This window comes from Carassius auratus, chromosome 9 (assembly GCF_003368295.1).
Source record: "Carassius auratus strain Wakin chromosome 9, ASM336829v1, whole genome shotgun sequence".
Classification (NCBI taxonomy): Eukaryota; Metazoa; Chordata; class Actinopteri; order Cypriniformes; family Cyprinidae; genus Carassius; species Carassius auratus.
In genome coordinates, this window is record NC_039251.1 from 14319289 (window position 1) to 14463467 (window position 144179).

At 37.9% G+C, this 144179-nt stretch overlaps 1 protein-coding gene and 2 pseudogenes across 1 annotated transcript; 2 read left to right on the forward strand and 1 right to left on the reverse strand.

Moving 5' to 3' along the window:
- The first annotated feature begins 2232 nt into the window (after window positions 1–2232).
- On the forward strand, window positions 2233–84146 carry LOC113108455 (sodium leak channel non-selective protein-like). The gene is made up of 45 exons (XM_026271602.1): window positions 2233–2324; window positions 2482–2543; window positions 3788–3928; window positions 4902–5084; window positions 7190–7273; window positions 7389–7528; window positions 7610–7738; window positions 9919–10070; window positions 14866–15008; window positions 15988–16092; window positions 19963–20049; window positions 37420–37551; window positions 42200–42367; window positions 44221–44412; window positions 45498–45635; window positions 47693–47767; window positions 63071–63207; window positions 63443–63584; window positions 63857–63930; window positions 66399–66500; window positions 66620–66689; window positions 66803–66894; window positions 67324–67446; window positions 67620–67676; window positions 68512–68632; window positions 69235–69366; window positions 69756–69923; window positions 70384–70488; window positions 70580–70686; window positions 72004–72124; window positions 72218–72316; window positions 72408–72501; window positions 75431–75537; window positions 75616–75690; window positions 75863–75982; window positions 76402–76470; window positions 76564–76712; window positions 76922–77015; window positions 77247–77379; window positions 80969–81084; window positions 82069–82226; window positions 82450–82600; window positions 82955–83104; window positions 83191–83305; window positions 83561–84146. The coding sequence occupies exons 2-45, from the start codon at window positions 2502–2504 to the stop codon at window positions 83701–83703; spliced, it is 5235 nt and encodes a 1744-aa protein (XP_026127387.1). The 5' UTR covers window positions 2233–2324; window positions 2482–2501; the 3' UTR covers window positions 83704–84146.
- A 235-nt stretch (window positions 84147–84381) lies between these two features.
- Window positions 84382–103005, reverse strand: LOC113108456 (phospholipase D1-like; annotated as a pseudogene).
- Window positions 103006–108699: 5694 nt separating this feature from the next.
- Window positions 108700–118282, forward strand: LOC113108457 (transmembrane and TPR repeat-containing protein 4-like; annotated as a pseudogene).
- Window positions 118283–144179: the final 25897 nt, after the last annotated feature.

The window sequence follows — 144179 nt, forward strand, 5'->3', positions numbered from 1 at the left end:
TTTGACAGTGGTCTTGTGTTGAATAGCTGTGTATGTCAAACTGAAGCAGGGTGTTAAATTGCATTATTGTACAGTGTTATTTGGATCAACCTGAGATGAAAATGTCTAGGTGGTTGTTGTTAAAAACACAGAACTGAGAGAGGCTTAACATGAAGAGAGACAGATAAAGAAAAAATACTTTATTGATTTAATTTTAGGGAGTCCCCGCCAGGAATTATGTAGAAACCAGTGTCATAAACAATATTTGCCCACTGAGGTTGATTTTCATTTTTATTTTATTTTTTTGTAATATACAAAAGTAGCTGTAAGCAATAACATATCTTAATGAAACATGTGCTTTGCTAAAGTAATAGGCCATATTTTACATTTTGACAAATGTTAATTCAAACAACAGATAAAATCACTACAGCACATATTTACAATACGATTATTTATTTATTTTTAATTACTTTTGCCCTCAGCTCTTGTTAATTTCTGACACTGGTAATGGGTTTACAGCCTAGCCTTTTGTTCAGAATCCACCATGAATGAAAAGTAATATTGTTCTGGTTATTAGTGCTGTACACATGAATGAAATGGATATAAATTTCATGCATTTTTGTGTTTGGCATAACTTTATTAGTAAGAATTTCCACATACACAGAGAATGGGCATATATTCATTCTAGGGATGTTCATTTTAATTGGTTAACTGTTAACCGACCGTTAAGAATGTTGTCAGAATAATACGATCATTTAAATGGTTTAAAAAGTCACTTATTTATATAATTTCAGTAATTTATTAAAATATTTAAAACGGTTTGCTGCATTGTTAAAATAGGCTATGCTAAAAAAAAAAACATACGTCGCGTAGCCTATTAATAAGTCACATTTTATTATTTCATTCAGAAATAGGCCCAATGCCGACGTCAAATGTTTACAAACATTATACTAAACACTGTAAAAACAAAATGTTTTGCATAACATCATGGCGGTACGGTGATAACACTTAACAGCACAGATTTGATTACATATCTCTAAACTTAACAGTGTGTTTTTTTCTTCCATATGTCTGACTGGCTGTATTTTATTATGATAATGGACAGGCTACATTGGTTAAAGTAGCAAAGCTTAACTTTTTGCATGCATGCATCGCCAGCACAATCAAATCTTTGCATAAAATAAGCCTAAAGAAAAATAGGATGCTGCTTTCTGCTGTCTGTTTGTTGCTTTTTGTGCATTTAAAATTACTCCCGTTAATATTTTTAATGGGTCACAGACACTTATTATTTCTAATTTAATTCAATTCTAATTTAAAATAATCTTGTCGGTTAACGGTTAATAATCGGTTAACGAGCGTCGGTTGTCGATCAGGAAAAATAACCGAAATGAACATCCCTAATTCATTCTATGTCTTTTTTTTTGTAGTTCTTGGATTAAATATGAAGATGGGATTTGATATCCAATTTAATCAGTTGTGCAGTATACTGTATACTTCTTTATATTCTGCTGCAAATTTTAGAAACAAAAAAGCCTTCGGGGGCAATAATTATCCTTCTCATAGCCTATACAATCTTATCTAAAACACAAACTGCTTATGTAATAAACGAGCCTAAAAACTCATGACACCAGCCAAGTGTTGGTGATTGCACCCTGCCTTTAGGCAAATAGTCCTTTCCGTAAAAGTAAAACTAATTGTAGTCTTCTGCAACTTACTCCTACATTACTGCACTTACACCCTGTAATTTTGTTTTCAGTTGTCTTTGAATCTCCATCTATCAACATATGCTAACTGTAGCAATTACTTTGCAAATTGCCTGTGACTACATAGAAGCTGTTCTGAGGAGACCACTCTGTTCTTGAGATAAATGTAAAAACTTTGAAGATTCACTGTTCTATTGTAGGCTTCCGATTGTAGCAATTGTTTTTTGCTGGCAGACAGCACACACTTTATATTTGAATCTTGCCATTGTTCCGAACTGCCCTTCAAATGATCTTGATGTAGTGTAATTCATGTTACATCTGCCTTTGAAATGTTTACCAACTCCGCAAAAGCTCTTCATGATGTTATATGATGTTTGACGCACGAAGGCCTGCCTGATCTTACTGGACGTGACAGTTCGCTGGAGTGGATTTGTTCCTTTTGTGTTCATATCACATAGAAAGGTCAATCTTTCAGCTGTTGTGTGATGCAGCATTCATTGGCGGGAATCCTTTATAAATAAGAATTAAAAAGCTAATGATGTTCTTGCAGGATAGACCTCGACTCCACCGATCAGCCGTCTTTCGTATTGAATTCAGTTCCTCTCTATGCCGGGGATGAATGCACCAATGAGGAGCCTGACCGTGAGTAACCTGGTCCCAAAATCCCATCCATTCATGACTCCGCCACTCAGTGTTGCATATATGCCTTGTCTGATGTGGTGGACATTATTTGTCGATATAATTGTACCCATTGGTACACCATATGCCATGTTGACTAACTGTTGTGTGTTATTTACAGGGTATGCCTGATCGCATGTTATGTGCAGTGCTGGAGCAATTTCAGCTTTACTTTTCCCTTTGGTATGTGCGCTTTGTTTCAGCGAGTGTGTGAAATCCATGTTTTATTATTGTCCTCGGTAAGAATGGCTCTAATGCCATTATTACACAGTCTCATTATCATCTTTTGTGTTGCGCTGAAGATCCAGTGTGATCTTTGCAGAAGGTAAGTCTGTATTTTTATGTCAAGTCAACAGTCTGTGTTTTATGTACATCATACGCTTGATTGTGTGGCTGTGCAACACTACAATACATACTGTCTGGTACCATTCAGAGCTGTGTCTTCATGTCATACTGTATAGTTACAACGAACAATGAACACATAGCTCTTTGCTTGCTGAAGTTACTAAATGTTTCTGTTCTTAGGACTTTTGATATGCCACATCCTCTGAGGTGTTTTTTCATGCCACATAATTACAGTAATTTAATATTTTTTTATTTTTTCATATATTTATTTTTCTAATATAAAAAAAACAGCGAACATTTAAACATAACTTTAATAGTAAAATAAACATAAAATTGAAAATAGCATGACAGCCCCCGACGGACGACTGCCGTACACAAACAGAAACAAAACACAATAAAGTCCAGGCCTGGTCCTCTCTCTTCTTTCATTGTCATTACCGTATTTTTCGGACTATAAGTCGCACCTGAGTATAAGTCGCATCAGTCCAAAAATACGTCATGATGAGGAAAAAAACATATAAAAGTCGCACTGGACTATAAGTTGCATTCATTTAGAACCAAGGACCAAGAGAAAACATTACCGTCTATAGCCGCGAGAGGGTGCTCTATGCTGCTTAGTGTAGATTACAGGAGCACTGAGCAGCGTCTCTGGCAGCATAGAGCGCCCTCTCGCGGCTGGAGACGGTAATGTTTTCTCTTGGTTCATTTCTCTCGGTTCATGTCAAATTAATTTTGATAAATTAGTCGCACCTGACTATAACTCGCAGGACCAGCCAAACTATGAAAAAAGTGCGACTTATAGTCCGGAAAATACGGTACTCTTCCTTTTTTCCTTCCAGAGCTCCTTCGTGGGACTCGAGACCGGTCACTCATTATCATTAACTCCAGCGGCCTCGCTCTGTTCCCACAGCTCTCAGCCCTGCCCCACTCGTCACAATTGTATTTTGTAAATTAAGTGCTTAGAGCACATATAGAGTTACCATCTAATAAAGAATAAATCCAATGGCTACAAACGGATTTTGAGCTTTGGCTGATGTGTGGTTTCAGTAAGCATTTGTGGTCGATGTTCTTTTGTCTTCCAGATCCACTCTCTCTATAGCACAGCGAGCCCCAGCATGCTGAAGAGGAAGCAGAGCTCGCGGGTCGAGGCCCAGCCTATGACAGACTTTGGGCCAGATGAAACACTGACAGACAGTGCAGACATACTTTGGATCAACAAACCAGTATGTGAACAAACCTCTGAAACCTTACCATGTGGTTCTTCTTCACAGTAATTTATGACCCACACATACTCCCAAAAATACATAATTAACAAGCTAAAACCTTGTCAGAACCAGGTGCAATTTCATAAAATAAGACAGATTTATTTCATGTTATTATTATTATTATTATTATTATTATTATTATTATTATTATGTTTAAACCAGTCATATATCCACCTTATAGCACCCAGTATCTGGCACCCAACATTCAAGACATTTTCACACCGTCTTTGTTTAGCCCCACCCACATTAAAATCTCAATCCTATTCTACAAAACTCTTAAATGAGTAGTTCAGTTAAAATATTTAACTTATTTTATCTTATTTTTTCATTAAACACAAATGGTGTTTTGCACTATATTCCAAGTTTTTTAACCCACACAGTAGCTGTTTGTGAGAAACAGACATTTGTGACCCTGGACCACAACTATTTAAAAATCTGGAAGCTGATGGTGAAAAATAAAAATCATTAATTTTGACCCATAAAATGTATTGTTGTCTATTGCTACAAATATACCTATGCTACTCATGACTGGTTTTGTGGTCCAGGGTCACATTTATTCATTGAAAATCTTCTATTTATTGAAAATATTGTACTGTATAGCAGCGACCAAAATTTCACTGAATATTTGTTTGGCATAAGACAGCACACAAATCACAACATACACTACAATCTCAAGGTCACTAAGGTGGTACACTTTCAAAAAGTAGTAAAATGTACCATAAAGGTACAAATATGTACTCATTTTAAGTATGCATATTCACCCTTAGGGGTAAATAAGAGACAAAAGTGTACATTTTGCAAGGGTACCACCACAGTAACAGCTTTTGTATCTTTATTTCTGAGAGTGTACCTGCTCAATTAGGAAAAGGTGCAAAATAAAAACCACGAGGATGTTCCACTCTCTAAAACAGATTCTGTTCTTTGTCCTCAGTGGGTTCATTCTCTCCTGCGGGCCTGTGCCATAATCAGTGTCATTTCGGTGTGTATGAATACACCTATGACCTTTGAGCACTACCCGCCTTTGCAGTATGTCACCTTTGCCCTGGATACGCTGCTGATGTTCCTCTACACTGCAGAGATGATCGGCAAAATGCATATCAGGGGCATCATCAAGGTAACACACTCAATCAGCATTGTCACAATTTACAACAGAAAAAGGAAGAGGAAAAAAGACTGTTTTTGATTGTGTCTGTGGCTAAATAACGTATGGACAGTTTAATTGGCGAATCAAGGATAACAACCGCACTGAACGACACTGAATAAGTGAATCATTTGCTTCCTGAACCTCACTCTTCTAGCATGGAAAGCAGTAAGGTTTATGTAGAAGATAGAGTAATTAATTTGTTCCTTTATACTTGAGATCGTGTGAGGACAGGGCGATTAACCTTTCAGTGATTATATGCAAAGTTAACACATGAATTTTAATTTTATTGAAGGAGAGTAGCTTGCAGCATTATCATGCTTGTGACCACAACTCAGTTAATTAGGCCAGTATATTTGTTTTGTATTTCCATCTTTTGAATGCATGGTATGATCTGTGAAATTCAGTGACATGTTGTTTTCTTTATCACTGTTAGCAGGTATGTTTTTGCCATTAGGCATATTCTTGACTTGGAGACATGATTAGTTGCTAATGCAGTCTAAGCACTGAATTAATGTAAATAATTCATTATCTGTTGCGAATTAGGCCATCTATTTTAATCTTAAGTAACACATTCATCAGCACAAACAATATTCCAAATTCAATCTTTGCCAGTTGCTGTTAATAAAGTCAGTCAGACCTTCACTTAGTTTTTAAGCTATCCATTTAATAAATCATGGTTTATGGCCTACTAATTTAGTGGGAGATCTGAGCACGATAGCTGATCAGAGGCTCTGAAATCCCAGGGGATTTCTGAGCAGATGTTTTGGGAGAACAAGTGCTTCAGCCACTGAAGTTTCTGTCTCTCTATCCAAGGAAAGCCACCGGTGCATGAAGGCAGTCTGCACTCAAACAAACAAACCTGAGCATGTCACACCTCTGATGTCATTTCCTGTGTGTGTGAATAGATAGTTGACATGATAAACCCTGTGTTGTGACATGCAGCAATTCATTTAAAACAAATCTTTAATGACCTTATATGTTTTTAGTGGATATATGGAATATTTTTACTTTAAAAAAGTATAAATATATGTATTACCATTCAGCAGTTTGGGGTCGGTAAGATATTTGAATGTTTAAAACTTTTTTATGCTCATCCAAGGCTGCCTTTATTTGATCAGAAATACAGTACTAAAAAACAGTAATGTTGCATTTTTTTCCTATTTTAATATATGATATATTAATATATTATATTTGTTACATGATCCTTCAGAAATCAAACTAATATGCTAATTGAAAACAGCTGTGCTGCTTAATATTTTTTTTTGTGGAAACCATGATACGTGTTTTCCTGAATTCTTTGATAAATAGAATGTTCAAAAGAAGAACGTTCAAAAGAACATTTATTTGAAATAGTAATGAATTAGTCACATTATAAATTTGAAATGAATTGTCAAGGCAAGTCAAGTCAGTCAAGTCTGCTTTATTGTCAGTTCTTCCACATGTACAGTACATACATACAGAGAATTAAAATTGCGTTACTCTCAGATCCCCGGTGCACACAGATAACATTAACAGTAGAGCCTAAAAATCTAGATCAAATATAAAATGTAGATACAACTATACAATAAGGGAATGTAAAAATTGTCATGAATGTAAGAATTGGTCACATTATAAATGTCTTAACTGATTTTATGTCTCTAACCAGACATTTAAAATCATAACAGGACTATTTGAAAATCATTTTTGAAAGCTTAAAAGAAACGCTTAAGAGACAAGTAACATAAATGAGAATATGGGAATGTCATACATCCACTACCTGAATATAAAGGACTACTAGCTCCTGTTTTTGGTTTGTCATTATTATTTAATGTATTATTTGTGTGCTTTACCATTAGAGACATAGTTAGACAGTTCTCATTGCAAACCTAAACAATGTTTAGGTCTTCTAGTGCACACTTGTTAGTCAATGTCTGTCAGGAAAAATACTTTGAAGTGCTCACATTTTTGTTTGCTGAATTTTGCTGGCTCTGTTGTTAACAGCTGCCACAATCTTTCATTAAACCGGCGGACCAGCTGCCACTCACCTGTGGACTTTCATTTACAGCCTGTGTCTTATCACCTGCCTCTGTTTCCAGGGAGAGAACTCCTATGTTAAAGACCGCTGGTGCATGTTTGATGGCTTTATGGTGGTCTTCCTCTGGGTCTCTCTTGTGCTTCAGGTAAGGAAATTATCTTCAGTGTTATTTCCCAAGTAAATTGTTTCTTTCAAATTAAAAAGAACTGAGCTCCACAGGGAACTCCACTCATCCGCTTGTTCCTCTGAATGGTCTCAAGGTGTTTGAAATAGCAGAGATTGTGGACCAAATGTCACCCTGGGGAATGTTACGCATACCGAGGGCCCTCATTATGATCCGAGCCTTCCGTATCTACTTCCGATTTGAACTGCCGCGTACCCGCATAACCAACATTCTCAAGTAAAAGCCCCACCAGCCCAAAGAATGTGAGAAATGTCAGCTTGTTTTCGTATCAGCCACTTAAAATTCACTTCCTCTCAGGCGGTCGGGGGAGCAGATTTGGAGTGTGTCCATATTTTTGCTCTTCTTCCTGCTCCTGTATGGAATCCTGGGGGTTCAGATGTTTGGAACCTTCAATCATCACTGTGTCACCAATGAAACGCAGAAAGGGTAAGCAAGTTTCAGCACTATATCCTTTAAACTATGGAGACCGTTATTACAACAGAATATTAAAAGGGTATTTTTTTTAAAAAAAAGGTTATATATTATATTTATATATTTATGTATTTATATCTATACTTTTTTATATTAAACATTAAAAAGGTAATTGTGACTTTATATCTCATAATTCAGACTTTTTTTCTCAAAATTGTAAGACAGAAATGACTTGAAATTACATCTCACAATTCTGACTTTTTACTTATGAGTTTACATCTCGCAGTTCTGTTTTCTGTTGCCACCATGAAATAAAAAGTAGTATAACGGTAAAAAGGTATTTACAACTTTTTTATTCTAAATATTCTGACTTTTGTCTGCGTTTATATCTTTCAATATCTGAGATACAGTATAAACTCATTTTATAATTACTTTTTGTTATTTTTATTTTTTATCCCGTGGCAGAAACAAGCTTCCACATTAAATTCAATAGAATCAACTGTCTTAGATTTAACTTAATAGCCCAAGAAGTCAAAAATTGCTCTTTGTGTGGGAAGTTGTATCACACTTCTTTTGGTGTATTATCCCTGGGATGAATCAGGGGATTTAACATCATACTGCAGTTTTTCCTGGCATCAGCATGAGATAAGAAGTATGTGTCTGTTGCTGTACATCTCCCACACACATCTGTTCTTTGGAATGTAAATCCCATCAGCAGCTGTAAAGGGTATTAATAGAAGATCACTATTTTCATTGTGTGATGTCACGACCTCATAAACACTAAACAGTAAGAACAGCCACATTATTTGATACATTTGTCAGAATTTCTCATTTCACATGGAGGTGCGTGATAAGCCAACAGAAATTCATGTCTAAAAATGATCAGTAAATCTTGCTGGAACACTCGCACGCATCCCAACTTAAGGGCGTGACGAAAGCAGGGTCTTAATGCAGTGTATGTATGGAGCTGTGGAGGTGGTTCTCTTTTAAAACCCAGGCCTATTTAATATTCCCTTGCACATGAGTGGCGTGTCAGAGCTGGCTCTAAAACAAAGAGCCTAAACCATCAGCAACAGAGGAGTGTGCTGAGCACTAATCACAATAATTAACGTTTCCTGTGTTGCCTGGGCGTCATGCACATGCTCGCCTCTTTTCAGCAGCCTGGCCTCAATCCGTCTATGTGCATGCAAGATATCTCACCCAGACCTGTACTGGCATTCAACATATTATTATTCAAAACGGCTTAGGCACAGGTTAAAAATATTGCCCGCCATATAATATGTGTATAGGCAGGATTTTCATGCATCACACAAGTGAAAGTGTTTATCAGAAAAACTCATTGTTGATTATCTTGCAGAACTACAGTATGTGTCCTTTGCACAGAGTAGCAGGGATTTGAATCACAGAGGGATTCAGTGGAATAAATGTGCGAGGGAGTTTACCAGACTCGTGTCTGTTGGGGATACATTTTTAGATTTGATGTCATGACTTTTTATTTTTCTGGTGCCTAAATATAGATGAGAACAGGCCTCATGACCTTGCCAATCATAAACTGTCACCTTGTTCAGAAAATGTCCCACAAATTTCTCTCAATCACAGACATAGGCTACAGCATTTTATGACTGATGATCAACATGATACACTCTCTTTTTCTGTCTCTATGCCATTTAAGACACATTATTTTATTTTTTTTAAGTCATAAAAATATTAACCAAAAGGAATGTCCATTTTCAAATAAAAGGAACAAATTATGGTGTTAGTAGTATCTTGTGAGTTGTGTGTGCTATCAGTTTCATCACAGGGATGTCTCGTCGGCAGAATATTTATCTCTGTATAATCAGAGCTATTTTGATTCTGTGTTTTGTCTCTGATTGGCCTTTGTGATACTGCAATCAATGATCCCCAGTTCATTTTGGAGTCCTTCATAAACAGTTTGAAAGTATGTCTGGCGAGCCAATTTGAAAACATTAATTTTCATTAGTGACATCAAGTGCCTCCTGAAGTAACACCTGTGGCCCAAGTAAATACGGTTGTCAGTCCCAAATGCTGATTGTGTAAATGTTGCCAGAGAGGAGAATGATACCACTGCTCTTCTGTGAGAAAACACCGGATGGCCTGTTACAATATAATGGTTAATTTGATCAGATTATCATTTGATGATGATTCTTTGAAAACACACTCTTGTCTTTTTTCAGTAATGTGACATGGAACAGCCTGGCGATCCCTGATACACATTGCTCTCCGAACGGGGAGGGTTATCAGTGTCCGACTGGGTTTAAGTGTGTGGATCTGGAAGACTTGGGACTCAGCAGACAGGAACTCGGATACAGTGGCTTCAATGAGCTTGGTGAGTCATTGTGATGCTTCACATTTGTCCATCTGCAATGATAAAATGATGTTTGTCATTTTGTTCATTTTCTGTGAATTTGTATTATTAGTTTTTCTTTATCTCTTTCTAGTTTGTATTCTGCTGTTGCTAAAAATGTAATATTATGAATATATATATGAATTATGAATATCATTGATTTTTTTCTTTAAAGCCAGATTGGACACCTCTTTCATACACTAAAAGCATTTTCCCTGGCCTATTATTAGGAAATTTGAATTAGCTTGGTTTAGTTTTAGTTGTCTGTGGAAAATTATACCATCTCTACCCATTGTAATTATTTACAGTGATTAAGAGCAATCATGTCCTTTTCTGACTAAGTGTGATTAATTGTTGCATTGTTGGCTGAAGCATTTTGAGTTGATCTATGCATAATGTGCAAGCAAACATAAACAGATAAATGCCCTCTGTCGCTGCACTTAGAAAATGTAATATTTTCAGCAAAGCTTATATATCATAGACTTTGTGAAGGCAGCTTCACAAATAGACCAGTTTATTTAAACACCTTGATCTGTACGAAGCAGCATGTCACATTTTTATCTCTCATTTGAGATAAATCCACTAGAAATGTACACAGAGCAGTGCTACTAATCTCCATATAGCCATGAAGGAAGGCTTTTCACAAAAAAAGAAAAAAAAGAAAACCGGTTGTGGCTTTGAACTGTTGACTTACAGAACTTAGAGATCTGTGAAAGGGCCCTTCTTCGTCCTCTTTATAGAGTTCAGTACACCGATAAGTCATGTGTAAGTCAACCAGAACTGCTCCTGCATCAGTGATCTGTGTCTATTCATCCGTGTTCAGCAACAATGCCTTTTTTGGGCTCCCAAGATTCATGGATGCAGAAACATAAAGTATGATTAGGAAAAAGTCCAATGACAGGGTTAATATATTTCATTTTTCTGCTGATACAGTTGGACTGCCAATATTTTTACTGACCCCACCACAAAATGAAGTCATTAATAATGTTTGTGTGTTTTTTATTTTTATTTAACTGAGTTAATTATTTAAATGCATCTATTTTATTTACATTCAATCTCTAATTTTTGTTGGTTTTATTCAATTCAATTAATTTAAAACTATATTAACTGAGTTGTAGGGACATAGTCAAATATTTTAGGAATATCAGTTTTCAAGGATTCCTGAGCTGTTTTATTTATTTATTTTTTCTTCCAAAAATGTACGTTTTAGTATTCTCTCTTAGACCATTCAGAATGAAATGGGAATCAAGTTTATTTTTCCCTTTTGCTAGGCATCTCTGGACACAGTGATTTATCTCTAAGTGATTTTTAATTGGAGTCCTTAGTTTGCCAAGTGCATTTCCCTCTAAATTTATCCAGGGAAAGACTCTGTTACTGTTTATACTGAAGTATGTGCTTTGTCTAATGTGAATTACATATCGATTGAACACAGTTTTGAGATAAAGCCAAGTGAATAGTTTACAGTAATTCATTAATATAGGTCCCTGTAAAGGATATATTGTATGGTTGGTGAAGCTAACCTTTACAGGGCTCTGCCAGTGTCCTTGGCCCATTCTGCCCCTGGACCTGGTGGGAAATGACAGGAAGCAGAACTGAGTGGCATGCTTCCTGCTGACCTTTGGCAGCCATATCGCAGCACGGCATCATGGGTCACTGTGAGTGCAGAGATAACAACATTGAGGGCTTGTAACTAGAGAGCATCTCAAACACTGTGTATGAAACAATGGTGTAAATGCTGTGTAAAAAACAGTATATCTATCTATCTATCAGATATTAGTATCTGTTAATATTTAGAATAAAATTTTAGTTGCACATTATATTTATATAATGTATATTGAAATTTTGTCTTAGTATCTTTGTTAGGTTATAGTGCCATAATGATGGTCATCCCTATTAATTTTTTACTGTATGGAAAATATAATGAAATCCTCAGCTAAACATCTCTTTTGTGTAACACAGAACACTAATTACAGAATTAAGACTGTTAATAACAACAGACTATTCATTGAAGTTCCTTGATGATTTGTCCTCGTTCCTTTTATGAAGAAATCACACTTAGTCATGAAAGCAATCTGTCCTTGATTGTGTAGTTCTTCGTTAAGCCTATTTCCTTTAATACACAGATACTTTTACACTCCAGCACAACTTGGAATCAAAGAGTACTTCAAAATATAGGATGACCATCTCATTCTGCTGTTTGAAGAGAGAAACACATACACTGCACAGCATAAATGAGGACACCCTCTCTGAATAAATATAAAAGATGTATTTTCTTAACTATCACTAATATAATTCATGGAAAGATGGCAAAATTGAAACATATTAAACATATACTTAATAAAAACAACAAAATATATGCCAATATTTTCTGTAAGATAAATAAACTAGCCAATTTTGTTCAAATGAAGGATTACAGAAATAAGTATACCGTAGATTTATTTCAGAATAATATTCTACTACTTAGTATGTCCTCCAGAATTTTAAGTATACTGCTCTGACCCTTCATAGCATTGATTGTGCAAGTTCATGACATCTTCTGTTTCGAGTTTTTTGTATAACATCACAGAGTAGAGTGTGAATTCATGCCAGCATTGATAAAGCACAACTCCCTCACACCTTAAGCACTCATCCATCCCTATATAAAAGCTTTACTACCACTGAACTTCACTGTGAGTACCAAACACTTCTCACTGTACTCCTACTCTAGTAACACCAGAACATGTTGGATGATTTTGGTTCCGAAATGACTGAGTTGGTCTCTTGAGACCAGAGTATGTATTTCCAGAAGTCTCAGTTTTGTAAATATGGGCTTTGGAAGAGGTTAAAAGAGTTTGCTTTGGCTATAGTAGGTAATTCTAGTGGTGACAACAACCATGCAACTCTTTTCATAGCATTTGTAGGCTCTGAGACTCTTGCATGTTATTTCTCTTGCTCTTTTTTTAGCAAAAATTAACTAATCACTAAATTAAAACTTAAAGTGAAGACCTGATTATTTCAGGAGCCTTGTCACAAGTCCATTGTTTTTGAATGGCGATGCTACTGCTGCTGTATTTTCACACTTTAAACAATAATTTGGTATATCTCTTATACCATTGTTCTCTTTTATGCTAAGAAATAAGTCACCTGGCAGTTCTCCCCCAAGTGATTCCACTGCTGTCAGCATTAAGTCTGAGTGTGATTCAGTGGGCTATTTAACACTTTTAAATGGGGAAGTCGTGGCCTAATGGTTAGAGAGTTTGACTCCTAACCCTAAGGCCGGCGACACACTGGATGCATGGAATAAGCATCTCAGCCGCGTGGAATGTCTTTTTTAATTTGGCTCCCATGTTAACAGGTTAGAGCGTGGTAGCGTGCATGCTAGAAATAGAACCGACGCCTATTTTTCACGCGACACAAGCATGTTGGAAGTGTTTCCAGGCAAAATAGAATAGGAAAATAGGTTTATATGTCATTTTGTACACAAATACATATTAATTCATGACATTTTCATGTTTGAAAGTCTATAGGTTTACATAAATTCAGATATAAATGTAATAAAAAAAAAATAATAATTATCGATTTTCAAATATTGCACATGTCAAATACTGTTTGACTTGCCATCAATACTGTTGACGGTGTCCTTTATCAGTAGGCTTTATATTTATGCTCAACATGAAGTATAGATATTGTTGTCGTGAAGACAAGAGCCTGGTCTGTCGGCGGCCTACCTCTATGTCACCTACAGCAGCAGCAGCGTGCCAGCGCCCCGTCATGCACGGTTTTGGTGTGTAAAGATACAGAAAACGCGAGCCAGCCGTGCGCCAGCGCCGCGTCAGGCATGGTTTTGGTGTGTAAAGATACAGAAAACGCGAGGCAGCCACCACGCTACTGACACACAGCAGAAACGCCACGCTCACGCCACGCAGCCAGTGTGTCACCGGCCTAAGGTTATGGGTTTGAGTCTCGGGCCAGCAATACCACAACTGAGGTGCCCTTGAGCAAGGCACTGAATCCCCAACTGCTCCCCGGGCGCCGCAGCATAAAACGCTGCCCACTGCTCTGGGTGTGTGTTCACGGCGCATGTGTGTTCACTGCTGTGTGTGTGTGCACTTTGGAAGGGTTACATGCAGAGCATGAATTCTGATTATGGGTTACATGTATGTCACTTTCACTAAATGTCAGGAAATATACTTACCTGTTGATCAAAAGTATCCTTAAAGATATATATATATATATATATATATATATATATATATATATATATATATTTTTTTTTATTATTATTATTATTTTAAATAATAATATTTTCTTATCAGTAATACAATTTTGTGTTGCAAAAATGAGTACACCCTCCTGAAAGTTACAAAATAATAATAATAATAATAATAATAAAAAAAAAAAAACTTTCAGGAGGATGTACTCATTTTTGCAACACAAAATTATATCACTTTGATAAGAAAATCTTATTATGCTGAATAATTTTGTAATTGATCAAGCAGGCTTGTTGGAACATTGTATCTCCAAAGAACCCTAAGATGTCTTCTAAGTAAAGAGTAATTTCTGAATTTGTTGAGTTTTAGAGGGGGTGCACTCATTTATGCTGTGCACTGTAGCTGGGTAATAGGAAGCACCTGACAAGGTCCACTAATGCCAAGACTGTGTTTATGTCTGAATTTTTGTGTCTCAGTTCCCTGTCAGACCAGTCTGGGGGCACAAAAACATCTCAGACATGGGCTTCTCCCCCTCCTCTATCTAACTGCATCCCCGTCGTGACCCTTCTTGTCGTCTCCTCTTGCAGGCACCAGTATATTCACCGTATATGAGGCCGCGTCTCAGGAGGGATGGGTCTTCATTATGTATCGAGCCATCGACAGCTTCCCACGCTGGCGCTCATATTTCTACTTCATCACGCTCATCTTCTTCCTCGCCTGGTTGGTCAAGGTGGAAAAATCCTTTTCTTCTCACACCAGCGATCTGCAAAAATGTAGTCATAATCTGCACATGGGTCCTTCTTCATTTCTAGACATAGAAAAGTGAGGGTTATTCTAGGATTCTATTATATTGTTATATTATACCTTGGGTGATAGTTTTTTTTAAAATTATTATTCAGTGCTGTTATTGTGTGCATTCATGACCAGTGAGAAGTTTCAGTATAAAGGTTTCTCAAATACGTAACACTGGCTCACCGAAGATGCATTTATTTGATCAAAACTACAGTAAAACAGATATAGTATAACATTTCAAAATAACTGTTTTCATATTACTTTATTATATTTTAAAATATTTTGTTCTGTAATGGCAAAGCTGAATTTTCAGAATTCTTTAGTCTACAAAGTCAATTGATCCTTAAGAAATCATTATAATATGCATTATAATAACATTTCTTATAAATATTTAGAATAGTTGTGTTGCTGTTTTTGTGATATGTTTCTTTTTTCAGGATTCTATTATGTATAGCAAGTTCGTACATTTTATTTGTTTTAAATGTCTTTGCTATGACTTTTTATCAATATAATCATCTATAATCATCCTTGCTCAGTAGGTATTAATTAATTAATAAGTATTAATTACATAAACAAAAGAAAAAAGGTAGTGTGGATGTCTGAAAATTAAGACTTGACCCCATTTAGTTCACATAGTTAAGGAATGTTCAGGGTTAAATTCAAGCTAAGCTCTGCTGAAATAATCTGTGGCTATCGATTACCATCAGGGAATCAGTTTGTAACAAACAGAATTAAACCTCATTAAATGTTGAAGATGACAGTGTTAAATATGAAATATCATATGTATTTTATCATTAACACAGATCGGTTTTCACACTTTTCACTTATATGCCAGACAACAAGAACAACCATTCATTAAAATAATCATTTCTGGGCATTTATTAACTTTTTATAATTTCTTTTGCTTGTGTTCCCAGAATGTGTTCATTGCTGTGATTATAGAAACGTTTGCTGAGATCAGAGTGCAGTTCCAGCAGATGTGGGGATCCCGGAGCAGCACCACGTCAACAGCTACTACACAGGTAAACCAAATACACTTGCGCACATGTGCACACAAAACAGCCTTTGGTGTATGACTCATTTCCCATTTTGTTAATCTCCTTGATCAATATGTATGAGCAGATGTAATTAAACCAACTAAAGCAAAAATATCAAAACCTTCAATATCAGCATTTATGGTTATTAAGCACAGACCAATACACACCAACACAGACATCTGAAAGAATTATTCCCATAATTCTCTGGAGACTTTGAGTCTGGCTTCCCTGGCCTTCAGCAGGCAGGATACACCTGACAGCAAGCTGTTTTTAAAAAAAAAAAAATTTGGCTGTTTGTCAGGTGGGGGCCCCGAACCCCGGCACAGAGGGATCTGATTGGGCGGCTGGCAGACTCAGGGGTGAGTCATAGAGGAACGTTGCTGAAAGTGCAACAGACCGAAAGAGAGGAAAAGACAGAGTGTGTATGTGTGTGTGTTTGCAGTTCTGTCATTCAGCCTAAATTTGATGTGACTGATCAACTGAACGGATAGAGAGAATCAATTAACCCTAATGCACTCACTTTCCTGCCTGCAATCCTCTCCTGTGGGGAAACCTGTCCTGTTGATTTTATACAATGATCGCCTACCTAATGTTTGGTGAGAAATTCACACTAACCAAGCTAATGGTGCAAATGCACAGAAAATCTGGAGCAGAGGAGTGGTGTGAAAAGTTGTGTGTGTAATTGTGTGAACTGAGGCATAGTGTCTCCCTGACTGCGCCAGTCACAGTGCCAGAACCAGTCCTGGAGCAGAGCCTTGGAGGTTGGCATGAGTGGATCTGGCAACACTTTTGGCAGCACAGGGGTGACCTGACCACCATTATTCAAGTCTTATGGCTGTAGAAGTGCCCTCTGGGAAAAAGAAGGGCTATAGCACACAACATTTATTACAGCACTGCTTTAATGGGGTAAATCTGGTGAAGAAATACCTGATGCATGTAATCTTAAAATAAAATAAACAAAAACAAATCATGGAGAAAAAAAAAAGGATCCCTGAATTTGTCATTATTGTAATCCAAAATGAATCTTATTTTTGTTACTAGATTAAAGTAATGACTATCAACCAGTTTTATGTTTTTTAATTAATAGTTCAGTTATAAGAATATTTTAACTGCTACTATGAAAAAGATCCTTATTTGTCTATAAAGTGTTTGCAAACCAATTGTTATAGCACTTTTGTTCATATAACAGTACTTTTAAATGAAAAAGTGCAATATACACTAATTTTGAATGCATTATTGAACGTTAGTGCAAAACAATGCGATTAATTGCAGACAATCGTGCAATTAATTGCGATAAAAAAAATGTAATCATTGCCCAGCACTAATAAAAGTCTTTCTCTCACCTTTGATAGTTTTTTGGCAATCCTTGTTGAGTAAGTTTTAAATACTTAAAAAAAAATCTTAATCTCAATAAACTTTTATATACACACTATATGAGCAAAAGTAATGGGACACACTTCTCAATTATTGAATTTAGTTGTTTCTGTCAGGGCCATAACCACAGGTGAAAAGTGGACGTGTTTAGAAACAGCAGCAACTCACCGTCACCGAGTGCTGAGACGCATGATGCATAAAAGTCACTTCACTCTGCTGATTCCATAGCTCCAAACTTCCACTACCATTGAAATCAACACAAAACTGTGTGGCTGAAGGTTTATGGAAGCAGCTGCATGTAAGCCTCACATCACCAAGTGCAATGCCAAGTGTCAGATGGAGTGATGTAAAGCTCACTAGTCACTACCACTGGACTCTGGAGCAGTGGAAACACGTTCTGTGGAGTGACAAACCATGCTTCTTTGTTTGACAGTCTGGCAGGCGAGTCTGGGTTTGGGAGAAGCAAGAACAATTTTTTTTATATACATTTACATATATATATATATATATATATATATATATGTGTGTGTGTGTGTGTGTGTGTGTGTGTGTGTGTGTGTATGTGTGTGTGTGTGTGTGTGTAGTAAAAAAAAAAGAAAAGAAAAAGATTAAGCAGTGACAATCGTTATATTGCCACAAATTCTTAAAATGGAAAACAATAATAAAAAAAAACCAATAAGGCATATCTCATTCTGTGGACACAAAGTTGAATTGTCTTCAGTAGCATCTGGTTTTCCATGCCCATTGGCATTTATGAAATTTTGAATCGATTGCTTATCTGTAATGTCTGCAGCAAAAACTGTATAATGTATTTTTTTGCTCTTGGTCTAGGTAAGGCTATTCTAAGGTGCTGATACTTCACAGGGAGAAATAGCTAAAGAATGTGTGAAAGTTAATTTGTCTTTATATATATATAAAATATTTGTACAAAAATTTAACATTGGTACTGACATCATAACTTCTTACTCTTGCTCTGGGTTAACAGTAATTTAAAATGTCAAGTTTTAAAAATGTTTAACTGTTGATTGTAGTAAAGAGACTGTATAATGTTTGTATAAATTAGGACTTGCATTTATTGAAGCTAACTGCAATATTATTTACCCCATGAATTTGCAAATAGGATTAATATCCCAGGGTTTATAAATCTAAAGTGTGAAATGTGAACCCTGACTACCCAGGATTAAAAATGACTCTGAGTTGACAAATTCAAGTGTGAAAAGCCCAATAAGGCTCTTTGAATTTGCCCATAGAACTATAGACAGTGCTGTGTCCTTGAAAACAAAATAGCCTTTCTGTGTCTTAATTTTAATTATGTTGAAATATCTTATCGAATAAAAATCTCTTAGGGTTCACAAAACCTTGGTTTACTGAGTGTTAGACAATACAACTTGGAATGATGCCTTTAATCTGAAAGAAGTAAAAAGAAATAAGGTTCTCCTGGGGCCTGATGATACTCTTTGGCAAGATTTGCACCATCCCTTTTGTGACTGTCTTATAAAAAATAATATAATTCAATAAGGCCCCTTAAGAAGATTACCACATGAATGGCAAAGTTATAATTACAAGACTATGAGTGGAAACTTTTAAAATATCTATTTATGTAGGTAACCTTTTTAATCTGTCAGAGCTGAAGGGGGCATTGTGAGCTTAATGACTGTCATTTCTCATGGGTTTAATTGGTTATCTATTCTTCTGAACTGATAAAAGACAGACATAAGTGGAACAGCAGCAGTGCACATTAGGAACAGCCATAAGCACACTTTAAATTCTGTGCGGAGGGGTGGGGATATGAACAATGGGAGGGTGGCACAAAATTCAGTCTGAAGCTTGATGTATGTTAGGAAAATGCATGGGAACATGTGGAACGTAGACGTGCATGTCATGTTATACATCCCACACCTTTTGTGCTAATGTGGTTTGATGTGGAGAGGTGGGCCATTTGTTTTCTAAACAATCAGAATTATTTAGATTTTCACATGGTGGACTATAATAAGGCGTCAAGTACAGAGCCTTATGACAGTTCTGGGCTGTGTACATATGGATATGGGTAGCCTCTGTTGTTTGCCAGATTCAAGGTGCCTGCTGCAACATCCCTCCCTCCTCTAGTCCCTGCTGTCTCTGCCGCTGTCTCCTCGTATCTGTCATGGTGAAGTCATGGTGCATTTAGATTCTGAAATGTGAATAGATGCTCGCTGGATCATGAAGCCAATTTCTTGTGACCTTGCCTGTGTTTATAAAATGCTTATGAAGTTGGTGGAGAATTCCATTAAATATCATGTAATCGGCAGTTGTTTTTAAGATTGTCAATTTTCCTTGATGCCAACAAGTTGTTTTTCCCCCAACTTATTTGTTATCAAATATGCATTTGTGTGTGTGTGTGTGTATTAGCTGACCAAAACGCCAGTCATTCACAGTTGTTAACAATTTGCCCTCTCTTTCTCCTTTCTTTTCCTCTCTTTCCATCTCTCCTCCTGGTGGCAGATGTTTCACGAGGACGCGTCTGGAGGATGGCAGCTCGTGGCGGTGGACGTGAATAAACCACATGGCCGGGCGCCTGCTTGCCTCCAGGTACCAGACATGCGATTTAATGGCACTGACGCCCCCGACTGTCAGCAAACACTCAGTATTGCCTGACTGCCACATCTAATGCCACACTGCTGTGTGGGAGTGCAAGAAATGTGCTGCAGGCGGCCTGAACGCAATAGACACATTTAGATTTCTCTCAAACTAGCTGGTTTGATTTTGACAGAGTATGAATAGACTGTGGAATGAACACAGCAAAGTTTGCCTTCCCCCCTTTTGTGAGCCCAATTTAGCACATGCACAACACATACAAATTTACATACCCACTTATTTGGATCATTCTTATGCCTAATGTCTCTGCAGAAGCACTATAATGTTTTTCCCCATCTTATTTTACTTTAAATCGACATGAAATCAATACTGACCCCATTTACTTTCCATTTACCATGTTCCTGGTCTTATTCTGCATGATTTTCAATACATGGTATTGCAAATAAATCCATTTCAGACTGACTTTACTAGACCAAAACTCAAATGGCTTATTATATTGAAATAATGTGCTAATGTTGTTTTTAAGCATTTTGACACTGATATTGCAGAGAAATTATAAATTGGATTTTAGTGATCATAGAATAGAGTGGCCTTTTGATGGTTGATAATGCCATAATAACAGAAAGGACAGCATCTGGAGAGAGTCTAATTGCACTTAAACCAGTCCTGACTTTTAGATCTACCTACACAAAGGGAGAGAAAGATCATCAGTGAAAATAAGTCCCCATCAGAGTCACATTAAAGTAAATATTCAAAAATACAATTTAATGCATCACATTTGGGTTATGATTCGACAGTATAATCCTGTAAAAAATCTTGCATTTTGTTCTAACATGGCTTTTCAACTGTAGAGCAGAGAGCATTTGAAAATATTCAGTGCAAGTAAAAAAGACCAAAGACTGGCATTTAATGACATTTCTGGGGCCAGGTTTATGTGAGGTGAATCCATCAGGTAAAGGAAAGCTTTTGTATTTCCTCAGAGAGGGGCAAAGTTTACAGGGGGTTGTGTGGGGTGAGCAAGAGAGAGAATGCAGCAAATGGGTGGAGGTGTAGTTCATCATAGACTTAAATCACAATGGTGTTATTTATTTACTTATTTTATTTTTTATTTCCATTTTATTATTTTTGTTTACCATTACATATGCCAATTAAAAAACAAACAAAACAAATGTAATTACTTAAAATAAGATTTCTCGGTAACACTTTAGAATAAGGTTCCATTAGTTAATGTTAGTTAACTACTTTCGTTAACATGAACTAAGCAAGAACAATCCTTCTACACCATTTATGAGTCTTAGTTCATGTTCATTTCAACATTTACTAATGCATTATTTAAATCAAAAGTTGTGCTTGTTAACATTAGTTAATGCACTGTGAATTACCATGAACTAACAATGAATAACTGTATTTCCATTAACTAACATTAATGAAGATGAATAAATACAGTAATAAATGTATTATTCATTGTTTGTTCATGTTAATTAATACATTAACATTAACTAATGGAACCTTATTCTAAAGTGTTACCGATTTCTCATTTATGAGATGCTAAAAAAAAAAAAAAACTAAACAAAACAAAAAACATTTTGGCAGCACATGTGATATGATCAACACAGAATATTAATTTTTTTAAAAAGAAGAATGGGGTACAGTATAGTAATACAAAAGACAAAAGCCAATACAAATTATAATTTTTGCAGCAGGGGCACTTCAACTGTGCCTGCAAACGCCGCCACTTGGAGGAATCGTCTGCACCTCCTGTCCAAAGCCTGTTAGCTGACAGCTTATCTTGCGCCCAAACCTTATGGTGATGTGAGCCAGGCCACTTCTGCCCTGCATACCATGGCTGTCCTGCAGGTCCATGAAGCCAATGCACTGAAACAAATGCACAAGGGTAGTACCGATCTGAGGTGGATGCAGGAGCTGCACTTGGTGACTGACTTCGCCCTCCGGGCCAAGAAAATCACTTTGTGGTCCCTTAGGAAAGCGATGTCTACTCTGGTGGTCCAAGAGCACCATCTCTGGCTCAACCTGGCAGAGATGAAAGACGTAGACAAAGCACATTTTCTCAGTGACCAAGGTGATCCATCACATCTTGCCCTGGCATGATACACCACCCCTGGTGCCCTACTGGGACCTCTCTATTGTCCTGGCTGGACTTCAGAGAGGTCCCTTTGAGCTGCTGGTTTCAGTCGAGTTTAAGTTCCTGTCTGCTAAGACAGTGCTCCTGACCGCACTTACTTCCATCAAGAGAGTCGAGAACCTCCAAGCATTTTCGATGACCGAAGATTGCCTTGTGTTCGGGCCAGCCTACTCTTACATTGTCATTAGACCCTGGCCTAGATACGTGGTTCCCACCACACCTTTTCATGATCAGGTGGTACATCTGCAAGCACTGCCCTTGGAGGAGGCAGATCCAGCCTTAGTGTTGCTGTGTCCTGTAAGAGCGATGTGCATATATGTGGACTGCACCCGGAGCTTTAGAAGCTCTGAGCAGATCAGCAGAAAGGGAAGACTGTCTCTAAGCAGCGAGTGGAGTGTGCCCTCACCCCTGTGCCCCCTGGGGGTGAGGTCCCATTCCACACGGAGTGTTGCCTTTTCTTATGCGTTGGTGCACAGCACCTCACTGGCAGACATCTGTAGGGCTGGGCAACATCGAATACCTTCACAAGATTTTACAGTCTCTGCGTTAAGCCAATTTCTTCCCATGTGTTGGGTAACAGGTAAGTGGTAATCAGGTAAGGCAATCCCATATGTGTATTCTTCCATGTTAAGGTTCCCCTCTCTGTGAGCCTGTGCCTTTCTTTTGACTGATCATTCTGTCATTCTTTGCTGGCTGTCGTTCCATCCCTACTCTTAAGTAGGACCTGCCTCAGAGACCCATTTCATATGTCGTACTGTCTCAGGCCTGTGTTAGTCCATTCAGTGCCTCCAGATGATACCTCTCTGTGGATAGAAAGTGGCCTCCGTAGAGCCCTTCTCAAGAAGGCTTACTTCTCCACTGTTACTGCCGAGCTGTAACAACAAAAAGGAAAGACATGAATCAAATCTTCATTGAAGATCGAAATCCCTTCTGTTAAGAAATTTATGTGGTGAAAGGAACAGGGGATTGGTTATCACCAACAGTGTTATACTCCCCTCTGGTCCCTACGGGTACCAAGGGCAGCTAAATTGAGCAGGGCAGGTGGGAAGGTTACGACCTTTACGTAGCGTTTGTCTGACACATGGCTGCTTGTCAACATTTGCAATGCCATAGGATTGTGACGGGGTTCAGGTTGTCGCACTTTCCATGGACCCCTAATGTTGTCACAACATAACTCAAAGTGACGGACATATAGGGAATGTCTTGGTTACACCGAGGACTGGGATGGAGGGAATGGAGACGTTATGTCCCAATGCCATAACTTCGAACCATCGCTGGTGGCCTGGGACAAGTTCTAGGTTCCTCATTGTAAAACCTGAAGAGTGGATGCACCTGTCGCTTATTTGAATCAGGTATGCAATATCCACTAGCCATATTTTATTGGTGGTTTCTCTTAAAGTCAGAGATGATTGGGGCTCCCAAGTGAATCCCCTAATGTCGTCACGACATAATGTCTCTGTTCCCTTCATCAGGGAACATGGGTTATGTAAGTAACTGAGACATTTCATTATGTGGTTAAGGTTAATGAGGTCTGCTTGATCTCTTCTCCAAAGGCCACCTTGGTGTTAATTAGGCCTCTGCATTTTCTTATGTTATAATTGCATTACAGCTATTCTCCTGGATTCTTTAAGTTCTTCAAGTGAAAGATTTCTTCTCTTGAGTTTTGTACTTCTTCTTACTGCAAACTTTTTTAAAAAGTTTCAATTCAGACTCTAAATATGAATGTCTCAAAACTAATACATGTTTCAGTGTAGTTTAAATCCTGACTTTGCAATTTTACATTAATAACAGAAAAATCAGTTGAGTGTGCATATTACTTTACACACTTTTTTTCACACTGTGACAATAGCCCTTGATAAGATTATGCTTTTTTGTTATACTTGGAGATCAGAACATAATAAATGTATAATAATGTTGTTGCCCGTTATGTTAATTTCTGTTTTAGACAAAAACTCAGATTAATACAGAAAGGATGTATCTCTTGATATGATGTTGTACCTAGTCAAAACAGTGTTGATTTGTCTTTTTTCATTCTATAGGCTTGGTTAATGTGCTAAAGAATCTTTTAATTTTTTTCATTATATCGGTCAAAACAATTAAACATTTTTTCAAAATATCTTTTTACACAGAAGAAAGACAGTCAAAGAGGTTTGGAATGACATGAGAGTGAGCAAGTGATGACATCATTTTTATTTTCGGGCAAACCGTCCTTTCAATGTGATTTTTCTTCACAGTAAAATTATATATTCTGATAGCCACATTAACATCTTGGACTAAACTTGCAGTAGATTGAGTTTAACACAGCTGGTTAGTTATTTAGAATAACAATACAGTTCAATGAAGAGCAGTTCGCTGATCATGCAGTATCTTTCCCACTCTGCAACTCTGTGTTGAAATCTTCAGACGTCATGTTTGATAACCCTTTGAATCAGAAGGTGCTGCCCATAGAGGAAACACCTTGGCTTTTGCAATCACCCATTACGCACCTACGCCAAGGTTATTTATATAGAGGAAACCTTCTATTACGCCAACTCTGACCTTGCAACCCTCATTTCTCCCAAGGGACCTATTTATCCCAGCCGTAAGCATGACTTATCAACAACCGCAGCTATGATGCTCAGAACCCAGCCCGTCTGCATCCCTAACCAGGTCTTGAACAGTGGCTGGAGAATTCTGGAGGACAGTCAGCTTTAATTAACCAGCAGGTCCCAGACAGAGCATGAATCACTTCCTTGCAGTAATAACTTCGATAAGCAGTGGGATTTGAGGACTGCTGGTCTCCCATCAGCTATTTTTGTTCTTAATTTCTAATTAAACAATGGTGCAAAAGTGTTAGAGTATGCCTATGGAGTTCACAAAAAATGCTTTTGTATTGCTCAGTTTGCTGATCACTTAAATATGGAGTGTTAGATGTGCTGTAGGAAGCTTCATTGGTCTTTGCTGATCTGTTGTTGACAGACAGATAAACTCTCAAACAGTTTTTCTCCATTTAAATTTTGTTTTTAAATAAGCTCCATCTGTTAATTTGTCTGTCAGTTTAGATTAAAGGGACAGAAAATAAATTTCTGTTCTGATTTACTCATCTTCACATTGTTCAGAACCTGAGTTTTTTCTTCACTAAAACACAAAAGGAGATGTATAACAGAATGCTAATGCTGCTCGTCATCATACGAAGAACATATGGTAAAGTACAACTGGTGCAAATGCCTTATGTGCTGTGTTTGTGTGCAATTATTTTCCAAGCAATGAAATTAAATGGGATCTAAAGATTTCTAGCTTTAAGAAACGACACAAAACCAACATAAAAGTATCAATAATTGGTCCATATGAATTGTTTCCTATTTTCTAAGTACAGTAGCTTTGTGTGAGAAACAGTTTGTGAACTGAATAAACCAATTCTTTGTAAAGACAAAACAAACAAACAGATGTCAAGTTTTCAGTGAATAATGTCTAAGGTTACATATGTAACCCTGGTTCCTCGAAGGAACGAGATACTGTGTCGATGATGCTTTGGGGAAATGTCTCCAGAGTGACGTCTCTGAATAACATCTGTAATCAGTCCAATGGACCATTCCATGGCCTCGGCCCCTGCCTCAACAGGATGTCTGCTCCCATATTAAGATGTCCAGAAATGTGGAATGCTCTCAGCATGAGGAGTACACCCTGGGACCACAAAAGGATCTGGTAAGCTAGTTTGTATAAACAGCGTGAGCGCAGAACTCCTTGGTGGTTGATGTAAGAGACCACTGCTGTGTTGTTGGTGCGCAGCAACACATGGTGACTTCTTAGGTCTGGGAGAAAGTAAGGTAGTGCTCGCCAGCACGGCCAACATCCTTGGCCAGATGACATGCCATTTCGGATGGCGGCCACTCCACAGACCACGGGCAGGGTGGCCACTCATGACCGCACCCCAGCCGGTGAGGGATGCGTCCATCGCTAGCATTATGCGGCAACAAGGAACTCCCAGCACCGGGTCCTGAGACAAGAACCAAGGTTTTCTCCACATGTCTAAGGCACGTAGGCACCGCCGCATGACCTTTAGCATGCAAAGTGGATTTACCCTCGGGGAAAACCCCTTGGTCTTGAGCCACCACTGTAGGGGTTTCATGTACAGTAGGCCAATAGCATTCACATTAGACGCAGCTGCCATCAGACCCAGCAGTCTCTGAGACTGTTTGACAGTGATTGACCGGCCTTTTTTCTCACTTTTGCGACTGCAGTGAGGATCGACTCGATCCGAGCAGGTGACATACGTGCCTGCATTGTAGTCGAATACCACACCATGCCCAGATAAGTGGTTCTCTGTACTGCAGAAAGCACACTTTTCTTGGTGTTAAGTCTTAACTCCAGCTCTTTCATGTGACCGAAAATGACACCTCAATGCCGAACCGTCATCTGCTTTGACTGAGCTAATATCAACCAATCATAAATGCGACTGAGTCATGAAAGTGTGGGGTGAGAGTGCAAGGCCAGAGGAAGATCCGTGTTGGTAGGCTTTTGCCCTAAAAAGCAAACCTCAGGGACTTCCGATGAAGAAGGATGGAGATAAGTGCATCTTTTTGATAGATCGTGACACACCAGTCCTCAGACTTAGCCTGTGCAAGCATGATGAACTTCAGTCCCCTGACTGAGCGGTTCAAAAAGCACAGATCTAAAAAAGGACACAACACCTCATCCTTCCTCGTAACAGTGAAGTATCGGCAGTAGGACCAACCCGAGGAGGGACCACCTCGATGGCCTCCATCCTCAGAGAGAGTCTACTTCTGTTCCATTACCAGAGCCTGCTTGGGGCCCACCAGAACTGGATTCTGTGGCCTCTCACTACAATGTGAAAAACCCACTGAGACACATTTTGCAGTAGTTTTCACGCTGGCAAATAGTCTACTGAGGGAATCAGCCTCTCAAGACTGATCTCTCGTGTCATCAGAGCAGTTGGCTCGGTGCCCTGAAGCGGCGCACCGGCAGGAAACAGCCAAACTAGATGCTTTGGAAACCTTCCAGGAGGTCACAAGCCTCTTAGCACCGCTACGTTTCCAGGCGGTAACTGAGAGAAGCGCTCGCCGGAGACTGCTGTGCCCTGGAACACCAGCAGGGTTGGCAGATCGATCTCCTGAGGGCACTGAGGAGAGACTGGCACCATGTAATGCGGTGTACACCGCTCTTCCCCAGAGGGGCCTGCTCTCTGAGGTCCTGAGCCAAAGCATCAGGACTCTCGTAGCTGAAGTCTTCTAAAACGACGGTCCTCAGACCCACGTCGTCTGCTAGGAAGACTAAACCAGAGCCTGCTTGGGGCAGGTCCCCATGAAGCACACTTGGCAGAGGCTCCCACAGTGCCATGTGACCTCCTAAGGGAACCAGTCTCACGAGACTGGCCTCTGGTGCGCCCGGCGAGAGCGGAGCACTCAACAATGAGAAAAGCACAATCAGCCCCCCAAGAGCCGACCGCGCGAACTCCACTCCTCAATAATGCTGCTTATTATAATATTAGGCATAATATGCTTGTGTAACTGGTGCTTGTGCAGCTGGTGCTTGTGCAACTGGCGCTTGTGCAACTGGCAAGCTCATCGACACCTTCCACATCAATCTCCTCAGAGAAAGATGGGCAGTGCGTTGCTCCCTCTCACTAGGGAGAAAGTACCACAAACGTGGGCTTTCGAACCCCACGAGAGCAGGCACCGGATCTGGTGGTTAAGGAAGAAGATAGGGATTGCCCGTCTACATTCTTTCAGCAGATCCGAAAGTGAAACCCATGAGCACAACCACCACTCCGTCTCGGCGAAAGCGAGTCTGGCACCGTGAGAAACGCCAGTGAAGGCTCCCTCCTCAAAGATAGCCTTCTGAGAGTGAAGCAAAACGCTCGCATCGCATCGACGCAGCTTCAGTTCCTGAAGAGGAACTAAAATTTCTCAAGTATATATTGTATGACTTTAGAAGGATAAAAGGGCCTGAGGATCAATTCTTTTATGCTGTATCATTCTTTTTAAGCTTGAAAGCATCCGTCTCCATTTAATGGCATTTAAAAGAGCAATCAGCACATATTTCAAACTTTTTTCTTTTTCTCAGAAAAAATATAAAATAGAAAAATTGGAATGATGTGGGTGAGTAAAAGATAACAGTTTTGGGGGAGCGATTCCTTTAAGAATGAGTATATGTTTGGTCATATGCCACTGACGTGCACTGAATGATAAAGAAATGTTCTTCCCTTTGAGTTGTTGCTAGCTTTGATTCTGGCACAGAACTGATGAAGTATGACAGGCACCTTACTGTAAAGAACACTAATTGTGTGTCAGCTGACGGGTAAAAGCCTGAAGTTTCAAACATATGAGGAGGAGCAGTAACAAGATGATCTGAATGTCTTTCTGGAGGAAGATTTGGAGCATACAAATTTGGCTGCATCAAATGCAATGAAATAAAGAGAGAGAGAGAGGTGCATCCCGCCCTCACAAAGGTTGCTATTTAATTGATTGCGACAGCTCTGCTAGGAATTCATGTGGCACCAGCAACATCAGAAGAAGTAGGCCACCACACCTTGAGTGCATTGACAGTGCTGTGTTTATGTTCTCCATACAAGAGAAATTCAGACAAGTCTTGAAGTAGACAGTGGATGAATTGCACAAGCAAGCTCTCAAACCTTTCAGTAAAACATGCCTTTCAGAAAGCCAGGAAAAAATTTTGGGTGAAGCCAAGGGCCCTGAGAAAATTCCCGAGGGAAAACCAACATCGAGAAGCTGAAAATGTCAAACTGCTTTGTCTTGTCACATAATAGTCATAGAGGCTGCTCGCTGAATTCTGAGCTTTGATCCCAGACCAGAGCAGCAGACAGACCAGACTGCCACTGTCCTTCTCTCATCTTTCTCCCTCGAGATATACTGAAAGACAAGCTGCATTTCCTGAAGCTCTACAAGTCCTTTTATGCGTAGTAATATACCTACAATATATATATATATATATATATATATATATATATATATATACACACAAAAGTTTGGAAACACTTTCTCATTCAGAGGTTTCTTTATTGTCATGATTATGAAAATAGTAGATTCACACTGAAGGCATCAAAACTATGAATTAACACATCTGGAATTATATATGGAATTATTTACATAACAAAAAAGTGTGTAACAACTGAAAATATGTCATATTCTAGGTTCTTCAATGTAGCTACCTTTTGCTTTGATTACTGCTTTGCACACTCTTGGCATTCTCTTGATGAGCTTCAAGAGGTAGTCACATGAAATGGTCTTCCAAGAGTCTTGAAGGAGTTCCCCAAGAGATGCTTAGCACTTGTTGGCCCTTTTGCCTTCTGTCTGTGGTCCAGCTCACCCATAAACCATCTCGATTGGGTTCAGGTCTGGTGACTGAGGAGGCCAGATCATCTGGCGCAGCACCCCATCACCTTCTTGGTCAAATAGCCCTTGATGCCTTCAGTGTGACTCTACAATTTTCATAGTCATGAAAATAAAGAAAACTCTTTGAATGAGAAGGTGTGTCCAAACTTTTGGTCTGTACTGGTTTGGTCTGTAGGTATTGACTGCTGAAAATTCAGCTTTGCCATCAGCGGAATAAATTAAGTTATAATACTGTATATTAAAACATTTATAAAAAAAACAACAACAAAAAACAATAAATATATATATATATATATATATATATATATATATATATATATATATATATATATATATAATGTATATTAAGAAATTGTATAATAATATTTCACGATATTACTGTTTAACTGTATTTGTGGTCAGATAAATGCTGCCTTGGTAAGCATATAGAGTGTTGTGCAATATGCATAAGAATTAAATTACCCTGCCTCACTTTATAATGTATTTAGTTTAAATATTATGTCTTAAGGGTGTGTTATTTGGTTTATTTCCTGGAAAGGCCTCATACAGGCAAACATGTAACTTAAGCATGTTGTAGAGAAAATTAAGCAATTGAACTATCGATAAGCCCCTCCCCTCAAACAGAGATGAGCCATTGACAGTTGAGTATTAGTTTCACAGGGAGCAGAATTCGGACATCTGTAGGTTTCAGTGCCATAAGAAACATTAGCTTTCATCGTTTTGATGTTGTTTATGCTACAAAAATGGAAAAACTGATGTGCCTGGGGTACTTGAAACACTGATTCTGACTATTTATTTTATTACATTTCCTAAACCCAAACAAATCAGAGCAAAAATGTCTCTAAGCATTCAGCCCCAATCCCAATGAAGATGAAAACACTCATTTTCTGGTTGCCATACTGTCATTAAATTCTCATTTTCATCTGCTCAAGCAGAACTTTAATGTCATCTTGTGCTTTAACAAGGTATCGCTGGCTAAAATGAACATTAAAGTTGGTAAGTCCATGCTAACATACAAACCTAAATAGCAAACTGTTATCATGTCATGTACAGTGTTTTTAAGTCAAAAATATATAAGCGAAGGTCTACATTTCAGTGCCTCTCTATCTTTAACTGGTTAAATGTAAATTAATTTAATACCCTGCGGTACATGGACAGTGTTGATCCAAGATGTTGTCATTGCGATTTTGACAACCGTAACGTGAGACTTCTCCTGTTTGCATTGTGATCTGTATTTTTACGAATTTTATTTTGAAATATTTTATACATGCCTCCATGTAATATTAAGTCTCTGTAACAATAAAAACTCCATGATCACGGGAAAAAGGAGGCCGGAACCGGCGGACAATCAAAATGAAAGCTTTAATTATAAAATAAACACAAAACAGCGCGGCAGCCCTCACGGACGACTGCCGCACACAAACAAAATCAAAACACAAACTAAAATCCAGGCCTGGTCCTTTCTTGTCCTTCACTGTCGTCGCTCCTGTTTTATATCCTTCCATCTCCTCCGTGGGACTCGAGACTGGTGGGTCGAGCAGGTGTCGCTCATTTCCAATCACTCCACCGGCCTCGCTACGTTCCCACGGCTCTCGGCCATGCCCCACTCGCCTCATACCCCCATCGCTCCTCCTTGAGCTGGGTGGCCATCCAAGACTGCTCCCCAGCCCATTAGAGAGGCATCTGTCATTAGCAGTCTGCGACGACATGGTGCCACTAGAGTGGGACCCAATGCAAGGAACCAGGGTCTGAGCTACAGAGATAGTGTACGAGGCCCGCGGCACATCACTTTTATTCTTTGAGGATTGGCTCTTTTGTGAAATCCTCTGGCTTTTAGCCACAACTGAAATGGTCTTATGCCATGAAGCCATGAAACCTAACATCTTTTGATACTGATGAACAGTGCGATCCTGGCCTAGCCTGACCTTGCTCATGGTCTGCCGAATTGTCTTGATCCAAGCGGGAGACAGGTGTGCCCGCATCATGATCGAATCCCAAACAATCCCGAGATAAGCCGTTCTCTGGGCCGGTCAGAGAACACTTTTCTCGGTGTTGAGTCTCAACCCAAGAGAAACTAGATGAGCTAACACGATGTCTCTGTGTTGTAGCGCCATCTCTTGCGATTGTGCTAGTATCAGCCAATCGTCGATATAATTCAAAATGCGAATGCCCTGGAGTAGTAATGGAGCCAGTGCTGCATCCATGCATTTTGTGCACGTGCGGGGTGATAAGGCTAGGCCGAATGGATGACCCCGAAACTGGTATGCTTCGCCCCCGAAAGCGAACCTCAGAAATTTCCTGTTAAGGCAAAATGTCTATATGAAAATATGCGTCCTTCAGATCGATCGTGATGAACCAATCGCGATGCCCAATTTGCGACACGACCATTTTGATGGTTAACATCTTGAACTTGAGCGCTTTGACTGTACGGTTTAAGCCTCGAAGATCCAAGATTGGACACACTCCCTCACCCTTTTTGGGAACCAGGAAGTATCTGCTTTAATAGCCCGACTCTCTCCTTGGAAGAGGAACATGTTCTATGGCCTCTTTGCCCAGAAGAGTTTGTAGCTCTTGAAACAGTACCTGAAGTTTCCACACTGCCAGACTCTCTGAGAGTGGTACCAATTTTAATAGTTCCTTTTGAGGGGATGTTAGATGTTCCGTGTCCTGAATGATGGCAGGAAACACAGGAACATCTAATATCTCACTGGAAACCAGCGCCCCCCTGAATCACACAAAGTGGCGGGGATGGAGGGCTTTTGTGAGGGTAACAGGGGGGGGGCGGAAAGATATAGCTTGCAAGCATCTTTTAAACCCGAGGAATCTCCGAATACCCCCACGACTTTGCATCCACGATAGCTGAAAAAGTCAACGTCGAGGGCACAAAGATGCGGGAAGTATACGGTTTGCTCCATGACTTCGACAGCTAATCATGGAGGTCCTCGAAAAAGGGGAGAGACTGATGTTGCAGTCTCTCTCTCCTACCACCAGACAGAAACCTATTCTCCAGATTACTACATTTGGGGGTCTCTTGTTCGCGTGGCCAGTCAAGCTGCAATCTGTCCACCGCGCGAGTAACCACCTCGAGCAGTTCCTCGACCGATTTCCTCTCGCGAGAGGAACGCTCAGAGGCGGCTGCTCATGGCCCGAAGACCCAAGAGATATATCATCCTCCTCGTGAACCGAAGAAGCACCGGAGTGCACTTCGAGATCATGAGAGAGGATGTGTGGATCCGGTGACACCACAAGCGAAAGGGACGGGCCCGCACCCGAAAAGGTGGGTGCGGTCTGGAAATAGTTCAGATGAGCACGAAGCATCTTCAGTGAGAGCAGTTCACAATACTCGCACTTGCCCATTTCTAAAGCCAGAACCACGCTCTTCCCCCAAACAAACAGAACAGTAATCATGAGTATCCAGCTCATACATAGGACAAGAGCATGGAGGAACACAACACTTACCGTTTCGTTGACTCATCCTACAAAGATCTGTAGCTGACGAAAAGAATCTTCTTGACGCACACATGCACAGAATGATCTGAAAACAAAAAACCTGGTTGATGCACCTGTGGCATCAACTGAAGCTTTCGAAAGGGAACAGACCACGGAGAAGTCTTCTTTGACCTGTTTTGTAAGTATGAACTCTTATGAGATAGGACAGATTTGACTTACGTTACCTAACCTGAGAATAAATCAAATAAAGGTAGACGGTGCAGGAAATTTAGCACCATAAAACAAGAAATAATTTAAAACATCCCACTGACCTCTCACAGTCAAAGAAGACTGCAAAACTAAAAGTTAAGTAATCAAGAGGAGAGTTTTTTGAGTAAATACTTTAATTTAATTTAAATTTTTGACAACTGTAGAGCAAAGTTATTTTGTAGACTTTTGTAGGTCTTCAACTTGACTACTTGTTTAAAAAAACCTATGCATTGTGCATAGTGTTCACTTGGCTTTTTAGATTACTTTACTTCACTCCAACCAGAGCCCTAGCAGGGTTAAGGATGGTTTAATAGCCAATTACAAAAACCGTTACCTTCCATTTACAACATACACAAGTCTAAGGAACTGCAGTCGATATATCTCTCTGGGCAGATGGACAGCCTCTGGACACAAAGAAGAAGAGAAAATCTGTTCTCAGATAATCTCTTCTTGTATGCCCTTTTTGCTATTGTCTTTCCAAAGGCAAGCTTTATTTTGAAGGTTGTATGTGATGTGGGGCCGCATTGTTCCACATGTGGCTCAGTCTGGCTGTCAAACCCGGAGGGAGAATGTCACTTTTTATGTCTCTGCCTATGAACCCTGCCACAAAATCTCTCTGTCTTTCACCTCTCTACTTAATGAACCAATTTCTATTTACTTGCTTCTTGCTGTCTTTTGCTTTCAGCATTTGTCTAAGTGACTAATGTTAAAAAGTGGTCTGTAAGGAAGGCAGGATCTCCCCTAAATGCTTTATCTGTATATAAAGTAATAAAATAATGCTCCATTTTACTTCTATTAGATAAATATATCAGTACGGACAGATCAAGCAAAAGGAAGAGCTTGATGCTGTTGCAGACTGGTTTACCTTCTCTCTCTCTTTTAAAGAGGATTTAATCACTTTTTTGTTATTGTTATTGACTGTTTTGGCTGTTCCTAAAGATGTAGGATTATTTCTGTTGGTCTTCCAAAAGGTCCTTCCTCTGTTCTTGTTTTCTGTCTCCTTTTCCTCAGGTTTTTTTTGGTCTCTTTTCATTTCCTCTCTCTCTAGCTCGTTTTAAGATTTTCCACCCACCCACAAGCTGTGTTAATATATTTGGACAGTTGAGTGTATATGTTGCATTTTATCTACATCTCTTTGGTGTGTCTTCTCATTGTTTTATACCACACAAATGCACCCAAGTTGCGAGTGCTTATACAAGTTAGACCGTGCCACCCACTGTGTCATGACACTGAAGTGAACTAGATATTGGCTCTCTATCATTGGTCATGTTTGGTATTTCCTCTGTGTGTACATAGCTGGTGAATTGGAGTTAAAGGTTGAGTGTGTTCATTTTGTGCCACTAGGGGCACAAAGCAGAATTGCTGAAATAGAAATATTGCTTCCAAACATGTTTCCCAAACACTCCATCCTGTCCCCTGTCTGCCAGTACTCACATTACTTTAAAGCATTGCAAAATATGTAAAAGGGTCAGAAGTACCATACATTTGAAGTTTATTGCAGACTATTTAAAGTTATGCAAAAATTGTAATTCTTTCAGAGTGTAATGAGACTATATACATAATTGCATCATGCGCAATGCTTTATGGGAGTGGGTGGTTTTTGTTGAGCTCTGTTCCCCAGATTCCGGTTTCCATGACAACAATTACTTCTCTGTTTGGTGGCTCTCCGTCAGAATTGTGGGTTTTGTATTTTACCTGGAATAACACAATAATAATAGTTATAATAAAAATACTAAACATATTTTTTTAAGTTGGCTTGTAAACATTTTTGTCTTCACAAAAAAAGCTTGAACTTGCCCTAATTTTCTGCATGGAGTAATTTTTTGTAATAGTTTTCCAGTTTTAACTATAGAAAGAACTGTGGGTATAAAACAGGTATGGACCCGTCTGATAATAAAAAATGTCACTTGCTTTAAAGGGGGGGTGAAATGCTATTTCATGCATACTGAGTTTTTTAAACTGTTAAAGAGTTGGATTCCCATGCTAAACATGGACAAAGTTTAAAAAATTAAGTTCCAAAAATACTCCTTCCGGTTTGTCACAAGTTTCGGAAAGTTTTTTTCGAGTATGGCTCTGTGTGACGTTAGATGGAGCGGAATTTCCTTATATGGGTCCTAAGGGCACGTCTGCCGGAAGAGCGCGCGCTCCCGTATAGCAGAGCACTGAGAGCACAACAGACGTTCACTGATCAGAGCGAGAGCGTCGCGAAATGTCACAAAAGGAGTGTGTTTTTGGTTGCCAGGGTAAGACAACCCTGCACAGATTACCAAAAGAGAAACAGCATTAAGGGACCAGTGGATGGAGTTATTTTTACAGAGCATCAACGGAGTTGTGCAAGTGTTTGTGTTTGTTCCCCTGCATTTCGAAGATGCTTGTTTTACAAACAAGGCCCAGTTTGACGACGGATTTGCACATCGTTTATTTCTTAAGGATAATGCAGTCCCAACGAAAAAGGGTCACGATCGTGTGTTGGAACCGCATGCGGTGAGTAAAACTGCTTCAAATATCTCTGTGTTGTTAACTTAGCTATCGGCGCGTAAGCACATCAAGTAAACAACATGCAATGTTGTCATCAAACTGCACTTTCCACATGTACAGCTTAAAAAAAAAAAAAAAAAAAAAAGACGACAAAGTGGAACTTAGTCATTTTCCAAAACCGCTATACAGTTTCAGTTCATTACAAATAGAGACGTTGTTGCTGATGCTGCTCTTGTTAAATTTCAGCCTCTGGATCTGATTCTGGATCATAAATATACGCTGAATCTGACTGTTAGCCATGGTTTGTTTTGGTTTGTTTTGTCCTCACGGTGTCACAGTTTCCAAACGCTCTCAACGCAAAAGCCTACTGGCGCTCGTGATTCTTTAGCTCCGCCCACACGTCACGCCTCCAGCCGGTCGTGTTTTTCCGGGAAAAATCGGTACAGACCATCTTTCTCTTATGAATATAATAAAACTAAAGACTTTTTGGAGTTATGAAGGATGCAATACTACTCTATAGGTACTCAAGATTAACAGGATATTGAGTTAAAACGAGCATTTAACCCCCCCTTTAAATAAATACAGCTCAATGCACATTTCACTCACCTTAATACAAAATACAGTCTATGAAAATTTAATTTGCTTTTATACTTTTATTTACTTTAAGTGATTGGGTAATGTAGGAAAATATAACTGTGTGATGACAATAATAGAAATATACTATTAGTAATACTAGCAAAGCTGTTTCTAATAAAATCATGCTAGGCAGGTATAGCAGATACAGTAAATTAATAAACACATTCTCATTTTGTCAGTTATTTATTTTCTGTTATTATCACTCCTGTTAGCTTGGTTGTTTGCTACCTTTACGGCTTTAATATGTTGTATTTTGTACTCAGAGACCCATGATACCAGCTCCAGAGACAGCTGTTTATCTAGAATGCTGGCTCCCAGACACATGACCCAAAAGATTATGTCATATTAGTCAGTGTTTTTTCTTCCATCACTGAAGGAAACTTGGCAGAGTTAGGAGTGAAAAAAATGGGCTTCTGTAGCCTTTTAATGGCAATAATAAGAAATACCTCAAAATATAAAGTAAAAAAAGAAAGAAAATAACAGTGCTCTGGATGTCATGGTTTGTGGTAGGAACATTTCTTTATAATGGTGCTTGAGTTACCTCTATTTTAATTCATCCAATGTTGCAGCTAACTTTTAGAGGAAAAAATACCTGCCTCAGTCTCAAGTGGAGACAGATTTCATGGGCAGCAGACAGGTGGCTCAGTCTGGGTTTAAATTAAGTTGTCTTTCCTGCCTCATGTTCCTGGGTCTGTAATGGGTCTGAGATGGGTTCATTTGGCCTGCTGAGGGCTCAGGCAGTGAGAGTCCATTTAGTTGGCTCAGTCCTTACTGTGATTAAAGGGTTCCATTATACAAGAGTGGAGAATCAAGTGGAAAATAATGTTCTTCCGGCAGCTACACTCAGTGTGAGGAAGCAGTCGGCCTACTTGTTCATAAGAGAGAATACACATCTAGAGACATTAAAAGCAAGAGGAGATTTAGCTCTAGGAATAGAAGGTATAATAGATATGCACAGTTGACAAAATATTGTCTGCACTGACATGTCTCAAAAGGACTTTGTTAGCATTTCGCTAAACTAACAGCAACACTGTGTCTGATCTTTTCTCTCTGCAGCAACTGATGCGATCTTCAGTTTTCCACATGTTCATTCTCAGTATGGTGGCCGTTGACGTGATTGTAGCTGCTAGCAATTACCACAGGGGTGAGGACCATAAACTCACCAATGACGAGTTCTACCTGGCTGAGGTAAGACCTGTCAAAATCGATTCTTAGAAATTTGATTTTTTACATTTATTTTTTAATATGTCTAGCAATTTCACATGAGCACAATGAGATTTTGCGGAAACACAATGATAGTTACCAGTTGCTAAATATGATATATTACTGATTTAATTTGAGATGAGAAACACATCTGTTGTTAAAGGTATAGTTCACACAAAAATGAAAATTCTGTCATAAAATACTTGCCCTCATGTTGTTCCAAACCTGTAAGACCTTTGTAAGATCTTCAAAGGGTCGGAAAGCTCTCAGATTAGAATCTGAGATCAAAAATATCTTAATTTGTGTTCTGAAGATGAACAAACTTCTTACTGTTTTGGAACGACATGAAGGTGAGTAATTAATAACAGAATTTTCATTTTTGGGTGAGCTATCCCTTTAAGTTCAAATTCAAGTTTATTTTCATTCCGCTATATGTGGGATATAAATGTTGTGCTGTACAAGACCACGGAGCTACATATAGATGGACATATAATCATATAAAACAAATAAATATATAAATCTGTATACAGTGGGTACAGAAAGTATTCACACTTTGTTATATTGCAGCCATTTGCTAAAATAATTTAAGTTAATTTTTTCCTCATTAATTTACACACAGCACCCCATATTGACAGAAAAACACAGAATTGTTGACATTTTTGCAGATTTATAAAAAAATAAAAACTGAAATATCACATGGTCCTAAGTATTCAGACCCTTTGCTGTGACACTCATATATTTAACTCAGGTGCTGTCCATTTCTTCTGATCATCCTTGAAATGGTTCTATACCTTCATTTGAGTCCAGCTGTGTTTGATTATACTGATTGGACTTGATTGGGAAAGCCACACACCTGTCTATGTCAGTCAGAGCAAATGAGAATCATGAGGTCAAAGGAACTGCCTGAAGAGCTCAGAGACAGAATTGTGGCAAGGCACAGATCTGGCCAAGGTTACAAAAAACTTTCTGCTGCACTTAAGGTTCCTAAGAGCAAAGTAGCCTCCATAATCCTTAAATGGAAGACATTTGGGACGACCAGAACCCTTCCTAGAGCTGGCCATCCGGCCAAACTGAGCTATCGGTGGGAGAGGTAAAGAAGAACCCAAAGATCATTGTGGCTGAGCTCCAGAGAAAGTTGTAGAAAGTAAACCATCACTGCAGCCCTCCACCAGTCAGGGCTTTATGGCAGAGTGGCTCGACGGAAGCCTCTCCTCAGTGCAAGACACATGAAAGCCCCCATGGAGTTTGCTAAAAAAAACACCTGAAGGATTCTCTGGTCTGATGAAACCAAGATAATACTTTTTGGCCTTAAATCTAAGCGGTATGTGTGGAGAAAACCAGGCACTGCTCATCACCTGTCCAATACAGTCCCAACAGTGAAGCAAGGTGGTGGCAGGATCATGCTGTTTTTCAGTTTCAGGGACAGGACGACTGGTTGCAATCGAGGGGAAGATTAATGCGGCCAAGTGAAGGGATATCCTGGACGAAAACCTTCTCCAGAGTGCTTAGGACCTCAGACTGGGCCGAAGGTTCACATTCCAACAAGAAAATGACCCTAAGCACACAGCTAGAATAATGAAGGAGTGGCTTCACAACAACTCTTTGACTGTTCTTGAATGGCCCAGCCAGAGCCCTGACTTAAACCCAATTGAGCATCTCTGGAGAGACCTTAAAATGGCTGTTCACCAACGTTTACAGAACTGACAGAACTGGAGAGGATCTGCAAGGAGGAATGGCAGAGGATCCCCAAATCCAGGTGTGAAAAACTTGTTGCATCTTTCCCAAATAGATTAATGGCTGTATTAGATCAAAAGGGTGCTTCTTCTAAATACTGAGCAACAGTGATGGTCATCTTACTTGAAAAAAGTAATTAGTTAGAGTTACAAATTACTTCTCCCAAAATGTAATTGAGTTAGTAACTCAGTTACCACATTGTAAAAGTAATTAGTTACTTAGCAAAGTAACGGTGACATTATTTTTTATGTTCTATAACACTATTACGTCCTATAACACCTTAACATGTTTATAGTAACTGATTGAAGAATAAAAACACTATAAGTATTTTAGAAAATGTTGTATTTATTTGAACTCAATAGATTGCAGCCTGCCATATGATATGCATAGAAATAAAAACATATAAAAAATTAATAATGAAAATAAAATTCAAGTATAAAATTAAGACAAACAAATTTAAACTTGGGTAAAAAGAAACAAAGGGAAACCTGGCCATTAGTGCAAATCTCTGTAACTGTATATTAGGCTTAAAGTTACTGCACAATAAACAGAACACTATCCAACTCTTATGGTGTGTTCACATCAGATGCAAATAGAGTGTCTGGCGCGAGTGATTTCAATGTTAAGTCAATGCAAAGACGCGAATAGACAACCTCCGAAAATTGGCGAAACACATTTTTAAATAAACCGTATATTTGAGTTTAAAACAACTACATTATTGCATGAAATACTTTTAAAACTACATTTCATGACACGATAACAGTAATATTTAGAAAACTATCTGAATAAAAATGGTGGTTGAAAATGCTGCCTGAACTCAGCTGGCAGAAGCCCCCCCATGATGCAAATTTGCGTCTGTTTGCGCGAAAGAAGCATATGAACTCAAAATGTTCAAGCGTCCAACTACAGTCACGTCTGGTTTGAACACAGCATTAAATATTCAGTACAGTAACATGTTAGCATGTGTTGATGTGAGGTGGTTCATAAGATTTGAGTTGCTTGAGGCAGACGTGGATAAAGTTTTTTTTCCTGGGCATACCGTGCATGTTACAGAAACATTCTCGCCTTTAATTTCCGGTACTTCCAGTTCGAGAACGCCATTATCGCTGATGCTGTCTTGTGTTTAGAAGTTGTCAGATCGTGCAGTGCGATACCGTGGGCAGGGCACCGCCCACCCAGCCAATCATCATCGGATTTGCAATGGTGTCAGGCAGCTGATATGTAGCCACTAGCCAAAGCATGACACCTCGCATTTTATTCAACCAAATTGTAGTAAAGCGACACTTTACATGCTGAGTAAAGATTACGGCGTTGCAACGATGGGAAAAGTAATTAATTAGATTACTCCGTTACTGAAAATTAAACTCTGTTAGTAATGCCATTATACTTAAACGCCGTTACTCCCAACACTGCTGAGCAAAGGGTCTGAATACTTAGGACCATGTGATATTTCAGTTTTTCTTTCTTAATAAATGTGCAAAAACGTCAACAATTTTGTTTTTCTGTCAATATGGGGTGCTGTTTGTACATTGAGGAGAAAAATGAACTTAAATGATTTAAAAAAATGGCTGCAATATAACAGAGTGAAAAATTTAAGGGGGTCTGAATACTTTCTGTACCCACTGTAAATGTACATATTTACATATACCCATATAACCAATGCAAACATATAACCTTGATAAAATTACACATATCTATCTGTAGTTAAAATACCATGTAATAAAATGTCATACAGTTTATTTTATTTTATGTTCAATTTTTGGGATAAATTGAACAGATCTATATATATATATATATATATATATATATATATATATATATATATATATATATAGCTGAAAATTATATACAAAAAAATACATTAATTTGCAATTAATTATCATTTTTAATTAAGATTTTATCTGGGACACAGCATATATCTGATGCCTAAAATGGATGCCCCAGATGTTACTAGTCACGCCCTGATCACTTTTCATGCTAGGTGCTACGGGGACTGCATAATTTGAATCCCACTGTGAAAACCTTCACCTCTTTTACAGATATTCAGTGTCAAGATGCTACTTGATAATGAACTTTTCTGGCATGGGTTTTCTGCTTTTTCTTTGTCTTGGCAATGCTTATTAGTTTTAAAAGACACAATTCTGCATTGTTATCCTGAGTTATGAGATGGGCAGAAGAACCCTTATACTGTTATTGCACTCAAACACATCAGCAGATCAGATTTTGCTGAAAGCTCATATATACATTTCCTCATCACTTTCTGTCGCCTTAAAAACCCTGAGATTAAATCAACTGAGTGACAGCGTGGGCGCAAACAGCTTGTGGGCAACACTCCATTTTAGCGAGTGCCCGGTTGGTGTGTGTATGTGTGTATGTGTCCTGTTTGCCACGCACTGCCTCTGCAATCAGTATGCAGGCGGCACAGTGGGAACAAAGACAGATAGAGGAGTGTGGCCATCCGCCCACTCCAAGCTGAAAGTGAGAGATAAGGAGGAAGAGGCACCCCACATATTCACAGACCGATCCATCTCATCATTAATCCACGCTGCTCTTTATTTGAATCAGACTAAATGGGGGGAAAACTGGGGAAGTACTACTTTTGTTTAGACACTTTAGACATGCTCATGCCTTAATGCATCTCCCTGAGATTGCATTTATTTCCCATTACGTCATTCCTATTTATTGTATCTTATACATGAAAAATCTGAGTTATTATGAATGAAAATGGTTCTTCAGCCCTCTTTGTTTGAATGTGAGTGTATTCACATACGTGTTCCCTTTGCAAAAACCAAAGGCTCTAGAGATACTTAAAAAGAAATTACTAAGAAATGTGCACACAAGGAACAGCTCTCCATTATAATACTTCTTGCCTCTCATTGTCTCTTTCTGTCATTTTCAGGTTGCTTTCACTGTGCTGTTTGATTTGGAAGCCCTGCTTAAAATCTGGTGTTTGGGCTTCACTGGCTACATTAGTTCCTCTCTACACAAGTTTGAGTCTCTGCTTGTAGTGGGCACCACTCTGCATATCTACCCTGATCTCTACCACTCGCAGTTCACCTACTTCCAGGTTAGAGATTCAAAGATAATCTAGAACTAGGCATCGCTGAAATTTATCGTACAGCTACTCAAGCAAACCTGCAACATGTTCCTGAATTCAACTTAAGGTGTAGGGTTAGAAGCTTGCGATGTAAGACCAATAAAAACATACAACATTTTAGGAACATCTTTGACTTGATTTGCTTTCTTATCTAATTTGTCATCTGCTAACAAGTTACCATGCTTATTTTTAGACAAAAAGACAAAATACAGTCTCTGTAAATTTAAGATTAGTTTCCAGACATTATTGATTCTGATGGTAACATTTTGACAAATTACGTTATTTTTACTGAGGCCATGACAGATGCAGCCACAGCATTTGTAAAAGGCTCCCTGCATGAGTACAGCACCTGCTAGATTCTGAGATGCTAATCATGCACTAATGCAGGGTAATAACGATATTGGTGGCCATGGCGGAGCTGTTTTCATACATCTCCAGGCAGCTGCAGGGAATGGGAATGGATGAAGCACGCTCACGTTGACAAGCCTCATTAAGGACACAACCTGCGCTCTCCCTCCAGTTTTCTCTCAGCAGGAGGGGCGGAGCTCCAACCGTGAATATTCATATCCTCCCCTCATGTCTGGGCTCATGAGCAGTCACCATGTTAAATTTGATTTGTAAATAGATTTCTATATTTTTCCATCATTAGTGAAATGAGTCATTGTCACAAATTGCTATGTCTGGCTCATATTCTAAAACTTTTTGAACATAATTACTTCTTTGCATTACTGAATGTTCTGTAATTGTTTTTCTAACTTTTATTAACATTTATGTTTACATTTATGTGCTTGAAGATGTTTTTTATATCAGTGTGAGTTAGGTACATACTGTATCAGCAACACATAGCTGCAAAGTGTGTAACAAGTTGAGGTTATAAGTTGACATAGACCTTGCAGATTCTGCAAAATGTTCATTCACAAAAAATAATTTAATAAGCAGTTTTTAAGACTGTTCTAGCTCTTTACAAGAAAGACCAGTCATGTATTTATTTTTTTACTGTAAAGGTCAAACTAAACCTTTGCTTTCCAGTTTGCCATATTCAATAGGTCTTACATTTATTTTCTGGAGAGCCTAATTAGTACTCGATTTCCATTGGTTCTCAAGCTACAGTATGCAGTAAGAAATCTCTTGTGCATTACACAAAGTGTCCCCAAGTAAAGTTCATTGTCTTCCTAGTTAGAATTTTCATTTATGGATTGGGAAGATGCTTTCAAACTGAAGTTACTTTCAGTGTATTTAATATATAATTAGAATTTAACTGAAATAAAATCAAGAGTTGCAATATTATGACCAATGGTCAGCATCATTAGACAAGCATTTGTAGTTTTAGATCTCTGAAGCAACGAAAGCCAAAACAAAGCACATTTGTCAGTGTGTCTGATGTGAAGAAAGACCTTCTGCTGAGGATTGTTGGATGGTTTTTCTAGATTTAAAAGTAACGACAGCAGGAGTACTCTCAGGTCACATTCACCTAGAAGCAAATGGATCAATATCTATTCTCTGCTTTTAATCAAAACTCAACCTAGATATATCATTGCTAAAATTTGTTGTCAACTAAAGTAATTTAATAACTGCTTGAGCAACAATGCCATTTGTAGCCAGGTTACTCTGGAAAGAACCTGATAAAAGTGTTTGCTCATTAAAAATCAATAAAACAAACACCAATATGCTCCAAAGTTATATTCTTCTGGTGATATTTTTCATGGTAATATTTATGTCAAACATATGTAAAAAGATGATTCTGTGCATGTATCTGTTGGATTATGCTTTGATAAGTTGGTTTAAATTAAGAAAACTGAAATGTTCTTCCATCTTACCTGCAGGTTTTGCGAGTGGTCCGTCTAATAAAGATTTCTCCGGCATTGGAAGACTTTGTGTATAAGATTTTTGGTCCAGGGAAAAAACTCGGCAGTCTAGTGGTTTTCACTGCCAGTCTGCTCATAGTGATGTCTGCCATCAGTCTGCAGATGTTCTGCTTTGTGGAGGACTTGGATCGTTTCACCACATTTCCACGGGTAAATCTCCCTGTTTCTGGAGACATAGAAAGTAGTTGTATATCAAAAAATCAATTGTTGAAAAAATTTGGTGTTGGAGGAGCAAATAAAGTTCTTGAAATCTGCGAATTACGATTGGAGATTTTTGTATCTTGACCATTTTTATAAGTGATTCAAATAGCTGAGATGTTAAAATACTTACAATCGTAACGTCAGAAAAACACTGGTGAAATATAGAGAAGAACTCAAAAACCAGTGTTGACCAAAATATCTCTAAATCAAATATACTACTTTATTTGTCAGCAGATGTAAGACTCTATTCCACGTTTCTTGATACTATGTGCTCATGAGAGGGGTTCTCATTAGTGGTGTCTTTTTATCCTCCGTTATTAGTGGGACTCCACTGATCCCAATGCGTGCTGGGATTTGGAGGGGCTCACATAAACAGATGCCGCTCATATCCAAGGCGGGTGGCACGATAACCATTGAAGATAATGATGTTTACCCAGCTCCCTTGTCAATAGACCTGTTGCAAAATTATCTTCATCTGCAGTCACTCAGAGACAGTGTGACTGTGACCAGGCTCTGGACCAGCTGGGTTTAGACCTTCATTTGACTTCCATGAAAAAAAAAGGCTATGAAAATGTGGTCTCAAATCTTCGTATGAATCTGAGACCTGGGGCACACTGTTTTTTCTTCTTCCTTATTTTTATTTGCATCCATTTCAGTGAATGTTGTGCTCTATCTTGTCTTATTTTGTCGCAGCACTGTCAGTCAACAATCCTTGTAAATACATGATTATATATTTAGGAAAAGCAACAAATGAAAAAATGTTACTCTGCCTTGTTACTTTTCAAATTTCCATTTTGTTTTGATGACTGGAAAGGTCAGGGGTCAGGACAATTAGCACCATCTATCAAATTCATGAAAACATACATCTGTTATGCCTATTAACTATTCAAGTTTTAAGTTTTCACCCATATCCAGATGAGGCACTGGGGGCTGTCAAGCATGTAAAGGGCTTTTGTTGTTTTCTCATAAAAGAATAAAGAATCCAGTCTGATAAAAAATAAAAAGTTAATGATTTCTCTTTTTTTTTCCTGCAGGCATTTATGTCCATGTTTCAGATTCTTACACAGGAGGGATGGGTGGATGTCATGGACCAAACTCTGGTGGCAGTGGGACAGATGTGGGCTCCAGTGGTGGCCATATACTTCATTCTCTACCACCTGTTTGCTACACTGGTAAAAATAATTATTTGTGCATTTTCTGTCAGATAAAACAAAAGGATTTTTAAATCGTGCTACAGAGATGACATATTTTTGAAGGCCAACTTGAAAGTTATCCTCACCCAGTCACGATTTTTCCATTGGCTTTTGCAATATTGCACAAAATATGCTCTGTAACCAAACAAAAGTTTTGAATTCCTACACATTTTGTTCATCATCGTCTTTACAATATAATACAACACAACTTTAACACAAATTTTAAAGCCTAAATACAATCACCAAAAGTTAAAATCTAAATGTAGGCAAACTTCACCACAGTTGCATGACTTCAGTGTTACCACTATTAGGCTTCCGACAAAGTTATAATAGTTTGCAAGAGTGTGATTATAAAAACAATGAGTACTAATGATTAGATCCATTTTCCTGTTCAGTGTGATGATTTTTTAAGATCCTCGACAACCAGTAGTCCCTTTTAAACAACTCTAACTTTGGTTAGCAACCGCTTTTTTCTAGACAAGTTAAGTTTTTAAAAACCAAAAGGGGTTATTACTGATGTATTTTATTTTAAAGAATAAAACTGGAAAATTATTTCAGGTTTTAAACTAAAAACCCATTCAAAAAACACACTAACTTCAGCACAATGGAACCGGAAGTTATAAAGTGCTAAACACTAACTTGTTTCTGGGTTTTAATATACAAAAATATGTCATATAGTATTTTGGTGATGCTATCCAATCATATAAATGTGTGGGTAACCAGTGGATTTTCAGTGTTTCAAAATTTAATCCTGGAAACTAAACTGGCAGTGTGTGATGAGACTTGTCTGAAGCATGATCTACATCATCACCTTAATTTTCATTGTGGTATCCAATAAAGGACGCCCGTTCAATGTGTTGCACATGCTCTGTGTGTTCCCAATTTCAGGCACGCAGCAACAAAGCAAAGCAAATACATCTAAAATTAAGCTAGCATTCATGCTGCTGAGAGCTAACCAGACTGTTAGAAAATGAATCATATTTCATCCTCCCTTTCCTCTCTTGATCTAGCCATCAAGAGAAAATATTCTGTGATCCTGTAGCAGGTTGGATGTTAGTGAGAGCAGTATTCCAACCTCTAATGGATAGTTTTCTGTGGTTTGAAGAGATGCAGCATTCTAGCTGATGTCTAAGATACTTCGTTTTTTAGTGAATGTGAGTAAAGCGGATCAGTCTGTGTGCAGGACTTTCTGTAGTACAGCAGTTGACTACTGCCTGCTATGTTTTCTTCAGACAGTAATTATAAAGACTTTAAGGAGTAAATCTGAGTTTGTTCTGTGAGTATCTGACTGCTTGTAGCCTGAAAACTTGTGTTGTGTATAAAGTGGACATGGATACATTTCTGTGCTGTCTCCCACCCATGAACAGAAACAACACTTGCTTAGAAAATATAGCAGTAAATAGCCTCTGGAAACATCCTAACACACATGCATTTTATAGTCGTCACACCTGACATCAAACACTTCCTTCACTTGTAGTTGTATCTTTAAAAAAAAAAACACACCTTTAGGGCATTTTTTTAGGGCACACACATAAGGAGAAGTGTCATTAAATATCAAAGCACTGATGACATCTAAGGCACAGTCAGCTGTGATTGATTTACTACATTTTTGTTGTTGTTGCTGTCCTGAGCATCTAATCTTTTGTTTGCTGTGTTTATTGTGTAACATTTTTGTTTGCCTATGACATGTGGTTCCATGTCCAATAGCATATAATTTTTCAAATGGAATTTAAATTTTTGGATCATAACTACATCTTGGACAGAACTCATGTTTGCATGACAGATTATCTGTCAACATCACCCTATGAGCACAATACACCTACTGACGATGTATGGCAAAGAATATTGAGGCCACATTACAGTGTTTGTCTTAAAACTGCTGTTGATGTTCAGTTACCATATGTGACTAATGAAAGAATTGTCTTAAATATCTTCGAATGGCTGATTTGTTTTGTCTAAACATTGCCCTAAATGCATATAAGGATGTACTGGCAAATTGCAACGAAAGCTAAATTCAGTAAGTTCTTGTCTTTTAGATCCTCCTGAGTCTTTTTGTGGCTGTGATTTTGGACAATCTTGAGTTGGATGAAGACTTGAAGAAGTTAAAACAGGTAAGATTGTGATAATTATTCTACTTATTTTGCTTATTTTATACACCAGTTTGAAACTTTGTGGTCGGTAAGATCTTTGAAATATTTTGAAGGATGCTCACCAAGGATGCATTTATTACAGTTACTTAATACAGTTAAATATAACTAATATACAGTTTTACAAAATAATTTTTTTATTTTAATGTATTTTAAAATACAGTTTATTTCTTTAGCATCAAAGTTGAATTATAAGAACTTATTATATCCCTCCATTCACTGTCAGAAAAACCCTAAATAATAAGATCTGATTTAAAAGTAAATTAGGTTATAATACTTTTACAATGTGCTTTCTGAACTGTTGAATCACAATACATCTAAAAACATTCCTCAACTAGCACGATTGTAGCCTTAAACTGTTTAATTTTATCTTCCCTGCATTTGAGGAAAAACAGGGTGAGCCGTGTTAATTAATACAGTTCTCCATCTTGTTCTCTGTCTATTTTTACCTTTTTATGAGGCCGTGATGCACAGGTAACGATGACTCATAGGATAATTAGCGTGAGAAAGCGTGAACCATTCGACAAGCGCACTATGAAAAAACAAGGCACCTTCTTCATAGGATGCAAATGAACTTCTGCTGTGGCCAAATATCATAGGAAATGGCTTTTGAAAGCAATTAGAGGTCGGATGTCTCTGTGGATAACAGCATGTCACCTCTCTCCTCCAGCACATCGGCAACATATTTCAGCAATTGTTTAAATTGTTGAGAGAGAGAAAGAGAGACAGAAGCCAAAAGAAACCAGCAACTCATCACAATTTTCATGATTACTTTTGCAATTTGTCATAACTATAACTACATCATACATAAATAGTAAAAGTAATAGTATAAATTGAAAGGGAAGGCCAATGGTTTCCTGTGATTTCTTTTGTTCTCTGTGCTTTTCTCACTCTGAGTAAATGACATGAGTTGTGTTGGTCCTTCAATCCACCAGGCTGTCAAGCTCCAGGCATCTTCGCATGCCCAGATCGGTTATCCCTCAGACACAGTTGACTGATCCACGGTTCCACCTGTAAAATTGCCTATTTTATAGGTGCTTCAAGCACAGATGGGGGCAATCCAAAAATAGAGCGCTAGATTGTGATTGGTGTCCAAGAATACAGGTGGCTTTTGTAAAGCGCATTTCAATGGCTGACCTTAATTGAAGTAACAACTGGATGTTTTTTTTGTGTGTGTGTTTTCCCTCACAGTGGCTTTATGACAGCTCTTCTGGGTTGTTTTTTATTTCCATAGGCTTTTCTTTTGCTGCCTAAGAACCTCTGTTACCTTGTAATAAAGTCATCAGTAACTGTCTCTTAAAATGTTTGGCCACCTGCTAGATAGAAGGATTTCTGAAAATGGAGCATTAATTAAGACACTACATTTAACCTTCAGACTCTCAGAGGCTCAGAATTGACAGACAATTTATTTGAATTTTTTTGGCAGGGAATTGTTTGTCTGTTTGATTAGGCTTAGCTTTGTGTGATTTTTAGCACGTCTTCTACATACTGAAAATAGACAGATTCATTCACCATTCATTTCCATTATACCACGAACAATAAACAATTAATTCAAACAATTAACCTAAGGTTATGATGTGTTATGTTTTATATTGGATTATTCTTTTCAAAGCCTTATCCCTTTTAATAGCTCAAGCCAAACTTTACACAAGCAATTATTTTTATTTTTATGACATGCTGAATGTATCTGAATCAGTTGAACAGGATTCAAATGTTAAACTAAAGGGAGAACAGTGACTGTTACACAACATATTCAGAAGCCATTTTTTAATGAAGTATGTATATGAAACAGTATTTTGTGGTGTTTTCCATTAATTCAGTTTATTACTATTAAATAATATTAAATAAAATAAATACTTATTTTTGTTATGTGCAGTATATACATATACAATACCATTCAAACATTCAAACAAGTAATACTTTTGTTCAGTAAGAATGTGTTAATTAGATCACCAAATCAGCATGTTAGAATGATTTCTGAAGTATCTTTAAGGATAAATGCAAACTCTGAAAATTAAATACTTTCACATATACAGTACATTTGTGAGAGTTCATGGTATTCCCTACATTATGAGGACCAAATGCCCCCTTAGGAAGTATAATACCCGCATATTTTGACATTGAAGGGACATTTTTTTTTACAGCTATGGGGTCACCAAAAAACATAGAAACCCAATGTGTGCGTGTGTGCACATCTGTGTATAAGAAAAATTGTATGCAAAGTCGATGTGAGGTTGACTTTTCAAATGTGTAACTAAGTTAGTTTTTTCATGTTTCATCAAGATATTCTATCTTGTTTCATGTTATAAATGTCAGACATGACACATTTCTTGGGACAGTAACAGTATCTTGTTTTAATTGACAGTAGAGCCGTGGACAGTTCTAGAGAATTCTAATCTACAGAATGTATGAACGGAGCAGTTTTAAGGGTGTTATTTTTTTGAATGGTTTATTTAGATTCCACAAATAAACCTGGTGGTTCCATTTCACTCTCACCACAGGATAGGGTAAGTGTTGAAATGAGTCTGGCCCTGATCAATCCTCCCACACTGTGATATTTTTGCCAGAAAAAAGAATTGTCTCATATTTTACCTTTCTACTTTTCCATTTTATATTAGTTTGTAATTGCATTTAGCAAAATTACAAGAGGAGCCAAGAGGAGGGACTGATACACTTTTTCTTATCTAGCCATGAAAAGTTTCCTGTGAAGAGTACAACCTTGCACAATCCCTGCCAATCAGACCATATGTAATGTTTATTATCATGTATGTATGTAGGCTATTTATTTAATTATTTGGGAGATGTCACAGTTGGCAGAGCTACTCAGCACAGAACACCACATAAATAGAAATTTGTATTGATAGTAACAGCATTTCATTAAAAAAATATATCTTTAAATAGATAATCAGTATTGTTTGATTGTCCAGTTGTACCTTGAAACACTTTCCCAGTTCCCATCCATGCGCAGCCTGTTGCTGTATTCCTTTTTCATTCTCTCAGAAAATAGAACTATTTTCACAGGGATCCATTCTCATGTCTTCAGTCAGAAATATCTTGAGGCACTCCATGATGCTTTTTGTTACTGGGGTTTCTTAAGGCTTCATGAGAGTGATTCAAAAGTATATGCTTGCAGTGTTGTTTGTTGTACTCATTTAGTCAGAGCTTTGAATGGGCCATATCTATATTCATTGATATTGACTATGATAACTGATTTTTTTGGCATACAGTAGCTGGCAGCTAAGAATGCAAATGTTCAAACCTGAAGTTTGAGTATCTATTATTAGACAACTGGCTCTGTGAAGATGGAGGAATTAAATGATGACTCATAACTTGTTGGAACATGACAGAGATTTTGGTAGCACTCCAGATGAGGACAGTCAGTTGCTACTTCTGTGTACCCTTCAAAGGACAAAACTAGTCAGTAAAAGTATGCATTTAAAGGGGGGGTGAAATGCTCATTTTCACTCAATCTCCTGTTAATCTTGAGTACCTATAGAGTAGTACTGCATCCTTCATATCTCCAAAAAGTCTTTAGTTTTATTATATTTATAAGAGAAAAATAGTCTGTGCCGATTTTTTTTCGGAAAAACACGAGCGTCTGGAGGCGTGGCGTGTGGGCGGAGCTAAAGAATCACGAGCGCCAGTAGGCTTTTGCGTTGAGAGCGTCCGGAAGCTGTGACATTAGGAAAAAACCATCATCCAAAACAAACCATGGCTAACAGTCAGATTCAGCCGTTTATTTATGATCCAGAATCAGATCCCGAGGCTGAAACTGAACGAGAGCAGCAGCAGCAATGACTACAACAGGACGTCTCTATGTAGTATGTAATGAAACTTTATATATTTGCTTAGCGGTTTTGGAAAATGACTAAGTTCCACTTTATGTCGTCTTTTTTTTTTTTTTTTAAAGGTGTACAAGGTTTACTTGATGTGCTTACGCGCCGATAGCTAAGTTAACAACACAGAGATATTTTAAGCAGTTTTACTCACCGCCTGCGGTTCCAACACACGATCGTGACCCTTTTTCGTTGGGATTGTATCATCCTTAAGAAATAAACGTTACGCAAATCCGGCGTCAAACTGGACCTTGTTTGTAAAACAAGCATCTTCAAAATGCAGGGAACAAACAAAAACACTTGCACAACTCCGTCGATGCTCTGTAAAAATAAACTCTGTCCACTGGTCCCTTAATGTTTTTTTTTTTTGGTAATCTGTGCAGGGTTGTCTTGCCCTCGCAACCAAAAACACACTTCTTTTTGGAACAAAAATACTCCTTCAAACGTACAACTTAATTTTTGAAACTTTGTCCATGTTTAGCATGGGAATCCAACTCTTTAACATTGTAAAAAACTCAGTATGCATGAAATAGCATTTCACCTCCCCTTTAAGGTGAATATGCAGTTTAAAAATTCCATTTGAGTGGAACATTAGGTTTAGATACCTGGTATATATTCTAATTGACTAATTTAATTCAGCTCCTGAAAGTAGTTTGTTGTCTACTCATTTATTTTTATTCTTTTTTTTCCCCTAAGATAATAAACTATCTTAGGCTGGTTACATTTTTTTTGGCAGGCAAAGCTTAGAATTTGGCACAATTTGACCACCTGTCACGTCACAAAAGTTCTCCAAGCAGAAAACAAAACCATTTTCACCCAATTTCTTCTCACATGTGCATTAAGCCTTACTCATGCAAGATTATTTTTACATTTGCTCAGAATAGTTCCAACTAGGTTTGCCCTCTGTGCCATCACAGGTGTTGAAAAAGAACAACAGAGATGTAATTTACCACAAAACGAGTTAATCAATCTGATTTTCTCATGGTAACATTCGTCATCATTTGCTGATTGCAATACATTGTTTATGAAAATAGCATGTAATTCATGAAAATGGCATGCATCTGTCAATACTGGCAGATGATTTTTCTTTATTTGAAGCATATTTCAAAACCACAGACATAAATGGCTTGGTGGACACAAGTGGATTAACAGGCATTGATGGATAGACATGATTTAGAGTTCTCTCTTTATGGCCTCAGAAGTGCCATTTGCTCTACCCGCAAGTCTAGACTCCAGGACACAGATTCTCTCAGCAACAGCACAGGTCACAGATGCTCACTGATTTAGTCATAGCTATGCATCATATCTTCATCTGTAGTTTGCAACCAACAGGTACAGGAACAGGAAAGAGAGACTGTACTGTAAGCAGCCACCACCGGAATAAAGGGCAGACTCAGAAATTGTACACACTCCTGTACAAAAGCCTTCTTTTCGTAAGAGTAGATTAAATTTGTCAGGCATCATGGCAGGCACCTGCATGGGCACACAGAAAGGATCATTAGAAATTAAACCCAACAGGATAAGAGGAGGGAGAGCTAATGAATATCCAGTGTGTCCCACATGTTACAGATCAGCCAGGGATAATAGGAAGTGTTTATTGAGCTTCCATCTTGCCTCTGTCAGGACTTGTCCAAACCTGTTCAGGTGGCAATCCTGAAATAATCATTTATGCCATGAAATTATGCTTATACTTTTTAATGAATTGTTCAGACAGCTGAAGGTGACTTGAGAAAGGTTGAATTTTATATTGAAGGTTTTCATACTTTTTGACACCAACGACCTAACGACTAAATACGACAATATACAAAACCCTTCAAACATTTGGAGTCAGTAAGGTTGTTAATGGTTTTCAAAGATGCCCACCACGGATGCATTCATTTGATCAAAAATACAGAAATTGGGTGGCTCTGTAGTGGCGTCCGTGGCTGAAACAAGGAGTGGGGTGCTCAGTGATGGCCCTCGTGGCAGTAGTAGTGAGAATGAGTTGTGGCAGGCTGTTCTGGAGCATGTGGCTCAGGAGCCTCTGGGTCCTTCAGACTTGGGACCACTGGAGTCTGCTTCTCCAGGACCTCCAGGCTAAGGACCACCAGGGTCGGGTCCTCTAGGATATCCCAATTAGGGGAAGTGACTGAAGTCCTTCTCCTGCATTTGCGAGGGTGAGGCGATAAATGGGTGGCCACCACCAAGGAAGCTGCAGCAAGGCTAGAGGTGGACTTGTCTCTCCCTCTGTGGGCTAGGAACTCAAAAGATAGATGCTCCGCAATAACCATCCTCTCTATGCTGATAGGCTCATCAAGGGCATAATTAAACAAATCCTTGAGAGACGCATTTTTATAATCCAGCCCCTCTCCAGCACTGCTGAACTCCACAGCAAACTCCCTCAGGTTTGGCCCCTGATGACAGAGGAAACTCAATGCTGCTTCCTTAAAAGTCCTCAAATAGCTGATCCATTCAGTCATGGGGCACGTGGAGAGATGAGGCGAGTAATGGGAAAAAAAAACACCTTAGAGCAATTACTATATGCAATGAAATATAAATGTTACTGTCATTTGATGCTGAATGTGGTGAATAAGCTGCTAGTAATCAAAATGTTGAAAATGAAGTCATTGAAAATGATAACTTTGAGAATATCGCTGAGATTGTGAATAGGAGGCAGATAATGAATATACTTTGGAAGTGTGCTCTGACGATGACAGTGATGGTAAAATCATCTGCTCAAATTGAACCCTTTTAAGTTACAAAAGGTAATGAAATATACTTTATTTTATTCTTCTGTAATTGTTCTTAATAGATCAAGAGAGTTTTTTTTTCCCCGCGTGTGCGTCATCACGTGCATTATTCGTTTTTCTTTTTCGCACTCAATATGGAAAGTCCTTAAAGCTACTTTTTGTAATGACTATTTGATGTTTTTCTCATTTAACACAATAATGGTTTTAAATTATCTTTTGTGGGTAATTTCCGATGTAATTGATTGAAGATGAAGATTGCATATTTTCATCAGTTGACATTGTAGATGTATTGATATTTGGTGAATTCAAAAGATTCAGAGGTGTAAAAGTGGCTAGTGGAATTTCATGTGTAGGAAAGAACAGTCTAGCTGTCATTCCCTGAATAAGCCGGTCTCCCTGTCTGACCACTGTTTGTTACACATCACCTTTGTGCCACGTCTCCTGATGCAGCCTGTTCATTCGGCCGGTCATGAGCCGTTTCCCTCACTGATGGCAGAGATTGATGGTTGTTACTGGGTTGAGAAATCATTACTTTCCTCCAGTTAAATGGCAGTGAGAAGTGTCAAGAGCTGATAGGGGAAATGTTTATCTTTTTATTGACAGAAATCTAATGGAGGACTTTCCCTCAGGTAAGGAGGGGGAGGATCTGGAAGTGGGACCATGCTTGGTTAGCTGACTGAGGTCCATGAATGTTTTCAAGAGCTACAGACTTCACACTTCAAATCAAAACTTTCTATTGTGTCAAACTTTTATTTGACAAATCTACAATAATATAGTATACAGAAGTACTTATTGACAATAAAACTCAGTAGGTTTTTACATTGCCTTATAATGTCACCTTTTTCCAAAACTCCTAACCCTATGCATGAGCTACTGTATAGTACAATACTGTACAAGCAACACTAATTAGATACACTTACTATGAGTCATGAAGCATCCATTAATACTTTTTTTCTACAATGCAATGCTGCTGTTATCAGGATGCAGTGTTCAGGTTATGTTTAACAGTCTCCTATAGGTAGAAGCTATTCTGTAGTGGGTTGTTTTGAATGTTTTATTTGACACATTAAATAACTATCTAAAGAACAACTTAAGAAAAGGTCACAGTGTCAACTACTGTATATGTACTTGGTGTCAAATGTTCTTTCTGGTCTAACCACACTGCCATCTAGTGCCTACAGCTCTCACTCCATATGATACTACTGTAGTTCTCAGGGTAAATCTCATCAGTCAGATCATATTTCTTGCCAAAATTATATTTTGCCTATTTGTTTACTTATTTTTTTTTGTCAAGGGTTTCTTAGTTTTCATAAAAAATATTATTTTCTAATCCACTCCTACATGGATTAATAATAATAATACTTAATATGTGACTCTGGAGCACAAAACCAGTCTTAAGTCACTGGGGTATATTTTTAGCAATAGCCCAAAAAGCATTGTATGTGTCAAAATGATCGATTTTTCTTTTATGCCAAAAATCATTAGGATATTGAGTAAAGATCATGTTCCACGAAGATATGTTGTACATTTTCTACCATAAATATATCAAAACGTAATTTTTGATTAGTAATATGCATTGCTAAGAACTTTATTTGGACAGAATTAAAGGCGATTTTCTCAGTATTTCGATTTTTTTGCACCCTCAGATTCCAGATATTCAAATAGTTGTATCTCAGCCAAATATTGTCCTATCCTAACAAACCATACATCAATGGAAAGCTTATTTATTCAGCTTTCAGCTGATGTATAAATCCCAGTGTTGAAAAATTAAACACTTAATTGGTGTAGGGTCACTTATATTAATGATATGTTTTAAATATTGAAATAATATATACAGATTTAATTAACTAAATCAGAATGGCTTGTGTGGTTGTCTTTAACTGGCATAAAAATAATGTGATGAATTTTAATGGTCCTAAAAATAGACTTGGTATGACCTAGATAGATTCTTAACAGGTTTCTTCATCCTTTTAGCAGAAATGTTTTACTGTTTGACTCGTGTTTTAGAATGACTGTCTGGCTGTTTGGAGTCAATTTAAGTGTGTAAGAAAGAAAGAGTTCCAGTCCAGCCAAACTCAGTTTTGTGGTGTACAGCCAGGTCTAGTAACAGACAAAAAAGTCGGCTATTATATTATTTCTGCGAATGAAACAAAGATAAACTGCAGGAATTTAAAAATGCAGTGTTATTTTCTTTTATAGCTTCCAGCAGCTGAAGCATCCAATGGGCTTTTTTCACCTGAGACAATATCATAAATTTTTTGTTTCTTTCTCATTTTGTTTTCTGTTAATTTCCCATCTCTTGCAGTCATCTGCACAAAGCACATCTGGTCCTGCTCAGAAATTCCTAAACAAAATACAATGGGGCTCAGATGTACAAACACACACACATTTGTATATCATCACACCCAGTTTAAAAAGTGTGGCATCAACAATTTGTCACACACACACACACACAAACACACTTGATGGTCCAATCTGACTGCAATAGACATGAAAGGAGCCTCGGTAACAGGCCTGTCCATCGAATGTGGCTTCCTGTGCTCCATCCTCTGATCTAACAGTCACGTCCACACCCCCCCACCCTCGCTGCAGCACCTGATCCAGATGTCTGCTGCCCCAGACGATGTGTGTGTGTTCCAGCTTTCACCCAGACCCATTTTCATCCTTTCTGGAGCCCCACTTTTTTATGATAGAGTTTCAACGTGACCTTATTTGCTTTGTATGTATATATATATATATATATATATATATATATATATATATATATATATATATATATATATATATATATATATATATATAAGAAAGAAGAAGAAAAAAAGTCTTCATTATCTTTCATCAAAATGTAATTACCTACACTGACATTCCTTTTCAGTTGATGTCACCTAGGTTGTGCAGAACAGAATCTGATCATATTATTTCAACACACTTTCATGACATTTCACAAGAATTTGTACAATCATTTTTTTTTTTTTTTGTGCTAATATGCAGATTTAGATTGGTGAAGACATTAAAAAATACCTAGAAATCATATTGAAGGGGTGGTAAATTGAGATTGAAAACTTACAAATTCTTATGAGTTTGTGTTGCATATTGTGATTTATTTATGTTTCATGTAAATGCATGCTTGGATTAACATAATTAACAATAATCTGAATAAGACAAAATTCCTTATGTACAGTATAATGTCATTAAGAGTTATAACAGTATAATATATACAACAGCCACACACACATAGTGTTTATGTATGTATATGGCATGATAAAAATTTATATAAATCTTCATTACTTCCAGTAAAGAATAGCTGGATTTTCTGCATTTATTATTTGTAAAAATATTACCAGGTTCGTAGGAATATTTCCATTGCCATACAACATACACACAAGTGCTTTTTGAGGAACATCAGACGTTTTGCCTTGCCATGCTGTGCCACTCTCGCCATGCTATGTATTCAGCCAGTCAGCCTCTCAGGTGCCAAAGGTGTGCCTCTAAGAGGTCTGGGAGTTTATAGCCTATGCAGCACCATGCCTCATTAGATACTAAATGAGAAGGAGAGAATGACCCCTCTACCCCTGAGCTGCTTATGCAAGTTCACCTAGTCTGATGCAGAGTAGAGCGGCACGCATAATGTATGTTTATCAGGCATGCTAGAACTAAATCAGCAGCCTAACTGAAATGGAACCTTAAAAGGTGACTGATTTGGAATGTTCTGCTTTAGGGGTAATATACACAGAATGCACTATAATAGTTTGGAGCAGAGGTCTCCACTGCTTTAAAAAAAACAAACAAAAAAAAACATTCATCTTCTTTAAACTTGACACAGTGTTTAAAAAATTCAGAATTTGTATGTACATACTGTACCCATACATAGATATTTACATGCATAGTGCAGTCCTGTATTAAACCATATATTCTGCTATATTCTTGCCAGTTTCAGGCTGTAGACTTTTGAGCCTGACATGTCAAATATTCTGGTTCTTTTTAAAACCGATATGGGATTATGTCTGCCGACGCCGTCTCTGAAGGTCACACTCACACACACACACACACACACACACACCGTTAGACATTATTGCATGTGTTTACATTAGCTCTCCACTGTTTTATGGTGACCTAACTGGAGCATAAATGTATCTAATGGCCTGTAGAGTAAATTTGTGGGACGGTGACATACAGATTTGTAGACCCACCAATCATTCATGACGCTGGGAGCACAGCGCACTATTATAGGCTCCTTTGTGAATGTGCCACAGACCACGCAGCAATTGGTCAATATCCCAGACCCTTGTCTGCTTGAAAGGTCGGGGATTGGAGAATAGCCTAGTATGGTTCACCTGAGCCTGAAATTGGAAGAATGTGTGAATAGGAGTGAATGGAGCAGCCTAATGTGTCCGAAGGGCAAAACATTCATTTCAGATGCACGGCTCCCACTTCTGTGATTTATGGAAAATGCTACATATGATTCATCATTATGAAGAGTTATGGCCATATGCCATTTTTACAACAACAACAACAACAAAAAATGCATTACATGCAGACCTTCCACAAGCCATCAGAAAAAAAAAAACATACAACTAGCTACAGGCAGTCATGTAGAGATGCAAATCAGCATGATGTGTTGCACTGTATGCAATGTATGTGAGCCCATATCATTTTGCCTGTTTGATATTGATCTGTTTATTGATCATGGTGGATTTCACTTTCTAGCTGTGCTGATTGAATTTGGCTTTCCCTTCCTCTTCAGCACTCCATCACATGTACTTACCACCTCTACTTACCATCTTGAAAATGAAAATGAAAATTCTGTCATCATTTAGTCTCCCTCACATAAATTCAAACCAGTATGGCTTTATTTTGCAGCAGTATTATTTATATACTATTTTGTATTTTAAAATTTTTCAATTAAATTAAAGGCAATTAAATTACCTTTCATGCAGTGTGTAACAGCTCTAAGTGAATGAAAGCATCCTGCAAAGTTTTAAATCTGAAAGTGCACCGTGTAGAAAGTTATTGTCAGAGTCGATTCTGAATTATTGAAACAAGTCATTTTTAAAACAAATCCCCAAACTTTTCATGTTGACGTAAACATTAAACATTAGCATACTGGCTGCCCACTTATTGGTCTTTTAGCGTTGGTCTGAATCAAAATGAAAATTCATTCTTTGCCACTAGGTGGCACTTTTGGAACGGTAAAAATAGCGTTTTCCCCATTAATGCTGTTCACAAAGCAGCACTTCACTCCCAAACGCTGCACTATCAGGTATTACAGGCATACACCCAGCGCAATGCGGCACACTGCAAGTGTTTTTGCTAGTTTCAGCCCGGAGCAGTTCTTATTTTCACATACTGCACCACGTTGTTTAAGTACCAAATGCATTTGTACCCATTTGTGTGCTCATGGGCATGCTGGTCTAAAAATGAGGTGTGTTTAGGCACATTGTTGGCGCATTGCTGTTTTGAGGAACTGAAAATAGACTGCACCATACACCAACTCAAACCTGGTATAAAGTCTGGTGCAGTGTTTTTTCTTTGTTAATTTAAAGATTGCGTTAGTATAGGCAGTCCACAACTCGTGCTCACGCTGGTTATTAAACACACACAGGGACACACAGCAGCACACAAGCATACCAAATATTGCAAATTAAAGTATTACAATGTTATTGTGTAGGCTACATAAATACATAAATATAAAAATGCCTACAAGTCATAATGGAAAGTCAGTGCATGTTTCAGAACTAGGCTACCTATTTGCTCGTGCACATTCAGCCCTGTTTCCTTTCTGGAGATGCGTTCTGTCTTTGCGCTAGCAAATTTCACTGTGTAAATAGTCATGGCACGAGCACAACTGGTTCTTAAAGGGAATGGGAGATGAGACACTGATTGATTTATTCCATATTACGCCCAAAAAAACACCCATTACCCATTAAGAGAATAGGGACAACCCATTTCGACCATCCGCCCAGGCCCACCAACCGTTTTCCCGTCGTTAAACTAGCAAAAGTCGATTCGGACATGCCCTGAGTGTACCTGCGCCGTGCGCTTTAGACCATGCGCTTAGATCGTTAAAATAGGGCCCCAAGACATTAATCAGAAGATTTGTTTCAAGACATTTGACATGTTTCCATCCTGAAATCTTATGTGGGTTGAACTATTTTTTACGCACCTCATCCCGAATCTTCCATTGCAAATTCCAAAACATTATTTTAGAGCTAACAACAGAGACTCGAGCCACTAATATGCAGGCTAATTCAGTTATTAATGCAGTTATAAGAGGGAGAGAGAGAGAGATTAAGCGCATGTTAATACCTGCGTCTATGCGTTTCTCAGCAGTGTTCAGCAGCAGCATCTATTATTAATAGCGAATCTTTAAGTTAAACTGCTTCAAGAACCTGGCTACTGAGAAATGTCATGTAGCTTTTCAGCTGCGAAACTATTTTTATTGATACATTTGCGGTACTTTGCTGACAAGAAGTTTCTGTTCGTGTATCACTTACATAAAAATGTCTTCAGATTTCGAGTCCATTGTGATTAATTGTGAAACACCTTGTTTTATCATACCAGATTGGAATAAACAGGAAGGCTGATGTGTGGCGTTGCAAAGATGGGAGGATTCTTCACATTAGCTATTTATACTAGAGTGATGTAAATTGTGTTGGTATTAGTTAGGAGTGCCTGTTCTCTCTGCAGTGCTCCATGTCGTGTGTGTCTCTGTGTGAGAGCTAATCAGAGGCTGTTGCCAAGTAAAGAGCATAGTTGAAGCCACCCCACAGAGTGTAGAGCTATTGATTAGAGCCTTGGGGACATGTAAGGTTTCAAGCACACACTCTTTTACAATTAAGTTGCCTTAAAACAAATGTAGATTATTTTTTTGAATAGGAGACAAGGAAATCCAACTTTGCTTTAGTGCAGACTAAACTGTTTTTTTTATATATATATATATATATATATATATGTTTTCCAGCAAGAAGCACAGCAAATGGTTGGTTTCCCTATGTATTTTTCTGACTTAAGTACTATTCTGTATCCAGCTTCTGCAATAAATGCAAGATTACTGAGGGGGTGTTTTATAGTTTTTATTTCTTTGTTTATGTATAGGTGAACATCCGGGATCCGGGATCTAGGTGTAGAGGCAGAACATATGTTATCACTGGGAATTAAAAATCTAGCGTGAAAGGGATAGAGGTGAAGTTGTGTGTCCCCTACCCCTTTTTTATCTGTATGTAGGTGTATGTATGTATGTATATGCTTATGTTACATATACAGGTTTACCCAAATACAAATCCATACCTACATAAGTTATGTATGTATGGATTTGCATTTGGGTAAACCTGTGGGTACTTACATATGCGTATTTCTTTAATATTTCTTTGAATAATGTTTGTGGAATGTTATGTATTCTGTGATTTTATTTTTATTTCAGTTATTTATTCTATCCCTTTCTCTGTATTTTGCTGTTTTGTTTTTATTTTGTTGCATTATTATACTTATCGTTATAAATGATCCCAGTAATTGCTTAGAAACGCATTCCTTTTGGATTCCTTTTGAACTTTTCAAAATGGCCACAAACACTGGTCCAGACTGATTTTATGCACTTTTTGGCTACATTATCACATTTGGTTTGAGTAGCTGTTAACTCTCAGCCCAATACATTGAAATTATCAAGATCCATGTTGAGCACATTTTCTTTTGGCTCAAGCACCAAAAGCATTGTTCTTACTGCAGACAGGCTCTCAGCAACATTAGCACAACAACATATAGTCTCCACTGTGCTTCACTTCCAGCACAGTTCACTCACAATTTACTGTGAATACATACCAAGCTAAATATGAGTTAACTTGCAAGAAGGATAAACATGGTTTGTGCCAACCACTGTTTTGTGTCTAATAAATAAATAAGAAATAAATAAGAAATGTAAAAATTGGGTTGTACTGTTGGGTTTCCATTTGATGTCAATGTAAAATGTGGATCCTGAAGCAAAACAAGTTGATAGCCAGTGTTGAAGGATAACTGCATTGAGACTGTGCGCTGCTGCCATCTTTAGACAGCCTAGCAGAACAGCAGTCTGTTAACATAACATTTTGCTTTTAAATCCTGCCAAACGAACATCTTGTTCTCCATTTTTTTTTACTTAAGATTTAAATTAATTAGAAATTAGTTTTATTGTTTTAGTAAATCAAACTGTAATTACATGTTTTTTCAATCCATAGGGAATGGAGTGAATTTCTTAATGTGCATTCTTAAGCATTTTTAGAAAATTTGAAACAATCTGTCATCTCAGTTTGATCTCATTCACTTTAATGTATCCCTCTCTTCGGACAGGAGAATGAAAAGTGATCCTCTAGCGTGCTCCGGCCTAATCATCTGAGGCCTTTATGTTTCTTGATAGACATGAAGAAAGATAAAAGGTTATGGCACATAAAGTCAGTTAAACCTCAGAGGGCCACATTAATTCAGAGCAGTGCACCATATAGGCTAACCCCTTCCTCTCTCACCACTAGAAGTGAGGAACTGAATTTAAATTTCACATCTTTGCATTCCGCTAGTTTGCAAAAGGGACAGTCAGAAGTAGAGATGGTCAACTTATGTCAATTTTGGACTGTCCACCAAATGTTTTGAGGGCTATGTGGCCCCAACAGAGTCTCTCAGTTGAGTCACAGAACTAGACATTTGTTTCAAAAGAGTCTTCTGGCTTCTCTCCACAGCTGAAACAGAGCGAAGCCAATGCTGATACGAAAGAGAAACTTCCTCTGCGATTACGGATCTTTGAGAAGTTCCCCAATCGACCACAGATGGTGAAAATCTCCAAGCTGCCATCAGACTTCACTGTGCCCAGAATCAGGTACTGTGTGCACCGAATGATACCTCAAATCTTCTGAATGTTTGAAGAGAGAGAGAAAAAGGAGGCTTCCAAACCATATAAATGAGAAAGAGTGTCATTGGACTCTCTCGGTGGTGGCTTTTACTTACTTATTCCCTTACACTGCATGCCTACTACTTCGTCCTCAAGAATCCTCTGAAAATGTGAAGTCCCTTGTGTGTTTGCGTGTGACTGTTTGGTAATGCGTGTGCTGCAGGGAGAGCTTCATGAAGCAGTTCATTGACCGACAGCAGCAGGACCCCAGCTGTCTGTTCCGTCGCCTTCCCTCAGCGTCGTCCTCATCCTGTGACCATTCCAAGAGATCTGCCATTGAAGATAATAAATACATAGATCAGAAGGTACCAGACTCCATCCCTCCCACGGTCTGCCCCCTCAATACACACAGGGACTGAACAGTGCATTCATGAATGTTCTGAAAGGAACAGATCTGTTTCCCACGCAACAAGACTTGCATAACTACATTTTGTTGATTACATTCAGATGTTTTTGTTTGCTGATATCAAATTCAGCTTTACCCATATAATAATAGCTGTTTGCAAATAAATCCATCTAAATTGTACTGTGTATTGATCCATGTCTCCTGTGTGCCTAAACTGCTTTTTCTTCCTAGCTCCGAAAGTCAGTATTTAGCATCCGGGCTCGTAACCTCATGGAAAAGGAAACCACTGTCAATAAAATTCTGCGGTGAGCTTGTGATCTTCTCCCAGCATTTTTTAAATCTATTTATTGCATATAAGCTTTATTTATTTTATTTTACATATACATATATACATATATAAACACATTCACCGACAGAGACTGATATTTTTATTATAGTATGCACATCCTAGCAAGGCTACTGATTTATTATTTTAAGTCATTTTTAAAAAATCATTGCTAATCAATGTGCAAACATATTTATAGTCCAAACTTTTTTTAAATGTTCATGTTCAGATAATTGAATTCAGTGTGTTATTGAATAAGACAGATTTTTTCATCAGCCTGAAATTTTCAAATGCTTTGTCATGCATTGTACAATCTCATGAATAATTGTAACAATAGTTAATACAATATAACACTTATCAGTTAATTATTACACTATGCTTTTTAAATTATTATATTATGTTATAATTATTTACAACAAGATTATGTATTACAATGCAAAATATGAATAATTATAATGCATTAGACCATTTAATAACCCTTTATAATGCATTATACATAAAGACTTTAAGTAAAAGGTTACCAGATATTTATTCATATTATAGATATGTGATGGGAGTAGTAATACAGCTTTGCTTTGTTCTCTGGCAGCTTTGGGCAAAAACACATTCATTCCTATGCAGGGTTAATATGTTTTGATTTCGATCCTACATTTCCATGATTTCGACTCCATGTTTGTCATCCAGCCAGCCCGGCAGTCGGAGCAGATAATGGCGTCTCCATATCAATACAACTGGTAGTGGGTCACCTGTGAGCATGAATGAACAAATTATTATTTAAAAATCTGGCAGCGATGCAACCACATATTCCAAGTTTCCATCAACCGCTCTCGCCTCCGTCGTTTAGTTTCAGATCACGTCAATGCCGTCCCCTCCTCCCTTGTGTTATATACACACACACTCACATACACACACTCATACACCTCACCTTGACCACCCCTCCTCCTCCAGCTAAGTAGACAGACTGCACATCAGTATCCATCCCACGTCGTCTATGCTGTCTGGGGCATTCAGTCTGTCTGCATACACACATGCGCACACACACATCCCTCATCAGCCAAGCACTCATCACTCTGAGTGGCCATAAATAAGGGCGACGTGTTCTCTTGAAGCTGAAATTGTCATTAGCTGTGTTCTGGTACATGACTCTGCAATTAATGGACAATAGAGAGGCGGTGGTGAGCAGACGGCTTTTCAAAGCATACATAGATCAGCACTGATTTAGAGCAAAAACAGCCAATGGGATCACAGCGGCGGAACAATCTCCCACTACCAATTATAGCAACAGCCTCACCAGTCACATTTCATCTCTAGACATAGCTCTGGAAGATTTGCTTTTTTTTTAACTGTCAGAAAACACCACAAGGGGCTTCTTGACTATTCCTTCATACAGATCTCTTGTCCTTTTAAAAAAGTGTTGCAAGCCCAAAGTAATAAATATATTTATAGTGGTTTCATTTCAGTTTAGTTAGATTTGTTTCTGCATTACATGAAACTGAAATGTAATGTGATAAATGTGCAGAGATATGATTTTTCAGTCAGTTACATTTAAAGATAAAATTATGGTTCATTTAATTCAGGTCATTATGTGCACTAAACATTAAATGTTATAGTATGATTCAATTTTAAATTTAAAGAGTTAAATCAACCAAATATTGTGCCTAAATTCGATGTTGTTAAATAAATCAGTATTAACTCTTGTGAAAACACAAACAGGGTCGCTTGCTGAGAATGTCCCACATGCATACAGAAAGTTACTTCGGTATAAATGGAGTCAACTGAGTGATCATCATCTACGTTTTGTAATTTTTGGCAGAAGTGGAAGTGGAGCCTAGTCGACATATTACCTCATATACCTATACTAAACATGCCAAATCTTTCCTAGGAGATGAATTCCCTCCTACTGCTTCATCTTCTCCTCACTGTTAGCCTGAGTTTTTAGTGCACCACAGGTCACATTTGACCACTCTGAAAAAGGATTAATTAGTTTCCTCTCCATGGGCGCCCCATTCCTTAGAACTGTTTCCACCTGCACAACACAGTGTTAGCTAATAAGAACCATCTGCTGTGTCGGATGTACAACAGCGTACATGACAGACAGTAGTGGCACGGCTTAAGGGTTGTTGTTCACTGAAACTCTTCACACTATCCTATACATTTACAGAAGGTATAGTAAAAAAAATAATTTGAATTATTTCTAAGTAAAAAAAAAAATTGGAAATAATTTAGAATAGGACTTCAAAATGGAGATAGTTATTAGATTTTGATGCATAAACTGCTTAAATGAAGCATGCACAGTAAGAAATTAAATAAAAGCCTATTTGGATTTAATGTCTTAATATTAGATGGACAATACAACAAGTATCATAGATGCAAGTTTTCTCAAAGAATACCACACTGTTTGTCTTTTTCTGTTGACCTAGTTGTGGTTTGTCTGTGTTAATTTTTCAGAGCCTGCACTAGACAACGCATGCTGAGTGGCTCTTTTGAGGGTCAGCCAACAAAAGAGAGATCCATACTCAGTGTCCAGCACCACATCCGCCAAGAACGCCGGTTAGGAAAGCACATTAACATGCTTTCACATACTAATCTTATTAATTTATATAAGGATTAATGGATTGATGTACACTATAGTCATAAAATGCATTATATTATACTACTTTTTGGCATAGGTCCCTCAGGCATGGCTCTACCAGCCAGAGAATCAGTAGAGGGAAATCCCTGGAAACACTCACTCAGGATGTGTGTACACACACACATACACACACACACACACACTCAGGCATCACCGAGTAATAGCTGACAGCACTATCTGTGACTATCTGTGATCTCTGACATGCGTGTGAACTCTTCAGCACTCCACCACGGTCCGCTACCGTAACGCCCAGCGGGAGGACAGTGAAATCAAGATGATACAAGAGAAAAAGGAGCAGGCTGAGATGAAACGGTATTTCTGACACTCCATACACTTGCCTTGGCATGCGGTCAGTCGAACAGATCTTATCCCCCCAAACAAAACATGCCATGTGGGAGTTATTACACCATATCTTTCTCTAATACTGTATGCTGATGGTGGCATAGTGCCATCAGTGTATGACAACAAGACATATTGCAAGGAAGCAAAGCTTTTGTTTTAAGTCGGCTGTATTTATTTGCTGTATTCAGAGGGCAAGAAGGGACTGTAGAAGAGAGATCAGATCACATTTTAGCTGATTTACAGATAGAGTACACTAAAAGAACTAGTAAGGTCCATTCTGTGCATCCTATATCTTTCTATCTTTTCCTTACTTTAATAAAACTTAGAAAAGCAGTGTTTGCTGAATATGAGATTTCAAAATGATTTATTGTTAAGCCCAGAATGTTTTTTTCCCCCCAGAAAAGTCCAAGAGGAAGAACTCCGGGAAAACCATCCATACTTTGACAAGCCACTCTTCATCGTTGGTAGAGAGCATCGCTTTCGAAACTTTTGCCGAATGATTGTGCGAGCCCGTTTTAATGTGTAAGGCCAAAGCAAATAGAATTCCACTGCAGTATATGATTAGTTACAGCAGCATTTTCATACGCCTCAATGAGATGACTAATCCTTTGGTACCATAATCACTGAAAAAATGCCATGTTGTTTCACAAACTGTTGTGTGTGTGTATGTGTGGTAATGGGCTTTTTATGAATAGGTCAAAAACGGATCCCAATACAGGCGCAGTGAACAGCACAAAATACCATCAATTATAGTAAGTTCATAAATGTTTAGGGCCTGTGCATGATGCATGATAGCCTGGTAATATACACAATTCAATATATAAAAAAAGGATTACAGCTTACACCGGCATCTTACTTTTGCCACAAATCATTTACAATTTATGTCATTTAAATTAAATAATAATATATTATTTGAATTGTAAAATATGAGTAAATTAGGTAACACTTTATTTTACGATAGTCTTGTTACAGGTTGCATGTACTTAATATTGTAATAATAATAAGTTATGCAAATTATGCAATAATAAATTATGTATAATTACATGCAAGTGACTGTAAGACAAACCCTAATCCTAACCCTAACCATATAGTAAGTAAGTGCATGTGGTTAATTAATATTACTCTCTATTTAAATATATAATTACACTGTAACAAGGGCACCTTAAAATAAAGTGTAACCTTACATTATGAAATAATGAAAGAAAAAAATAAATAAATGTGCTTAATTGTCATGAAAATAATGTCTAAATAATGGTATTTCTTTCTTTTTTTATATATATTTTTTTTCTTAAAATATGACCTGCACACGTTTTCTTGAGATTCCCTCATTTATACATCTGTTTTGATTCTAGAAATGTAGTATAAGAATGGGCTTTGGAAAGTTTTGATCTGTAAGACACGCCAGGCTGGGTTAGTGTGGGATTAGATGGAAACATAGGGCTTCAGTGTCCTAGCAGGATTTCACCAGTTTCAAAAGATCTGCAAAATGAAGACAAAGTTATGTAAGCTCAGACTGAAGTGTAGGAAGAATGCACATTTAACCTGCACTAAACCTTGCATGTGTATGCGTCTGTGTGTGTTCTCCAGTGATTTGCTGGGCTTGGTAACCTATCTGGACTGGGTGATGATCGTGGTCACCATCTGCTCATGCATTTCCATGATGTTTGAGTCCCCTTTTACTAGGGTCATGCATGTCCCTACCCTGCAGGTATTCTAAACCCAAATGGTCACCATTCTATCCCACACGCACATCCAACTAACTTTTTTACCCTGTAAATGTTCCTCATCTCTTTCCTAAAGGCTGGTCATCATGTCTCGCTTTTGTTGCAGTCCAGCACTTTTGATAGCCACGCTTGACTAGTTTTGACACTAGTTTGACACATTTGATAATGATCCCCACTGATTTAGTCTACTTCAGAGTTTAAGTTGACTTTGAAAGTGAATGCGTTTAGGGTGCCTCTGTTTCGAAGATCTTGTACTTTACGAAACAGAAAGTTGTGGCTGATTGACCTGACACTCTTGAAAGTCTTCTGTCTCTTTTTCTATACCACTGATTGAAACTCCACTTCAGACAGTCCAGGATGACCTGATCTTTACCTGATAAGGATATTTTCAAGAGCACAGGGAAAGATTTTTATCCTGGCAAGATTTTGTGTTATGACACTCCCAGGCTCAAAAACTTCTCTATCTTACCAGAAGACAAAGAATTGTTAGGATAAAGCTTGCAAACCTTTAGTTAAGTTTTTATAAAAAAACTGCTCTATGAAAAATGTTATTCTCTTGAACACTAAACCACCCCTTTCCCTGCAGATTGGAGAATACGTGTTTGTCATCTTCATGAGCATCGAGCTGAACCTGAAGATCATGGCAGATGGTCTGTTCTTCACTCCCACTGCAGTCATCCGAGACTTCGGTGGCGTCATGGACATCTTCATCTACTTAGTAAAACTCATTCTCAGCTCTCCTGTGAAAAACCCACTTTCTGACACAGCCTTCTAGCTGATTACTCACTTCTCTAATGAGGCTCCGAAGATTGGGTTTTAATGACCCTAAACAGCGTTTTATTTAAATGACCCAGTCACGTCAATTTAATCCTGTTTACTCATTTCGGAAGAATTCTGCCTGTCCCACATAAACATTATTTGCATTTAATACAAAAGCCGACACTTCCACTGCTGACTATTGCATGAGTAATACATATTGCATTTATATTAATAAAGCAATATAAATATGCCATAGAAAAATAATCTGCAGTTAGTGATTTCACATTCTTGATCAGAATTAAATGAAGAGTTGTGGCCTTTAAGGTGATCTTTCTGCACACTCTGTAGGTCAGTCTGATCTTTCTATGCTGGCTACCAAACAATGTGCCCCCTGAGTCTGGTGCCCAGCTCCTCATGATGCTACGCTGCCTGCGCCCTCTGCGTATATTTAAACTGGTGCCCCAAATGAGGAAGGTGGTTCGAGAGGTCATCAAGGGTTTCAAAGAGATCTTCTTGGTGAGTGAACAAATCGGCCCACTTCCTGCCTGTAGTTGCTCAATAAAAGGAGAACAGAGATGGCTGGCTGTTTGTTAATTCTTCTAAAAGATATATTTTGTGTACCTTTTTTTCCTGATGCTTTCTTAACTCTTTTTTTTTTTTTGCATTTATAATTTAATTTACAATTATTTTTCAGTGTCTTTTTACATATTTTCAGTAGATTATATTTTGGAACAAGACGTTTGTGTTCTGAGTACTTACACTTTAATGTATAATGTTTCATACTCTCTTCATTGCAGTAGTTGAATGCAAGGCATTAACTCGGCAGTATTTCTGTAGGAGATTTCTTAACGGACCTTCTTTATTAAAGTTTTGCTCCCCTTGGGTTATAGGGTTACTGTATATGAGAGTAATGCGCTGACCATATTTTATGGGAAAACCATTTTGCTTTAGACTGGATTATCGATTTCCCAAACAGGTCTCTATTCTTCTTCTGACACTAATGCTGGTGTTTGCAACCTTCGGGGTGCAACTCTTTGCTGGAAAACTTGCCAAATGTAATGATCCCCATATCTCCGATAAGGTACAATGCAATTCTTACAACTTTTCTAACTAAGTTCGGGGTGAAGGATCTTCTGTACTTCAGTGAAATTTTGTGCTTTTGACATTTTCAGGAGGACTGCCATGGCATCTTTAGAATCAATGTGAGCATTTCAAAGAACCTGAATTTAAAGCTCAGGCCGGGTGAGAAGAAACCAGGTTTCTGGGTGCCAAGAGTTTGGTATGAAATGGAAAAGAATGTTCTCTATAGTTTTTTGTTTGTTTTTCAAATGTTCAAATTTATTGAACTATAATGCAATATAAAATGCAATATCTATTTTTTACTTTAACAAATGAATAGAATTCAGTTGCATTTAAAAGCACTGAATAATCCAACACAAACTGAACCTGTCACATCTTCAGTGTTGAGGTCTTTTTGAGAAATCCCTGTAGTAACATCTCATCTGTGACAGCACAAACCAGTATGATAAATGCTCTCATCAGAAAAACAGCACCACATTTTCATCATCTTTTATATGTATTTTCCCCATAAGCAGTAGTCAGTGTTGGAGTGCAGTTGTCGTAGGCACAGAGCAGGGGGCTGATATATCCTTCCCTCAGGCATAAACACAAACAACACAATCATACACCCACACACCAATGAGTCTGTTATTGCTCTAGAGATGTGGCAACAAAATGGCAAATTATTTGTGAGACCAGCACAAGACACACATTGGTCCATAACTGATCTAGAGCAAGCAAGGTTTCTGCTAATGCTGAATAACAGAGAGAGAGAGAGAGAGAGAGAGAGAGAGAGAGAGAGAGACAGGTTGTTGCTCTTTCATCTTTGAGCGCTTTGCGTGGAAACAGGAAAAGAGCAAGGCGTTTGATCCTCTTGGTATTGTGTTCGTGTTTAGCCCATAGAGCAGTGTCTAAAGTCCAGTCACACACACACACACACACACACACACACACACACACAGAGAGACAGGCAGATAGACACCATAACATTTCTGGTACATTTTATGCCTGATATTATAAGAAGGGAACAGCTGAATATTTAATTTCCCCTTTTTTTCTTCTTGTTATTTTTATGTTTTAAGAATAGTGGTACTTTATAACTCAAAAGATGAGTTGAGAAAATTATTTAGAAATCACATTCAAAAATGCTTTCTGAATGTTCTTGGGTTCATGTCATCGCTTTTAATGTGATTATAACAATTAATGTCTGGTTCATATTTCAATAAAATTAAATACAATTTACAATCTTTTTAGATATTTTTTTTCCATTGTGGTATTATTTTCATGACCATTACATACTACAAATACATCAGCAAATACATTGTATGCTTACAATTATACTTTACACATGTACTCTATATTTTAAATATGTAATTATTTTTCTGCCTTCGATTTTTTGGGGAAGCATTAGGGAGCAAGGAGAAAGTAAACATGCTCATGGAAATCACAATGGAAAATAAAAAAATTAAAACATGCTTAATATTCCAAGATAGACGGAAATAAAAATGACAAATATCTCTTAAAATGCTCTTTTTAGGGCAAACCCGCGAAACTTTAATTTTGATAATGTGGGCAATGCCATGCTGGCGCTGTTTGAAGTACTGTCACTGAAGGGCTGGGTGGAGGTGAGAGACGTCATCATACACAGAGTAGGACCAGTAAGTTACTTTTTTTTTAAGATACTAAACTGCATACTGAAATGATTGATCATGACTGCACTGTTAAGGACCTTTGATTGTCTCTTAAAACAGATTCATGGCATCTACATCCACGTCTTTGTGTTCTTGGGCTGTATGATTGGGCTCACTCTTTTTGTTGGTGTTGTCATTGCCAACTTTAATGAAAATAAGGTATGGATTTTTTCTTACTGTTAGTTGATTAGTAGCTACAGTAGGTTTATTGGCTGAACCCTGAACAGATGTGTTGGATGTTTTTGTTTAGGGCACTGCTCTTTTGACCGTGGATCAGAGGAGATGGGAAGATTTGAAAAGTCGGCTGAAGATTGCTCAGCCCCTCCACCTCCCCCCACGTCCAGGTAAGTGCTCTCTTGAGGTCTATAGAAATACAATGTCAATTTGTGCATCTGTTGTAGTTTGTGCACCGTCATGTGTTTGAGTATTTAAAAGTATCAAGAGAAACAATGTACAGTAGTGAAATTTTTTAATTAGTGCGGCACGGGACAACACTTGATGGGCTGGTGGAGACTTGTGTTTGCGGGATGCGGGAGAATAATTAGGGTGTGCTCACACTAGGCAAACCTAACCCCCACAGCCTGGTTCGTTTGACTAGTGTGATCGCTCAGTTTAGCAGTCCCATTGTCCATGGCTCGGTTGGAAGAGGTGGGAAAGAATGCGGTTCAGTTATATATAGATGAGTGAGGGCTAACCGCCCCGGAGCGCAGATCTGATACATGCTGCATGGTTGCATGAATATTTATTAGTAGAAAAAGCAATATATTGTTAGAAGGCCATGTGTTACCACATCATACGACTCAAAATAATAAACCACAAGTTAATAAAACAATGCACTCCACTGTGCTAAGCAAGCACTCTGCTGTCTTCACGTGCTATCGGAAACATACGTTTTCCCATCTATGAAGTGGTGATTACAAGCTTGTTGCATTCTTTTCAGTGGTTTGTGAATGCTGATGCTTAGCCTAAATAATTTGATTGAAAGCATCCCCTCCTGTGACCCACGATTTGTATGTATGTTTATTCAGAGCCAGTGAGCAATGGACTTTCATAATAATAAAAAAACTAATAATTATAGGCGTTAATCAATTAATGCGTTAATGCAATAATAATGTGTTAACCTGCCCAGCCCTAATTTTAAATACATTGAAGTATAAACTACATCACTTTGTTTGATTCAAAGCTATAATACTCATATTTTCTTTGTCAAAGACATCTAAAGATAATTGAAGCATCTTATTTCAAAAGGAATTTGAATCCTCCAAAATGGTCAAACAGCCACAAAAAAGTGACATGTTGGTGCACAGATAAACATCACCAGAGCAGCAAGTGTATTATTCAGCAGCAGCCTCTCAGTCTCCCATCTCTTTCTTTCTCTCTATCCCTCCCTCCATCTTCTACTCTTCCTCTCCTGGCTAATGAGCCATCCATGCTTTGCATGTGGTTCCTGAAGCATTTAATCAGCTCTCATCTGCTGTAGTAGAGAACAAACTAAATTTAAGCTTTCAGCAGTGGGTACACCCCCAAGGCAATCACACACTTGATAATAACCACTTCACTTTTGAGTCAGAAGTTATAGCTGCCTGTAGCATGAATGACTTTGGGCTCTGTGAGCACCTCGGAGCCAAAGAGAGAAGAGTGATTCTCTGTCTCACAAAGATTGAATGACTGATTGATTTGGCATCGCAGGTTCTGCGGTGACGGCGGTGGCTCGTTATGTTTTTATGTTAGACTGCCGTTGGCTCGCCTGGAAACAGACACTTCAAAGACATGTTTCATAACAGCAGGAAAGAATAAACACAATTATCATAGTAGGCAATTATCCAGGCATATTTTATGTGGCAATTAGACACAAAATAATGCTCCAATCTACTGACAAGTTTGCATATTTTATTGATATGTTTTGAACCAAACTCCAAAGGCTGAAATGGACACATTTTTGGTACTTTTCTGTTCTTTTTCAGTCATTAAGTACATCTGAGTTGTTCAATTATCTTTTTTAACAACATGCAGCAGTTCTCTGTAAATTACAATAGAATTGTTCATCTGTGCTGCCTTTGTGAACAATGGGCTGAACCAATGGCTTTCGCTATCAGCATGGAAGCAGTGTGCTCTTCCTCCAGTACTGATAACTCAAATCAAATTTTGTTCAAACAAAACAAAATGCATTTTATGGGGTAACGCAACCGTTCTAATTAAAATTTCCCTCAAAGAGAGATCAAATTTGAATAATGGTTTACTTCCTTTCTTTTTTCTTCTACCACTATCAAGTATAATTAACATCCATAAATTTAACCGGGCAGAGAATTCTCAAAACTACTGTACTACTACTATTTAACTATTTTTTTTTTCCTGTAATTATTTAGTTAGTTAGTTAGTTAGTTACCCAGGAGTGGTGTGCTAAATATTTTTCTAAGCAATGTATGATTTTTGATTAACCAATAAAAAAAATATAACAAAAATTAAAACCAAAAAGAGTAAAACCATAAAAAAAATGAATTGAAATAATTTAAACAAAGCTTAAATAACATATAATTGTTATATGAAAAACTAAAACTTACAAAAATAAAAAATAAATTTGCCTTGGCAACTAAGTGAAATAAGTTGAAATTAAGCTCTAAAATTATATTTAAAAACTTACATTATGAAACAAAATGACTAAAACTTAATATAAAAAATATTTAAAGTATTGATAAATAGTATTATATAATAACAATAATAGAATATAAATTATACTTAAATAACATTGCAACAATAATATTCTTTACATGCCCTATAAGAACTAAATCGAGAGATAGCTATAGAGAGCTGTGGACGGCAGTAGGCGGAGCTTCCTTAGTGCTTCCTGTCAGATAGTCTGCCTCGTGGAATAACAGAAAAATCAATACCTCAGTCAGCACTCCAACTCCATTGATACCAGCTTCAAATAATCTGTCTGCGCTTTGTGGCTGTTGAAATTAACTTGTGATTATGGTGTATGATGAATGCCACTCAGACCTCATGACCTTGAGCTAAAAGACACCAAAACGATTATGTAGCGGATCTCTAAGCAATGCCATGGGTAAAGCTCTTACCAAGTTCATAGAATGAACAGTTGAGATGATTTTCTCTATGCCAGTCTTTTAACTAATAATAAAGGAGAGCGTAGAGATTATTGTGAAGGTCAGGGAATTTTAACCAGGTCTTTGTTTTATAACCACAGCACCGGATCATTCAGAAAAGAACTAATTTTCTCTTCTTTCAATGCTGAAATTTATTCTCTTCAATTTGCAGAAAACGGTGGATTCCGTGCAAAAATGTATGACATTACCCAGCATCCTTTTTTCAAGCGAGGTATTGCAGTGCTGGTGTTAGCGCAGTCTGTGCTCCTGTCTGTTAAGGTGAGGAGGGTTACAGCAAAAATTTTTACTTTATTTCTCTAATAAAATGATAAATAACATTTTGTGGATGTGTTACAGTGGGATGAACTTCACCCTGTTACTTTTCCTTTGGCAACAATGTCTGTGGTTTTCACATTCATTTTTGTTCTGGAGGTAAGTAGGCTATATATTTACAACTCCGTTTGCTGTTCTTTCATGAGTCAGCCCAAGCAAGATTTCTTTCCACCCACAAAAAAGTTTTAAAATTCACCAGAGGCCCCAGAGTTCATGAGGTCTTTTGTAAGTATTGTACGGTCACGACATAATTAAATATGCTCTTCCGCAGGTGACTATGAAGCTGATAGCTATGTCACCAGCTGGATACTGGCAGAGCAGGAGAAACAGATATGACCTACTCGTCACATCCCTGGGAGTCATATGGATCATTTTGCACTTTGCTTTACAGGTACACACTAAAATGTCATGCATAAAATGTCATGCATGCATTTTGTACCTTTTTTGGCTTAATATAAAATGAGATTAACATAAAATAATGTACTGAAACAACTGCTTAAATATCCGGGTCTTCTGATAAATGTCATCATCAATTATTATACCAAAGATTATGTAATTTCTAGTGAACTCTAAGACCAAAGACAAAAACTCTAAGACAAAATTTTCAGCCGACAATACATGTCAGACCAAAAGGCACTCCTGTTTGAACAGTCAAAAAACAAATGATCTGTTGTTTTAATGTCAGATTCACAAAAGGTACAGTTGTTATCATTTAAAAGTAATATTCATAGTTTTAATTTTTGTTTTTAACTTTTGTTTTGTTGATTGAAATGTGCTTCATACTGTAAATAAACATTTATTTTTCTTCAGAATGCTTACACATACATGATGGGCACATGTGTGATAGTATTCAGGTTTTTCACCATATGTGGGAAGCATGTAAGTATGCTTATATATTTACACAAAATATGTGCAAAGTCATGAAAATTACAGTGCATTTTCCTCCACTACCAAGCTGTGTTGTATTTACAGGTGACGTTAAAGATGCTTCTGCTAACTGTGGTCGTCAGCATGTACAAGAGTTTCTTTATTATCGTGGGCATGTTCTTATTGTTGCTATGCTACGCTTTCGCCGGTGTCGTCCTCTTCGGCACTGTCAAATACGGCGAGAACATTAACAGGTAAGCCGTCTTGTGACACATGGAGGGAGTGATTGGACTGTGTCAGATTTGTAACACACATACCCACGGCGCTGATATAATTGGTGTTGTCTAAACGATTTGCTCGAATGCCCTACATGTATTTGAGAGAATCAATTTCCAGGTACAGCTGACAGCATGAGAGGAAGTGACTCTGCGTGAGCTGTTACTTTTTCCTCTCTCGCCGACAGGCACGCAAACTTCTCCACTGCGGGTAAAGCCATCACCGTACTGTTTCGAATAGTCACAGGTGAAGACTGGAATAAGATCATGCATGACTGCATGGTAAGAGATTGGATGGCAGACCCGTTTTGCCCTCAAGCACGCTTGCTCGCTGTGAAAATCATTAAAGAAACTGTAAACAATTCACTTTAAATGAATCAGATAGAATTGCAAATATAACTGTACAGCATCTGGTTTCATTCGACATGCTTCTGAATGATTTCTTTAAACAAAAACACATCAGCTGTGAGCCCCATGTGTTGATTATGTTTGTTCATCGGCCTCGTTTCCCAGGTGCAGCCACCATTCTGCACTCCAGACAAACATCGCTACTGGGAAACGGACTGCGGCAACTATGCTGGCGCCCTTATTTACTTTTGCTCTTTCTATGTCATCATCGCTTACATCATGCTCAACCTGCTCGTAGGTAAGCACCTCTTTCCCCTGACTGCCGACACAATATCCTGTTCCATCTCCTGGGGTGGCATTTAATTTCCTTTAGACGCTAGCCAAACTAGCTCATAAAATACAATATCCCTGCCCATTATTCTTCCTGACGTCCTTCCATGTTTATTATCTCTATTTTTGTCTGAACAGAGTGGTGTAGCTCAGCACTGGTCACTGCTGAATATGAATGAGGCTTTGTTTGAACCACTTTGGGTCAAAGCCAGTTCAGTCTCTGTCTCTGTTTCTCTTGGGTTATGGACTGTAGAGATGTACACACTTTCTAATCATCAGCATATGTTGTGGTGTGCTGGCTGCTCATTAAAGAAGTTGGGTTGTGCACCAATCAGAACTGATTTGAGAATGCCTTGCTCCAATTATAATCGATGTACCAAACAGGATGCAGTATTGATGGAGTAGAAGTTTATAGCGGTTTATATGCCTTAGAATGGTCGATAGCATGGATTTGCCATTACATTTCAAATATATTAAAATAGAAAACATTATTAAAAATGTATACTTTTACTATTTTGATTAATTAAATGCAAGCTTGGTATGAGACTTCCTTTAAAAAAAATTTGTATATCTTACCAGCCTCAATTTGTCTAATAAAAATAAAATGACATTTTAGCAAGACTTTCATGGCTACTATGATCCCCAAACTAGGCCAGCATCATACCGGCACCAGTTTTATTTTAGTATCAATGAGATAGTATTAGATATTAATATAGATGTTTGTTCATATTTTGAATTAGATTTTATTATTATATTTTCTGCTTTTATGTTAATTTAAAGTTTTAGTAATTTTGTTGTTGTAGTTTTTCTTAATTTACTATTATTAATTAAGTAATATTATTATTATTAAGTTAGGGCTGCCCGATAAATCGCATGCAATATTTAATGCGCATCTTGTCAGTAAAGCCGGTTCAGAACCGGATGTGCAATAGGTATTGCATGTGATTTACCGTGCAGCCCTAATAGTAGTTTAATTTTGTTGTTTGTAAATATGTATTTATAGTTTTTATTCATTTTTATTTCAGTTTTAGTTTTCTTAGTTATGTTGAGTTCTTTTTTGGTCATCTTCCGTGGCATATATGGTATAGCATGTGTCAGACTTTTTGAACCCGGCTTTTACAAAACGTTTTTTATTCCCTTTTTAAATCTCATATCACATCGGAAAGGCATGCATTTTAGTAAAAATTAAGAAAAAAAAAAAAAAAAGTTGAAAAAAGTGTAGAGAGGGCTTATTGTCCCAAAAATGTGGCATCCATTTAATAATTTTAATTAAAATTCTCAATATGTTATTACTCAATACGTTATTACAGAAATACGTTATTACTGCATATTGTTTTATAATGAAATACATTAATGAGGCGCAGATAATTGCCATTATTTGCATTAAGTAGTATACAGTATTGTTCAAAATAATAGCAGTACAATGTGACTAACCAGAATAATCAAGGTTTTTAGTATATTTTTTATTGCTACGTGGCAAACAAGTTACCAGTAGGTTCAGTAGATTGTCAGAAAACAAACAAGACCCAGCATTCATGATATGCACGCTCTTAAGGCTGTGCAATTGGGCAATTAGTTGAAAGGGGTGTGTTCAAAAAAATAGCAGTGTCTACCTTTGACTGTACAAACTCAAAACTATTTTGTACAAACATTTTTTTTTTTCTGGGATTTAGCAATCCTGTGAATCACTAAACTAATATTTAGTTGTATGACCACAGTTTTTTAAAACTGCTTGACATCTGTGTGGCATGGAGTCAACCAACTTGTGGCACCTCTCAGCTGTTATTCCACTCCATGATTCTTTAACAACATTCCACAATTCATTCACATTTCTTGGTTTTGCTTCAGAAACAGCATTTTTGATATCACCCCACAAGTTCTCAATTGGATTAAGGTCTGGAGATTGGGCTGGCCACTCCATAACATTAATTTTGTTGGTTTGGAACCAAGACTTTGCCCGTTTACTAGTGTGTTTTGGGTCATTGTCTTGTTGAAACAACCATTTCAAGGGCATGTCCTCTTCAGCATAGGGCAACATGACCTCTTCAAGTATTTTAACATATGCAAACTGATCCATGATCCCTGGTATGCGATAAATAGGCCCAACACCATAGTAGGAGAAACATGCCCATATCATGATGCTTGCACCTCCATGCTTCACTGTCTTCACTGTGTACTGTGGCTTGAATTCAGAGTTTGGGGGTCGTCTCACAAACTGCCTGTGGCCCTTGGACCCAAAAAGAACAATTTTACTCTCATCAGTCCACAAAATGTTCCTCCATTTCTCTTTAGGCCAGTTGATGTGTTCTTTGGCAAATTGTAACCTCTTCTGCACATGCCTTTTTTTTAACAGAGGGACTTTGCGGGGGATTTTTGAAAATAGATTAGCTTCACACAGACGTCTTCTAACTGTCACAGTACTTACAGGTAACTCCAGACTGTCTTTGATCATCCTGGAGGTGATCATTGGCTGAGCCTTTGCCATTCTGGTTATTCTTCTATCCATTTTGATGGTTGTCTTCCGTTTTCTTCCACGTCTCTCTGGTTTTGCTCTCCATTTTAAGGCATTGGAGATCATTTTAGCTGAACAGCCTATCATTTTTTGCACCTCTTTATAGGTTTTTCCCCTCTCTAATCAACTTTTTAATCAAAGTACGCTGTTCTTCTGAACAATGTCTTGAACGACCCATTTTCCTCAGCTTTCAAATGCATGTTCAACAAGTGTTGGCTTCATCCTTAAATAGGGGCCACCTGATTCAAACCTGTTTCTTCACAAAATTGATGACCTCAGTGATTGAATGCCACACTGCTATTTTTTTGAACACACCCCTTTCAACTAATTCAACTAATTGCCCAATTGCACAGCATTAAGAGCGTGCATATCATGAATGCTGGGTCTCATTTGTTTTCTAAGAATCTACTGAACCTACTGGTAACTTGTTTGCCACGTAGCAATAAAAAAATATACGAAAAACCTTGATTATTCTGGTTAGTCACATTGTACTGCTATTATTTTGAACAATACTGTAAATAGCAGAGAATCTTGTTATTTTAACATAGTATAAATAGAATCTATAACTATTTGCACTGTGTAAATAGCATATCGCTAAAAAATGGTTTCAGTTCAAATTAACTATAATAACCCTGACCTGCACTAACTAGTTTTCGACCAGCATAATCTTGATAGTCCTAGTTGGTCTTTTACAGCAGGTTTAAGCCTACAACACTCTCTACATTACACCATGAGTGTGTAACTCAAACACTGCTCAATTTTATGCTCTGAAATTTGTCATTCAGTGTGTTAGCTGGTTGCATTCCCAGCGTTGCCAAACATTTAAAACCTGACAATGGCATTCGAAGGTAACTCTCTTGCTCAATTCAAGCAATTCAAGAACACATGTCAGGTATGTACAACAGGACCATGTAATGCAACGCATCAGCCAATCATTCGTGTAGCACTTGCACACTTGTTAAGAGTCTGTTTTCCGTCTCTTACTTGTGCTCTGAGAGCGTAGCTGAAAGCTATCCCAACCATAATGACTTTATTTCCCCCTCAGCCATCATTGTGGAGAATTTCTCTTTGTTCTACTCCACCGAGGAAGACCAGTTGCTAAGCTACAATGACCTGCGTCACTTCCAGATCATTTGGAACATGGTGGATGACAAGCGGGAGGTGAGGAGGAGGAGGCAACGTGCCTGTGATCAGCAGCTGTCAGCGGGGATGATTTTGAGTTAATACCCACGTGTGCTCTCCGCAACCGGCTCTGAAGCCACAAATGAATGAATCACACGCATCGACATTCTCACCTCCAGAGTAATTGGAGGTTATTACTGCCTGTCACAGATAGCGAGAGGAGTAGAGCTGTCATCTTCATTAGGTGGAAACAGCCTTATTGAGAGCAGCAGAGGGAAGTGCGTGCAGATTTGACCTCCTCCCACAGGATCAGTAATATCTGCTTGTGTATATTTGAGTTAAATGAGGCACACCAGTCATTTTCTGGCCTTAATGAATCAACCAGCGGTGCTGGGATCAGCTAGAAACACTTGAGGCCATAAGACTGTAACAGCTGAGCACAGGAAGGAATTTGTCCCTAATTAGACACATGAGCTCTGCTCCAAAATCTAGCGAGCTTCCTTGATGCCTGCTAGCCTTCTAAGACAGCACAAACCTCACAAAGCTGATTAAGAACACTCTACATAGGCAACAACAACTTTTCATTTCATCTCTCATTTTCATCAGTAAAAGAAGTAATAGTAAAATAGTAAAGTTCTTCGGCAATGAACCACCTCTTGATATTTCAGCCAAACAAAAAATTACATATTGTTACTCCAGGATCATTTTTGGTCACTCTGAAGCTGACATATTCACCTATTTTAGTGTATCCAAGTTATGTGCACAAATTTCTTTATCAAAAAATTTCCAATGAATTACTGCAATCAAAAATGCAAAAAAAAAAAAAAAAAAACAGTGCACTTGAAGATTTTTTAAAACTGACCTTTTTTTTTAACTAATATTTAATGCTTTGATATATATAAGCGACTCACAGTGCATTCAGGCTATCAATTTTATAGGCTATAGTACAGTGATAGTTTGAGATTTTTATAAACCCTTTTGCCATTACATATACCGGTAATTATTTAAGTTTTTTGAAAACAGGGAGTGATACCGACCTCTCGGGTGAAGTTTCTGCTCCGTCTGCTGAGAGGTCGTCTGGAAGTTGACCTGGACAAAGATAAGCTTCTCTTCAAACACATGTGTTATGAGATGGAGCGTCTGCACAACGGAGGAGATGTCACCTTCCATGATGTACTGAGGTTAGAAAGGAGTATTAGTATTCACTACAGCACACTAACAAAAAGATTCATATCACGACAAACCAAAATGTCCTATTTTGATATAGAAGTGTTACAATCAAACCTCGAATTTTCCCTTAAAAGAACAAACCCTGAAAGGCTCAATCCATCGTTAGTGTTGTTCATATTGGCCACTAAGCTTGTTCAGCAGCTCATAGGAACTCATTGATGGTGTGTGTTTCAGCATGCTGTCGTACCGCTCAGTTGATATCCGGAAGAGTCTTCAGCTGGAGGAGCTGTTGGCGCGAGAGCAGCTTGAATACACTATAGAGGAAGAGGTGGCCAAACAAACCATCCGCATGTGGTTAAAGAAGTGCCTCAAGCGCATACGAGCTGTGAGTTCATACAAACACACTCCTGACACTTCACTGATATTTACATCAATAAACTGAAAACAGATCAGCTGTTTGACAGTGACTATATTTACACTTCATTTCAACATGGCCCAAATCTGAGGTCACTTTAATATGTGGAAATAAATCCATATTGTACTTTTTTGTTGTTTTTTTTGGCTGTGGGTTTTGAACAGTCTGGTGGGAATTTATGCAATTTTTATGTCAGTCTAACTTGACAATGTGAAATTAACTTCCTGTCTAAGTGAGATTTTTTAAAATATATTGTTTAATCAAATATACTGATGAAAACATTTTGTATTCTATAATATTTACATATACACCGTCCTCCTTCAGAAGCAGCAGCAGTCGTGTAGCATCATTCTCAGTCTGAGAGAGAGCCAACAGCAGGACCTCCGGCGTCTGCTCAACCCTCCCAGCATTGAGACCACCATCCCCAGCGAGGACACCAATGCCCATAACCAAGACAATCCCACTCAGCCAGAGGTAGCCCTACCAGTGTCTGTTCTTCAGAGACTCTCTGTGTCTCAGAGTCTCCATTCTAATGAAATGATTTGTAATGATTGACCCAGCAGATCAGCGGCCTGCAGACCTTACTGAGCCCCACCCTGTCGGACCGCAGCGGATATCGACAGGACTCCGCCGACCGGCCCCAGAGGAAGCTGGGACAGTGGCGACTTCCTGCAGGTCAACACCAAACACTCACACTATTACACATGCTCTTACATTTACAAAAGTACTGCTTTTGAGCTATATAGCAACATGTAATGCTAAGTGTTGCTAAAGGATGTTAGCATGCTAATTATACTATGCTTTCTTCCCATGTTTCTTTGAATGGATTTGAAAAAGAACAGAGACATGTTTATTGTTTATTTTTCCACATATTTAGTATTCTGCACATTGACTTGTTCGCGTGGCTGGTTAACTGTGTTTGTCCCGCAGGGCGCACGAGTGTGAAGTCCATGCTGTTTAAGATGAACCCTGTGAGTGATGAGGCCTCCTCGGGGTCTGAAGTCAAGAAGTGGTGGACTCGCCAGCTGACAGTGGAAAGTGATGAAAGCGGCGATGACCTCATTGATATCTGAAGCAAAACAGCCTGCTCATTTTTTTTTTTCAGATTTTCCTCTTAAGAAAGGATCATTCAGCTAAATCTTTTGTATTTGCTTCTTATACGGCATAAGCCCTGATCCTCTGTTAGCTTTACGTAGGTGAGTCTATGCTGCTTAAAGCATCACTTAACCCTAACCGTTCAAACCTCCTTATTCAAAGACATTTAACGTCGGTTACAATCATGTTGATGCTCACTCTACTGTGGTGGAAAATTTCCAGTGAGCATTGTTTTGTCAATGAGAAATATCTTTGTTGAAAGAGCAGCTGTAAAGTGTCCTCAGGAAGTTTATGTAATGTAATATAAGAGTCTAATAATCTGAATTCTAGACGTAATGGTTAGGGAATTCACATGCTTTGAGACACCTAACCAGAGCCATAGCGTTCTCCTTGTTTGTCTTTTGTGCCACCATAACTTGTCTTCATTGCATGTGTTTGTAAGATCCACAATTATCTTGTATTATAAAACTGCTGGCTCACACTTTATAAAATGCAACCACTTGCAATGCTTACATTATGGCAAGACAGTGAATGTTATGTGTTATGTGTTTACGTGATGTTTCTAGATGTTTAATTATTATTACAAAGCTACATATGTAAGTTAAGATTCATTTAAATAATATATTGAAATAATGTACTTAATATATTTTGTAAAAATGAAAATTGCAGCAATTTATTGCGGGCTTTTAAATTAAAAGTGTCTGTGATACTACCAAAAGTGGTTGTATTGTATATTTTAAGCATTTTTACCATTGATTAATCGTCAGGACATATAAAGAATAATTACTGGATGAACAAAGTTAATTATTTACAACAGCTGCAGTGTCCAGGTATATTTGATGAAGAGAGTTCAGTTATAAACCTACAGGGACAACAGACAGAGGGAAAAGGCAGAGGTAGTTTTTGCATGCTACTTACAGCACATATAGTATCATTAGATGACATGCATCAAAAGAGAGGACAGCCATTAGAGGTTCACAGAGTCTATGTCCACAGCTCGATGGGCATGATTCCCTCTTTAGAGTTGAAGGAAGGGAAAAGGTTTTCTCCAGACAGAAAGTACAAGGGAAATTGGACCAGAAAGCCTCGTATCTTCTTTAGTTCAGCGCAGGCCTGTGCTGGGTCTTCTATAGCCATGCAAGGACGTGACACGTAGTCTCTCAGAATCTTATAGTTTAGGACTGCATCAGTGGGCAAACATCTGAAGACCTGCACAGATAGTTAGTGATGGTGACTATTCCCAATTAAGCATATTTATCTAATATTAGACTTCAGAATCATTTCAATGACACAAAGGCAGAATCTGAGCACAAGTAAACATCCGGCTCTATTGACTAAGCCAGTTAATCACATTTCTAAGATCAGTGATAAAAGGAAGTTCTATACTGAGAATGAATCTAGTGCTATTTAGAGAGTGCGGTGAGGAAGGTCAGTGCTGTGCTCTTTTCCGATGGCTCTTACCTTTTCTGGGTGATTTATTTACCTTGTCATATACACTGGCGTTCTTGGCTGCAGTCACCATCCAGATTTCCTTGTAGAATCGGTCACTGATGGGATCACTGATGTCTATATTGTCTCCCAGCAAGCCAAGCACAAGTCTAAAAAAAAAACAGATTGCTTTCACATTTAAAATAACACACTTTGTAAATGTAATTGACCAAGAAATAATGCATTTAGTCAATATTTAACCTGAAAAATCTAAAGAAAAAAAAGAGAAACATGTAAGAGATTTTTCAGACCCCTATTTTAGGACAGATATATTTTTGAATTTTTCAAATAAAGCAAAAAATTGAGTGATAGATAATTTAAACTGATTTGATAAAAAAAAAAAGTGTATTTTAACAGTGTTTAGAGTATTAAGTTTAAAATGTAAATTTAGTGGCAATTTAGCTTCGTAATTATGAAGTAATGCCTCAATGTCATAAAAAGTCAAAGTACATGCAGGCTTAATCTTCTTAATGGAAAATGTCAAAATATAATATGAAGAAATAAAGCCTATTTTACTACTTTTTTTTTCATTCTTTTTTTTTCATTTTGGTCAACATAGTCATAAAATAGGCTTCAGTTATTTCATAAAAAAATATGTCAAAATAGAACAGACATTTGTGGCATTCACCCAATGAATATGAATGATGTATTTCACAGGACTGTAAAATCTCCCACTGCAAAGGGAAAAGCTGTTGTCATGTAGCTCACGTGTAACAGGAAAGCAGACCTGAAGCACTCCTCCCGTAGAGACAGAGCAAAGCTGCCAGCCTGATAACTCTCTCCATCCATGACAGAGGGCTGGAATTCTGTGTCTTCAACAACCACAGCCATTTCACTGTCTCTCTTTCCCAGCATGCTCCTGTCATTGATGTTTGCAGAGCCTAAGCAGATCACAGATACCTATCAGACACTTTCCCTTTTCCTTCTATCAAGGTTAATGCCTGTGGGGAGCGTGTTCTGGGTCTGCATTGGGGTTTGACCTCTACTGAGAGCCTCAAGGACATATCACTGAACAACACTGAGCTTTCTCAGTTTTCTTCTTCAAAGCCTATTCATAAGGATAAAGGGATAATTGGAATTGATAAAGACAAACAGGATTTGAGCGACGTTAATGGGATTTTAATAATGCATTTGTGATGATCGAGGAGACAGGCGTGACTTCGCTTTTCATAAACATCTGTTGATGTTTGGTATTCTGCACATGTCCGCGCTTAGACGTGTTTTGTGTGAGTGCAGTGTCCCCTAGTGGCGAATAACAGCTGTACAGGTCGAAGATTTCAAACCACAGAACGTGCAATTGCAAGATCATTGTGTGCACAAACATAACACATAAAAATAAGAAAATGCATATTAATATAAAAATAAGTTACATTTAAATGCAATTACTTACTATTATGCATTGCCCATCCACCCAGGGACTATGTACAGGTCAATAATAATAATAATAGTTTTTTTTTTTTTTTTTTTTTTTTAATGTATCATGTACGTACCAAGGCTATGGTCAAAAATTCAGTACATTGAAATATGTAGTTTTATTTATTTATTTCAAAGATGTTTTATTTTTATCGAGTAATACTAAACTGAATATCAAGCAGGATGCCCCCACTTATGGTGCAGTTATTACACTGCTATTAATGCTTTCAAATGAAATGATAAAGAATAAAATCTCTGAAATTTCCAGAGAACAGCACGTTTTTACTTTATTATATATGAGTGGGCAGTGTGCACAGTGTCTGACCAATAATGACAGTGCAGTCATCCACGATCATGAGCTTGCTGTGCACGTAAATGAGTTCAGTGACCAGACGCCCATCCAGGTCAGCATGAGTGCGCAGACCGCAGAAAGAGATGTACTTGATCCAGCAATCTGCCACTGCAGACAAACACAAATACATACACACATACTTTCTTCATCTTTGTCCTATTATAGAGAGTTACAATCATGCAATCCATATTTAATGGACATGATCTTAATGTAACGGCTACAGAGAAGGTTTATACTTCTACATACTAGTTTACTTACTCACACATTTGAGCCTCTCAATAATGGAGCGCTCCCCTCGGCACATTGTCCTGCAATGGAGAAAGAGGGCTTTCATTTCATCTGCTTCCTGTCTTGCACCAATCATATGTCTTAAATTTTCTTCACTTGACCAATCACATCACTCGCTGAACCCCATTGACCACAGCACCCTCAGTGCTCCTTTTACTGTATCTAGGCTAGTGTTGAGGGTCCAAACTGGGGCTGTAATGGTCTCTCAGTAGCCCGTGAGGAGCAGGGTCTGTTGTTTCCACATTACACACGTGTAATTTGCTGCAAGCGGCCATTCAGGCTGCATTTTTACCCTTAATTGTGGCAATCTAGTGATTACTGAAGACGCATGTTTGCAGGGCTATTACCTGTAATTAAAGTGCATGATTGCTTTGATGGCTTGGCCCCCCCCCTGACGAGATGTCACCTTCAAAGCCTGGCAGCAAGGGCATCACCACATAGACCCGAAACTTTTTCTTCTCCCTGTGGCCGAAATGAAAATGTAGTTAGGTGTGTCTAGTGATGTTTCTGTGTCATGTTTGTATACATGTGAATCTATTGTCATGATGCACCTGTACGCCCGCAGGATCCTCTCCGTCAGTGCATCTCCAATGCTGTTGTGGATGGATTTGTCAGCACAACTGATGAAGAACTGGTTCTGAGCGATAAGGAGACAAAAGAAAGAAGGGAGAGAGCATGACTGGAAGAGAGATGCACAGTGAAAGTAAGACTAAAGCCGTCTTTAACCTAGTGCAAAATAAACAGGCTCAATACTTTTATTTCATGCTAAGCATACTATGAATACATTTACATATTTATGCACTTAATAAAATAACCCTGCAATTGCACTTTTAGTACACTTAACTAAAATCTGCTAAACTGGAACAACTAATTTTGTACTAAATGGACTTAAATTGTGTTGAAGTAGTGCTGAAGTCCAACCAAAGATATATCGAAGTATATTTGATTGTGCTTAAGTAAAACTATTATAAGTACACTTTAAATATCTTGCATTTAAAGATAATCAAAGCATAATCAAAGATCATAGAATCCTTATCAATAGTGACATTAAAACACATTTTAGGCTTAACATTCAGAAATGTATTGTGCACAAGTAGAACTCCAAATAAACTATATATATATATATATATATATATATATATATATATATATATATATATATATGGTAGACTCAGAATTTGGCATAAAGAACATGAAAGCAGGGATCCATCCTGCCTTGTCTCAACAGTTCATGCTGGTGGTGGTGATGTAACGGTGTGGGGGATATTTTCTTGGCACACTTTGGGGCCCCTTAGTACCAATTGAGAATAATTTAAACGTCACAGTCCACCTGAGTATTGTTTCTGGGGCTGTAATATATATATATATATATATATATATATATATATATATATATATATATATATATATATATATATATGATATACTATCAGAAATTATAATTATTTAGGAGCAGGTTCGTTTATATTACTTTCATATTTATATAAAGCGACATTCAGTATTTGAATGGAAATTTAAATAAAACATAAGAAATCTGCCCTGATATATGATAAATAATTGAATAGATTTTAGATGAATAACTGGGTTAATAAAAGTTCATAAAATGTATGCATGGTTACTGTGCCCCTAAAAAAATAAAAACTTTTACTCTGCTCTAAAGACCAGGTATTATGGGCCTTATTCCAATATGTGAAGCTGATGTATATTTGTGGACACATATTTTACCTCTATGTAGATGAAATGTTTGCTGTTCTGGATGGCTGATACGTAGGCTAAATGAATCGACTCCTCATGGACCTTCGTCCCAATAGACCACTGGCACACAGACCTCAGAACCTTGTTTGTTCAGGGAAAAAGGTTGAAATCAAAATAGATGGTTTTAATTATCACACAACATATTTCTAAATACACATAAGTGCAAAGTTGGATTCTGAAATTATTCTAGAAAATAAAAAGGATAATTTCAGCAATTTTGGCAGTTCAAAGCAGGAACCCATGTGGTTTGGTGGTGATATCTCACCTGAACATTAGCCTGTGTTGATTTGCCGCTGTACTGAGCTGGCACCATGGGTGCAGATAGAGACTTGGGCACAAGGCAGGGGTAGCATGTCGCCCCCGACCGCTTCTTCACCAGCTAGCAAATAAAATAAGAGTTGATTGGGATCAGACAGAACGCCCGATGTTGACTCCAAAATCACACCCCTAAAGAGCGCTAATTACTGTGCCACATCCAGATAGCCTGTTGGGCTGACCACCAACCCCTGCCTGATCCCTCCACTCCCCAGAGACAGAGCACTTGTTTGAGACTGAATAAAAGTCTCTGCTCCTCTGTTTAGTCTTAGACAGTGCTGCTGATTACAGTAAATTGATGGCCGTGTGTGTGAAGGTTTTCCGAAAGTAGGTTTTTAATGGCTATTGTCCTAACTAGACTATACTCAGACTCTTTTCAACTGGGCTGGGAACATGGTTCAAAGGTCGTTTGAACATGAGACGGGCTTTGTTTCCTGAGAAACAAAGAAAACGATGTTGCCACCCTCTACCAATTATCTACATATGGAGAAAAAAAAAACTATATTTTTAAATAGCATTTTCAATGCTTTCCACAAAATTTGGTCACATTAGTTTTGTTCTTGATTCATGTAGACTTTTTGTTCTGTTCTTTTCTATATAAAACAATGTCACTACAACAAAAGACACACAAATGTTTTTGTCTGCTTAAGTTGGAGTTTCTTGTTGGAAGTTTTATTTTACTTGATGTTTTCACCCCTCATGAAGGAAGTGCTCGTGGTGCAAATTAACGAGCTGTACGCCATGTCAGCTTACACTGTGGGTAAGCGGTAATCTGGGCCGTGTGGTTATAAACAGATGGTTCTCAGGCAATTAACAACTGGCATAATGTGTTGATTAAAATCCATTGAGCCCTGATGAGGGAGAACTAACATTAACTCTGCTCACGGGCTGTTGGCAGCTGCCCAAGAGATACTCATAACTCCAGTGACCTTGATAGTGAATCACATGTCTGAATCACCACAGTTCTAAAAAAAAAAAGGCTTGACTCAAACTAATTCAGTTTTTTCTTCATATAACAGGCACAGAACATAAGCGTTACGTTTATATAGTGATCATCAACACCTAAAAATCATTGGGATATTAAGTAGGCTACAAATCATGTTCTATGAAGATATTTTGTAAATTTCCTACCGTAAATATATAAAAACATATTTTTTGATTAGTAATATGCATTGCTAAGGACTTGCTAATTGCTAATCTGGACAACTCACGATTTTCTCAATATTTCAATATATATATATTTTTTTGCATCCTCAGATTCCAGATGTTCGAATAGTTGTGTATCAGCCAAATACCATCCTGTCCTAACAAACCATACATCAATTAGCTTATTTAGTCAGCTTTTAGATGATGTAGAAATCTCAATTTAAAAAAACTGACCCTTTTGTGGTCACAAATATTTTTTGAGCACCAAATCAAAACATAACAATTATTTGTAAACAATTATGTGACATTAAAGAGTGGAGTAATGACTGCTGAAAATTCAGCTTTGCCATCACAAGAATGAACTACATTTTTAAATAGTTAAAACAGACAACATTTATTTTAAACTGCAATCATTTTTTACAATATTTATGTTTTGACTTCATTTTTGAAGTGCATTTATATACACTACCTATATATATGAAAAGTCATCTAATACATCTCATAAAGCCTTCCACACAAATCACAGACAGGATTGGTCCCACTTTACAATACTTTCTTTGTGATGAGCGGCGTTCCCTAATCAGCAGCAAAAGATATAAATGAGACTTGTCTGTCTTAGAGACGTAAATTCTCATTTCCACTAAACACCTCATCAGAGGCATTCAACTGGCTTTTGTTTGTCCTCCACTGCCGCACACACACCTGGCTTCCTCTCCTTTAATTATTCACCAGCAGAGTGTCTGATCGGTAGCCAAGCCTGAAATATGACTGGCATAATCCAAAGGAAATCATACAGGCCTCAAACCAATTCAATTACTGAACAATCAAAGTAAAAAGGCCTCTAATTGCTCTAAAAGGGGGCTGAGAGTGCGGGCGGCCATTGAATGCTGACAGCATTCAGAACAGGACACAATGAGCAACTGCAGGGGGTGCTAAGCTCAAGCTAATAAAGATGGTTTTTCAAAAAGACTCAAGAGGGTGGAAACCTCGGCTTCGTGCATGCTCTCTGATCTTTAGTTCTTACAATTAGACTTCTGAATGGAGGTGGTATTTGTGCACCTTCTAGCAATTTAAAAAAGTTCATTTTTTCTGGGCATTCATAAAGATATGCTTATACTGCTTAACAAACAATATACCCGGTTCACGTTGCAATGCTCTATTATAATACTTTCAAATGTGAAACTCGCCCAGATGAGAACGAGGAGGAGGAACACTGAGATTGCTGAGAATGTATCTAATTTCTTACCTTTGTAAAGTTCCACCTCTGAATGAAATGCCGTGCAATATCTCTTGCAGCCTTCCCATGAACCAGCACCCCAATATCATGCCAGGGCATCCGTGGGGTCTTATACCTGTCAATGAAATCTGAAGCAGAGAAAAATAAACAACTATAAATCATAAAAACATTAGCCGAACCATAATACAGAGATGATAGACAGGCCTTTTGAAGCCATCACAGTGTGGTCTTTCTCTTTCAACGTCTTTGACGATGCACAAGCATCTTAAGAGTATTTCACTACATTCATCTATCAGACTCCTCCATTCTCCTGCTGTGTCCTACCCAGTTGGCTCTATGTGCAAAACCAGGACTTCAGATTCACAAAGCAGAGATGCAAAAATGAAGTTATCTCCCCCTGGCTAGAGAATTGAGCTGGGAAAATAACTCCATACCGACTACAGAATGGGATTGTTGGAAACAACTTCTCCGTCTTCTTTACCTCATTTCTGTGCTGGAGGGATTGCTTCATTTGGTATATAAAAGAATGTGTAGTCTAGTTGTCATTTTTGTCTTTCTTGTTCGCTAGTTTGTTTTTGTCTGAAGGTCTAATGTGTTACTGTTTCAAAAAAATGCTGTGGCTGTGGGTTGTGATATTACAGATGAGCTTTTTCTGGGGTTTAATTCAACTGTTTCGTACCATCAAAAGGTTTGTTGAGTTTGACCCAATCTTTCAGGATGAAGTTGCAGTAGTCTTTGCCATGCCAGAAACGAGTCTCTCCACAGAGTTCAGTACTGCCTATGTAACTTCTTAGTGAACTTGTCTCTAAAATAGACCAGCAGAAAAAAATGCGTTGAGAAGCTGTTATGATATAACAATTCATATATATATTGTATATCAGCTTATAAAGATTAATTAGTTCTCATAGCTGTCATGTCAGCTTCAGTGAACAAGGTTTAGTCGTATGTGCATAAATGTACTGTATATACAGTGAACTGAAGAGTCATTATATGCATGTGTTTGGTTGTATGCGAGAACTAACCGTAAGGCAGGGGGAGAGAGTGATGCAGGCCCAGAGAGTATGAATCGCTGGAATGCAGAGACAAGCTCTTGGTGTAATATTCCCGAGTGAATGGTGTCCTGGAATTAAGACTATTCCTACTGTAATGTTCTACACACAGAACACACAAACATAGTCTCTGTCATGTAACCACAAAACACTTGTTATAGTCGTGTCAAATTCTATACTGGACAGTGGACAATTAATTGTATTTGAGCACTCAAAGGTAAAAAAAAAAAAAAAGTTTCAAAAAAAGATTCTTTGCTAAATGACAACAAAATGATCAAGAATATGTAAATTTCACACTGTAAAACTATCTCCATAACCTGGAGTTTGATGTCACATTTATTTAGTTAAATTCCTCTTACTGGACTCTGTTCCTTCAGAGCTGTGGTGACTTTTCTCTGAGGGGGTTCTCAGCAGTCTTCCTGTGGGCAGGTTGAGGTTGTTTTCTCCCTGTTCCTCCACTAAAGGCAAAGTTAAACTCACAAAGATCTGTCTTGAATCCTCCGCTGAGCCTGAATCTCCTGCTTTCCCCGCTGCTCCTTCTCCAGTCTGAATTTCTTCAACCACCACGTTGAACTTCATCTCCTCGCCCTCATCCACCGTGGCAACTGACTGCTACAGGACAAAAAAATCAACACATACTGTATATGTAATGTAACACTTTTGTTATTTAATAAGCTGTGAGGCTGCATAGCAATAATTCTAGTATGCACTTAAAGTATGTACTTTACTGATGATCAAAACTCATTTGAAAAATGAACACTATTAGATTCATTTATTTAAAACATTTTAAAGCTTAAAGGGATAGTTCCCTCAGAAATATAAATCTCATTATCATTATTTAACATCATTTTGTTCCAAACAAATGACTGCTGAACATGAAAAAAGATATTTTGAGAAATGCCTCAGCGTTTCTGTCCATATAATGGAAGTCAATGGCCACTAAAACTGTTTTGTTAACATCATTCTTGAAAATATCTTCTTTTGTGAATGATGACCAACTTTTTATTTTGTGGCGAACTATCTCTTAACTTTACCCAAACCATTTATTTAACTTTAGATATACATGACATGGTTATTAATTTACATGATTTATCCATTGCTATATATAATGTATTTTTTTTTTTTTTCCAATGTGGGAACACAATGTTTTGGTATACTATTTTTAACATACTATCTGACATGTAATGCATCTGCCTTGATTCGGTCTATACTGTCTAGTTTTCTTTTTTTTTTCTTTTTTCTTTTTTTTAAATAGTCCAAACTCTCACTGGTGCTAAATCCAGGGCCAAAGAACCAAGAACATCTTTCCCACACACACTCTGAACTATTAAACAATGAAACATGCTTTCTATACGGCTGACACATCAGGCTAGCTGTCAGCATGCAGTATGTAAGGCGCGGTAATAGCCACCCATGCGGCATCAGCCCAGCGAAGCTATGACTTAAACGATAGTGTAAGTGTCTCCAGTCTGCTGCGCCGAGTCTGAACGAGGGTAAAATGCCCTCTGATGTGCTCGAGTTAATGGCTCATGGGGGATCATAGTGCCCTCGACTTGAAAAATGGCAAATGTCAGAGCACTATTCTCCTGGTGGGCATAATTTTATTAAGTGCAAATATCACTGTGCTCCTTAAGAGACGTTTTGAAAGGTTAGACCAACAGCTGTAACAGTTTCATGTATATTAGCAAAGATTTTACAGTTGAGGAGCCCCGCATTGATAGATACAGTCACTCAAGCATGCTAAGAGAAGCCCCTTAGTAAATGCAATAAGTGCCTTCATCTGGGTTCAAATCATGTTTATTTAAAAGCTCAGACCCATATTTAATGACACAATGGCAGGCAGGTAGGCAGCAGGCCGGGAGAGGTGGCGTATAGACGAAATCAAGCTCCCATTTAGTGGCCCCAGTCATTTGTTGACTCACTCATCCATGCAGGGCCTTTATGTTTAATGCAGCTCTCAGGGGGAAGGAAAGGCCCAGCGAGAAGGACTGGAATTATCAACCGCAGGCCCTTCAAGGGTGCCCCAGATGCTCCGTAATTGCAATTTTACGTTTGCTCGTTGGAAAAAGAAAAGAATAAGAAGGCAGAGGCCCTGAATCACCCGCAACAAAATCAATCCCAGTAAGCATACGAGAGAAATGCAGTCTGGACCAGTGCTTTATGGGCATCATTGTTAGAACGGCTACAAAATAGAAATCACTCCAATTTTAGGTTAGGTTTGCTGTCAATGCTTTTGAGTGTGAATCACAGATCAATACAATTACTTCATAACATAGCGCACAAATAAATATGCAGCGGTCCTACAGATGAATTAACATTACATGTAATCTAAATAAAAGATGTTACTTTCCGTACTTATTGGCGCATCGGTACACATGTTCAGAGGAGGCTTTAGCATCTGTCAGGTGCATGTCGACTTCCCCCATTGAGGTCTTTGACAGATATCAGAAACACCCAGCTGGCTTTATGCATGGCCTGTTGACAAACATTGAGGGGCCACTGTGGGCTATCACTCTCAATGGGTCACATTTACAAGAAGTTTATTCCTGTCCAATTCACTTACGCCTCTGTGCCTCTGAGCAGAAGAGATATCACCCATTTCTGATTTGCCCTCTCTGTAGATAAATCCCTAAGAAATAACAAGGATTTTCTTTTTAATTGTACTGCTATTCCTAATTGAATCCAGCAAATTAATCTTGTGAAGCACAGCTGTTTTCAGCACTGATAATATTAAGAAATGTTTCGTGAGAACCAAATCAAGGATCCTGTGGTACTGTTATAGCTGCGAAAAATCAGTTTTAAAATAACAGATAAAATAACATTATAAATGTATTAAAATTATTCATTAAAACAGAAATGCTATTTTAAATTGTAATATTATTTGATAAAATATCAATTTTTACAGTATTTTTGATTAAATAAACGCAGACATGATCAGCAAAAGACGCTTAAAAAAACCTTTGAAAAATAATATAAATAAAAAATCTTCCTGATGTGGTTGTCTTACATGAGTGAGGCTGGGGGACAGAGCGGGACTGTGCTGAGGGCTTCTTCTCACACTTCCCACATCAGTCAGTCGGTGTTGGGAATCGTCCCATCTTCCATAGGCCAGGTCAATCCCTCCCAGAAAGGCAAGTGACTGATCAATCACCACCAGCTTCTCATGGTGAGCCCAGAGCAATGCTGTGGAGGGCATGTGATCAGGGTGTCGGATGACCTGTCAATCAATAGAGATGGACAACTTGTCAGGTTCCTTTTCTTAACAAGATGCTGGGCAATTCTTTACTGAAGAACAATGAAGAATAAAGTTACGTACAGAATATTACAAATGTTACAGTCGTTGTACTATTTCTTGTATATTTGTTCCCTGCACAAAATTAATGCTTTATTTAGTGAGGATGCATTCAATTAATCAAAAGTAATAGTAAAGACATTTACAATGTTTAAAAAAAAAAAAGATTTCAAATAAATGCTGCACTTTTGATCTTTCTATTCATCAAAAAATCATGAAAACAAATGCATCACAGCTTCCACATATTGCGCAGTTGATAATAAGAAGAAGCACAAATTAAGCATATATTAGAATTTCTGAAGGATCATGTGACTCTGAAGACTGGATTAATGGCTGCTAAAATCCAGCTGTGCATCACAGGAATAAATTACATTTAATAAAAGTAATTCAATAATAATAATAACAAATATGTTTAAATAGAAAATAGCACTTTTAAATTGTAAAAATGACAAATATTTCACAATATTATGTTTTTAACTGTATTTTTAATCAAATATATGCAGACTCGGTGAGCATAAGAGAATTCTTTCAAATACATAAGAAAAATCATACCATCCACAAACCTTTGAACAAAATATGCAAAATACAAACAGAACATATATGAGAACAGCCTGGAAGTTCTTTAGATCTACGATGTAATCAGTCCTTCAAACACATAGATTTCTCAAGACTCAATTTAATAAACTTTTTTATCAATTGACCAAATTTCCCAAAAATCAGCTAAAGAAATCCAGCCGGCTCTAAGCCCAAAATATCACTACAATGTAGATGGTGTCAACCTTTGTGCAAAACAGCTGCGTCTCCACCAGCTTTGGCGAAGCCTCCGGAGGACGGCGCCCCTGGCAGATGTTTCTACACCAGCAGGGCCCAGGAATACCTCCACCCAGCTGCTTCGCCGCACACGTCCTTGGGGTGTGGATCCCAAGCCACTTCCCAGTGTCACTCCTCTGCCTAGACTCAACCAGCGCTCCAATAAGATAATGTGACGGCACGTCAATCACGCACCGGCCTGGGGTGCTACGGTGATGAATACAACAGCGTTATGGTGCCACAGAAGCTCTGTGGCACCAGGGGAGAAAGACTTGCCACCTCAGGCTCTTATGGAGACGATCGGCAAGGAAGAACCTGACCATCTCCAGACACAATCCGTAGGGTTCCCAACACAGCGATCCCCCTTATTCTACTACAGAGAATTATGGCAATGTCCAAACATGATCTAAGTAACATGCTATTCCTGTGTCCGGAGTTAGTGGGCATGCTGGGTACTCTCGTGCTTTCTATGATTTGTTTTGATTGAACCTTGGTTCTTGGAGAGATGTGTGTAGACGTAAGAATGGGAAGCTGATTCGGAGAGACGGGTCCCCTCTGTAATACTGTCAAGATTCTGCTTTTGACAATGTTTGACATAGTGATCAACTCACACTGATGTTAGAGTGAAGTCCCGTCAGGGTCTTCTTTGTGTACTCGCTGTTGAGACCCATCACTACCTCAACTTCTTTGTAGAGCAGGACAAATATCTTCACTCCTTGTTGCTGAGTTGACAAAAGACAAAATATTGTTAAACTACTTTTGGACCGGAAAAACTATAGAGACCTGGGTAAACTGCAAGGTGCAACATAATATATGGATGTGCGAGAAGACAAATGAAACTGTCTGAAGTCCAGATTTGAGCAGGTGTTCAGACTCACTGCTTTCCGCTTGAGGACATGGTCTAATCTCCACATGTTCCCGTCTACTACCGGCCGTTTGAGGAAGATTTCTGGGCTTAACCTGAGGGCCATATCAAAACCAATCAATGCTTTGACAACATCTATACAACTCTCATTCTTTATTTCTGTTATATGAAAGCAATAGTTCACCCAAAATTGGATTTTTGTCACAATTTATTCAGTTGTTATTATTATGTTGTTCCAAACACGTATGGCTTTGTCTATTCTATCAAGCACAAAAGATACATTTTTAAAGAACATCCTGGCAACTCTTTTCAAAATTTTCATGCACAGAAATAATTTATATTCATATGGTTTAGGACAACAGGGTCAGTAAATAATGATATGTCTGTATGTCTGTTTTTGATGAACTACTTCTGTAAAAATGTATACTTGTTTGGGTCAGTAGGTATTGCTAAAAAGCCAATGAAACCACTGTACTACAAAACCAGTCATGTATTTTTCTCCTTTTATAAAACATCTCAGTCCAACGTTGAGAAAATCAAACTGACGTCGCAGTGGTACATAATATGGTACATTAAAATGTGCGCCATAAGCGCTCACAGAGTTGTAAAAGCGAGGTACATGGGGAGTAATTGAAGCTGATGTTAATCTGTACCACCAGGCTGTGATGAAGATTTCCTCCTTTGCTCCTTCCAGGGCATCAGCTATGGCATCAAAGTATCCAGCTGCGTTGACAAACCTTCAAAAGGAGCACAGGGAATTTCATTTAAGAACTGTGTCAGGCTACTTCACAGAGATTTAAGAGAAGACGTTCTAGTAAGTGTTGCTCACACAAAAAGAACAAAGAATGAGGACTAGCTGAATTGAATTGAAGATTCCTATAATATTTTAAACTGAAAATATTGTACTATTTAAATATATTTAGAAAGAAAGAATTATGTCTTCTATAGTTTTAATTGGGTTATCACAATATATTTAAATAATTAATATGACAGCAGGTTTTCTTACCATTTAGATGAAGTGTTTTCTCTAACAGGGGTGAAAGACCCATGGCGGTTTTCCCTCAGAAAGTCCTGTCCAAACATTTGAGAAAACTCGTCTATTGAGTGCCCCCACCAACGAGCCTGCCTATACGTGGAGCACTTGATAGTAAGCGCCCTGTCCAAAAAACAAAAATGTTGATTAATACTTGTTTTTGTCATTACAAAACAAAACAAAAAATTCACTTTTGTCTCGTTTTCCAGTAAAAATCTAATCATCCTTCTTAAACAAGACCAATTTATTGAACTTACTATTATCTTTATTAAGACAAGACTTACAGAATACTGAAAATACACATATGAAGCTTTTGAAAGCATGTTCAATAACGGTAATTGCATGATGAAATAGCTGAAATATAAAACACATTTTTCTCAACCTGCCTGCAAAGATTCTCAATCGTGACTCCATGCCTGACTCCGGTCTCCCGGGTCCCTATTTTGATGTGAAATCCCTTATCGTACAGAATCACGGTGCCTACTTGGCCATCCTCTGGCCTCATGTAGAGAACAAAGGAGTCTTTTACCACCAGCCATCTGAAAGATGAAGCAGTCACCACATGAGAGCTGGGACAAGGGGGAGAGCCATTCTATCAGCTTTGGGAAAACATCATAATAACCTAAATAAGTAAACAACCGAAAAAGAAGACATGCCATGACCCAAAGGCTCAGCAAGGTCGCAATCCGAGGAGAAAAATTCAATTGTGTAAGAGTTATGTTACTGTAGCTGCTTGTCAAAGAAAAAACAATAACACTCCTATCCGCAAAGATGAAGGTAGTTCAACATCAGCATCTGTTATTCACCAATATTCATTTCAGGGCTTGGTGTTCTTACTTGTGAAACCATGAGATGAAGATCACGCACTACTGATTAAACTGTTTTTCTCAGAAAGATATTATGTCCACAAATCGTGTAGAAAGTTACAGTTTTCAACACAGTATTATGATTTCCTGAGTGTAACATGTAAAACAGTTCTCACCTTTTGGACCACCGGTAACAGACACTGTTGGATCCGCACCAGTAACACACAGGGAATGTGTTTCCTCCTGATTTCTTTAAGATCAGACCTTCACTTTTGTCAAGGCATATACACATATAAATGTACAAACACAAATCAAGCCATTTTTTTAATATATATTTTACTTTACTATATGTAGATTCTTACATTCCTTTTGGTCCGAGATCCTGAATAAATGAGATCTGACTCACTTCCAGAAATTCCAGCTGAAATAAAATTCAGTTTGCATCAGTAAGCCTCAATCCAGCTTTGTGGGAAATGTATATGAGCCACACACCAGTTACTTCCAAAATATCATAATTTAATATATCTTTTAAACATTTTAGTTATGGTGACTAAAATGAAGTAATAATTGGCATCTGCTTTGTACAGTCCAGTTCTACCTTAATAATTAGAAAGCAAAGTGTGAGGTGAAATTTGAGGCAGGGGGCGAATGTTTCGGGGTACAGGTAGTCTTTAATTAGCCCTGCAAACGAATGCTAATTATGTGACTGTCAGAGAATTAGCCTGTGAAGCACTAAGCTAAGTGTGGAATCACCTCTCAGAGGCGTTCTCTACAAAAGAGACGGTTTTAATGAGTGGAGACACAGCAGGTAGAGTTTCTTCCAGAACCTTCATTCTGCCATCATGTGACACAATGGTAACTGAACATTTTTTTTTTTTTACACTAGAACGATTCCCAGACAATAGCATTGCACAGATAGATTATATTAGAAATAAATTGTGAATAAAAATTGGTTATACAGTCATTATGTCCTTATTATGCACTAACAGAAAGGACCATGCTATTTTGGGCATGGTAGCATAATGATAACCCTATTTTTTTATGCTGTTTGATTATTTCATTATATTACCATCACATGGTACTGCAAAATTACTTTTCACACAGTTGTGACTTACAGTTGCAGGATGTGTCCTATATAAATGCCTTTTCAATATATTCCTCAGATAGTCCTCAAGTTGCAGCTGTAAGAACAAAACAAAGATTGAAACACTGAAATAAGCATGTTTAAATACAAATACAGCAATTACGGCATAAACTAAATTAAGCAATCTTTTTGAAGTCAACTTTTACTCTATATGGTATTTTACATTTACATATGAGCAGTATAGCAATATTGACTGAACTGAAAATAAACAATGTAACTTTTCTGCTAATGAGCTGTTCCTCCTTGACGAGGGCATCGGGTCTTCGTGGTAACGTTGGGATGTGTTCTCCATGAAACAGTTTACGGCCTTTAAATGACCTCCTTCTGACTGAGTGACTGTCAAAAAGAGGAAACCTGACTGTCAATATTTGGCAAGATTTGGTTGTGTGTCCATGAAAGCACCTCTGATTTGATTAACTGAGAGGTAACAGTGCAGTGAGGCTGAGAAAAGGGTTTTGCGTAGGGCTCAGGGGTGCTAACAAGAATACATCTGGGACAAATTGCGTACACCCAACTGAAAAAATGAAAACACTCAGCGGCACAAAAAGCTATTGGGCGGATTGTGTTTTCAAGGCTTGTGGCGTGTTTGTGAGAGAATGTGTGCATATAGAGATGAAATTAGTAAAGCGCATCTTACATTCGGCTTGGCAGGGGTATTTTTAAGAGGGCCCTGAATTTGAGCAGCTCCTGATGAAGTGCCTGGAAATGCTTAAAACGACGCTTGATTTTCCACTTGAAATCTCCATGGCTCAACTCTATCGTATACAGGTTGGGATTCAGCACCTTTGAGTAGATCATTTCAAGAAACAAAACTGATTGAATATAATGTACAGATATCTAATCATGATGCATGTTACATATGTATATATAAAACATTAAAATACTTCATACTATTGTTTTTATCATATTATCCTTTTATTAAAACAGCATTATAGTTCTAAAAATTGTTTAAGAACATCTTAAGTGTTAATGTGCAAGTGATTCATTTGTGCTCCCATTTCTTTTTTTTACCCTTGTAGATGTGAATCGCTCCACCTCTGTCACCTGTACTTGGATTGGCACTTCTTCAAGAAATATAACACCATCCAGGGACTTGAATGGAAGAAAGCTGTATATTGCTTGGAAGGATATGTTCCTTGGTTCTGTAAACAATCATAATATCGAAATGTTATTGATCATATCTCAAGGGAGATCAATGAGAAAACACTGACACACACCTTGATGGTGTGGTAATCATTCAGACTCATGCTGGCCTTGTATTTTTAAATGGCTGATAACATCTTAGCAATCTAAAGTACAGCTACTTTAGAAATAGTTTGTTTGGCTTTTCATCTTTTGAAGTTGAGCAGTAATGTCATGGAGAGGCTCCATTTGATTGTCAGCAGGATAGCGATTGAAGACTCCAGCTGGAGGTGTATATGGTGTGTGTGCGCTAGAGTTTCTCAAAGCTAAACCTGCTCTGCATCAGATAATGATGTTCTTTAACCTGTTGAAATTAACATGTTTGTACCTGGTAATATTAATGAACGCACTGCTTTAGCAGTGAGTATAAGTTGCACTTTCTGCGAACAGGGTACAAAACAGAGCTTGAATCTTTTTCAACATATGGTCAGTGAGGAGATTAACATTCAGGAAAAAAAAATTGATCGTCAACCCCAGGAGGTCAAAATAAATATTATATGACCTGGATTTTCTATTTATTTTATATGAGGTTTGCAATTTTTGCAACACTGTTACCAAAATCTGTGATGTTTAAATACAGTATATACAAAACTTGGATTTATCTAGCATTAACTAAACACTGGAATTCAAGTAACAGGATTACATATTTAGCCTAAATTCACTTAGGTGCTGTTTGAGTCAAATTTTAATTTATAGTTATTAGATACATTTATATTTACCATGAATTAAATAAAATAATGTTTTATATTTTTATCTATAGCAGTGCATTGTAGAAAAAAAGAGTTGAAGTATCGGCTGTAGGTTTCTATTGCACTACACTGCTCCAGCATCTGAAAGTCTAATATACAGCCATCTGATTCACTTTCCTTCTGACATACAGCATCTACAGCAGTATGCTGAGAGGTCAGCTGTCCTGTGAGGTCACTGATGAAAGCGAGGACACAGTACCGAGCAGTTTACCTCCACAGAGGTCAGTATGGCCACTTAAATCCAGCTCCTCTGGGTCGTCTTGTAGGTCATCTTGGTCCAAGCTGCCAGAGAACTGGCTCATGACTGACTCCAGTCGCTCCAGTTTAGGAGGCCCTTGACGGCCCCTCAGAGACATTTTCACTTCATCTACAAAAACAATGAACATTATTTCACCACAGTATACAAATACAAGAATAATTGTATTTTTTTATATAATTTATGAATTGTATAGTGCTTTTGTGATAATAATAATAATAAGAAAAAATATTTTATTAGGTATACACATCTGCATTTGTCATTATTTTCGCTGTTGGTAACCTAATTTAAACACAATAAATATTTGTTCCCATGATCATTTACTTAATGCAGACACCCCTTCAAATCATTTAGCTGCATTTCAGTGTTTTGTCTGCACAGATTTTTTCCGGTCACTGATAATTGGCCCCATATGCAAAATGCATGAAATATGGATTTAAGATCACTTGGCTGGTTGCAGCACTTTGGTATTTATATGAGGGGGAAATCTGTTAATGAGGGGCTCCTCCCCTGTCTCCTGACCGGCTCCAGAGCCAATGGCCCAAATGCAAAGTGACAGACAAGTCATCAAAAACATGGAGATCTAATGTCTTGTGATCCCAGAAAGTGTGACAGACATTGATTTTTTTGCAATCTGACGGTACATGCAATGATAAAAGAAAGGAAAGGTCAGGGTCAAATGGCATGAAAGTGAGGAAATGGCTGGATATCACGCAATGTCATGGGCCACAAACCTTTTCCGCAACTAAACAATACAAGTAACTTATTTTATTAACTTTATCCTTGTTAGTGAAAACAGCTGTGCTATATGAAAGTGCATTCATTTATATTAAACCCTTTCACGTATGAGTTTAAAATATCCTGGCTGAGCCCCCAGAGGGAGTTTGTTTTAGGCAACCATTTTTTTTGGTAATGAATGTATAGCCTATTTGTTCCCATGGTGACGTGTTATGCTTGTCATGTGACACAGGACTGTATGATACATGGATGGCTTTTATTTTGTTTTTCCTTTTTTTTATATATATATTAATAAACATACTCACTATGATGTATTATGATATTATATGCGCAAGTAAATGTATTTGGTAGTTTAAACACTTTTATAATGACCGTGTTAGCTGATCTATACCAGGTGAGGGGTGCCACCATGTTACTTTCGCGCTGAATCTGAGCTATGGGATTTACAACACGTAAATTCATCCTCTCTTCCCAAAAGACGTTAAAGTACTGTATGTCTCCGGTAAAACTGGGAGAAGAGCAGATTAAACGTTATCTACACAACATTAATAAAACATGCCATCAGATCATATTTGTAAGGTTTATTGCTACTTCCATAGACACCAGCACGTATTTTACAAACTATAAATGTATGGTTTTGCTAGTACATATTTCCAGGGCCGCTGCTGGCCAAATGGGTTAAGCAGGATTGCATTGTTGTGCCCCCTCCCTCAAATATTATAAAACACTTACTATAGGGGTCTATATAGAACTTTAATAAATTTATAAAAAGTAAACATAAATAAATTGTAATTAAATTGTATAATTTACTAATTACAATTGTAGCTCCAGACAGTTATGTCTATGATTTTATTAACACAATTCTCTGATTGATTTTGAAGTCTCTATAATTAAAAATCTGAATGCAACCTTTTTAAATTGTTTAATAATGTCCTTTTAAAATACTGTAGATAGAAGTATTATATATTTTGTAATGTTGTAAGGAAAGAAGATTTTAGACACCTATATTTAAAAAAAATGCTCCACAAACATTGTTGCTCTTTTGCTATATTGATCATATTTATACATCTATTAACTACTGACATGGCATTGCTCTTAAAAAAAACTCTTTAGTCTAGCTTGATACATTTATCAATAACAACAGCTGAAATTAATTTTAATCAATTCAATTGTTCAGAGATCAACAGAGAAAGATACTTTGTTATGTCTGCTCAAAATAAAATAAAAATTATAAGACAATATATTTTTGCTTTGCACCCAATGGTGTATCACTGTGGTCTTTCCGGTAAGATAACAAAGTTACTGTAAAGTATACGCAATACTCTTGATATGAGAAACACACAGGACAACGAGTTTACTGGATTAGATTGGATCTGTGGGGGATCCAAATTCATACATTTATTTAGGCCGCAAATTGTTCATGATAATCATATATGTGTGACAACTGCAATGTTAAATAAGGTTATTAGTTTGTGGGGTAATTAGACAGGATGTGATCTCCATTCTATGACAGTACAAACGGGACAGAGGCAATTCATTAAGCAGGTAATAGAGCACATTATTGTGTAAATGTTCTGCATCAGACTAAATCAATCACCACTATAACTGCACATTCTTTCATTAAAGTGAATTACAAAGCTGGAAGAGGGGAAAAGATTGGAGCTTGGAACAGCAGGACAGCAAACTAAGAAAATACAGAGAGTTCTTACCTCATTTTGAAGCCCGTGGAGGAAGAACGCTTCTCCTGACTCTCCTAAGAGACAGGAGATTGCAACAGGTCGTCCCTACTCAGCTTCTAAAATCTCTGTGCTAACTCAGATAACTGATTTCTGTTAACTTAAGGAGTTTCAGGGCTGTTACCCTCTTTGAATTATTGCAGAAATATGACTGGACAGTTCCATTCACGGCTCTTACAATGTATCATCACACCATAGGGGAACAAGGGAACGGTTTCACTGCACGCTCAAAGCCCCTATTGATAGTGCAAAGCTCTGCCACTGGTGCGAGTGTTTGTGTTTGAAATGTTTGTACCAGGAATCAGACAGCTACAGCTAATCTCTGTGATGTAATCTCTCATGGAGATCGGGACTGGTGGAGGACTGGCCACAGTGCTATTTGTGTTGCTGAGTGAGTTGTGATGTGTCAGCGGTTCAAGAGAAGTCGGACAATCATCGTTATGACAGTTGTCACTATTGTAGCTGAAATCTCAACAAGCACATGGTGTGCCCATTCAGGGTGTATTTTCTAAGGTAAACACAACAGGATGATCAAGGGTGGAAATTATATTAAATTATTAAGTGACTCTAGATAAGCCTAGTTTGTGGCCTATATCCAGTTCCAAATCCAAACAACTTTCATAGCTTTGAATTCTAATTGTACAGTGCTGCCTACTAATATTGGCCCCCTTGGTAAATATGAGCAAAGGTGGCTGTGAAAATAAACTTTTTATTTTTTATCCTTTTGATCTTTCATTCAAAACATTTACAAAATTCTGAACTAAAACAATGGATAGTGGGAGAAACTCACATTATGAAATAAATGTTTACCCTAGTTCACGTTAGCCACAGTTATTGGCACCCAATAATTGAAATGTCTTCTCCCCAAAATAACAGTTCTGAGTTTTCTCCTATAATCCCTGATGAGTTTGGAGAACACTTGACAAAAGATTGACAAAAGAGAACATTCCTTTATCCAGAATCTCTCCAGATCCTTCAGAATAGCAGCTCCATGTTAGTTCTTCAGTTCAAGATTTCTCACAGAGGCAGTCAAGTTTAGAGGTTTTATCTGTTTGCATTTGATCAAATCCATGATGCCATGCATCTGAACAACATGTCCAGGACCTCCGGCAGAAAAACAGGCCCACAACATTATAGATCCATATTTAAACATGGACATGGGGTACTTTTTATCCCTGTTTGCACCAAATCCATCTGGTGGGTTTGCTGAAAAAAAAAAAAAAAATATATATATATATATATATATATATATATATATATATATATATATATATATATATATATATATATATATATACACGCTATAAATATATGCTATATTTGACGTCCCAGTCATGTCTGACAACTTAATATGCTGGAGTTTGTTTTTGGGTGAGCCAGGAGGTTTTTTTTTCTTGAAACCGATTTGAACAACATGTTTTGATGTAGGGGCTGATATGATTTATTTATTTATTCTAATCCCAAGATTCAATGACACTCTGCAATTCTCCAGCTGTGATGGGCAGCACTGCATGACTCATACCGTTGTATTATCATTCTATATGGTTTTTAAAGAAATAGTTCATCCCAAAATTAAAATTTGAGGAAAATGTACTCACCTTCAGGCCACGCAGAAAAAAGAAGAATTTGTTTTTCATCAGATTTGGAGAAATGCAGCATTACATCTTGAATGTGCGCCATCAGAATGAGAGTCCAAACAGCTAATAAAACATCACAACAATCTACAAGTAATCCACATGACTCAAATCTATCAATTAAGGTCTTGTAAAGTGAAAAAGCTGTGTGTATGTCATAAACAAATTCATATTTAAGAGGGGTTTAACGTTAAACGATTGCTTCCAGCTTAAATAAAAGTCTTCTATCCATAATGTTGCTTTCTACAGTAAAACAAAACAAAACAAAACAAAAATGTCTCATCTGAATCAGGAGAGAAATGTGCAGATATCAAATCTAAACTAGATCTAAACTAAATTCTAAACAAATATGCGGATGGACAACTTTAGACAGACTTGGGGCAGAAGTGATGGTTTAAAGTTAAAATGGCTTAATGATGGATTTATTTCTCACAAACATGCAGCTTTTCATTTCTCTCGAGATGTTTATTGACTCCAATTTGGACGGCACCAGGATCCAGTGATGAGCAAGTGATACTTGGATGATGCTAAATTTCTTCAAATCTGTTTTGATGAAGAAACAAACTACATCTTGGATAACGAAGGTATGTGCACTTTCAGCAAAATTTAATTTTTGGGTGACCTATTTCTTTAATTGTCCCAATAGTAGCCTACTACTCTTAATAGTGACACCTCTATGGATGCAAGTAGTTTGTTAACTTTCTGCTGCTGCTTCCAAATGTTTATCTTTTCATCCTTTTCGATGCTTATCTGTATTATTTGCTTATTTTGAACAGAGAAATTTAAGGGTGCACTCTTCAATTTAATTTCTCAACTCGTATACCTTCAGTTTGGATTGCTGGATCACATGCTGATCCACCATGTCACTTTTGACTGCCTTCTTGGGCTCATATGTTTATAAAGTTAACATACAGTAAGCATTTACATTTTGCAGCGGCCTATATTGTTAACAATTAAACATTGCACAGTATCTTGGCCTTTTTAAGGGTTTTTTTTTTTTTTTAGATAAAGCATACAATATCGCTGCGATTCACTGCTTGACATTTCCTGTCATGCCATCAACTGTGCAGTTTTTTCCTCACATTATATCCAGTCGGCTGGCTCAGGTCACGTGACGTCATACGGTCGGTCTATTCTTCGCGCGCTAGCAGGAAGTACAGACGAGAAGCTCGTACATGGATTAGCCATCGTTTAGCCACGTATTAAGCTTGTGTTTTCTATTTTTCGTATTTATTTGACACCGGTGATTTAAAGCTTGTATTGCTCGTCTTCAACAGCTTGTAAAATCTTACTCGTCGACGGGCAGACAGTTATTGACGTCAGTGAACGTTTATATTATTATTATTTGTGAATCGTGTTTTGACGGTCGTCATTGTCGCGCGAGCAAAATATATGAATAGACAACGTAGAAAGCGTGAATGGTTTCGTATCCTTTGCTCGCTTTAACAGCCGGTTGCTATGCATTGCATACATCTGTGTGTACAGCTATGCAGCAAAGCATGCAACTGTGCTGAGATGTCACACCGCCTTTTCTAACAAATCTCTGTAGTGCATACACTAGGTATGTTGCAGTCCATGCGCTTTTCTCGCAAGATGTTTGCTTCTTATTTTTGAAGTCTTATTTTTGGAGTGTTAGTTTGCTGTTTTAACGTTCCACCTGCTTTCTTTGTTCTGCAACACAGTGGTGGGTCAGAATGAACAAAAACCACATGAAAGATGGTGCTTTCTGAGCCTTACTGGGATCATCACATCCCCCTGCCAAAACTGGGACCCTTGCACTCCCGGCTGGTCACTGCCTTTGTTGCCCTGATCTGTTTCATAAACAGCTATGATGGGGACTTTGTCTTTGATGATTCAGAAGCCATCATCAATAACAAGGTATCATCCTCAATCTAGGTTATTTATTTATTTGTTTAGATGTTTATTATGAAATAAATAGTTTACCTAAAAAAATCTAAATTCTGACATTCATGTCAAAGACAAGTAAGTGTAGTTTTTCATACAATGACAATGGATGGGGACCAAGGAGTGGCCATGGTCACTATTCAGTTTCATCACATGAAAAAAGCACCTTTGACATTCTGTTTGAGTAAATGATTAGGGAATTTCCTTTTCAGGTAAACTGCCCATTTAAACATGCATATTGTTGCTTTGTGGTTTCAACATACAAATCATGGCAATACTTTAATAGTACATGATATTTGCACCTTTTTTGCAGTATTTATACATTGTCTTAAAAGGGTTACTCTCTCATTTCATAGGATTTGAATCCTGACACTCCACTGAGTAACATCTGGAAAAATGACTTTTGGGGAAGTAACTTAAGTAGCAACTCCAGTCACAAATCCTACCGGCCGCTGACCGTCCTGACCTTCAGGTATGTTAACCACAAAGACAAAAGAGTCTTTCAATTACTGCTGTGTGACTGATGATTAACACAAGGTAATAGTCCAACGTGCTTATAGTGAATATTGTCAAACCTCTTTGCATGTATTAGATGTGTGGACTTGTAATTTTATTCTCAGTGGGAAATCAAAAGAGGTCCCCCGAGTGCTTCCTCACTGAATGCCACAATAATTGACATTAAAATTGGATGCATATATTGCCTTTTTTTAAACTCATTTTAGAATTGTCTTTGGCATTTGACTGCAACTGTGAGGAATCTATACAGGGGGCATAATTCATGTCCTGCATGCTGTTAATGAGAGTGACATCGTTTTGCATCAGTAATGGCCCGTTATACCACCTCAACCATAAAGTTGTTTTATAATGCCGTGATTTCTGTATGCCATCGTATCTCTGCTGTTTAATGTTTCAGAAATGTACAAAACATTTGTGATTGTTGCACAAGTCAAAAGTTAGTTTTAATCCGTGCGATTTATGACTGTTACTTATTTTCGCAGGATCAACTACCTCTTGGCTGGTGGACTGCATCCGATTGGCTTCCACATGCTCAACGTTGCCCTCCACTGTGTTATTTCTGTGTTAATGATCGATGTGTTTGCAATATTAATTGGCGGCCCGGTTCAAGACGGAAGAGGGGCGAAACTCAGTCTTTCTCAAAAAGCTTCCTTCCTGGCTGCGCTCTTCTTTGCTGCACATCCAGTTCACACGGAAAGTGTAAGTAGAGTGGGAAGACGTGATTCAGCAGGCCGTCTCTGCCCGGTAAACAATCTCCGACTACAATGCTCCATATCACAATGTTCATTGATGTTGCATGAAATATACATTACAAGGCCCGTGGAGAAGAAAGCTTCACGCAGCTGGTGTGCATCGCATAGGTGGGCTCTACAGTCAGCCATGGCTATTAACAGCTTTGCCCTGCCATGGATGCATCCGAGCATGGTAGAGTCTGCCAATGCTCTGGTAGCTGCTCTTTAATCAGGTTCAGAAAGACCAGCCCTGGACTTGGAGGGGGTGAGGTTCAGAGAGACCACTGACTTGGGCCTACGGGATGAATCAAAGAACATGGCCCCAGGACTCCAGCCAGGGCCGACTGCAGTTCTGTAATGAGTGCTGCCTCCTGCCTTCACCGTTAATTTGACACTGCCAGAAATACAGGCAATTTCACAGACGAAAGGCCGGCGAAGGATGTTTTTATGCAACTGTTTTTTTTGCCTTTAATGTCCAAGCAGGATTTCATTTGTTTCGGTGTAAAACGTAGCTGCCGTTAAAAACGTTTGCCCTTGGGGTGGATTTCACGGTCGTGACCCACTTGAAGATGGATACTGCTTGATGAGACAGTGTCTTTTAGCTCTCTAAAAGTATTTAGTTGATCTTGAATAATCTCCTCTGTTGGCTCTCTGTCTTGTAGGTGGCTGGCATTGTTGGCAGAGCAGATTTGTTATGTGCCCTCTTTTTTCAGCTCTCTTTTCTGGTTTACTGCAAAGCATTTCAAGGTCAGTCGATACACTCATGCACTAGACAGGCTAATAAACAGATCATTGAATTGCTGAGTTTGCGGACAAATAAACCAGATTTTTGTGTTAAATGGATCCACCAATTCATCGAAAAGATCACATGATTCATTTATGGACTTGTTTAAGGATACATTTATGGATTCTTTGTTTGGTATTTGAAGCTTAAAATCTTATCTTGTTTGAGGACTCATTGCAAGTTGGTAATGAATTAATTCTGTGCAGACACTGCATGTTAGGATCTCACTGAATGTCTTACTTTGCATTAAGTATACAGTTTAAGTGTAGAGGTTCTTGAATTTCTCCCTGTAGGTGGTGATAAAAAGTTCTCAGTATTGTGGATATTTGGCAGCATTCTTCTTTGTGCTGTCGCAATGCTGTGCAAGGAGCAAGGCATTACGGTTTTGGTGAGTGAAAATATCCATACATTTGAGAGAGCTGCAGGTCAAATAAGGTAATATGCAATAAGCACATACCATATTTTTCGGACTATAAGTCGCACCGGAGTATAAGTCGCATCAGTCCAAAAATGATGAGGAAAAAAAAAATATATATATAAGTCGCACTGGACTATAAGTTGCATTTATTTAGAACCAAGAGAAAACATTATTGTCTACAGCCGCGAGAGGGCGCTCTATGTTGCTTAGTGTAGACTACAGGAGCACTGAGCCACATAGAGCACCCTCTGGCCGCTCTAGACGGTCATGTTTTCTCTTGGTTCATGTCAAAATAATTTTGATAAATAAGTCACACCTGTCTATAAGTCGCAGGACCAGCCAAAACTATGAAAAAAAGTGCGACTTATAGTCCGGAAAATGCGGTACATGTTAGATTATCTCTCATCTATTTTTACAATACAGAGCTTTGTTCATCCATAAAATATCTTAGTCCTTTTTTTCTGTGTGTTAAGGGAGTTAATGCTGCTTATGATATTCTCATGGTCTGCAATCTGAATATCTATGAGCTCGCTCACCAGCTGCTTTCCAGGAGAAAATCAGCTGATGTAAGTGACTTATTCATAGGGTGTCACTCTTTGGACCCAAAACAAGCTTTGGATTGATTTATACTTTCTCTTTTCCACCCAGATTGGTGGGTTGGTGAGGAGTGGTTTGCTTATGAGGTTAGCTCTTCTCTTTTTTGGTGGTTCCTTCCTTTTGTACGCGAGGTGGAGAATCATGGGAACTGGGCCTCCATCTTTTACTGAGGTGGATAACCCAGCATCCTTTGCTGAAAATGTCATCTTGAGGGTAAGCAGTCCTGTTAGTTTGGGTTTTTGAATGGCCCTCCGAAGCTGAAATTGTATCTGTACTGACAAATCAAAATTATGTCATTCTGACAACCCTAGTCAAACCTGAAATTAATATTTAGTATACAGTTTTAGTAGTAATTTTTACCCCAGACAGACTGTGTCATATTTTTCACATACTCCTTAAAGAATCACGTGTTTTTCCGCTCTCTCTTTTCTCAGATTGTGAACTATAATTACTACTACTCCTTAAATGCCTGGCTGCTGCTGTGTCCCTGGTGGCTGTGTTTTGATTGGTCAATGGGCTGTGTACCTTTGATCAAATCAGCTACTGATTGGAGGATTTTCTGGCCTCTTTTGCTGTGGTGCTGTCTGATGGGGCTTAGTATACCAAGCTCTGTGCTCACAGGACAGCAATAAAAGAAGGTAAGACCAGCAAAACAAAACATGCTTTGTCTAAACATGGAAAAATGTGTGTGATGGTTTGTAAAAGAATGCCTCGTTGTTGTTCAGGCATTTATTTGTATACAGTTGCCATAATGTTATTCTCCAATAAGATTTCTTTTAATGGATCAATCATCATTAAATCATCTAATCATATTTACTTACTCTAATATGTATTCCTTCTGAATAAAAGTATACCTTTCTTAAAAAAACAGTGTGTATGGTGTATTATTCTCTGTGTGTTTTTAGGACTCTGACATTTGGCCTTGTACTGCTGGTTATTCCGTTCCTGCCAGCCAGTAATCTGTTCTTCAGGGTGGGTTTCGTGATAGCCGAGCGGGTGCTGTACCTCTCCTCAGCGGGCTACTGCCTCATACTGGCCTACGCTGTGGGCTACTGTAGCTGCCACTGGAAGAAACACAAGGTATGTGGCCTGTTCTACAGCAATTTCCCACTTATCACCTCCTAATATTCACCATCAGACCATAATTCACTGTAACTAATGTTCCATTGAGTTTGTGTTCACGTCTCGTGTCTGTGGGATAACCGCAGAGGCTGGTGAGAGCGGCCACGTTGACGCTGCTGTGTGTGAACGTGGCTCGCTCTGCACAGCGCAGTCAACAGTGGAGGTCTGAACAGAGTCTCTTCACCAGCGCCCTGTCTGTCTGCCCACTGAACGCCAAGGTGAGACCGCACACCTCCCCCCGTCATGCTGCAGTTTAACTCCACTGCATTCGTGAAATCCATTTCAATAACTTCAGCTTATCCGTCAACACACAAAATGCCTTGAGCAAGACTCTCAGCTTTCTCCAGAGGAACTGAACATGTAATAAGTGCACTTTGAGCCCGTTTGAATTTGAAGCATCAGCTAAATGATTAAGTAAAAAATAACAGAAAAGCAAATCAAATATTTGTTCTCAATTGTATTCAGTCCAGTTTTGCACACCAGTGACTTCATTAGCTTGATGAGATCTCTAACTTCTTCCTTCCTTACACAGGTGCATTATAATGTTGGCAAAAACCTTGCTGACAGAGGCAACCAGAGTGCTGCAGTCAAGTACTACAGGGAGGCAGTGAGGTACAAAAAAAAAATCATGATTCTGTCATATTCACTTTGGCAGTTCTTCTGTCTTGCAGCAGTTTAAGCAATGTGATCTATTAAGTATTATATGAAATAAGTTAGGGTTTACTTTTTTCTACACGTGTTACAGATTACACCCCAAGTATGTTCATGCCATGAACAATCTTGGCAACATATTAAAAGAAAGAAATGAGTTAAAGGAAGCTGAAGTGCTCCTGTCAGCTGCGGTTCATATCCAGTGAGTGAAGATTTTTAGTTCATATTTATTGTGTGTAGTTGTGTAACCTTTATTCAATTGTGCTGTGTTTTTTTTTCTTCTTCTTCTTTTTTTTTTTGATTGGATTAGGCCTGATTTTGCTGCAGCTTGGATGAATTTGGGTATTGTGCAGAACAGTCTGAAAAAGTTTGATGAGGCTGAACAGAGCTATTGGAATGCAATTCGATTCAGGAAAAAATACCCAGACTGTTATTACAACTTGGGACGTCTGGTAAGTACTGTGTTTTCTCTGTAATTTGAATAAAGCATTCAATACATTTAAAGCATGTTTTCCTACTTATTAAATTACCCCATGTTTTCAACATCAATTTCAATAGTATTACTGTGTGGATTTTTAACATGTCTAGTGTGATTTTGTCTTGGGCTATTATGTTCATCCTTCCTGTGTGTACAAACCAACCGTTTTATTATGGCAAGAAATTGGCTATTCCACTCTAAATATGGCCCATTATGTTGTGTAGTGACATGCTATTTTAGTGTTAATGAAGGTTTGATTGCTTTACTCCATGAATTATCAAAGCATTATTATCAAAGATGTGCCATAGTGATTAATGCACTTTCTTCTCACATGTTTAGCCTTGTTGATTATGCAGAAAATGCTAATTCGAATCTGCATAATTTCCCTGCCCTTCTTCTCCTATTTAAAATAATAAAATGTATTTAAACAAAAATGGAATTGTAAGGCATGATAATTTTTTGGGGAGAATCTTTGTCCTTGACGCACACTGGGCCATTGTTGATTGGTTCTTGTCTGTTTTATCTCCAGTATGCAGACCTGAACCGCAGCATTGACGCACTGAACGCCTGGAGGAACGCCACCATGCTAAAGCCTGACCACAGCCTGGCGTGGAACAACATGGTCATATTGTTGGACAACACTGGTAAGGTGTAAACGGAACACGATTGATTAAAAGGCTAGTGCATACTTTAACAAATAGTGTAAAATTTGTGTACTTACAGCTGATATACTTCTCTTAATTACCGTAGATGTCGTCTTAAATACTTGAATCTGATTGGCTAGTTTTTTCCATTCTACGGACCCCTAAACTTTATAATTAGCCATTGTCCTAGGCTCCCTGTGCCTACATAGCAACGTATTATCGTGCTTAACATATAATAACTTCAACTGAATTCAATATTTCATGTTTATTTGCTTTTATATGGTATAATAAGCAATATAATGTGGTATAAGCAGAATAATGTGCAGTTAGCTGACTGTATATTATCTTTTGCATATATCACAGTTTAGTAATACAGTATAGATCTGTATTGTTATGTTCAGACGGGGGCAGTCATGTATGCTTAAACTGAGTGAGTGTTCTCATTAAACATGACCTTGACCCTGCCCTTGGGGGTAAACAGATGATCTTGGCCTTCTCCCAAATCTTCCCGCCTTGTCGTTTTCATCTGGTGTCCCAAGTATAGCCGTGGCTCATAGCTGTGTGTGAGATAGAGGAAGAGAGAGGTGTGAACTTCCATTCTGCAGATGCTGAGCGTCAGGTGCACGCTGCCACATGGGGCCATGCTGCATAATTAGTTCACCCTTTACAACAATTAACTCCTGCACCCCATCTTCACCCCCTTCTCTCATCACAGCCCCTACAGGGATGGATAACTTGGCTTTTTCTTAAATTATCAAATAACCTTTTAATATTTTTCTTTGCATGATATAAAGAGCACATACTACAATATAGTTCAGAAAGTATAACAGACTTGGTGATAAAACATAAAAAAAAAACTGTTTTAAAAAAGCGTTTATATATTTGAAAAATGTCACAAAACATTTGTGAACATTTTTGGGTGATGCAAATGAACCACAGAATCAGCGTTTTCTGCATTTTGTCATGAATGTCTGCCTTTGGAAAAACTAATGGAATTAATAATTAAGAAATACACTAAAATCACTGTTATTTACAATGTTTCTTGATTTGTATCACTTGCAAACTAATTGCACATATATTGCAAACATTTATCGCAAATTTTTCTTGCCCAGCCCTATAAAAAATGGCCTTTTTTAACTTTGGTTAAACCTATTACAGTCAGTAAACCATACTGTTATGCATGTATTTGTAGCTTGTGTTTTTATGATGCTGAGAAACATTTTTTCAAAAGTTTCCATTCTGAAGAGATGTTACAAGATTAATAGAGGATGTCCTTTCCAGGAAATGCCGGCATTAGAACCCAACATGATTAGACCGGAAGAGCAAGAATCAGCAATGCTTGAAATTTATGTATTAAAAGCCTTGTGTGTTGTTTTAAAGCCACTCTTCCCTGCCGTGTGGAGAATGGCGTGATTCCCTGACAGAAGCCGTTTATTCAAACGCGTCTCCCAGGCAGGTTGGCCCTCCCTGGAGAGTCTTGGCACGGTCCATTTTCTTTGCCAAAAAAACAAACAAAACCAAAAACACTCTGGCACCACCATCATCTCCCTCTGCATTTTCCAGCCTCACTTGATATCAAATACCCTCTCAAACATAAGCTAATGACTGCAAAAAGTGAATTGGGAGAGGCTTTCTACTGCTGTTCTTTCCCTAAAATATTAAACTGAAAACACATCAAGAAAGTGTGCAAACATAAAACATGAGTCATGTTTAGGTTGCAGCAGTGAGGAAGAATCCTCAGCAGCTCATGAATTTGTTAAGGGCCAGCCGGTGAGAGAAGATCTATCTGAGTCTGTGGTCAGAGGGAGTTTTGACATCCAGATCAATAAGTCAGTAGCCCTTGTGTTGCCCTCTAATTAGGAAACTAAAAGAACCAGCCATGTGTGGGGTTGAAAAACTCTCTTCTGGAGGCTGCTGACACACCAGAGCAATCCGCTCTGCACAGTCAACAGAAATCACAGAATGACAACTATACGCTTGTCCTTTTGTGACATTTAGAACTATTTATAAAAATGGAAACTATTTGCTCCTTCACAGTTCTTTGTAGTTTTTATTTTTTTATTTATTTTTATTTTATAATTGGCTAATTTTAGTGATGTAAGTGTTCTGGCATGCAACAAACACATTTCTACTGTGCAAGAGGCATAGATCTAAGAGTTTAGTTCTGAATGCTTGTTAAATGTTCTTTTTACATTTATTCTATAGAGCTACTTAGGTGTTATGTGTGATTTTAGCACATTGCTGGGGTTCTCTGTGTTTGCTTGGTGTTTGTTAGGATATTCTGAGTGGATGCTTGGTGGTTACTTGCAGGCTTAAGTCAAAAGAGTCCATCCCCAAGTCACTATGGTATTCTGGTCCATTGATATCACTTGGGTTCCTCTTTCAGTGTAATGAACACCCTGAATGCATTAGCCTTATTGGCCATCTCAACTTCCAGTGCAGTGTATGGAAATTGTAAGAAAATGAAACCTTGAGGAAGTGCCCTTCTATAGGACAAAGCAATATTAATATTAAAGTTTCTAAGATTTCAGTAGAAAAATGTAGGCAGTAGACATAAGTAGAGCCAATTCTGCCAAGAATCTAAGTCTAAATTATAAAAAAAAAGTAAAAGCCCCAGCAGTTTGAGTAATCATTCATAACTTAATCAGCAATAATAACATTTTGTGTCTTAGCAAGGTAACAGTTCATGTTATATTTCATTACAGGCAATCTTGCTCAGGCTGAGTTGATTGGAAAGGAAGCATTAAAGATATTGCCAAAAGATCACACCATCATGTTCTCCCTCGCCAATGTCCTTGGGAAACAAGAAAAGTACAAGGTTAAAACAAACATTTGTCCATGTGATGCTGCCTTTTTTATGAAAATGTTACTCCGACTATTTCTTTATAATAACAAAATGTTCCTTTTTCTCTCAGGAGTCGGAAGGATTCTTTCTAAACGCTCTGAAGATCAACCCAAACGTTGCCAGTTGCCATGGCAATCTTGGTAAGTCTCCCAGAATCCCGCTGGCACTTCAGTCTTGTCACAGAAAACAGTTGTGCAAGTTTTGACTCCTGCAATGTTACACGATACAGGCATAAATCGATGCAACTGAATCAATAAACAAAGCGAAGTGGCTATGATTCTTCTCCCATTCACTGGGGACCAATGCTGAGGTACTGTTCAGTCCCTTGATTTAAGTGACGGGTCATTTTTTTGTGCTCTTGCAGCTGTTCTGTATCACCGTTGGGGAAAACTAGACTTAGCAAAGCGGCACTATGAACTATCTCTTCGACTGGATCCCAGCGCTCCAGGGACCAAGGAAAACTACAGCATGCTAAAACGCAAACTGGAGCAGCGGCAAAGGACTGTTGGATAACACTGTTTTTGATAACTGCATGCCACACAAGTCTTTGTACGGTCTCTACATAACTAAATAAAGTAATTAATCATACTATTTTTCACTTTTGTTCTTTATGAATGCATACAGATGCTGTAGATGCACACAGTGGTTCCATTCTGGCCACATTACAGTCTTTTAAGGTCAAGACTGGTTTCTTAACCGGCTCAAATGAGTTTGTCATGTGTAACTGTAGGCTCAAGACATATGGAACATATCCACTAACTTGACTTTCATCTTTGACCTCATGTTATGTCAGCTGGGCCTCTATTTATTAGTCTGTTACACTTTGTAATCGCAAAGTATGTTACTCTTGGCCATCCACCAAGAACGTACCCCACTGTGGACATCGCAACAAATTGCCTTTTAAAATGTTGAGTTATCTTGAGTCACACACACCATAGGCCAATGGTTTTTGTTAGTGTGTTTGTTTACACGCCTTTCGCGATATCTAACATACGTGTCTTGAGGACCGGATCATGGCCTTTCGTTCCTCTGAGTCCTCTGTAGTTAATGTCGGAAAGGTGTTTTGCGAGTCTGTGTTCTGATGTACCGAGGCCAGGGCCGTAGGGTCAGCCCAAGTAGGAAGCCAGCAGTCATGACAGCAAAGAAAACAGTCAAGCTCAGAATTGGGGCTTCAAAGGAGGTGGAACGCAGTCCCTAGGGGCATCTCACACATATTGGTTGCTCTTGAAAGTTAGTGGGCTGAGGGAAGGCTGACCTCGAGACAACAACTTCAGTCAACAAGTCTCCTTAGTTTAAAGTGCAACGTGCTTCTATTTTTTCACCTGCTTCCTCCAGCCAACGGGACACCTTTGAAGAACCAGGATTACAAAGATGGTGCTAAGATGATAGGGTTGTTGGTTCTAGCGATACCATCCTCAGATCTGAAATATCAGCCTGCAGTTATGCATAGATGAAGGTATTACTAGAATGTGTTTGCACCAGTAATATTTTCATAGTGTTGCATAGAAGGATTACTCTGTCCACTTTTGTTTTTGTACATTATTGAATTTAAAAGTGTGTGGGATCCATTGGACCTCTGCATAGACACTGAGAAAGTGAACCGTTGTACTAAAATTCATGGATAGGTCAAGTGGTAGAACAATACAGCAATAAAAACCCTGCACTATATGTGAAAGCCGTATAGAGAATGCATTTGACCATTGTTGGAGCATGGTGGTTAGATAAAGAATGATCTGAGCTGGTATTCCTGAGACAAAGGAAGCTGTATAGTACTGATTTGATTGAATATACAGTCTTGTTCAAAATAATAGCAGTACAATGTGACTAACCAGAATAATCAAGGTTTTTAGTATATTTTTTATTGCTACGTGGCAAACAAGTTACCAGTAGGTTCAGTAGATTGTCAGAAAACAAACAAGACCCAGCATTCATGATATGCACACTCTTAAGGCTGTGCAATTGGGCAATTAGTTGAAAGGGGTGTGTTCAAAAAAATAGCAGTGTCTACCTTTGACTGTACAAACTCAAAACTATTTTGTACAAACATTTTTTTTTTCTGGGATTTAACAATCCCGTGAATCACTAAACTAATATTTAGTTGTATGACCACAGTTTTTTAAAACTGCTTGACATCTGTGTGGCATGGAGTCAACCAACTTGTGGCACCTCTCAGCTGTTATTCCACTCCATGATTCTTTAACAACATTCCACAATTCATTCACATTTCTTGGTTTTGCTTCAGAAACAGCATTTTTGATATCACCCCACAAGTTCTCAATTGGATTAAGGTCTGGAGATTGGGCTGGCCACTCCATAACATTAATTTTGTTGGTTTGGAACCAAGACTTTGCCCGTTTACTAGTGTGTTTTGGGTCATTGTCTTGTTGAAACAACCATTTCAAGGGCATGTCCTCTTCAGCATAGGGCAACATGACCTCTTCAAGTATTTTAACATATGCAAACTGATCCATGATCCCTGGTATGCGATAAATAGGCCCAACACCATAGTAGGAGAAACATGCCCATATCATGATGCTTGCACCTCCATGCTTCACTGTCTTCACTGTGTACTGTGGCTTGAATTCAGAGTTTGGGGGTCGTCTCACAAACTGCCTGTGGCCCTTGGACCCAAAAAGAACAATTTTACTCTCATCAGTCCACAAAATGTTCCTCCATTTCTCTTTAGGCCAGTTGATGTGTTCTTTGGCAAATTGTAACCTCTTCTGCACATGCCTTTTTTTTAACAGAGGGACTTTGCGGGGGATTCTTGAAAATAGATTAGCTTCACACAGACGTCTTCTAACTGTCACAGTACTTACAGGTAACTCCAGACTGTCTTTGATCATCCTGGAGGTGATCATTGGCTGAGCCTTTGCCATTCTGGTTATTCTTCTATCCATTTTGATGGTTGTCTTCCGTTTTCTTCCACGTCTCTCTGGTTTTGCTCTCCATTTTAAGGCATTGGAGATCATTTTAGCTGAACAGCCTATCATTTTTTGCACCTCTTTATAGGTTTTCCCCTCTCTAATCAACTTTTTAATCAAAGTACGCTGTTCTTCTGAACAATGTCTTGAACGACCCATTTTCCTCAGCTTTCAAATGCATGTTCAACAAGTGTTGGCTTCATCCTTAAATAGGGGCCACCTGATTCACACCTGTTTCTTCACAAAATTGATGACCTCAGTGATTGAATGCCACACTGCTATTTTTTTGAACACACCCCTTTCAACTAATTCAACTAATTGCCCAATTGCACAGCCTTAAGAGCGTGCATATCATGAATGCTGGGTCTCATTTGTTTTCTGAGAATCTACTGAACCTACTGGTAACTTGTTTGCCACGTAGCAATAAAAAAATATACGAAAAACCTTGATTATTCTGGTTAGTCACATTGTACTGCTATTATTTTGAACAAGACTGTATGACTTTACGTGAATTGTAATTCTAAAATCGACTTGCTGGAGAGTCTCAATTGTTAAAAAGTGTCTGGGGACATCTACCTGTCAAGATTTCCTTAAAAGTGAGGGTCACTTTAGTGTAATCAGACAGAACCAGTAGCATTGTTGTAAATGTAGTTTAAACTTGAAATACTTGATTCTTATTGGTCAATCGCAACATGGTTAAATACTTTTGTATAGTACAAGGACCTTCCCTGTCACCAATTTCTTACAAAACACTAGTTTGACATCTCTTGTAACATTTTTTTTTCCTTCTCAAGATTTCGATATGATTTTTACTTTTTATCTTTTTCCAAGAAAGATTTGTGCTCACCAAGGCTGCAAAAAATACTGTAAAACAGTAATACTTTGAAATATTATTACAATTAAACAACTTTTTTTATTCTAATATTTTTGAACATATAACATGATCCTTCATAAACCTTTTAATTTTCTCATGATCATTTCAAATTATTATTGTTTAAAATTATTAATATTTTTGTGAAAACATGATACATTTTCATTTTTTAAAACACATTTATCAGAATATATTTGAAAGAATTACCAAACAATAAAAAATCCTTTACTGTGTCCTAGATATAATAACTATGCATTTTTCAAAAATAAAATAAAATCATACTACATTTTTTTTAAACAGTAGTGTATTTGTTAATTTGCAATGTATTTAGCAATATTTTCAGACCGTTTTGATTTATCCAGATTTGTAAGTTGTCTCCATTTTTTTGGTGTAGGTAATGTAATAAATGCAAATTTCAGATAAAAGATCTAGAGAAGAACAGTAGATTACATTTTATCTAGCAAGGAACTCACAAAGCATGCTAAATTTAACCTCATCTCATGAGCATGTTGCTATAGGCATATCACAGCATGACAATTCATTCATTCATTAATTGTTGATTGCATGGTACTAGTATGATTTGAGAGGGCTAAATGAGGAAGAAATTAGATAAATATGTAAAAAAAAAAAAAAACATATATTTTTGATCATCTCTAACCATTATGAACCAATTTCATTAACGTACCCAGCTCTCTACCCAGTTCAAACCATTAACAATTAAGCCTTCGCTGTTTCCACACCAGCAGTTCTAGGAATAGTTTGTGATTCTTTGAATCCAAGAGCTGGTGGAATCTGTCTTAAGTGAAAACAAGGGAAATCTTTGTTTTTTTTTTGTTTGTTTTTTTACAGTCAGTGACCTGAGGTTTATTTAAGCTTCAGCACTATGGCTAGATCGCAGTGCAGCACTTGACATGTGCCGCTTTGTGAACGTTATTAGCCGCTTGGCCCCACAGTATGTTTAGATGAACAAGCCCTGAATCACATTTTACAGCTCAGAGCTCCTCTGACAGACTGCTAATCAATCTGACAGGATGTTGTCAATGTTGCTCTTCTAAAATGCTCCCTGGCCCTCCCTGCAGTCCTTTAAACAAAACTAATGGGTTGTGATGTCGGCTCTCCGACTTCCAGTCTAATTGATGTACATTTTGCAGATCTTCCCAGAACAGTGGCCTCCATCCGGCACGGTACATCCGCTCCTTTGACACCGGGTCAGGATTCACGCACACGTGTGATTATTAGGATGGCACTCATTAGGGAGCATCTTGCCTGACACTGTCGTCGCCCCGCTCTGAGGAGCACTCCGCGAATTACTGCGATACACTCCCCGGCATTTTAAAAAGGACTGATTGTCACATGCGATACTGCCACCACCAGTCCCCGCGTCCACCTCTGCCCTACTGTGATTAATTGTTCGTGATGGGCAAGTAGAGGCCACTGATGCCAGCTGCTGGTCTGGGTTTGCTGAATTAATATCATGGACATTTTCTGCCAACCCTGCTCTGTCATTCACAAGTCCTTGAGACATGAAACAAGTTTAAGACACTTTTTGTATTTTTGTCTGCATCTCTGATTATATTATTTATTTGATTTGGTTTTAAAACCCATTCCAATTTAAAAGCAAAGTATCTGTTTATAATTAGTAATAACAGATTTTATTTAAAAGTATATTAAAATAATATATTCCTTATACCTTGGACACATGTGACTGTAAGTGTCTTAATATTTTCAAATATATATATATATATATATATAGGCTATATATATATATATATATATATATATATATATAGGTTATATATTCAATGGCAAAAATAAGAATTTAAGAATATCTTGAATTATGAATTTCTAAGCACCATGATATTACTTAAAGCCTTGTCTTGTCATACTTTGAGAAACTCACTGACCTTTTTATTGAGTCAGGGGATCTACAGGGGTCCTATATAGATTTTCTTTGCTGCATATGTATGGCTCACATGACTTACTGTAAGTAGATTTGTTAACCAGCCCCCACAAGCTAAACTACTTAATAGTTTTTCATTGATATTATCCATAACAGACATAAGACCCCCAAAAATATCACAATGAATTGTAATATATAAACTGTATATTAATATAAAGAACATTTTCATTATGAATAAGTTATATTCTAGTAACTATAAATGAATTGCATTTTTATGTATTTCTGAATATATTAATAGATAGGACAAAAGAATTTCACCTTGATGTAGAATATAACTAACTATAGCCTGTTTGTTTAAAATAAAGTGTTCTTTTCCTTAGAGAGACAAATGGAGTTTTTTCTTAAAGGGAGCCCTCTTAGCTGTTTTGCACAACAAAATGAGAGACTCTGGATCTTATTGAAAAAAAAAAACAGTGCACTGAGATGGAAATTTATTAACTGGCACCAGTTAATGTGTGCATTATTCATTTCTGGTAAGCATGAAAAATTATTTAAAGAGGTTTGAAATTGCAGCTGCAAAGGCTGACTGCACCGAGCCAAACTTGTTCATTTGATCCTTTAGAGGTGCAGAGGGGTGTGAGCTGCTCTCTGGACAGGGTTTACAGTAACAGCTGTGCTCCTCTCACAAGGGGCGGTCACTCGGCCGGGCGGTGGGCCGCTTCGAACAGATGGAAAAATACATCAGAGCTCTCTCACTGTTATTAAAAACACAATATCCTCTGCTTTTTAGGGTTTTAGGTGGGTGGGGGTGAATAGGGCGGGACGGGATCGAATAGAATGGCTGTTGGGTAATTTCTTTTAATCTGGTTTTCCAGAAATCAGAGAAGAAAAAACAAAGGCTCTGTATTTGTCTCATGTCACTCGCGAGGGGCTTCTTGCATTCTTTGTGTCTGTGTGTTTTTCTTGGTCTCTCTCTCAGCAACACCCCTCTTTAGCTCAGCGAGGGCAGCGAGGAGGAAACGGTGCCAGTGGCATATGGCTTGCCACTGCGCTAAACATCCATACTACAGACAGGTCCATCAGTCACAGCTCTGGCCGTGTGAGAGGCGAGTATGTGTGCCTGATAGATGGTGTTTAGAGCTTACCTGCTGTTACGACATCACCACTGAAACACTGGGCTCCCCACAAAAGCCCACGCCGACACTGGAAACCGCAAAGCGTGAAATACCACGTCTGGAAGTGCCTACCGAGTCGGCCGAGTTACAGCAAATAATAGATAAGCTATTTAAACCCTCAGTTAGGGACCCTGAGTCAGAGCCGCGCACATGCCAATTAATGTGCAACATCTGCCATACAAGGAATGTATATGAGGAGCCTCTATGCGATTCTGGTAATTTAAGGCCAAATGTTTCCATTGCAAATTGGTTAGAAGATTGGGTCAAATTGGACCATTCTTCTCAAACCCTTTTCCTATTTCTATGAGGAAAGATTTGTCTTTGTTGGGCCCAGTGTTTTTCTGCCAAATTTAACAGAAGGCTCTAAAGGGTGAAGTGGGCCCACCCCACCATTCCCTTCTGCTGCTGAGCAACTACCCAGCAAAGACAATCGCTCAGAACCCTGCTGCCTGCACCACAAAGTTAAAATCCTTTAATTAGACCTTTATGTTTTTCCCCTCATCTAACATTCTTTGTCAGAGTTACTGGATTATAAAAAATAATTACTTTCAAGCTTCAAGCAGAATTCAGACTCCGTACACACAACATTGTTGTAAAAAATGTTTAGCTAATGCAAATGTTATTTATAACATATTTTAATTCTTGGGACTAATTCATTTTGAACAGTGAAACAATGTCTTACATTTTTTTGGAACATATTCATGATGACATTTTTCAATCAATGAAATGCTGGAGCTATGCAAATTAAACTATTCTGAGTAAAAGAGAGAGAGAAAAAAATATATTTTAAATATAAATTAACAAGGTCAACTAAATATGTAATAAAGTCTGCTAAACTAGTCTGTAGCTCCAGAATCTCTACTAAACAAGTCTGCAGCTGCAGAACTGACCACTAGGGGCAGTGCTGTCTAAGAAACCAATTACCTGTACACAATCTCTTCTGTGAGGTAAAAAAAAGAAAAAGAAAAGCAAACCAGTTCTCTCAAAAAATCTCCTCTGTGAAATAAAATGGTTTGTTACTTATTAAAACAGGCAAACAAACGAACATCTACAAAAATATAAAAATGAAACTAATTTCTGACATTTGTAAAAGAAAACTACCAGAAAATGTATAAATTAAAAGAATTGATTAGGCAAAGATAAGTATTATTTGCCATATTTTTCATAGTTTAAAATACAAATGAAAATTATAGTTTAATCACCCAAACTGCCCAATTCCAGCAAAAATAAATAAATAAAAATACAATACAGACAATACAGGTTAGCAACGTGTATGTAACATTAAATAATAATAATAATAATAATAATAATAATAAAATCTAAATCTTGTACTCTATACAAAATCCTGAACAAGCTACACTGACTGAAAACGTTCATGGGCATATCGAAAAGGAATGGGACAAGGGGAGGAAGTGTTATATAATTAACACTATCTAAATAAATAAAGAGTCAAACTGGAGCCAAGGAGGCCCTGTTTTCTGTGTTAATGCACTATTGGATTTCCAAACATTTAAATGGGTCTAATTAATGTCTCGCTCACTGTGTTCTTATTACTAAAAAGGCTAATTATGCAGATGGATAACATCAGAGCAGGAGCATTTACATGTAAAATCAGAAAGCAATTTACTAAATGAGCATTCTTTCCATCTGTTGGTAGAATATTATAATTCTGTGCCTCTGCATGTTTGAAGATATAACATGAAAAGATGGTTCTGAAATGAGCTAAGTTTTCCAATTTGACTCCACAACGTTAGTCAATATAACATACTTATTGCTTCCATTGCCTTGCAGCCAATACTAAAAAAAAGAAGAAAAAATTAAGATTCTATACTAGAAAAAAAAACAAAACTATACATTTTTCATGTATTTAATTTCACGCATACACTTCCTCATATTATATATATATATATATATATATAATTTTTTTTTCTTTACAAAAAATAAATAAATTAAAAGCCTGCCATTTCAATCCAGTTTTAATTGCTTTGCTTTATTTGCTTAAATGTGCTCAGTCATTTGTTCCTCGTAACCCTGTGAAATAGTTACATGTTTATTTCTCTGTTCACTTCACTGGCTAATCTCTTCATTAATAAGTCATAATTGCAGACATTAGATAACCACAACAGATTCCCCTCCGACTGAATGCTAAGCATTGCTAGCCAAGCGCTTAACTACTTCATATTTGCCCCTGTTCCACCCGGTGGAATCCATAGATTGTAAATTAGGTCTGATGATATACTCCGCGCTGCCTGGGCCCCTGCGTCAGGGCAGGGAGAGGCCACAGGGCACAATGTCCTCTTGACTTTCCGTGCAGCCATTGTTTTTTTCTTTTCTCTCAACAAAGCGATCAAGTGGCATATCGCACATGACAGGGTGTAAAATACATTCATTTGCATGAATTTAGAGACTGCTTTGACTTTGCTTTATGTGTGTGACTGACCGACGACTCCATAAAATTCACTTTAGCAGCGGGGGTTCAGAGACGTCGCTAAATACTACGGCAATACTCCTGTCAACAGCCTGTCAATCATCAGAGGGCAAATAAGCTTGCAGTCATATAGAAACGGAAAGGCATTTTAATAACAATGATTAGAGCTAAACTAAGAGTGTGCATAAAAATTCTAAATATATATATTCTAATGTTTATTACAATGTTTAACTCTCACATTACTTTAGGTATAAAAGAGTTAATAATAGGTGGTCTAAGTCACAGACCAAATACATTACTAAATTTTTCCTAAAAGAAGTAACCAGAATTAACGTCTGTTTTACAATACAAGAACGGATTGTTGTCACTCCTCCTCACTTGTCTTGGTTTCACAGTCCATTAAATGATTAACAACAGAAAGCAAACACAAAGGTCCGCAGAAAAGGAAGGAATAAACATAGCAATCAAATCGAAGCTTTGTGAAAGACTTCGAGGGGCCCGAGATACTTCAGTGCGACAGCTGAATTTTCTGCTTAAAAAGCAGATCTGATGAGATGCAGCATTCATGGAACAATAATTCAGCCCACATGCACACACTGCTGTTACCTACTAAACACAAGGGATTTTGTCAGACAATAGGGATTCAAATCTAAAGCGTCTTCATGTAATATAAATCTAATATAAATGGTGTTTTTCTCTGCTGAGCACAATTCCTAAAATCTCACACTCTGCTGTTTGGCTATTCAGCAAAGTACAATTAAGAGCATGGAGAAATGACAGGAAGTTGTTATGGTTTGCTTAACCTATGTAAACAGTATTGAATTATATTTAGTGTGCACTATAGGGGTCTTTAAATAGCAAAATCCCAAGTTGCAATTTATATAAAATTGTCCAAGTTAATTTAATAATAAAAAAATATTAATTAAAATTTCATATTTTACTTTAACACATCTTTATTTTGTTTGTTGTTTTACTGGACACGCTGATTTCATTAGAACAAATCATGTCTGTTTAAAATTTCATTTTAGTCAAACTTCAGACTGAACAAGAACGTGCAATATTTAAAGCAACAGAAACCTTGACTTTAACTGGCATTTGTTTTTTTATTATTTACAATTTGATTAGATTATGTAAATGATGTTATTAAATTAGGATTTTATCACATCTAAAATTATTTCATTTTTATTTCATTTAATCTAAATTAAAACCAATCTCTTGAAAAACAGTATATTATCTGAGGAGTTTTATTGTGATCTTGAATGACAGACTGCTTTTTATTTCTTTCAATGGCTTTGGTGACTGAATTTGGGGACTCGTTGAAGACTTCAGAGAGAAGGTTAAGCTTTTCAAAATAATTTATGTGCATTCATAACTATTTTTAGTACAATATGCAATATCTACAACTAGAGAAAAACAAGAATCATTCACAATACTACTACTACTACTTACTACTACTACTAATAATAATAATCTGTGTCAAATGGGGGAAAAAATCTAGCTGTAAAAATATATTGTACAGACAAGCTATCAGTTCTGTGTATCTACAGATGTGTAAACAAATGGATAATGCATTGTTCACGTTTTGAAATTTGAAAAGACGAAAAAAGAGGCCTCGCTTTACCCCAGCTTGGATAGGAGGATAACAGATCTTTGAGGCTCAAAGGTGCTCTGCTCGCCTGGCAGCCCAGTCAGACATGAGCGAGCAGGGCCAGAGGGGTTGTGTTCTCCCTGCGTCTCCCAGCCCGACGGACACCACCACCACAGTGCTGAGCGCAGGACGCCAGCGCTGTCTTCTGGCACTTCCCGGGGCCTGTGCCGACTCAGCGTGGTCACACACTTACTCAGCAGCCACACCTTTACAGCAGACTCACTCACACAAGATCTTGGCCTGCTCCTGTCGTCACCGGCTGACGAGCGATGCTAATTAAAGTCCACCCACAGCATGATTCACCGAATGGAGCTACATGCCAAAATAGTACAGCCTCTGTATCTGACTCTCTTAATATCCTTTTATTTCCTCTGTTTGGCTCTCTTAATATCATTATTTCAAGACAAATACTCACCTCGCTTGTCAAAACATTAATTACAGCACAGGTCAGGCAGGAAATGACAGAACCATCATTTGCGGGTCTGGTGAAGTTTTGCGGAGAATCCAGAAGATGGCAACCTATCTCTGATGCACACATCTGATGGCTTGTTTAGGTATTTACCAAAGCACCAGTCATTGTTTTCTATGTTTCATGGCAAAACTGGAGGGGGATGCTCAGGTAAGCATTGCTAACAATACAAGCTAGGACTCTAAAACAATTCTTTGATAGACTTAGGCTCAAATATACCTCTTTAGCTTAAGATTTTATGTTCAAAAACTGAAATAGCCTTAGGATTTACTTCATAATATATATATTTAAAAAGACTTGTAATGCTAGTATTGAATACATAACTAAAAAGGGCACTTAAAGAAGACTTCCTGATTCACCATGGTAAACAATTTAATATTTGATATCAACAGAGATCTGCCTGCTCATGTGTTTAGCTTATTCCATGAGCGGCGTGAACATGCAATCATAACACATTTGCCGTCTACAAAATTGAGAGATTACTGGTCAGATAAAAGCCACTTGCTGATGTGACCTTGAACCAGATTGAAAAGAATCAAATGGGAGGCTTCTACCGGTCACTGGTTACTTCTCCAATAAACCATTTCCTATAGTCATACTCTCCAGCTGTAACTGAACAAAGAGATTGCAAGTGTGTATAATTATGTTAGACTGGACCATTTATGGTACTTGGTTTCGCGTAGAACTAACATTCGCTTTCAAAAATAGGCATACTAAATTATTTACTGTACAGTATGAGAAAAAGAAATGCTCTCTTTATTGTTGTCCTCAGAGGAAAGGGCACTGAGCATTGAGGCCAGAGAAGGACAGTGGTTTTGCTCCACGCTGCTGAATAGCCACTTGTGATCGCAGGCCGAGTGAAACGCGGAACCATGAGACTTGACCAAATTAGAATGAAGCTTTACTCTGCTGGACTCTCTCTGCATCAAGACACTCTGGATTAAAAGCACGCTGGAGACGCAGCCCGCCAGGGATGGAGTGCTAGCGGGAAAGCAGCGCTCATTAAAATATACTCAAGGAGGACGAGATTGAGCGGAAAACGAAAGAATGAGGAATAGATGGACCTGTTAAAAAAATGTAGTCCTCAGACTAGATCAGACTACCATAAATTCCAGTGCTTTTTAGCTGGTGAACTAGAATAGCCATACTGTTAATCAGGAACATATTCATTGATATTTATAAAAATATTGTGATTATGGTTTGAAAATAAATATATAAAAATATTCTGAATGTTCTGTGGAGAAAAAGCCACTGAAAAACAAAAATAATAAAAATAAAACAAAATTACCTCTTTTGTCACATTTTCCAGGAAAATAAATACTAAAAAAATTATACTTTTACTTGAAAAGCAGATATATATTATATATATATATAAAAAAAAAAAAAATAATAATAAAAATATATATATATATTATAGACTGTGTCCAATAATATATAACATAATACAGTAAGTAGTAAGTGTCTACTTATAAACAGTAAGAAATAGTAGTCAGAAAACATGTCTTTAGGATTGTTTAAATTTTTAATAACAATGCATTTTTATCGACTGAAAAATCACAAATTGGTTTAAAATTCAAATCCTTTGAAAATGCTTACACTAGATAACCAAGTATATACTGTATAATATATAAAATAATATATATTAAGTAAACCTTGTCTGTTTTTTCTTTTTTTCTAATTATTACTAGTTGATCGTGTGAAAATACTTTGTTCTTTGGAAGAGCATGACTTTAAATCAAGAGTGGCAGACCACTGTTTAGAGACAAGGGATGACAACTAATAGTGTCTGGGATCAAAGACCTGATCAAAACATGACATTGTACGTTAGATCCAGCTGAGCCGATCACGTGTGTTTAGAAAAATGTACGGAACTTCTAATTGATCAACCATTCTGATGAGATGAAATGTTCCCATCAAAGCTAGAACACCTAATGAGGGAATCACAGTCTCGGTACAAACAGTACCATTTTCTCCGGGGCATCCGGACGCATTTGTGTCCGCAGCTGAGACCGAGCATCCCAGCCCGGTCCATAGGTTCGTGTGGGGCTTTGACCCGTGTTACCACCCTCCCAAGTGTCACTTTTGATGCTCGTGGTAGGATCCATCATGTGGTTGGCAGGCTGGCTGATAAACAGGCCGGTCCCATGGGAGCATGTGTATGTGTGTGTAGGCTCTCCAACAGCTGGGTGGAAGAGCTGAAGAGTGGTGGAGCTTGCAGATGTGAATCTGGAAGCGACAGAAGGTATCGGCGTACACATGTTTGTTTTTCCACCTCTCCTGGAGGAAAAAGGAGGCCCTTGATCTAGTGCTGAGCAAAACAGTTAGCTTTTGTTTCAAGAGATGAAAACCAGTGTCGCTGTGAGGAGGGGCCAGAAAATGAAAGAAAGACGAGGGGTGTTGGGGGAGGGGGGTTGCTTGAAGTCCGGAAACTGAACTAGGAGACTGGGTGGTCACTCACAGCCTGTCATGACCCTTGACCTGGTGTACACATGATCAAGAGCTTTCCTCTAAAACATGTTACACAACCAAGAGTTATCATGAAAGACACTGGATCAAATGTGCCAAAGGGTCTCTCACCTTGTCCATTGATTTTTTGTCTTTATCCCTAGTTTCTCTATTTTTATCAGTCTGTCACCTCTGGATTTGGTGACTTCTAAGCAGACGACTGATATAGAAGTCTACGGTATACAGGAGACCCCTGCAGTCCATGCTGTACAGGGGGCCTGCTAACAGCATTATGAGCCAATTATAATATGGTTTCAATTTGCATTTAGAGCGGCTTCAACACTACAAGTCTAACGTATGTCTAAACTAAACGCCTAAATGTATGCAGACTTTTTAATGCTAAACAAAAGTAGCATAAATATATTAATGTTCATTTTAATTTTTGTTTAAGAATGATAATAAGAAACTTTGTGTCCGATATTACTATTTGTGGGTAGAGCTCCATCTCTTCACAGAAGGGCCCCGAGGATTGAGGAACACCAATGTTCTACAGTTCAATCTGCTTTGTGTATTCCTGTGTAATTACCAGTTTCAAGTGATTTCAAAACCTTTCATGAAGGATTTATGACCAGAGAAGGTCAGACCCAAAACCAAATCTCTCTTTCTTAATTCTAATAAGAAATTTGGTTGAGGCACCAGTAATAAATTAATAAATCCCTATTATTCCTTTCATTACATTTCAGATTTACATGAAAACTAAGAAATTTTCCCAAGAATCCAGCTTAAAGTCCAAACAGCTGATAAAAACATCTCAATAATCCAAAAAAGTAATCACAGGTCCACTACTCCAGTCCATAAATAAATCTTGTGAAGTGAAAAGCTGCATCTATAATCTAAAATCTACATCTAAAATCTATCATTAAGGCTTTTTATTTTGTTGTTGTCATATTTTATGAGATCCCCAATTCATATGAATTCATGCACATTTCGTATTCATATGAATTCATACAAATAGCCTACCCTAAATGTACTGGGGTCTAGACAAAACCTCACTCATATAATTTTGTACGAAATCAGGTAAGAAATGTGCATAGATCAATCCCTTTTTACAAGCAAAAACAGTCCAAAATAGTTCTAAACAAATATATCAGTGGACTTTGATGTGAGAGGACAACAGGGAAATGTCTGTCATTCTGATGGAACACATTACACTGGTGAGTAAGTGATGTAATGCTACATTTCTCACAACCTCATCTGCATCTTGGATGGCCTAAATTTGAGAATATGTTCAGTTAATGTAATTTATGGGGGTAAGGTATGTGTGTGCCTTCAGGATTTGGTTGAACACAAAGTAAGATCCACTTAAAGGTCCCATGACATGGATTATTTCCTTTTCTTTAAATGCTTTTTAATGTTTCCTTAGGTGTATTTATATTGTTAGTATGATTTTTACATTTAAAATTTAGAAATAAAAAGCATTTTTATATCCTGACATTAGCCCTCTGGCTTGAATGCTCTGTTTGAAGGGGCGTGTCTGCTGTGAGTGATGAGACAACAACTGTTGTGATTGGCTGACATCTTTGCATTCGAAATGCATATTACATGTGAAACCCCTCTCAAATATATATGTATATATATATATATATATATATATATATATATATATATATATATATATATATATATATTTTTTTACTATTACAGCTGTCGAGATTAACGAATCGTGGAAGTGTTGATTATATAATTATTTTTTCGATCTTTTTCCCATCACATGAAAGGCTGCAGTGATGAGCATTGAGTAGACAGAGTCTGTTTATTGCGTGGATGCAGTGATTTTGTCATTATTGCAACACGTTATCTCACAAAATGCTTTCACCACAGCTAACAGCAAACACATGAATACAGTAAGAGCTCCGTTGTGCAGCATAACAGCGTCATTCATTGTAACGGCAGTTTGGGCAAGTGTGCAGATATACTCGCGATGTGTAACAGCTCCGGAAAAAAGCGAGTGTTCTTTGATCGCTCTCTGTAGTTAAATCACAATTTAAATAACAGATTTGTTTCATGCTACTAAGAGAAACAACGTGAAGTTGATCGTTTAGTCACTGGCTTGATTCACTGGTGCATAAACAGTATTAAACGATTTAGAAAGAAAGTCTGTGTGGACTTGAATGATTAGCTACCCATCAGAAATCACTGATCACAGATCAGGCATTAATGAACACTGTTACTCACCGTTTGTGCCGGTGCTGTTGAATCCATATCATAAAAGTCTGTTTGAAACGCCTGTGCTGACATTGCGACTGAATTATATGTAAATATTTGGGCGGGCAAAGCAGAGAAAGGGGAGGTAACAATTCTTGTTACAACGTCACAACGAGGAGATTCAAGATCAGCCCATTTGAGCTTCCATTTTCTCAAAGGCAGAGAAAGATAGAAAAATCTCAATTTACACAGATTCAAATTTCTATAAACTTGGGGAGCATATACAGGCTAGGGGAACTCATATTAATGTTAAAAAACCTCAGAAAGTGAAATTTTCATGTCATAGGACCTTTAATACTGGGCTTTGGAGTGACATGAAATTAAGAGAGATCTCTGTTCAAGCCTTTACAAAAGTACAGTGTTATGAAATTTAGCATGGTACTGAATGAAGACCATGGTATTTTTAATTGGCTTATTTTTAATTGGTGTAGCTGTTTTCATTTGTTAGTTTTGGCACATACACCCTAATAAACTTCAAATATATATCGTTTGATTATACATGCCCACGAGTGCTTTTGTTCAAAGCGCAGTGTGTGTGTGTGTGTGTGTGTGTGCGTGCTAGCAGCCGGAGTTGTGGCAGCCTGTTAGCATTCTGCCTTGATGACTCCATCAGCCCAGTCTCAAGGTAGCTGTCAATCAGAATGCATCATTTAATTCAACAGCACTCCAAGGACTTTTCCTCCTGCAATGCCCATGACAGCACGGCTACGGCTCTATTCACTGATGTGCGCGGTTGTATTTGCAATGTTCTAATAATTAGAGCGAGTGAGAAAGCGGATGTGGAGAGGTGAAGGAAAAAAAACAGCAACAAGTCTCAGTACGCACACTGAAGATGGTTCATTTTCAAGAGCGGCACTGGAAGCATGGGGCTTCTGCGGCACGGTGGCACGGCGCTAAATAACAGTGACAAGACTGCATTCAAGCTCTTTGGAGAGATGTGAATTCATTCTCAGCTCGCTCTAATTAGATTAATGGTGTTGTGGCATACAAAGTGGGCCCACTTCACATTAGATAGCGTACGAATGAAGACAAACACTTATTTCAATTCCAGGCAGAGAAAAGCAGTGGCCAGGGTAGTTAGCATAGCCCTTTATGGTGCAATGAGATGTTAATTGTCTGCCATTACCTCTAAACTGCTTGCTTGTTGTATTAATCACAGTGCTAATTGATGCAGAGATAGAAACGTTGCCACGGGCAAGAGAACGTGGAGGAGAGAGAGTTGTAGATGGTAGATGAAGGATTTATCGTGTGAACCATATGGAGATGGCATGGCTTTGAATACTCCTAAACATGCCTAGTAGCGCTACTTTCCTTGACAAGTTCTGCGGTGAGGCATTTTTATAAATTTATTACTAACACTTTTTAATTTAAGAGAAAGACCCTTCAAAAGGGTGGTGAAGCATGAATACCAGATGCAATGTGCGTGTGTCCATATGTACTCAACACAGTGATGAACAACAGAGACATGAAAGAAACAAAGGGTCTTTGGTTATTAGAAATAGCATCCTTTTTTATAAAAAAGAATAACCTTTTTTATATAAGGAAAATGCACACAAATTGCTATTAAATGTTATGCAGTGAACAAAACTATTTAAACTGAATTGGTTTCCATTTCTTATATACTGTAAATACTGTATGCCTTTGATTTAATGATTACACATTAAGTCAACTGCAAAAAGCTAAAAAAGTAATTGAAACAGTAAAAAACCTAAAAGAAAGGGTGACTAACTCCACAAGTAACTATTATAAATATATATAAATGTGACGAGTGGGGCGGGACTCGAGACCGGTGGGTCGAGCAGGTGTCGCTCATCTCCAATCACTCCACCGGCCTCGCTCCTGTTCCCACGGCCCCTCGGCCCCGCCCCACTCGTCACAATTATATTTTAAAACAACTGTTTTCTATTTTAATATATTTTATTTCTGTGCTGGCAGCCTAGAGAACATTTAGAAATCATTCTACTCTGCTGATTTGGTGCTCATGAAGCGTTCCTTATTATTATTAATGATGAAAACAGCCTTATTAGTTTTGCAGAAACTGTGATACATTATTTTAAAGACTGCCTGATTAATATAGGTTTCTTTAAAAAGAAATCGTGTGTAATATCATAAATATCTAATAACTAATATTTCAGGAATAAAAAACTAAACATTGTATTGTCATTTATTAGGCGAATAACAAACTGAAACTACTAAACAGTCTTTAGTCACATATAACTTTATTTTGTATCCTTCAGCCTCTATAACAGCTTGCATTTTTGCTGTCGTTATGTTTATGTACTTTTCCACTGTCTCTGCTATTATTGACTTCCAAATATTCAATCTTAAAATCCATTAAATCCAACAATAATTATACTGTAGCAAACACTAATGTGACTGAAGAGCTTACACATACTGGTATGGATTAACCATTACAGAAACATAAAATATTTCATCAATACTGTTATCTTAGGGCAGCTGTTGTACAAGCCTTAAATTGGGTGCCGGTCTGATAAATTTGTTAAGCACTGAATATGCATGATAGGCCTGTGTTTAATGGTCAACGTTAAACAAAAGTAAGTTCAATGCACACAACACTTACAACCCCATTACTGTAGCAATCAGGAAATGTCATGTACCACTTCACAGACCAGACACATGGAACAGAAGAGAGGAGGCAAAGAGTGAACAGAAGCAGCAAAGATAAACAGAGGGAGAAGTTGGCTTTGTCATATGGAAGGGTGGAACAGTGAAAACAGATGAAAGGACCTGAAGTGAAGGAAGTGTTTAAAACAAGGCTGTGCACACCTCGGGGGGCACCAGTGGCCACCTGCGTGGGGGACGTGGGATCCAGCACCTCATGATTCCCCCCCTGCAGTCACCAACACCTGGCTGAAGGTACGATTCACAGCCTTAAATTTATGCCTGAGCTTATATTATGCTACACTTTTTATGCTGGAAAAGAAGTGAACTCTATATGCATACTAATGTGGGACTGGAATTTGGACTTCAAAAAAGATAAGGAATAAAAACATTGGTCAATGCGCTTGAATTTCGTTCTTTCTGTATTTAAACAGGCCACCTAAATATATTGCTGCCTCATACTTTCATGAAAGAAACCAATTTTAAGATGCATACTGGTGTGTCAAACTCAATATTGAAGCATCTAAAAGAGTCACTCCTAATCCTGCACACAAGAACTGGAGTGTGTTCACAAGGTTATGTTTTTAAAGCAACCTGATCCAGCTAAGCTGAGACTAACTACCTCAAACACACACAAAGCTCTACTTATGTCTTCACACATACAGCCTATTTAACTGCCAGATCTTACTATTATTATAAAAAATAGACACTGAAATGGTGTTCCTACAACAAAATGAAAGTTAAAATCCCTCCAGCATCCAGGACATGTTGTTTCTTTAACAGTTTGTCCACAGTGTCGTTGTTCAACTATGCAGGTGTCTGGAGTTTTCTAGACTTGTCTTTATAATATGTCTTTTTGTCCATGTCAAATCACCCTGAATTCACTGCTGTTGATTGATAATAGTGTTGGGTATCCATTGATTTGCCGCGGCCCCTTATTGTGAGCTAACGCCAGAAGACACTCATCTCTCCCTTTAATTAGGCCTTGGACCAGTTTCTTTTTGATGTAGCTACTCTGTGGATACAGACAGCCAATGACGTTGTTAGCGCCCTTGGCTTTGGCCTTTGAAAAGACTGGTTCTGACAACTTATTTGCAAAGACGGCTAAAGGAAATGAAATATTTTACAAAAAGGATCTGAAAGGCATTTTACAGTGCTTCTGCTCATTATCCACGTTGTAAAGTCACGGAAAACAACTTACCTCTTTGGTTAATCTCCAGGTGAGGACATGTGAAGATGCTACTTAACACTGATACGGGAAACTGTAGCAAAACAGGCACATTGATTGCAAAAGAATGCAGCAAAAAAGAAATTATACACAGATTATACAAGTAAAAAAGCGAACACACACAAGAAAGAAGGCAAACCCATCTAGAAAATAGAAAAAAAAGTATGTGTCCAGCGCACAGTGTCTTCGTGAGTTCCCAGTCATTTTTTTCTTATCCACGGGAGTCTAATTACCTAAGCACTGCTGCCTGCTTTCAATCAGAGTTAGTGAAAATGACATACTCCTTTGTTCCTTTCTCATATCACACATGATGCACTGTCATTCTTCTCGCCACTGAGCCTAGAGTAGTATCTTTCCCAGGCTGCCATCTGTCCCTGGCGTGGCCCACTTATGTGGGAGACCATAATTCTCCCCCGTCATGGTGGCTGCACATATTTCATGCTTGCTCCTGGCTTTCTTTATGCCAACTATTAGCAGCTTTGAGGACTTTGGGTCAGCTTAATAATCATTTAAAGGTTTGTCAGGCACTGACCCTGCAAAATGGCCCCCCAAATTGAAAGGTTATTCACCATGTCCTCCATCGAGAGTATCTTCACAGCGCCTTTGTTCTCAAAAAAGAACTTTTCATCAGGGATGCTTCTTTATTTAAAGATGCAATCAGGTTTGGGATGCTCAAAGTAATCTTAACATGTTAAGCAGTGATCAAGCTGTAAATGCATTATCATATTTAATTTGGGCTTAGTAGTCACTAACTCCAATTCTTTTGAATTATAATTATGCCTTGTAAAAACAACTAGTCTCTATGTATCAGTGACAGTCATTGGTGTTTGGGAGAAACATTGTAAAAAAAGATATAGAAATAGGTGTCCACTGAAGTAGGAAAAAAATAGCACAGTTTGCATTTTTACTTATTTTTTTTACTTTTTAATCATTTTAAATAAACTTATTAAGTGAAATATATTTTTTTTTTAAATATTAAAATGATTTGCCTTAACTTAATTCTATTGCCTTGACTTAAAATTTGCACTGAAATCATCATAACAATTGTGCTAATTTAAATTGGTTATCTTAAACTAAAAAATAAAAATAAAAATGATAAATTGCATGAATAATGACAAAAAATGGCAGGTCAACACATTATAAGTTCTATGCGCAGACCTCCAGGACTGGCACATGAAATAATCTGATCATTAGAGGAGCACATCGTAACATTATAATACAACACAAGTAAAAAAATATTAAATTAAAAATAAATAAATAAAATTACTTATGTTCCTGGAAGTTGTAAGATGCAAAAAAACCTAAGTAAATCATAAAACATATAAGATATTATTTAACATTATTCATTCACACAATACACAAAATGTACGATCAAAAGATTAAATGGAAAGCCTGCCAGGGGGTGGCAGCCTGATACATGTGAACCATAGATGGCTCTGTCTGTGTCTCCATGACTGGGTGAAAGTCATGGTCATATCATAACTCATATTTAATGCAAGGAAGGGTGAGAGTTCAGACCTTGTCCTCATTACATGGCCCTCATGACCTTTAGCATGTTGCCCATCACTCTTCGACATTGCATCATCCTCCCCAGCTGTCCGCCTGTTGTATATATAACTGGTGCGGACACCCTTCATACAATTCAGGAGAGGACTAGGAAGTTCCATCATAAAACCAATCAGGCAAACCACACTGGGGACCGTAAATCACAGATTTCTGAGGAGCACTTGAAGGTCTGGGAAGTGCACATTTCCCCATTATACTTCACAGGAAGCCCCACATTCTCCTAGTGAACCCAGGTCACAAGAGGGCACAACCTTGGGATGGCTATTGTACATATTTAACCATGGCAACCAAGGCATTAGAAACACAACAGCGTCCCCCGTCCACACCCTCCAACACAGGTTAAGGCAAAAGTTTAGATGCACAATGTGGACTAAGTCAGCTGTAAAAACAAAAAATGGCAAGATGTCTTCTCAAGTTTAAATTAATAGGCTTTACATCTATATCAGAATCATAAAATTGTCAGAGTGCTATAAGACACTAAAATAAAGTACAGATTACAGTACTACCTCCTTAAAAATGATATTAGCAACATCTTTGCAAGTTAAAATGTCCTAATGTCCTAAAATACCAAAACCATGACAGGCCAGACTGACAGGTAAGCTGCTGTAAGGCTGTACAAATGACATAACAAAAGTAACAGTAGGGTTGACAGGACTCACAGTCTCAATTGATATCCAACCTGAGACGTCTCACATCACCGACTCTGGCCAGCTCTTGTATTCCTACTATATGGCAGCTGGGCATAGTGCCACTGTTATACCAGGTAAACATGTCACAACACTAGCCTCAAAAAACAAGGCTTTCTGGCTTTTCTATTTGATATTCGTGAACATGATCACAGCAGGCTGATTAGAAAGAGAGTGGTGGAAAACAAGAGTGCAGGTGAGGCTGGCAGTGCTCTAATTTTACAGCCTGCTATTTAGACATTTTTAACCAAAGTGACATACAGTGCACTAATGGCGGGGACAGTGTCCCTGTAGAACAACCTAGTGTTGTGTGCCTTGCTCGAGGGCACAATACTATGTGGTTTACAAGGTACCTCTAAGTTCATGGTCACCCACACCCTGGACTGAGCTTACAATCTTTGATTAAGCAGCACAGAAGCTCAGACACTGTGTGTGGTCAAGCCTAAACACACACACACACACACACACACACACGCACACACACACACACACACACACACACACACAAATATTAATGTGAAATATTAGTTTAAAACATCTGTTTTTTAAATTTATTTCTGTGATGACAAAGCGGACTTTTCAGCAGCCATTACTCAAGTCTATTTATGCTCAAGAAACATTTTGTTTAAGTATCAATGCAGACACAAAACAATTGTGCTCCCTAATATTTTTGTTAAAAACAAGATTTTTCTGATGAGTAGAAAGTTCAAAAGAACTGATCTGAATTTTTTTTTTTTACATTTACATACATCACATTTAATCAACTTAATGCCTCATTGCTAAATAAAAACGGTAATTTCTTTTTAAATAAAAAAAATCTGATTTCAACTTTTGATCAGTAGTGTGTACACATATTGTATAGTTAACCAATAATTTATATACAAACATTTTTCTATTTCTTGTAACAAAAAAATGGTTTGCTAGCTTGACTCAAACATGTAGAAATATAGTCAACGTCCACAAAATACTTTCACCCTTTGTCTTTCTCTTTTAATTTTTCCATTCCTCTTTCAATATATGTATCCAAAGGCATGGTGTCAAAAGTAGATTTTTATGACTTCTGTTCCAGTTTGACAGGCTAACACCCATGGAGGCCATGCCAAATGTGCCTAGAAATAACACCGGGCCTCCCTACCGTCTCTGAGATTGCCCACCTAGGAGCCTGGCACACACCATGGCGCACGCAAAAACCCTGGTGGATTATACTCATGTAGCATATTTCATAATGCAATGCAGACTCCCAGCTTTCCTCCTCTATCTGCCCTCATTGTCCCAGTCGGCTGTCAATGGGCAGGCGCAAATAATTGCTCTGGCTGCTTCTGCGCCCTACCTCACCTGCTCCAGACGGGTATATCCGACACACGAGTCATTAATAACAATGACACAAAGCGTTACTACATAAACACTTATCGGATGGCGGGCGCTGCACGCCACACACCTCCAAAACTCTCCTGTTCCCCTGTAATCAGAGCTGTGAGGTAATGAATGTGGAAGATAACCCCTCCACTGGGCGGAAGGGGAGATAAAGTCAAAAGTGATTAAGAAGAGACGGGAGGTGAAGAGGAGGTGGTTGGAGATGCTGCTATGGGGTCCTGACAAAAGGTGCAGGTGTAGCAGTACATTCTGGACAGGAGCTGCTCTGACAGGTGACCACAAAACTATTGAACAGGCAGGTAATTACCCAACCAACCAAGGTAATTTACTGGACTAAGTGCCACTTTTGCCGCCCTGTTGGTGTGGCTGTGTGCAATTATGCACTGAGGTCTAACAATGGAACATGTGTGCCATTCATGAAGTGGGCTGAGCCCACTGGCCAGAGACCACCAAAGACACACATACGCCACGTCAACTGTGGACACAAAGAATGACAGAGACAAATGAATGCTCAAAATGAAAGGTAAGTGTTTACTATTACTTTAAACATTACTTTATGCTTGCATAAGCCAGCAGAAGTATGTTATTTTGATACCTATAATGACCATCTTATCAGAAAGCTGCATCTTTAATTTGTGGAAGATGACTGACAACTCTGACAGCTACAACAGTTGACGTAAAAGCAATCTATTTTTATTTTTAAACATCACTTGATATGCATTCATTTTATATCCATGCAGCTTTTTTTCATGTACAGATCTCATTATTCTTAAGATGACAACCGTGTATTGCCTCCTGTATGTCCCAGTCTGACAATTTAAAAAAAAAAAAAAAAAAATTATATCCTATTTCTACAACCTATATCTACAAGACCCTTGTTTTTCATCTCAGTTTCCTCTAAATCTGGGGTTAACAACTGTCAGCGTTCTTTCTAAAAACTTAATATGATGCTTTCTGGAAACAGCTATTAGAGCTACCAATTTGGTCCAAAACTTTAATTCACCACATACCTGTATATGTATATATCCAAACAAACACACACACAAGTAAAGCTGCATCTGTTACTGCATCTGTGGATGCGCTCTTCAAATACTACTTTTCTCCCTGTCCAATTTGTAATAGCAATCAGGATACAATCAAGATCTTTTCTTTAAACCCCACATTAATTTCTGTTTGATGTCAATGATTCAAATAATACATTTAAAATCATATCCAACAGCACAGCGAGCGCAAATGATAAAAGCTTGTGTGAAATAACGCACCTCCCTGCCCATACAATCATTTCAGCAATAATGTAATATTGAGCAATAAAAGGCCCTAATAAATGAGTTGGAGTTGTCCGCTTCCTGACGCAGACTCTACCCTGTGTGAGAAGACATCATTATGCTGAGACAAATGAGTACACGTATGTGTAAGCGAGTGCGTGCGGATCTGTGCGCACGAGTGTGTTTGTGTGGATGGGAGTCTTAAGAGCTCACTCAGAATTCACATCCATCTAGACGAGCGGCGGGCTGATAATAAACGCCCCTCAGCCTGATGATGGCTTAATTACCAGTGTAAAGAAAGTGTTTAATCTCTGACCCGTTTCATGTTCTCGCCACTCTCTTTCTCTGGGAGTGTGTGTGCGCGTGTAAAAGACACTGCTGCGTCCCACTCGTAGAGAGACCCCTGCCGTCTGCCAGGGGCCTGTAGGGTGCAATTAGAAACCACTAAATGAAGTTGACTATACGGTTTCATTTTTCGCTTTCTCTTTCTCCACCCCCTCCTCCTCTTCAGCCTGCATAATTAACATGGAAAACTATGCGTTGTGCCAGAGACAAAAGTCTAGAATCTCAAAACAGCTGCTGTTATAAGGACAATATGGTTTTATTTCCATGTTAATATATTGAAACTACATTATCAACATCTCATTAGGCCCCTTAAGACCCTCTAAAGGTACTAATATGTACCCTTAAATTAATAGTTTTCCCAAATATGTAAATGTATCATTTATCAAATCATCATTTACTCACCCATATGTTGCTCCAATGGTATGTTAAGTATCAATATAAACCATTCAGGGGTAGATAGGATACAAAGGTGTACATTTGAAGGGTACCGGTTGAGTAACCCCAGCTGTTGTACCCCTATAAATGTGCTATTTTTCTCACTAACATGCTTTTAAAAAACACAATACTCAGACTCTGGAGGCTCAGATATAGGCTACTCCAAGTTATACTGATTAATGAACTGCTGTGACATAATTTTGACAGGAATAGAACCAAACCAGAAATGAAATCAAATTGTATAGTTAACAGAATCTAAAATTTGAAAATGGCAATTTACCAGTAAATAACGTTATTTTATCATTCCATTTTATATTTGAAATTTGCTGGGAATTCAAATTGTATGACCTATGCAAATGTGAAGCTAACACATCCAACGAGTGAAATGCCTACTCAGCTGTGAACTAGCAATATCGAAAGTCGCAATGGGAATGCAACGGCATAAGAGTATTCGAGGATAGTTTAAGATGGTTTCAACAGATCACACACACCTGCAGCGCTTCTGTGAACAGAGAAAACAGAATAAAACTGTAGGCTTACATAAAAAGGAATATACAGACCTATACACAAAATAAATTTAACTTAAATCATTGACAGATTAACAAAAACTAAAGAAAAAAGTTGAGTTTTGGTTTATTGTGACACGATCCAAAGTTCACGGAAAGGAAAACGAAACAGCAGAAAGTAGTTTTCTTTATTTTGGAAAAGCTTTACAGTTTTATAAATGTTACAGTTATATTTATTTAGCAAAAGCTTGACAGTTTTGAATGTCTTGCTTCTACGAGCGTTGGTATGGCTATCGCGCCGGCGCCTCAAACACATATATAAT

Excerpts from the sequence above, each read along its gene's own strand:
- LOC113108455 (XM_026271602.1), top strand. The coding sequence starts at position 2,502 with ATGTGCAGTGCTGGAGCAATTTCAGCTTTACTTTTCCCTTTG. Across the intron at positions 7,274-7,388 it reads GGGTCTCTCTTGTGCTTCAG|GTGTTTGAAATAGCAGAGAT; the intron begins GTAAGGAAATTA and ends AATGGTCTCAAG. Across the intron at positions 75,983-76,401 it reads TTTTGCACTTTGCTTTACAG|AATGCTTACACATACATGAT; the intron begins GTACACACTAAA and ends ATTTTTCTTCAG.